At 31.9% G+C, this 144,179-nt stretch overlaps 12 protein-coding genes and 1 long non-coding RNA gene across 14 annotated transcripts; 8 read left to right on the forward strand and 5 right to left on the reverse strand.

Moving 5' to 3' along the window:
* The first annotated feature begins 3,858 nt into the window (after nt 1-3,858).
* Nucleotides 3,859-8,608, forward strand: LOC124935433 (probable disease resistance protein At1g61310). The gene is made up of 4 exons (XM_047475866.1): nt 3,859-6,747; nt 6,865-7,242; nt 7,706-8,446; nt 8,546-8,608. Exons 1-4 carry the CDS (start codon nt 3,934-3,936, stop codon nt 8,606-8,608), a joined length of 3,996 nt encoding a protein of 1,331 aa, XP_047331822.1. The 5' UTR covers nt 3,859-3,933.
* Nucleotides 8,609-9,429: 821 nt separating this feature from the next.
* Nucleotides 9,430-16,387, reverse strand: LOC124935434 (SEC1 family transport protein SLY1-like). Its single transcript, XM_047475867.1, has 2 exons — nt 15,404-16,387; nt 9,430-10,004 (listed from the first exon to the last, which is right to left on the reverse strand). Exons 1-2 carry the CDS (start codon nt 16,385-16,387, stop codon nt 9,567-9,569), a joined length of 1,422 nt encoding a protein of 473 aa, XP_047331823.1. The 3' UTR covers nt 9,430-9,566.
* A 14,455-nt stretch (nt 16,388-30,842) lies between these two features.
* Nucleotides 30,843-36,748, forward strand: LOC124935435 (disease resistance protein RPS2-like). The gene is made up of 6 exons (XM_047475868.1): nt 30,843-33,667; nt 33,783-34,178; nt 34,444-34,704; nt 35,406-35,631; nt 35,891-36,603; nt 36,680-36,748. The coding sequence occupies exons 1-6, from the start codon at nt 30,863-30,865 to the stop codon at nt 36,746-36,748; spliced, it is 4,470 nt and encodes a 1,489-aa protein (XP_047331824.1). The 5' UTR covers nt 30,843-30,862.
* Nucleotides 36,749-48,591: 11,843 nt separating this feature from the next.
* LOC124935436 (probable disease resistance protein At5g63020) lies at nt 48,592-66,516 on the forward strand. Its single transcript, XM_047475869.1, has 4 exons — nt 48,592-51,373; nt 51,472-51,861; nt 65,381-65,659; nt 65,833-66,516. Exons 1-4 carry the CDS (start codon nt 48,665-48,667, stop codon nt 66,514-66,516), a joined length of 4,062 nt encoding a protein of 1,353 aa, XP_047331825.1. The 5' UTR covers nt 48,592-48,664.
* Nucleotides 54,500-54,937, forward strand: LOC124935867. Its single transcript, XR_007099080.1, has 3 exons — nt 54,500-54,608; nt 54,720-54,776; nt 54,875-54,937. It is a non-coding gene; the product is annotated as an uncharacterized LOC124935867 (long non-coding RNA).
* Nucleotides 66,517-67,851: 1,335 nt separating the features above from the next.
* On the reverse strand, nt 67,852-69,017 carry LOC124935437 (uncharacterized mitochondrial protein AtMg00810-like). Its single transcript, XM_047475870.1, has 4 exons — nt 68,924-69,017; nt 68,602-68,740; nt 68,402-68,461; nt 67,852-68,347 (listed from the first exon to the last, which is right to left on the reverse strand). The coding sequence occupies exons 1-4, from the start codon at nt 69,015-69,017 to the stop codon at nt 67,852-67,854; spliced, it is 789 nt and encodes a 262-aa protein (XP_047331826.1).
* Nucleotides 69,018-76,704: 7,687 nt separating this feature from the next.
* LOC124934116 (SEC1 family transport protein SLY1-like) lies at nt 76,705-79,000 on the reverse strand. The gene is made up of 2 exons (XM_047474587.1): nt 78,808-79,000; nt 76,705-78,735 (listed from the first exon to the last, which is right to left on the reverse strand). The coding sequence occupies exons 1-2, from the start codon at nt 78,836-78,838 to the stop codon at nt 76,895-76,897; spliced, it is 1,872 nt and encodes a 623-aa protein (XP_047330543.1). The 5' UTR covers nt 78,839-79,000; the 3' UTR covers nt 76,705-76,894.
* Nucleotides 79,001-81,728: 2,728 nt separating this feature from the next.
* On the reverse strand, nt 81,729-85,775 carry LOC124936502 (damage-control phosphatase At2g17340-like). Its single transcript, XM_047477005.1, has 11 exons — nt 85,504-85,775; nt 85,363-85,428; nt 85,086-85,152; nt 84,922-84,990; nt 84,573-84,713; nt 83,724-83,852; nt 83,540-83,626; nt 82,761-82,835; nt 82,398-82,475; nt 82,229-82,306; nt 81,729-82,148 (listed from the first exon to the last, which is right to left on the reverse strand). Exons 1-11 carry the CDS (start codon nt 85,671-85,673, stop codon nt 81,993-81,995), a joined length of 1,116 nt encoding a protein of 371 aa, XP_047332961.1. The 5' UTR covers nt 85,674-85,775; the 3' UTR covers nt 81,729-81,992.
* Nucleotides 85,776-93,904: 8,129 nt separating this feature from the next.
* LOC124935857 (pentatricopeptide repeat-containing protein At4g38150) lies at nt 93,905-95,135 on the forward strand. The gene has a single exon (XM_047476289.1). The coding sequence runs from the start codon at nt 93,997-93,999 to the stop codon at nt 94,984-94,986; it is 990 nt and encodes a 329-aa protein (XP_047332245.1). The 5' UTR covers nt 93,905-93,996; the 3' UTR covers nt 94,987-95,135.
* A 2,232-nt stretch (nt 95,136-97,367) lies between these two features.
* On the reverse strand, nt 97,368-101,459 carry LOC124935797 (ankyrin repeat domain-containing protein 2A-like). The gene is made up of 9 exons (XM_047476223.1): nt 101,219-101,459; nt 100,978-101,046; nt 100,232-100,377; nt 99,777-99,989; nt 99,559-99,707; nt 98,945-99,107; nt 98,085-98,177; nt 97,859-97,998; nt 97,368-97,768 (listed from the first exon to the last, which is right to left on the reverse strand). The coding sequence occupies exons 2-9, from the start codon at nt 101,021-101,023 to the stop codon at nt 97,669-97,671; spliced, it is 1,050 nt and encodes a 349-aa protein (XP_047332179.1). The 5' UTR covers nt 101,024-101,046; nt 101,219-101,459; the 3' UTR covers nt 97,368-97,668.
* Nucleotides 101,460-104,562: 3,103 nt separating this feature from the next.
* LOC124933944 (brefeldin A-inhibited guanine nucleotide-exchange protein 5-like) lies at nt 104,563-119,024 on the forward strand. Of its 2 annotated transcripts, none has more exons than XM_047474393.1 (31): nt 104,563-104,802; nt 105,009-105,130; nt 105,223-105,281; nt 105,508-105,565; nt 105,637-105,721; nt 105,821-106,018; nt 106,181-106,239; nt 106,342-106,411; nt 106,501-106,569; nt 107,334-107,456; nt 107,546-107,599; nt 107,691-107,779; nt 107,942-108,038; nt 108,159-108,257; nt 108,344-108,541; nt 108,635-108,745; nt 108,853-109,037; nt 110,599-111,222; nt 111,543-111,960; nt 112,685-112,924; nt 112,999-113,122; nt 113,214-113,362; nt 114,071-114,424; nt 115,162-115,328; nt 115,406-115,641; nt 115,742-115,902; nt 116,425-116,541; nt 117,102-117,238; nt 117,319-117,658; nt 118,516-118,611; nt 118,693-119,024. In XM_047474393.1, exons 1-31 carry the CDS (start codon nt 104,578-104,580, stop codon nt 118,759-118,761), a joined length of 5,133 nt encoding a protein of 1,710 aa, XP_047330349.1. In that variant the 5' UTR covers nt 104,563-104,577; the 3' UTR covers nt 118,762-119,024. The 2 variants fall into 2 exon arrangements, with proteins under 2 accessions (XP_047330349.1, XP_047330350.1); XM_047474394.1 differs by having other exon boundaries at nt 115,766-115,902.
* Nucleotides 119,025-127,254: 8,230 nt separating this feature from the next.
* On the forward strand, nt 127,255-127,794 carry LOC124936979 (auxin-responsive protein SAUR78-like). Its single transcript, XM_047477505.1, has one exon. It carries the CDS (start codon nt 127,337-127,339, stop codon nt 127,742-127,744), a length of 408 nt encoding a protein of 135 aa, XP_047333461.1. The 5' UTR covers nt 127,255-127,336; the 3' UTR covers nt 127,745-127,794.
* Nucleotides 127,795-136,978: 9,184 nt separating this feature from the next.
* On the forward strand, nt 136,979-137,368 carry LOC124935438 (ethylene-responsive transcription factor ERF017-like). The gene has a single exon (XM_047475871.1). The coding sequence runs from the start codon at nt 136,979-136,981 to the stop codon at nt 137,366-137,368; it is 390 nt and encodes a 129-aa protein (XP_047331827.1).
* The last annotated feature ends 6,811 nt before the right edge of the window (nt 137,369-144,179 follow it).

Below are 144,179 nucleotides of genomic sequence, written 5' to 3' on the forward strand. Positions count from 1 at the left end.
CCATGGCAGCTATCCATTCTTCCTTATGAGCATCCTCAAGAGCCTCCTTGTAACATATAGGCTCCTCACAATCAGTTAGAAGAACATACTCTGTAGCAGGGTACTTAGAATTTGATATTTTCTCCCTAGTAGACCTCTTAAGTACCTCTGTTTGTTGATTCTGTTGATTTCCATCTTCTTGTTGAACTTCAAAATCAACCTCAACATTATCACCAAGATCAGTTTCAGTATTAGTATCATTTCCATGGCCTACAGCTTGACCCTGAGGAACATCATCATCACTATCTGAGTCTGAAGCTACATGTGGCATTGTCTCCTCAACATCATGAGACATCTCAAGACCATAAAGATCACGTATGTATGCATCAAGCTTTTCACCATCTTCAAAATTCTCAATAGTCTGATATTCAAGGAATACCACATCTCAGCTTCTCAAAACCTTCTTGTCAACTAGGTCATAATACCTGTATCCCCACTTTTCATCACCATACCCCAAAAATATGCATTGCCTAGTTTTTGCATCTAGCTTAGACCTCTCATCTTTTGGAACATGCACAAAAGCTCTGCAACCAAAAACACGTAAATAGTCAAAATTAACATCTTTACCTGACCAGACGTTTTCTGCACACTTATTATTCAATGGTTTGGAGGGAGAATGGTTGATCACATATACTGCAGTGCTCATGGCTTTAGCCCAGAAATGCTTAGCCAACTTGGCATGAGAGAGCATACTCCTCATCCGTTCCAGCATTGTTCTGTTCATCCTCTCTTCCACACCATTTTGTTGTGGAGTCTTGGGCACAGTCTGTTCATGTCGAATACCCTCCTATTTGCTATAATTATCAAATGAGCTTATGTACTCTCCCCCGTTATCTGACCGCACCCTCAACAATTTTCTTCCTGTCTCTCTTTCAACCAGCTTGTGAAAGACCTCAAACCTTGTTGCAACCTCATCCTTGGACTTTATAGCATAGGCCCAAACCTTCCTAGATGCATCGTTTATGAAGGTTACAAAATAGGAAGCACCACCTATGGGTTTAATCTTCATAGGACCACAAACATTTGTATGGACCAGTTCAAGGACATTCTTTTTCAGTTCAACTTTTGACTTACTGAAGGAGACTCTGTTATGCTTACTCTTCAAACAATGCTCACAATTTTCAAGATGAGCATCTTTGAGATTCAGCAACTCATTTCTCTTGATCAAAACATTCAGCCCATTTTCACTGATGTGACATAGTCTCTTGTGCCACAACTCAGAGGATGACTCCATCAAAACAGAATATGTTAACATCATAGACAATTTTCAAATTTGTCTTGTATAAGTAACAACATTTCTTACCTCGTGCAACAACCAATGAACTTTTGCTTAGCTTCCATGCTCCACCACTAAAAACATTATGGTAGCCTCCATCATCGAGCTTACCTGCTGAAATCAAATTCATTCTCAAATCAGGAACATGTCTTACATCTCTCAATGTCAAGAAACAGCCCATGTTTGTCTCGATTCTAACATCACCAAGACCAACTATCTTGGACACACCACTGTTACTCATGCGAACCTCACCATAATCACCAGCTTTGTAGGACTATAAGTAACCTTTTTGTGGAGTAATATGGAATGAGGCACCTGTGTCAACAATCCATGCTGTTTCATTTGAAGATGTGCTAAGACAAGAGTCTTGACAATTATAAGCATATGTCAGTTCACCATTTGAAGCATAAGCAGATGTATCTGCACTCTGTTCTTTCTTTTCTCTGGGCTTCACTGTACCCTTCGCTTTATAATTTTTAAATTTCCAGCACTCGTTTTTCCAATGACTCAATTTGCCACACTAATGGCAAGCACCATCCTTCTTTGGAGCTCTAGACTTGTCCCTGCTCGAACCACTTCTATTATCTTTTGATTTTCCTTTATCAGCCACCAAATATCAGACTTAGATGGTTTATCCCCCTTTTGATTCTCCTCATCAAGTAAGGAACTGGTGACAAATGCCATTTTGACTTTACCATTTGGTGCTGAGTTGCTGAGAGTGATAATAAATGTCTCCCAACTTGCAGGCAAAGATCCAAGGACTAAAAGTTCTTGCACCTCATCATCAAAGTTTATCTTCATACTACTCAACTGATTCAAAATATTTTGAAATTCATTCAAGTGCTCAGCAATTATCAATGTACTTCAGATTCACCAGCCTTCGTACCAGTGTTGCTTTATTCCCTGCTGACCTCCCAGCATAGAGAGCTTTAAATTTGCTTCACACACCATACGACGTTGTCTCATTCATAACATGGTGCACAACATTTACACCAACTCAGGAACGAATAAAGCTGCAGGCCTTTCTATCTGTCTTTTCCAATCAGCCTCTTTTGTAATCTCAGGTCTAACACTCTCATTTTCAATTGCTTCATTCAAATCATCTGAAACTAACAGATCACTAATCATCAGTTTCCATTGCCTGAAGTTTGTACCATTCAGACTCACCATATCAGGTTTAGATTTCCCCATTATTACTGCATTAACAACTAACAAAAATTCCAGCAAAGAAAATCAGTTGATCTCTTCTATGAATTTCGCCAAATAACCAGCAGAGCACTCTACTCCAATGTTAAAACAGATAACCAATCAATACTGCTCTAATACCACTGTTGGGTTTTGCAACAACAAAACTATGGATCTTCTTCGAAATCAAACCTGTAACAAATCAGTTTCCAAATCGTCTATGACGACAAACAGATTACGAAGACTGAAATAGCACAAAGCAATAAACGACAACACAATATACGTGGTTCGATCAAAATCGACCTACGTCCACGGGAGGGATAAGTTTCACTAAATCAAAGTAATGTCAATAGTAGAAACTTACATGTCCTGCTCTCAAATTAAAGAAGTGATTACACTAGGAATAATTGGACTACTCCACAATCAAAAGCTCTCTCAATCTTTCTCTTTAGATCAGCCAAAGAACAAGAAGAAGAAGGAAACCAGAAAATCCTAGATTTATAATTCACTCTCTCTCAACCTTACTGTGTTATGAGAAAAACACTCAAAAAAGTATTTATACTCTAACCCGTTTTCATAACAGAAAACCCTGACCCGTTTACCCGAAATTTAAAAAACCCGCCCGCAATGGCAAGGAACACCTCAACATCACTTACCTCAAGTAAAATAATGGATAAATCATGGAGAAACAAAGCTAAAACTTTGATTCATTGACCTCGAATTTGGGATCAGGGCAATAGTTTGATAGTCACGCTTGTCCTTAACTTTCAAAATACTAATCATTTTGAAAATAATTTAACCTACTATACATTGGCAAGAATAATTAATGGAAATGTGAGGCAACCAACCACACATAATATAATACTTTCATCTCTTCAACCTCAAATAATATAATACTTTTATGTCTTCAATCACACATTATATAGTGTTAAATTATTTTCGGGGTACTCTTAATTACTCCTCCAATAATTAATTACAATTGCATTAATATATTTATGTACTTTTTAATTAATATTATATATAAATATTTATTATATAGCATTGAAACTGCATAAGAATAATTTCTTATACTTAGTGGCAAGAAGATGGGACAAAATCTTAAATAAAATAGTGAATCATACCAAACATATATATATGGTTTTACTGAAATGTCAAATTTTATATAATTTCCCTTCCTTCTTCTCTAATCTTAATCAATTTGTTAGATGGGTCAATATATAAGAACATGGCATCAATAATGACAACCAGTGAAGCACACATGCGTTATATAATAATATGTTTGCAGATTTGACCAGAGACTTTGCAATGTATTCCCATGTGGACCATATAACCAGAGACTTTTCATGTTTCATATATCATTTCTAACTCTTCTATATTCTGTGCATTCTTGTTAAGAAAGAAAAACCCATAGAAAGAGAGAACAAGGCATACAAATGGCAGCAGAGGCTGGTTTGAGTGTAGGAGGAAAGATCGCAGGGTTGCTGCTGATTGATCCAATTCAGCGACAGCTTGGCTATCTCTTCTGCTTCAACAATAACTTTAAAGAGCTCCAAACTCGACTCGGTGAACTTAAAGCAACCAGAAACGATGTACAAGCAAGGGAAGATGCAGAAGAGAGGAAGCGGAACACCCTGGGTGAAATCGTCAAGTTGTGGATGAAGAATGCAGACGGAAAAATTGAAAAAGCAGAGAGTGTTCTCAAAGATAAGGCCGAGGTTCAAAAAGGGTGTTTCTCCATCAAATGGTGTCCTAATATAAGTTTGCGCTTTTCTTTGAGCAGGAAGGGGAAGAAGTTATCTCTGGATCTCGTCGAGCTTCTTCAATCCGGTTGTCAGTTGCCACACACGGGATACGCCTTACCCATGCCGTCCATAAATATGTGCGATTACAATGGAGATGCTCGTGATTTCGACAGTCGAAGTCAGATTATGGAAGACATCATTGATATGTTAAGGGACGACAAGACAATGTTAATTGGGATATGCGGGATGGGAGGCATTGGAAAGACCACGTTCGCCAGGAAAATACTCCAAAAGGTAAAAGACTTCCATAAGCATTTATTTGACATTCAAGTTTTTACTACTGTCTCGAGTAGTCCCAATTACAATGTTATGCAACAAGAAGTCGCAGAGATGTTAGGGTCTTCGCTTAAGGACATAGATGGTGAGATTGCAAGAGCACACCATTTACGAAACTCTTTTAGTAACAAGAAAGTTGTTGTCTTGTTGGACGATGTTTGGAAAGAATTTGATTTAAATGCTTATGGGTTTCCATTAACAAAATCAAATGTTGGGTGTTGTAAAATTATTTACACATCTAGAAACGAACTATTATGGTCAGGTGAACGGACATTTACCAAGAAGGAAATCGGACTTGAACTATTGTCAAGTGAAGAAGCTTTTAATTTGTTTAAAATAAAAGTTGATCTGCAGTATGATGATATTGATTTTCATTGGAAGAATGAAATAGCTACAAAAATTGTAAAAGAATGTGGACGACTGCCCCTCGCGCTTGGGGTTGTAGGTGGCGCTCTCATCGAAAAAGAAAAACACGAGTGGGAGAATATGCTTTATCAATTGAGGAATCAAGGTCAAGATCAACATACGAAAAAGATAAACAAAGTCTTGGAAACGAGTTATCACTTCTTAGAAGATCCCAATGCCCAGTTCTTGTTCTTGCTCTGCTGTTTATTCAGAGAAGACCGGAGAATTCCCATTGAGACGTTGTATCGTTATGCAGTGAGTTTGCAGCTCTTCAAAGGTACAAATGACCTACGACAGACAAGAGTTCTTGTCTACACCTTAGTGGACAACCTAATAAGGAGAAATTTGCTAATAAAGTTCGAAGATTCATGGTACCACCGAGGAGAACGTGCAGTGAAAATCCATGATTTGGTAAAAGACGTTGGAATTTCAATTGCAGAACAAGAAAAAAATGGTATTCATTTTCTAAAGTGTGATAGTGTGAACCAACTAGAGAATATAGTGACTCCACACACTAAGATGATTTCTATATTGTTGCAGAAGATTGATCATCTAGAAGTCCCTGATTCCATGGAATTTCAAGGCTCGAAATTGGTGTTACTACAGTTGGATAGTTTAAGTGTTTTTCGATCAGATATTAAAATATTAGAATATTTACTTAAAGAGGCGGATCAACTCAAAGTTCTAAATATATTCGGCAATTACAACAAGATTAGTAAGTTTCCATTATTTTGTTCTTTAGCAAAGTTGAAGATGTTATCCTTAGAGGAATTGCGTTTGGATATGACAACCAATCTATCTTCCATTGGACATATTAAGTGCTTGGAAGTCCTTAGCCTTCGAAGGTCATGTATAAAAGCTTTGCCAAATGAAATAACGGAGTTAACAAATTTAAGATTGTTGGATTTGTCTGAGTGCAAGTGTTTTATAAGCAATGACATTCTTTCGAAGCTTACTAATCTACAAGAATTGTACATGTTGCGTGGTTTCAATGATTGGAGGCTACAAAAAGCAGAGAGTGAGGACAATCATGCAGCAGGACTTGATGAGTTAAATAAGTTACATAAATTGTGGAGATTAGAATTGGAGGTACCAGAAATTGAACAAGTGCCGAGAGGTGTTAGACTATTTTCTTCTTCAACATTGTTAGAACAATTCAACATAAGAATAGGAAAAGGAATAATAGGAGAAGAAAATTTTCTTGAATATGAAAGTGGGGAAAGATTGTTGAGGTTGGTGCTTAGACCGAAGAAAGTTATAGAAAATACTAGTTTCTTATCTGAACTTGGAGTGTTAATAGAAAAAGACATTACAGATTTATATGTATGCGCTGATTCTGGCATGTTGGAGAAGATTGATATAAGCAAATTCCTATCATTGAAAAATATTGTGCTTAGAAAGTGTGGATCTCTTTTCCTACGGTCACCGTCATCTATGCAGACTTCTAAACTTGGGCGTTGTTTGCGGCGTATTGAACTATATGAATGCAATGAAATGACACACTTATGTTCTACATCAATATCAAGGAATCTCACAAACCTTCAAGATCTTGTTCTCAAAAAATGTGAAATGATGGAAGAAGTTGTTAGGTTTTGCGATGATAGAAAACAACTCGATAAAATTGAGTTCAATACTTTGAAAACTCTTAAACTTTGTGACTTGTATAGGCTGGAATGTTTTTGCAAAGGAGTAAACGAGATTCATTTCCATAAACTGAAAATATTGGAGTTAGAAGGATTGAAGAAATTTATGTTCCCAACCAAGGTATGATTACTACACAACTTTCAGTTATAAAAAAATGATATAAGGGTTAAACCAAACAAAAAAAATTACATGTTCTATTATTGTGAATTCTTTTTAATCATATTTATTATTTTGTAGTTGGAAATATCTTACGTGGAGGAGCTGAGTATGAAATCTATTCCAAACATTGAAACATTGTGCAACATCTTGCTACCATCACTGCAAAAGTTGAATATTGATAGTTGTGATAATTTCCAATATGTTGACTTCTTTGATAGCTTGATAATTTCTAATCTTAAAAGTTTAATCATTAAAAGATGCAAAATGTTGAAAGGAGTAGTAGGAGTAACAACGGGTGGAGAAGAGCAATGGAGAAAATCAATTAAATTCCCTAATTTGTCAACATTGGAACTTGAATCCTTGGAAAAACTTGCGAGTTTTGTCATCGACGTCAACAATTTGGATGACAAAGATGAAAAGTCTCGAAGTGTACTATTTTATCACGATGATTATCAGGTAATAGTGAAAATAGTATGTGAAATTTTATTTGTGAAATTTTATTCTTAAGTTTAGTAGTGTAGTATAATTAACTTTTCCAAGAATAAAAAGTAATGTGTGAATAACTAATAACATAATTTATAGAAATATATATAAGGAAAACTAAGTATCAGTAAATGTAAAAAGTAATGTTTTATTACATGATGATGATTAGGTAATGTTCTTAATTTTAATTCCTAAGTTAAAACAGTATATGAATGGGTAATATTTAAGATTATCTATACCAAGATGATGATGAGGTAACTTTTGTAAGTGTTGATTCCAAGTTAATTAAAATAGTATTAGTGCTATATAATTAATTGGGAATAGTTAAATTATTAATATAACACAAGTATTGTGTATTATAAAGTAAATAAAAAATTGATTATAATAATTTGTTGTTTAATTATATCTGAAATGAATAAATATATTTTGTATGCAGGTCTCATTTCCTTGTTTAAGAGCGTTGGATATAAGGAGATTGCCAAAGATAAATTATATATTAGGAAACAGAGACGGAGGAAGAAAGGGAGTACAGGGGCATCATCATCCTGATTATAATAAGATATTTCCTGTATTAAGTAAATTGGAGTTGAATGGATTAAGCAATTTAATACATATGTATGAAATCAACCAGCCTGCAGGACTAGGAGGAGTGCTTTTATTTCAAAACTTGACAGACCTGACAGTTGAATGTTGTTTGAAATTGAGATATTTGTTTTCGGAGAATATAGCTAGAGTCGCTGCCAAGCACCTTAAGACTATAGAAATTTGTGTTTGTCCGATGATGGAAGTGGTGATGAAGAATATTGAGGATGATGATGATAAAGAAGGAGGAGGAAGTAATAATTCTGTCGACGGAAATACTCGTCATTTCTTTCCGCTCCTTAAGAATTTGAGACTGCATAATCTATCAGTTTTGAGGAGTTTTTGTGATGTTGCTTATACTTGGGAGTTGCCATCACTAGAGTATCTCGATGTATTATACTGTCCGAAGCTAGAGGTACTCTCTCCCGGCTATTTGGATTCTCCAAGGCTGAATGAACTCAAGTATAAGAATTATAGAAAAAAAACGCAGAAAAATCTCCCATGGTATTACAGTACTGTTCCAGAAGAAAAAGTAAATGTAAAGAATACTTGGAAAGGTGACGCTAACGGTGCATTGCTTCATTTATTTATGGAGGTACTCTCTCCCACTCTCTCTTCTTTAGTTATTTATCTTATTTTATAATTAAGTTATGTTTACTACATTATTATTATTATTATTAATTTGTATACACAGAAACAAGAACAACCAGTATTGAGACTAGACAACATGGAAGAAGAAGATGATGATGAAGAATGAGAAGATTAATGGGGGAAGTAAGTATATATATATATGTTCTCATGCATGTTCTCTAATATTCTATTTCCATAATACATACATGCTTTCTTACCTTAATTACATGATAAAAAGTAAAAGTATATATATATATATGTCTGCTCATCTTAATTACTGTGTCCATCCATCCATTTCAGGGGCTGCTTAATTAATTTACAACAACACATTATCGTTTCTCTGCTGCAAGGGTACCACCTAATTTTGTGTGTGTGTGTTTGACAAATTAACATAAGTTTCTTCTTAATGTCTTGTTTCTCGGCATGTATGCAGATTGGCAAGAATTAAGAGAAATCAGGAGACGTCGACGAAGACAATGCATGATTGCTCGATCGATTAAAGATTGTTCTTTCTCTCAGCTTTCAATTTGATTATTTTGCTCTCCTTTATTACATATTTATGATTAATAATGTGTTTTGAATATTATTTACTCACCAATTTTCATTCTATTTTAAATTAATATTACCTATATTTTAATTCATATTTTCCATAAAATATATATTTTCTTTTTAAATAAACCTATAATCAGCGACCTTCAACATTCACTAATTAGAGCAATCTCAGGTGCTTTCTAAAGGATTTTCAAAATATAGTCTAATTGGGGGATTAATATGCATCCCCAGTGAATGGAATTTGCTTATATCAAACTTCTTAATGATGCCTAAATTTTGTCACGAAAATCCAATCCTATAAAATAGGTGAGCTTTTGTAAATAGAAGTTAGTTTGAGTACTTTTGAGGAACTGAACTAGCAATTCATAAGAAAATAATTAACCCACATTCTTAATTTTTTTCATCTTATAAAACACAAGTACTAATAATAAACAAACCAAATAATAGTGTATATATGTAGCAATTAATAGTAGTTGTTACTTACTTTGTCCGACTCCAAACCCAAATATTCAAGTAAGAAAAGTATTGCATAATTAGCTCGACGAAGCCCCAGCACCAGCACCAGCACCAGCACCGCCGCCTAATCCCATTTTGTTACCCAAAACCGCAAGTTGCTCGACGAATTCAGCCCCGGTTAGCATTTCCGTGGTTCCATAGATAACATGTTTAACAGATTGCTGCTGCCTTTGGGCTAGCTCTTGCAAACTTCCATACTCCACATAATTCCCTCCTCCAATCATAAACACAATCCCCTCCTTAAAAGGCCCCTTCAAATGACCCCCACTCGACCCCCCAGAAGATTTCGGAGCACGAGGATCCAATACGAGGTACGAATCGATTTCGGGGTTCGGTTTCCCTTCCATTAAAGCCTCAACAGTCCTCGAAAGTGCGAGTTTATGGTCGCTCGATAACAGATTCTTCACGCCCGCAGTAACCGCACTTATATACTGCCCGTAAAGCTTCTCCGCCCAATCCACTTTTAGAAATCTTGTCTTGAAAAATAACAGAATTATATATATATATTATGTTACAAATAGATGAAATAAATAAAATATATGAAAAACAATATCACCGAATAAATTGTTGATTCGAGGCATGTGCTTAGCACATTTCCCTTAAAACAATTCCACCGTCTCCCCATGTGCTAGAGCTTATCACAGATGGCTGTCTCTCAGGGTACAACGAATCTAGTAATGATTCAGCACCGAAATCACTACACAACGAGCTTGATAAAGTACCTGAACTATCACCGGGTTTCAACGGAAAAATTGAACAAAGAACTCGAAGAACACTCACAAAACAAGAAGAAGACTTTTGGAATTCTAGTGTGAGAAAAAATATAAAATAATGTAAAAAATTTGAGATTAGAGATGAGGGGTTTTATATTGTTGAAAAGTTAAACTTTCATAAAAATAAAATCAACCATTAATCTTTGATCCAACGGCTGACCTTGATTGCCTCTTCATTGCCCTTTGTATTTTCTGTTCGATAGAAAATACACGTTACATGATTTTCTTGCTAATAAATTGATAGCAATAATATCATGAAGGTTACAATGACAATTAACAAAATTAAACATATTTAATTTGATAATTGTTTTTCAAGCCATTAAATGTTAATTACATCATTAACAAAATAATTTAATTATTTGGATCAAATTTCACTTTAATTCACGTTTGAATTTCATGTGAATTTCGTTTGAATTTCATTTGATTTTATTTACCCAAATTCTCATTTCCATTCATTAATGGAATTTATGAATTAGTTTAAAATTCCAACAATCCCCCACATAAATGGAAATTGAAAGATTAACCCGGTGAAGGTTCAACAATTAAATTCTACATAGGATAGGTAGGTGTAACCCTTTGAACCTTCCCTTGTGAAAGCATATAATTTTACTAGCTGATTAGTAGACTTGATGTCCTTGAACTATTCTGCCTTTTGTGTAAACGATTACACACTTTCACATAGAATTCTCCGTGATACATGTCAAGCTCTCATGGATGTGTCCATTTTGGCCATGGAACACGCGCCTGGTTCTGTGAGAGGGTCTAGAATTGAGCCGTGCAATTCTTTCGAAGCGGCCCACTTCTCCCTCACATAGGTGATCTCTTTGCTCACAAAGAATCATTAAAAGCGATATGTTTATCCTCGTCAAAATATATATTGTTTCGTTATAGGATTAATCCTCAACAATAACTTTCCAAGTTAGTACAATTAAGTTGTCCCATTGAACCTAGTTCTTGGGATCTCTAGTCTGCATAGGTTGGGTTTTCCTTCATACCAACTTATAGTAGGCTAATGTCTCACAAGACTTCAAACTATCTCTCTATTCAATAATCTGATTAGTGGATCCACAATGTTATCTTTGACTTACATAGTCAAATTTGATAACTTCATTAGAGAGTATAGTCTAATGACATTATGTCTAAGACGTGTATGTCTAGACTTGTCACTAACTCTAAGCTTGTCCAATTTATAATTACTATCACAATAATTAGAAATTTATGTTGGTACATTCTTAGTTAACCTTGAAACATCTTCTAATAAGAAGCATAGTCATCCGTACATGCTTATCATTTATTTTTTTATGGAAATATTGTTTACTTGGCTAACTAGTAGACAAAATGTCTTTGAACTATTCTGCCTTCGTGTAAACGATTATATATTTACATAAAAATATTTTATTTTTCGACATAAGTCAAAAATATAGATTATAACGTTTAATCTATCCATCATAAGTTTCTTAGAAGATTTTCATACGTAGATTGCACTTCTAAGTGTAAACATATTCACTTTAAGACATAAAGTCTTTCATTTAATAATATCAATATATCATTTGATAATAACATGATATTTCGTTTAGTGCAATTCATATCCTTTATGGATTTAATCATTTTTATCGTAATTTTCAACGATTTGTACAAAAGACACGTAATGAAATAATTTTCATTATCTTCATGATATATATAATTGTCACATCCACTTTTTAATAAAAGTATGATCAAATTTTCATATCATTATTATAAAATTTGTTATAAGTCATATCAAGACTTTATAAACTTTCTTTTTCATTTATTTCATAAAATCCTTTTGAAGACATTGGTTCTGAAAAGTTTTATGAAAATAATGTCAAACTATGACACATTTCTTGATTTCAAAATCCTCAAATCTAAAATATCGATTTGAACACCAACTCAGCAAATATAAATAAGACATTTTCTTGTTATTTTATTTTTTTTATAAAGTTGCGCAACTTTATCTTTTATAGAGAACATATTTCTCTAACAATAAATTATCTTTATATTTATCATAATATACACAATTATTTTTGTGTTATAATCAATAAAAATATTTTCCCCCACATTCGTGTTGATACCCTTTTTTAAATCACATACTTATATGATTTAAATCAATGATTTTCAAATCAAGAAATTGTCACACAATTCTTTTACAAATTTCTTTTGTTATACTTATCATACAATGATTAATATAACTATATCATAAATATTTAATTGAATAAAATATAATTTTTATACAAGAGATTAGAATGTTTATTCATATATAAATCATTCTTCACATAATCTCTACATAAAAAATTAAAATATTTAATCAAATAAAATATTTATTTCAACACTTAATTTCTATAAAAGAAATTAGAATATTTAATCAAATAAATATTCACCATATCACATGATTTCTACAAAAGAAATCATAATGTTTCAAGCATCTTTGGCCGAAGCCGCTTAAACATTTATTTTCGGTTGCACGTTTGCATCCCGCAATATTGGCACGTTTGCCATATTATTCTCAAATTAAACAAGACTTTCCTTGTAATTATTTGATTTCAAAAGTATCAAATTAAGTGAGTCTTTATGATACAATTAAACAATGTATATCAAATATATTATATTATACCAAATTTAATATATCCATATATATGATATTATATATTATTGCTTCTTTAATTTTAGTCACCACGACAAAAACAAATATATATATATATATAGTCAATAACTTAGAAACATAATAAAATAAATAATATGTCATATTATTTAAACAAATTTATATAAACTTTCATATATATATAAAAATACATTTATAAAATACATAATAATTAATAAAATGTTGACCGTTTAACTTTAATCAAATATAAAACTAACTAATTATAAGTATTCATGTCATCAATTATTTATTTCTTAATTAATTAGATGACCCTTAACATTCTATAACAAATATTTGTCAATCAAAAAATACATAGTTTTGTGACAAAATTCAAAATTATCTATTAAAATAAAATAGATTAAAAATAAATCTTTATTTATATATGTATATAAATTTTTAGATAATCATACTTATTATGAATGAACACGAATCATCATATTATTAGCTAATATGCATGATATATATAAATAATTACTTAGCAATATAATCAAATAAAACATAACTACAAACGTACCTCATGTCTTAATCGAAGTAATTACATTATCGTGTTATGAACGATAATCCACGTGAAGCGATAATGATCAAAACAAATCTAGGTGGATCATTCTCACCGAGATAATTTTTGCCAAAATATTTCGACTTACATAATTGTCTCTTTCAATGCATGATTAGAATAAGTTCTAACACAAACAACTTATTTAATCTTAAGAAATTAAAATTTCTATACTCAATTTATTTCATAATTTCTACATAATAAATTATAATGATTTCAACATTCATAATTAATGTCATTTAGACAAATCATGTTTCGGGACCTTTCGCCTCCTCACACCCTTGCATCTGAACTTTGAACCACTGTGCCAATGCACCCTTTTATTGTTGTATTACTGTTTACGACTTTTTGTCTTCTCTTTAGAGAAACTTATTTTTCTCTTATTTTTGACTTAAACTCTGTCAAACAAAATTAATAACTTAGTATCATAATCAAACGGTAAATATATAAGACAATTTATATGTACATATATAAATAGACTATATTTCGTTAATAATCAACCTATCACATTCTTATTAATCATCACGCTTAATTAATTTAAGAATGTATATATATATATATTATAATTAATTATTTTAAAACTGAAACCATATGTTTTAATTATAATTAATTTTAATTACTATTAAATATAACCACAAATTTTATTTTATTTTGAAAATTATAAGTTAACCTTTTAGTTACCTTTTTATTTATTAATAATGATAATTCTAGTAACTCTCAAACTTTTAATGAAAAAGAAAACAAATTATTGTTTTCTAAATTATTGTCAAGATAACATTTGTATATTGAATATACAATTTTTTTCTTGAAAAAATTTATATGTCAAACATATATCAGCTTATAAAATTAAGCTTTTAATAATACAAGAAAAATATTAATAATTAACATTATACGTGTATAATAAAGACTTATCTTTATTAGTCGATTCTTCTTCTTATTAAGATGAATAATTTTAACTTGTCGAAATGAGTCATCAACTCTTTTGCAACATCGTGACTCGTATATCTGAAACATCAAAGACAAAGATTTTCAACGGCAAAAGCTACTAAATAACTTAGCACATGAAACTGTTTTAAGATTGTTAGAAATCTTGTCTTGAAAAATAACAGAAATATATATATAAATTATGTTACAAATAGATGAAATAAATAAAATATATGAAAAACAATATCACCGAATAAATTGTTGATTCGAGGCATGTGCTTAGCACATTTCCCTTAAAACAGTTCCACCGTCTCCCCATGTGCTGGAGCTTATCACAGATGACTGTCTCCCAGAGTACAACGAATCTAGTAATGATTCAGCACCGAAATCACTACACAACGAGCTTGATAAAGTACATGAACTATCACCGGGTTTCAACGGAAAAATTGAACAAAGAACTCGAAGAACACTCAAAAAACAAGAAGAAGACTTTTGGAATTCTAGTGTGAGAAAAAATATAAGATAATGTAAAAAATTTGAGATTAGAGATGAGGGGTTTTATATTGTTGAAAAGTTAAACTTTCATAAAAATAAAATCAACCATTAATCTTTGATCCAACTCCTGACTTTGATTTCCTCTTCATTGCCCTTAGTATTTTCTGTTCGATAGAAAATACACGTTACATGATTTTCTTGCTAATAAATTGATAGCAATAATATATCATGAAGGTTACAATGACAATTAACAAAACTAAACATATTTAATTTGATAATTGTTTTTCAAGCCATTAAATGTTAATTACATCATTAACAAAATAATTTAATTATTTGGATCAAATTTTACTTTAATTCACGTTTGAATTCCATTTGAATTTCATTTGATTTTATTTACCCAAATTCTCATTTCAATTCATTAATGGAATTTATGAATTAGTTTAAAATTCCAACATCCACAATGTTACTTCTACTCGCGGAGTTAGCCGAGGCTAACGATACGTTTAATGATTTCATTTTTTTAACGTATTGAAACGCGCTGGCATCGATTTCGGATTCCCTGAGAGCTGTTTCGACGGATTCTACTTCAAATTGAGGGATGGTTTCGGATGATATTAGGTACATGATGGCGAAACGTGGCTTGTCGACGTTCGTTCCTTTTCCTTTGAGAACGCTGATGAGTTCGGTTTTGTCGATGTTTCCTTTAATCATCATGTCGTTCTCTTTTTTGGCGTAGGAATCCAGAGACCTGTCTTTGATTTGTCCGAGTAATGTTGTGGCAATGTTTGTGTGTTTATCGATTACCTGTTTACGCTCGGTTAACTCAGGGAGTGAATTTACCGCGTTCATTAAATGCTTAGTGTTGCCGACTAAATCTGTGCCGTCGAATTCAGCACCATTGTTTCCTCCTGTTCTTCTATTGACATCTTCAACGTCTTTCTTGTATTTATTCAGCTGTGATTCGATCTCGACTGCGACTTCTGGGAATTCAAGCGATTCATTTGCTGCCCAGAATGGGTCGGATCGATCGAGTTCGTAGGTTTTTATTCCACCCTTTTCACCTGGCACGCTTAGACTATTAAGCTTCAAGCCAAGAACGTCGTGAACAAGTGGCCTATACCTGAAATCATGCTGCATGGCTACTGATAACTCGAAGTTTCTATCGAATATACATAAAATTGGTCTTTGAAATAAACTGGAAAAGTTTCCACCTTCGGTGAACAGATTGTTCTTGGCTAAGAGATGGTCACGTAATTGCTGATCTAACAAAGAAGCTACCATCTCGGCAGGACCACCCCCAGGGCATCTAATTATAGGGACAACAGCCAGGGTATTATCCGTTCTCCTCTGATATTGATGGGAGAAATCAAAGGATAAGAAAACGGAGAAGAGTTGAGAGAGAAGGCGTGAGAGTTCTTTTTTGAATCTTCCTATCATGTTTTTTAAATAATATTTGTCTTAGAAACCTAACCTTAGTTGAAGCACACATATATTGTTAAAGACCACAATATAAGAAGACCCACCATATTATTAATATTTGTTTTGTCACGTCACCAAATAAACAAATACTAAACGGGTATCTACAATTATTCATTTCATAATCATTAAGCTCGTGACTTTAATCTAATAATATGTTCTACATATATATTTAAATCTAAAATCCAACAAATAGATTTGCAGCAAGCGTGTTCAAGTGCGGCTTTGGAGCAGTGGTGTATAACATTTGGCAAGAACGGAATGCAAGGGTATATGGCAGAACCCGCAGGAGCGTTGACGAGTTTTGGAAAGATATTGTATCGGATTGCAGCGCCCTCACGAGAACGTAGAGAGGAATTCCAAGCACGGAGCGGAACTGGAATATCTACAGGAACTGGAGTTTATCGTTTTTTAAACTCACTAGAATTGAAAACATTGTAAACAGATAATTCATTTACGTTTTTAACTTTTTAGCTTTTATTCAGAATGTTACGACTTCAAAATCATTCTAGGCCTGTCTAGAATAATCTCTTAAACTCGTGGTTTTTTTTCCTGTTTTGGGGAATTTTTAATGAAATGACGCTAAGTCGTTTTTCTCATAAAACTTGTAGATAAGTTTATTGAGGCGCAAATATATGTCAGTAAATACTTTTTAAGTTATTCTTAGTGTAGTGCCTCAAATTACCTTAGCTATTATCTTAATTAATCAAGTAACATTACTGTCTTATTATTTTGTTGTTATTGATGTTTTAGAATATCAAATAATATTTTTCTTTTTAATACTAACATTTAAGTATTGATGATATTGATAATGTGTTTTTGAGAAATAATATAATATGTTTGCAGACTTCACCAAAGCAACCAGACATAATATAATATGTTTATCTCTTCAACCACACATAATATAATGTCTAAAACTTACTCTTTACCACCGAGCTAAATGAACATTTTATGTCTAAAACTTGATAACAATCAAAGATATGAAATTATGTTATTTTAATTATATATCTTGCAGGAATTTACATGGGGGCCGAAATGGCTGGATAGCTAAAGGAATGATGATAGACAATTTGTATGTACTTGAAGTCCCAATAAATTAATGTATGTAATAATATATCTATATAATTGTTGTAATATATAGTCTGCAAATGAGAATGGGACATCCATCCAACATTAATGTGATGAAACGCTTATTCCCTTATTTGAAATTGATACGATCCATTTCGATAATATATGCAGACCTTACACGATATAATATATGTTTACAATGGAAGATTATCACATCAAGCGTACATATATGGATTTACATGTTAATGTAAAATGAAACATGGTATATAAAATAATTGAAACATGATTCAATAAAAGGGTATAAGTTATTAGGACACATAAATGGAATTTGTGGTTTGGATAACATAATGGATGTCTTATTCTATTCTAGCCATGAAGAGGTTTCATAATCTATTTGTGTACCTTGGTCTTTCTAACAGCCCACCCCCGAGGATTCCAAATAACTGATTGAATAAATATGTGACATGATCATATGATTTGTGAGTGTTTTATTTGAGATTTGAAACAATATCTACACCTACAAGATGTAATTCTGCTACTTTTAGTTGGATGTGTTGACAAGATCTCTTCCAATTACAGGAAAATCTTGCATTACCAAAGATTATTTATTGCAGACAAGAGGTATCCTCTGTTTTTTGTTTCTTCTAAAGTTCACATCAAACATGTATATATTCATTAAAGGTCGGAACTTTTGGAAATTCAAATGTTTCCAACCCAATGTTACATGTTCTATTAGGAAGATTATTGAGTTAAGAAAGGATTGTTGGAAGCTCATCAGATACCAAAGTGGCAATGGGAAGGACGCGCACTTCTGGTTAGACCACTGGCTTGAAACTAGACATATTATCAATAGCACTAATCTGCTTAACGAATTTAAATGGAGGATATTTGGTCAGGGTAGTGGAATGATGAGCTCAAAAAGAGTACATAAGGATAAATCATTCTTCAAAAAGCCTTAGACTTGAATTAGAGGAAAATCAATAGGATAAACAGCAATGGAAAATTCAATGCTCTATATATCTGGGACACATACAAAATTAGAATGATAGCCCGAAAGCCAACTGGGACAAACTTGATTGGTCCAAATCAGCGGCCCTTAGGCACAAATTTATACTTTGGATTGAATCCTTGGGAAGCTATGGATCAAAGACATTGAAGATGAAACACACCGCTTTGTGAACAGGATAAAGAAACTCTTGATCATTTATTCTATATTTGTCCATTTTCTAACATAAACTGAAATATTTTTGCTTCAATCAGAAAAAAGGAGTTTGCACGGGATAAGCATTTTTCGATCTTTGTGGCATTTAAAATTCTTACGTTGTTTTTCTTAATTTTTGCATTTAAAATTGATACCGGTAAGACATCAAGTTTAAATTATGACCTAAAATTAACTCAACAGTGAACATTTATGTACCTTTCCATTCAAAAGAAATGCTTAAAATCCTCTATTTAGTGAAGCCTTAAGTCATGACAAGAAGATGTTTTCATGATTTGTAATTCATTTTGCGGGATTCTACTATTATTCATTCAAGCGGGAATTTACAAAATAAAGAAAGAAAGTCATTCAGGGCATTGTCTTCTTGGATTACAGATATATATTTTGTTTGTATCTCTGAAATGGGTATTTAATAATTCATAGTTAAATATTTTTTTTGTTACTGAAACATGAAATTGATCATGTAATAGGTTGTAAACAGAAGATTCCATGTTTGGTTGAAATATATTTCAAGCGTAGGAGTAACTAGTAACTAGGTGATTTTTATATTTATTATGATTTTCGCTCCACAAAATATTATATTGTTTTGCATTATTAACTAATTATTGAACTGCATTATTTATACCTTAATTAGTCAATAATGCATTATTTATTAAGAGTTTGAAAATGTGTTAATCTTAGCCGTCTGAAATATTTTTCTCTGAATCTATGTTGGTTAGCAGAAAATCTCGTTGGGTGGATATTTTAGGTTTGTCATTAGATGTTTTTCATAATGAGTGCAAAAACTCGTTTTAAAGCCTCTTGGGATCCGATTATCTCTAAGATGGAAAAAACTCTTTATCTTGAAAAACAAGATTATCTCGAAAAACAAGATTATCTCTCAGGGAGATCATATTGTTCTAATTAAAAGTGTGTTGGAATCTATGCATACTTAAATGATGTCATTATTTGTTATTCTTAAAAGTGTAGGCGTGAAAATGGAGAGAACTAGTAGAAAAAGTAGTATCAGTAAGGGCAAAAACTGTTACTGAAAGCATCGAATGCCGTTACTGAAACATAATTGTAACGGCAAATAAAACTGTTACCAATCGTTACAAAAAAATACGTTACAGAAACTTCACAAGTATCAATAACGGCTTTCGAAGGCCGTTACTGATAGTAAAGGAACAACAGTAACAGTTCTAGCCGACTTTCAAGGTTGATGTGTAAATTTTAATGGGAGTCCTTTGAGTCTTCGTTTTCACAACTTTTTAGTAGGGACAAAGTGAAAATGCCTAAAGATGAAGGAGGTTTGAATATTCATGACCTATGTGCTTCTAATAAGGCCTTATTGTCAAAATGGTGTGGCCGTTTTGTTTTAAAATAGAGAAGTCTCTGGGTTAACATGATTAGAAGAAAATATGGGTTGGATTAGTCTAGTTGGTTCACAAAAATATCCAATCCCACTATGGGATATAGCATATGGAGTTGAATATCAATCATATGAAAAATTATTGTGAACATTCTTTGTTTACCATGGGCGATGGTTCATCAATCCGTTTTGGGGAGGATGCTCGGTGTGGGTGTAAGTGTTTGCGACTGTTTTTGATGTGTTTGCCTCTATTGTTATTTGTAGAGATGCCACAGTCAAGAACATGTACGATCATCGCTCACAAAATTTTGTGCATCGTATCAGATATATAGAAGGAGGTTATCTTTTGAAGAACATTCTTCTCATAGTAGATTGTTATCCTTAGTTATCAACAAAGGGGTATCTCCAATGAAACACGATTCGATGCAATAGAGGGATTTGGATAAGTTTCATGTGGGACACTGCTATTGCCTTTTTGATAAAGTTGTTTTAATTGAGTTGTTTTAGGAGAAATTATGGGAGTTTAGGGTCCATTAATATCTCTTTTTTTCGGGTGGAGTGCGACCAACGGTGGTATGATGATAGATATATGTGTAAGAGTCTTAACTTAATCAGTTCATGTCATTAGTGTCTCAAGGATATGGAGACGTCCCTCATCTTCTTTTATATTGTAAAGGTATCGATGCTATTTGGAGTCTTCTTTGGAGCATTATTAATATTCACTAGGTTATGTCGGGAATCATTGGTGTGTGTAGGGAAACATAGATTGAGAAAACTAGATTTGCGGGTCTTAAACAAATAATGGAGCTATATCCCTATTATTTTTTGGTAGATAATTTGGTTGGAGATAAATCGTAGAATTTTTAACAATTTAAATAACTGATGCAGATTCTTCACAATGTTATTATCTTAACGTTATACGAGGTTCGATCAGGGAAGCCAACGGATTCGACAATCTTGGCAAGGTGTTTGAAAATGATAATTTCTCAAGGTTGTACATTTAATTAAACATATAAAATCAGTTCTAAACAACTTATACAATATTAAATTGACGACTATACCATAAATTGACGAGAGTTATTGTTGGATATGAAATTGATGAGCTATACTAATAAAGAATATGGAAATTAAAGGAGACAAGTAAGAAAAAAAATTATGGACAAAATGAGTGAATTAATGTGTTTGGAATGCCTCTTTTGAGTATGGATATCAAAATAAAAAATTAGAAATACTTTCCATAGATAGTCCTCCAAGAAATATGATATAGTTCATATAACTATAAAAGGACATTCAAATTTATTCGAATGTGAAGTTGTGTTTGGAATCAGATTAGCAATGTACCATCTCAAACCATCTTTGAGCTTGTTGTTGTTAATCATCTTTCATGTTGAATTGCTCAAATTATTGATATTCCTAAAAGAAAACAGGAGATGAAGAAAAAGATTAATGAAACCATGAAAGATAAATCATATATAGTGTTAAAAATATGTAATATATTAGTTATATTTATTAGTCAGTTCATAGATAAAGTCAATAGTTAAGAAGCTGGAAGGTTTGTGTCTAACGGCTAATTATTAATTGTCTATTAATAGTCTCTTTTATGTAAATACAAGATGACATCTTTTCCTACAATAATAACAAGATCTTTTTGTATTCTCTTTTCTACATGGTATCAGAGCACGGTTGATCCAGCTCAATCTAATCTATTGAAAATCTGACCTTAGATCTTCTTTTTTTTCACCAAGCTCAAGTGACTCTCTAGATCTTTTGTTTTCCTCTTTCTTCATCCGATTGAAGAGGAACTAGATCTTCTATTTTCACCAAGCCCAAGTGGATCCCTAAATCTTTTGTTTTTCTCTTTCTTCATCGGATTGGAGAGGAACAACAATATAATCTCGCCAGACTCTGATTCTCTTCATAAATGTCTATTATTCTTATATTATTTTTTTTCTATTTTCTCTAAGCCCAAGTGGCTATCTGAATCTTTTTTCTCTTTTTCATCGATTTGGAGAGGACCAGCAATGGCCACCGGAAATGGTCAGAGAGGATTTCTCGCCAAAGGAAACGAAAAAGACAGTATAATGAGAAACTGGAATCTGATTGGGTCAAATGAAGAAACGGCTTATAACGTTTTTAAGGTGGAGAGTTTCTTAGATTGGGCTCTCCCTTCAAACAAGCAGACCCAAGCTGAAGGGAATACTCCAAAGCCTAATCATAATAAAATACATGATATGGATCCAGACAACTTAAAACTCTTTCTCCAATTCTCTGAATTCATGAAAACCCGACAAGAAAAGTCCATTAATCAAGTGGACCCAGGTATTTCTGCGCATTCTTCTAATTTCAATTCCGTTTCAAACTATTGGATTGTTGATTCCGGTGCCACAGATCACATGACTAAAAATAAAGAATTTTTTGAAAATTTAAATTTGGAAAAACTCAATCAAAATGTTAAAGTAGCTAATAATTCTAGTATTCCCACTCATGGAATTGGATCAATTAAACTTTTCTCAAAACAGCTTGATAATGTCTTGTATGTTCCTGAATTATCACCAAATTTAATCTCGGTTAGTAAAATCACAAAGGACCTTAATTGTTTAGTTATTTTTTCTGACGTTGATGTTGTTTTTCAAGAAAGGTCGACCGGGATCACGATTGGTAGAGGAAGACTTAAAAATAACCTTTACATTATTAAACTTTCTAGTTATGCTTTACAATCCAAGAATAATTCTGATTTTCTATGGCATCGTCGTTTAGGACATCCATCAAAGCATGTGCTTAGAAAATTATTTCAATCGAAGTTTGATTTTTTAGATTGCGATGTATGTCATTTTGCTAAACAAGCCAGACTTCCGTTTCACAATTCAAATAGTATATCTAAAGCTCCTTTTGAGTTAATTCATTCTGATGTTTGGGGTCCAGCACCTACTACTTCTTATAATAATTTTAAATATTATGTTTCATTCATAGATAATTTTTCAAGAGCCACCTGGATTTTTTTACTACACGATAAATCAGAAGTATTTTCAAAATTTTTAGAGTTCGTTTCTTTTATTGAAAACTAATTTCAAGCTTCAATAAAATTATTTAGAACTGACAATGGTACTGAATATATCAATAAAAAATTTCATCTTTTCTCAAAACAAAATGTATAATACATCAAACCTCTTGTGTCCATACCCCGACCCAGAATGGTACGGCGGAAAGGAAAAATTGTCATCTTCTTGAGGTTACTCGCTCTCTATTATTTCAATCTAATGTTCCAAAAAGATTTTGGTCTGATGCTTTACTTACTGCTACTCATCTCATTAATCGTATTCCTAGCAGCATTCTTAATAAATTGAGTCCTTTAGAAAAATTAAAAAACAAGAAAAGTGACCTTAATCATCTCCGCGTCTTCGGTTGTGTATGTTATGTGCATATAAACCATATTGATAAATTAAGTCCTCAATCAGTTAAAGCTATTTTTCTTGGTTATTCGACTACCCAAAAGGGATATAAATGTTATGAACATATTTCTAAAAAACTCTATATTTCTCGTAACGTCATCTTTAATGAAGATGAATTTTATTACAAAAATAAGGAGGATAATAATGATGATCTCAATGAGTTTGGTTGGCAAGATCATGTATTGCCTATGGATATGAATTCTTCTTGCAAGAATATATTTTCTGATAGTGATTCAAATACTTCTCAAAATAAAGAAGTAGAAAAAGGGACACCATGTGATATCCCACAAGAAGAAAGTCACAATGATTCGGTCACAAATAATGACTATGAAACTCAAAGTGACATTCCAGACACTACTCATGAGACACTAAGTACACCTTCAGGGGGAGAAGGTAACAATGGATCTATATCTGGAGACATTCCAGAAACAACTACAAGGGATGACAATGTTCGAAGGTCCTCAAGGGTTGTTCAACCATCGAAAAAGCTTAAAGATTATCATCTTTATTCGGTAAAGTATCCTATTCAAAAATACTTATCATATGAAAATGTATCTAATGAATATCATGCTTTTATCACATCTGTTGATAAAATAGAGCCAAAAACATTTCAAGAAGCCAAGTCTAGCCCTACTTGGTGTGTTGCCATGCATAACGAATTAGAGGCTCTAGAAAAGAATAATACATGGGCACTTGTCCCTATTCCTAAAGGTAAGAAAATGGTTGGTTCTAAATGGATATACAAAATCAAGTATGATAGCTTAGGAAAAATTGAAAGATATAAAGCCCGACTTGTTGCCAAAGGATACACCCAAACTTATGGATTAGACTATGTGGAAACCTTTGCACCTGTAGCAAAAATGAACACGGTAAGGATATTATTATCTGTTGCTGCAAATCAAAATTGGGATTTACATCAAATGGATGTAAAAAATGCTTTTCTTCAAGGCGATCTGCAAGAAGAAGTATATATGTCTATCCCACAAGGATATAAGGAAAATATTATCTCAAAATCTGTTTATAAGTTGAATAAAGCTATTTATGGACTCAAGCAATCTCCAAGGGCATGGTATTCTAAACTTAGTAACGCTCTTATTCATCGTAACTTTTGAAAAAGCTCTGCTGATTCTTATCTATTTATTAAAACTACTGTCAATACTACTAATATTGTACTTGTGTATGTGGATGATATTATAGTAACAGGTAATAACTCAAGTGATATCCTCAAGGTTAAAAAGTATCTACAGGAGAAGTTTGATATTAAAGATCTTGGCACTCTCAAGTATTTCCTTGGGATAGAAATTGCTCATTCTAAGAAAGATTTGTTTCTTTCTCAAAGAAAATATGTCTTGGATTTATTAAAAGAAACTGGTAAGCTTGCTGCAAAACCCGCAAAGACTCCCATTGAAACAACTACTAAATTAAACACTGAAGAAGGTACACCTCTTTATAACATTAGTATGTATCAAAGACTTGTAGGTAAACTTATCTACCTAACAGTTACTCGTCCCGATATAACCTTTGTTGTTAGCAATGTAAGTCAATTCATGCATGCTCCAAAAACTTCACACCTTTCTGTTGTTTACAGGATTTTACATTATCTTAAAGCTACTCTTGGAGTAGGCATATGGATGAAGCGAAACAACCGCATTGACGTCATTGGTTATACTGATGCTGATTGGGCAGGAAGCTTTGATAGAAAGTCCACTACCGACTTTTGTACATTTGTTGGAGGAAATCTAGTGACGTGGAGAAGTAAGAAGCAAAATACTGTTTCCCGTTCAAGCGCTGAAGCTGAATATCGTGCTATGGCGGCTACTACTGGAGAACTCATTTGGATTAAATATATTCTCAAAGACTTGGGAGTTGAGCTTAAAACCATAAAAATGTATTGCGATAATAATGCTGCTAGATATATTGCATCAAATCCAGTATTTCATGAGAAAGTTCACATTGAAGTTGATTGTCACTTTGTTCGTGAGAAAGTTCAATCTGGTGAAATTGAAACCCCCTTTGTACCTAGCAAAGATCAACTTTCTGATATTTTCACGAAGGCTCTAGATAAAAGAAACTTTGATAGCATCATCGACAAGTTAGGAGTAATCAATCTCTTTACTCCTGACTTGAGGGGGAGTGTTAAAAATATGTAATATATTAGTTATATTTATTAGTCAGTTCATAGATAAAGTCAATAGTTAAGAAGCTGGAAGGTTTGTGTCTAACGGCTAATTATTAATTGCCTATTAATAGTCCCTTTTATGTAAATACAATATGACATCTTTTCCTACAATAATAATAAGATCTTTTTGTATTCTCTTTTCTACATATAGAAATGAAACTAACACTATTCTCTAATTATCTTAGTCATTATCCATTGATAAAGTGACAGACTTTGTGCTATCATGTTGTTCTTGATGTTTCCATTGATAAGTACATCACTCTTCCTCAAAAGATAATATAGGGCAATCTATATATGACTCGATTTCTTAAGGACTTATATCAAAATAGAAAATTTTGGAAATACTTTTCATAGTTAGTTCTTTAAGAACTAATATCTAGTTCATACAATGATAAAAAAGGACATTCAAATGTCTACCTATTTGAATGTTGAAAGTGAAGTTGTGTTGGAAGTAATCATTAACATGTTATATGACTATTTGTTTCTCATTTCAGATAAATCATCCATTACTTAGAAAAAGAAATTAATAATAAGAAATTTTAGATTATCTTCCTGTAACCCAAAAAAATTATTGTCCCGAAAAAGCTCGAAGTTTGAAAATTTTAGTATCAATTTGCGTGTCAAGAATTTATTTTTTGATAAAACATTATTTTAAAAGATTTATAAAACATGTCCTGATATTTTGAAACTAATTATAATAATAATTAATTTTGATCAATATTTTGATTAAAGAGACATGTATCGATAAGAGTCGTCAATTGATTTTTGAAAATCAATAAAATTATAAGTTTACATACGTATTTTTGACTAGAGTCTCTTTTTGGTTTGATGTTTGGTGATACTCGGGAAAGAGTTTTCGCGTTATATCTTACGTACCTATTTAAAACGGTCTCTACTTTATAAAGTATTGACTTTTAAAAATTGGTATTATTACATTTTATTTAACCAATTATTCTTCCGGTCCTAGACATGTGTGTATTTAAAATTGTAACAATCATATTTAAATGTTGGTACCTGAAGTTGATGTCGACGATTAATGATTGTACCTAAAGAATATCAGTTTAGAAAATGTTAGGATTTATAGATAAATTCCAAACAGGTCCTTGTCAAAATATTTTTTTATGAAAATATTTCAAAAATATTTTGAAATCGTTTTATAATATTTTTAGATTTTTAGAAAATCGTTTGATTTTCCAAAATTATAAAAAAAAAAATGAAAATTAAAAAGTGGAACCAGAGAGGCCCAAAGACCGGTTTTCTTGGCGATTTCCATCGGTCCTCGGTCGGGTGCGAGAACACTCAGTCAAGTGGTTGAAGACTCTCGGTTGGGTACGGGAGTCATCTGTCCTAGGTGCGGGAGACCTCAGTCGGATGCCGGAATCCTCAATCGGATGCGTAATTAAAATTTCTCGGTCGGAGTTCAAGGAATTCTTCAGTCCTGGATTAGCATTAGGCTAACGTTCCTGGTCGGAAATCGAATATTGATCAGCTTTTGGCTAAACATGGGCTAAGTTTTCTTGATCGAAAATCGAACCTTGGTCAGCTTTTAGCTAAACTCAGGCTAGGTTTTCTTAGTCGGAAATCAAACATTAGCTTTTGGCTAAACTTAGGCTAGGTTTTTCCGATCGGAAGTTAACTTGGGGCTAACCTTTCACGGTCTTCATCAAACTATAGATTTGATGTTTTTGACAAGAGCCTTGATCCTTTGATTAAAGGTCATGGGAAGCTTCGTATAGTTCCCAAGATCATTTATAACATCATCCTGATGCGTTATTCGGCCGGGATGATGTTCTATTTATCTTGAACAGTTTGGTATAAAAAACAGGTTTTTAGTTTTTAGGCTTTAATGAATCATGAGGAGAATGCCAATATATAGCTTCCTTGTGTTTCAAATGGTGGAATGAAACCAAAACATAAACACTAGCTATTCATTTTAACCAATTTAAGAACTGAAATTTTTATTTTTATAAAATTTAGTTTTTGATCAAACATGATTGGGATGGCTTAGAGTTGATTCAAAAAGGTTCTCAACATCATTAAAACATGTTGGGCAACTTTCTGGGTAATTGTTCTTGAACAATAACTCAAGAACAGAAACCCAATTTTGAAAATTTTCAAATTAAAATTTGGGGTTTTCTAATTTAAGTCGATTGATTGGATTTTGCTTCAACATAAATCTTATAAATGATCCTAGGATTGTTTCACAATCTAAGATCAAATAATAAGGCAGTATATGAAACTAACAAAACTGAAATATAAAAACTTTAATTCAAAGTGATAATTTGAATTATAGTGTGACTGGAAGTTTACTTGGAGTTGAAGAACACTCCTTAACTCTTAGGTAAGCTTCCTGAATGTTTGAATTAGAGTTTTATTGACTCACACAAAATTCCGAATTTTCAGAAAAGCTTGAAAAACTTTAATGGCAGATTTATTTTCGAGGATGATTGAGAGTTTGCGAGTGGATCTTTTGTCTTCGGTTTGCTGAAGGAGGCTATTTTATAGCCTCCCAAGGTTGGTCATCGACCAAGTGGATCGGATTTGGTCAAACAATCATTGATGGTGTTTTGGTTGTTCTTCGGCCAGTTATCGGTATAGGCTACAATGATGCCTCTAAGTGTAGGAGAAATGATCACCAGAGTAGGGTGATCATTTCACCTTTTAAACGAAGTTAAAAGGTGGAGAAACAACAAAGTTCCATCTTTGAAAAATCAAAGATGGAACTGTTTTGATCAAGTTCGTCGTCGCGAGGAAGAAGACAAATTAGACAACAAACGACGTCGCTTAGGGCAATAAATCGAACGTGGGACGCTCCGTTCTCATTTCGTCTGCATTTCGTTCGCGTTCGAGCGTTCTGTCATGTTTAAGCTAACGCCGCTGAGGCGCGTTAGTCGATCCGCTGCTTTGCGATCGCGCATCTCCTTCATTGCAGCGGGCGGCGCGGATGACTCTCATATGTTGGATGAATTTACAGCGCTTATCTAGCGGTTGTGAGATCTACTACACTAATTCCTCTTGGGTGTCGGTTGCAGTAGATTCTGGCCCCTTTCCAGCCTTGGAGCTTGTTTAAAATTAAAAAATTTCAATCTATTTTTGCTCAATTTTTATAAATATGATATTTATTTTGTCATTTTTTAAATATATTTTGGGGTTTAATAAATAATTTATTTAGATAAAATGAATACAACACTTATCCTAAATTATTTATTTTAATTTCTCTTAATTTTCTTAAAATTAATTTAAGACAAAATGAGTAAAACATTTATTTCAAATTATTTTATTTTATTTGGTCATTATCCTTAATTAATTAAGATTTAATTATTATAATAATTAATTATTTAATTATGTTTTGACTTTGCTCTTAATTATTTTTATTTTATTTATTCAAAATAATTATTTAAAATTTATAAAATAAGTATGTAAAATTTTAATGTTTACACTTCCTGAAACGGGTTTCTTTTAACTTTTCTTTTGGACGCTTAGTATTAAGCATGGAAAGAAATCATATGTTGGTGCAGTAAAAAGAGAGCCAGGATATCTCCCAAGAGAAAAAGCTTAAGAAATCAACATCACATCCTTTGCAACCTGATCAGAACGTATTTTCGTCATTAACATGTGAAATCATACACTTACTAATATTATCAAGAATCTTAGAGCAAATTAGTTGTATTTTTTTTTTTAGTATGTCATTTTTATTTTGAAACTCTCTTTTTTCATGTTAGGTTTTTTAATTGTGTTTAATTTTTTTTTTATTTTAATTGCATGAATTATTTTCTAAGAAAATAAAATAGACGTTGATCAATATCAAATGCACCATTCTTACATGTTCAAAACTGTTTTTACTAATGAATATAGAATTGCTAAAATATTCTTCAATTATCTCAAATAAAATAGCAAATAAATCATGTAAGGATAAAGAGAAATCAAACTAAAACTTGAATTCATCTATTCATCGGATTGATTTTTTTGATGCTTATTTGTACAATCTTAGTTTAATCTTAAGTTTTTAAGATACGCACCAATGAAAAATAAATGTAAAATAAATTGAATTTTATATTAGTATTATTAAATAATAGCAACCAGGTCGGACCAAAGTCTTAAATAAAATAGTGTGAATCAATATTGACATTTTCTTCCCCTCCAATAATTGACATTAAAATAGCACATATACATAATATTAAATATTATATTAAATTTATTAAATAATTTACCCTCCAATAATTGACCTTAAAATAGCACATATACATAATATAATATTGAATATTATATTAATTTTATTAAATAATTTAACCTAATATTGAAGGGTTCTTATAAAGTTTTGTTTGTTTTTTTATGAAAAAAGATTATCTTATTATATTTTTTTTATAACTACCATATCACTTCATTCATCAATTATAAATGTATAATATTCAAATTATTTTATTTTAATAAAATTTAAACTTTTAAATATACAAAATTATAATAATTCAACCAATTAAAAACTTAAATAATTTAGTTTTTTTTTCATAAAACCTGATACAAAAAACTTTAAATAATCAAATACCAAACAAGCCCTTAAGGACTTCTAGCAAACAAACCATTTTAAGAAATAAAATAAATTAAATATTATTTTTTAAAATGATAAAAAGTGAAGACTCAAATCCATAACACTAAAGATCTGAGTTATATGCTATATTATTTAATTATGAATTTTTATTCAAAATAAAATAAATTTTATATTAATGTTATTAAATACTTTAGGTGGGATAAAATTTTAAATAAATAGCTTGAATCATTAGTGACACAAAAACAACTCCGAAACCAAAGAATAGAGACATATCACCGACTGCAATAATTGACATTAAAATAATATATATATATATATATATATATATATATATGTTAGCTGTCAACTATTTTATTTTTATGTTAGCATCACTAATTGTTTTATTTATTTTACTTTTGAAAATGGCATTACTCATATCTAAATAAAAAAAAAAATCCATGTTGGTCCTAGAAATTATTTTTTAGTTGTTTTAAGTTATAACTCTATTCATGCAGTGTGGATTAATAAAAATAGATTCATTCATGCAACCACAGATTTTTCCAATAATTGATTTTCAATTAGGCTCACAAAGGAAATTATAATAATTCAACAAAGAAGAACACAAAGAGAGAACAAGGCACACAAATGGAAGAAACTGTTGCTTTGTGTGTAGGAGGAAAGATCGGAGAGTTGCTGATTAAGCCAATTCAACGAGAACTTGGCTATTTCTTCAGCTTCAACAGTAACATTCAAGAACTCGAAACTCGACTAGACGAACTAAAAGCAACCAGAAACGATATACAAAGAATGGAAGATGCAGAAAAGAAGATGGGAAAAACTCTGGGTGATCGAGCCCAGTTGTGGATTGAGAAGGCAGATGGAAAAATTGTAGAAGCAGAGAGTGTTCTCAATGAAAAGGCCCAGCTTCAAAAAGGGTGTTTCTCCATCAAATGGTGCCCTAATCTAATTTTGCGCTTTTCTTTGGGAAGGAAGGGGAAGAAATCATCTTTGGTTCTCATCGAGCTTCTTCAATCCGGTGGTCAGTTGCCGCATACAGGTCAGGCCTTACCCATGCCGTCCATAAATATGCGCTATTACAACGGAGATGCTCGTGATTTCGAGAGCCGAAGTCAGATTATGAAAAACATCGTTGAGATGTTACGGGACGACGAGACAATGTTAATTGGGATATGCGGGATGGGAGGTATTGGAAAGACCACGTTAGCCAAGCAAATACTACAAGAGGTAAAAGACTCTCATAAGCATTTATTTGACGTTCAAGTTATTTCAATTGTCTCAAGTAGTCCCAATTTCAATGTTATCCAACAAGAAGTTGCAGAGATGTTAGGGTCTTCTCTTAAAGACTTAGAGGGTAAGACTTTAAGAGCAGAACGTTTACGAAACACTTTTAATAACAAGAAAGTTGTTGTCGTGTTGGATGATGTTTGGGAAGAGTTTGATTTAAACGCTTTTGGTTTTCCAATAACAAAATCAGATGCTGTTGGGTGTTGCTGTAAAATTATTTACACATCTAGAATTCAAGGTTTATGGTCAGCTGAACGGATCATCACCAAACAAGAATTCTCTCTTGACGTATTGTCAAGTGAAGAAGCTTGGAATTTTTTTACCATAAAAGTTGATTTACAGGTTGTTGATATTGATTTTCATTGGAAGAATAAAATAGCTAAAGAAATTGTAAAAGAATGTGGACGATTGCCCCTCGCGCTTGGGGTTGTAGGTGGAGCTCTTATAGGAAAAGACAAGCACGAGTGGAAGAATATGCTACTTCAATTGAGGAATCAAGGTCTAGATCAACATACAGACAAGATAAATAAGGTTTTGGAAACCAGTTATCACTTCTTAAAAGATCTCAATGCCCAGTTCTTGTTCTTGCTCTGCTGTTTATTTGGAGAAGACGAGATCATTTCCATTGAGACGTTGTATCGTTATGCGGTGGGTTTGCAGCATTTCAAAGGTATAAATAACCTTCAACGGATAAGAGTTCATGTCTACACATTAGTGGACAACCTAATAAGGAGAAATTTGCTAATAAAGTTTGAAGAACGATACCCAGGAGAACTTCATGCGGTGAAAATGCACGATTTGATAAGAGATGTTGGAATTTCAATTGCAGAACAAGAAAAGAAGGGTATTCATTTTCTAAAGTACGATGGTGTGAACCAACTAGAGAATGTAGTTACTCCACACACTAAGATGATATCTATATTGTTGCAGAATAATAATCTAGAAGTACTTGATTCTATGGGATTTCGAGGCTCAAAATTGGAAATACTACGGTTGGATAATTCATATTATTACCATCCAAATATTAAAGTATCAGGAAATTATTTATTTCAAGGAGCAAATAATCTCAAAGTTCTTGATATAAACGGATTTCACAGCGTGATTAGTGAGTTTCCATATTCTTCTTCTTTAGCCAAGTTGAAGATGTTATCTTTAGATGGATTGAGTTTGGATATGGCAACCAATGTATCTTCCATTGGATATATGAAGTGTTTGGAAGTCCTTAGCCTTCGAAGTTCAAGTATAAAAGATTTGCCTAATGAAATAAGTGAGTTAACAAACTTAAAGTTGTTGGATTTGACTAAGTGCAAATGTTTCATAATCAATGGTGTTCTTTCTAAGCTTACTAATTTACAAGAATTGTACATGTGGAAGAGTTTTAAAGATTGGAAACTACAAAATGAAGACGTTAATGATGGAGACAATCATGCAGCAGGACTTGATGAGTTAAATTGTTTACATAAATTATGGAGATTGGAATTGAAGGTACCCAACATTGAACAAGTGCCGAGAGGTGTTAGGCTATTTTCTTCTTCAACATTGTTAGAACAATTCAAGATAAGAATAGGAGGAGCAAGAGAATATAGTGAATATAGTGAATATGAAAGTGAGGAAAGACGACTATGGTTGGAGAATGTTAGAAACAATACTAGTCTCATACATGAACTTGGGGTCTTAATAGAAAAGGACATTACTCATCTATATTTATGTGCTGATTCTGTCATGTGGGAGAAGACGCATATAAACAAATTCCTATCGTTGAAGGATATTGTGCTTAAACAATGTGGATCCCTTTTTCCACAGTCACCGTCATCGGTGCAGACTTCAGAACTTGGTCGTTGTTTGCGGCGTATCGAACTATATAAATGCAATCAAATGAGGCACTTATGTTCTACGTCAATATCAAAGAATCTCACAAATCTCAAAGTTCTCGTTCTCGAAGAATGTGAAATGATGGAAGAAGTTGTTAGTTTTCAGGATGACAAAGAACAACTCAATAAAATTGAGTTCAATGTTTTGGAAACACTTAAGCTTTGTGATTTGTCTAGGCTGGAATGCTTTTGCAAAGTAATCAATGTGATTCATTTTCATAAACTAAAAACATTGGAGCTAAATGATTTGAAGAAATTTATCTTTCCAACCAAGGTATGATTACTATACAATTTTTTATTATAAAAAAATATTAAAAGGTTATATCAAGCAAAAAAATTACATGTTTTATTATTGTGAGTAATTTTTATTTTTATTTATTATTTTGTAGTTAGAAATACCTTACTTGGAGGAGCTGAGTATGACATCTATTCTAAATATTGAAACTTTGTGCTTGCCACCATCATTGCAAAAGTTGAATATTGATAGGTGTGACAATTTCCAATATATTGACTTCTCTAATAACATGGTGTCTAATAGCATGGTGATGAAGGTTATTTCTAATCTTAGAAATTTAACCATTCGAAAATGTAAAATGTTGAACGGAGTAGTAGGAGTAACAATGGGTGTAGGAGAGCAACAGAGAAAATCAATTGAATTCCCTAATTTGTTGACATTGTATCTTGAATCCTTGGACGAATTCACGAGTTTTGTCATTACTGTCAACAATTTGGGTGACAAGGAAGAAAAGTCGCGAAATGCCCTATTTTATCACAATGATTATCAGGTAATAGAAAATAGAAAGTAAAATTTTGTTATTAAGTTTAGTAGTGTAGTATAATTAACTTTTCTAATAATAAAAAGTAATGTAATATATATATATATATATATATATATATATATATATATATATATATAAAAGGAAAACTAAGTATTAATTAGTAAATGTAAAAAGTAATGCTTTATTTTCAAAGAATATATGAGATTTATTGACTAATTATGTATATGTATAATTAGTAAATGTAAATGGATGTGTTTGATTTTGTATACAGGTCATGTTTCCTTCTTTACACGAATTGGAAATAAGTGCATTGCCGAAGATAAATTATATAATAGGAAGGAACAGTGAACAAGTAAGAGTTCATGATGATATCGAGGAATGGCATGGCAGGGAATTATTAGTATTTCCTAATATGGAGACATTGCGGCTTAAACATTTAAAGGAACTCGTGAGTTTTGTTGGAGTGATGAACAATATTGACAACAATTGCAAAAATCAAAATGCATTATTTCATCCTGACGATGATGATGAGGTAACTTTGTCTGTGTATATAAGTAATTTTTTTTTCTTAATTTTGATTCCAAATTAAAATATTATTAGTGTTTTACAATTAATTGGGAATATATATATATATATATATATATATATATATATATATATAACTAAGAATTATATATTACAAGGAAAATTAAGTATTGGGTATTATAAGGTAAATTAAAATAAAAAATGATTATAATATATGTGGAAATTCTTTGTAATTATATTTGAAATTATTAAATGTAAATGCATTTGTTTTATATTGTATGCAGGTCACATTTTCTTCTGTAAAAGAATTGAACATATATAGTGGAATTGCCAAATATAAATTATATAGTAGGATGAAAAGAGGGAGAAGATCATCATCTAAGACATTTCTTGCATTAAGAGAGTTGTGGTTGCTTAATTTAAGCAATTTAATTAATACATATGTATGAAATCAACCAGTTAGAGTTAAGACTAGGAGTGCTTTTATTTCAAAACTTGACAAATTAACAAATTATCGAAGATAAATTATAAAGTAGAATGGAAAGACAGATGGAGACTAAGATATATAATCACGATATTGAAGAAGAAATAGAACTAATTCTTGTGAAAATTTTGAGATATTTTTATTCTAAGAATATATGAGATTTATTGACTAATTTTTTATGTTAAATTTTAAATGTAAATGGATGCGTTTGATTTTGTATACAGGTCTCATTTCCTTCTTTACAAAAGTTGAGTGTATATAGATTGCCAAAGATAAATTATATAGTAGAAAGGAAGACTGGACAAGTAAGAAGACGTCGTGATGATGAAGGCTATGGCAAGGAAATTCAACAACCCATATTATTATTATTCCTTAATTTGAAGACATTGGAGCTTGATCATCTAGAAGAACTCGTGAGTTTTGTTGGAGTGATGAACAATATGGACAACAGTTATAAAAATGAAAATGCGCTCTTTCATCCGGAAGATGACGAGGTAACTTTTATAATTGTAAAGTTAAAACAGTATTATAGTTAAGTGTAAGTAATTGGGGAATATTTAAATTATTAATATACATAAATAAGAATTATGTATTACAATGAAAACTAATTAGTATTGTGCATTATAAGGTAAATTAAAAAAATGATTATAATATATATGGAGATTTGTTGTCTAATTGTATGAGAAATTAATAAATGTAAATGCATGAGTTTTATTTTGTATGCAGGTCTCATTTCCTTCCTTAGAAGAGTTGACAATAGAGGAATTGACAAAGATAAATTATATAGTAGGATGGAAAGAGGGAGAAGGACATCATCATCATCATGATAAGATATTTCCTGTATTAAGCGAACTGAGGTTGAATAATTTAAGCAATTTAATACATGTGTATGAAATCAACCAGCCAGGACTAGGAGTGCTTTTATTTCAAAACTTGACACTCCTGACTGTTGATGGATGTGGTAAATTGAGATATTTGTTTTCAGAGAATATAGGTAGAGTCGCTGCCAAGCATCTTGTGAGTATAAGTATCTATAAATGTGGAATGATGGAAGTGGTGATGAAGAATATTGAGGAGGAGGATTTAATAATAATAATAGAAGATGATGTTAAAGAAGGAGGAGGAAGTAATTCTCTAGGACATACTCATTTCTTGCCACTCCTTGAGAGATTGTACCTCATGGAACTATCAAGTTTGAGGATCTTTAGTGATGTTGCTTATACTTGGGCCTTGCCATCACTCAGTTCGCTCGAGGTGTTAAGATGCCCCAAGCTAGAGGCACTCTCTACCGGCTATTTGGAATATTCTCCAAGGATGGACCATCTCTATTATGGTCATAATTATAGAGAAGAAGTAAAAGTAAATGTAAAGGATACTTGGAAAGGTGACGTTAACAAAGCATTGCGTCATTTATTTATCAAGGTAATCTCTCCCTCTCTCTCATTTATTGTGTTATGTTTACTACATTATTATTATTATTATTAATTTGTATTCACAGAAACAAGAAGAACCAGTAGAGAGACTAGAGAACATGGATGAAGAATCAGAAGATGATGAAGAAGAATGAGAAGATTTGGAGGGTAAATATTCCAGTAAAAGAAAGTCTAGCTAGCTAGCCATTAATGGGGGAAGTAAGTATCTTCTCATCCATGTTCTCTATTCTATTCTATTTCCATAATAAATAAATACATACATGCTTTCTTACCTTGATTAGATGATAAAGTATATATATATATATATATATATATGTCAGCTCATATTAATTACTGTGTCCATCCATTTCCAGGGCTGCAAGGGTACCACCTAATTAATCATTTGTGTGTGATATTAACATATATAAGTTTAGCTTAATGTGATTTGCTCTTGTTTATAGGAATGCATGCTGCAAATAGGCATGAATTAAGAGAAACCAGGACGAAGATAAATATTGCTCAATTAAAGATTGTTCTTTCGTGCTCCCTCCCTTTTCAATTTGATTCTTTTGCTCAAACTGTATTAATTATTCCCCCATTTATTCAATCCGGATCTTCTGTTACCGATTCCCGTGTTCCCATGTTGTGGACCAATCAAATTGCATCTTTATTATTATATTAATAAATCAATCTGGGTAGGAGAGGGGAGAGAGAATCCGAAATTCGCTTCAATTATTTTAAATTTGATCTTCATGTAAACCCCCAACCCACCCATGAGAAGACCGTTTGCTTATCATGGAAATACACTTACCCATGTATGTAAATACCAAAATTAACATAAATTTAATATTTTCATTTATTAAATATTAATTAAATTTATGAAAAATAATATGCAGCGAAAAAATCTTCGCTCAAATTACTTCATTCTTATTTTTAAATTTTTATAAATTTTTTATTTATGAGGAAACGATCAGGATCGAAGAAATCTTCGCTTCATTTACTTATTTTGAATTTAATTTTTTTATGAAATTTTTATTTACGGAGAGACGCGATCAGGAGCGAAGAAATCTTCACTTCAATTACTTATTTTTAAGGAGACCCTTTAAAGCGACTCATTCTTCGTTTCAATTCTTTTTAACCTGACGTTAATGTAAAACCCTCAACCCACCCGTGAGAAGACAGTTTACCTATCATGTAAATACACTTACGGAGGGAAATTACATGCAGCGAATAAATCTTCGCTTCAATTACTTATTTTTATATTTAAAATTCTTTATGAATTTTTTTTAACGAGGTTACGATTAAGAGAGAATATTTCTTCGCTTCAATTACTTATTTTTATAATTAAAATTTTGTATGAAAATTTTATTTTCGAAGAGACGATTTAAAGCGAAAAAATTCTTCGCTTCAATAACTTAATTTAGGAGGATTGAAACATATATTTCCCGCTACAATTCCACTCTTAATTTTCATAAGCAAATGTTCATATTCTTCTCTCTCTATCTCCCAACGATCATCAAATTTTAAACGTTGAAACCTTAGAGTTTTCTTCTATTCTACAAGGATTTCTTCTGAAAATGTCAGAAAACCAAGGCAACAACATGGAAGTGGATACCTTCGACCCCCGAGAGGTCGTCTTGTCAGTTTGTAACAGCATAAAAGAAAACGAAACCGCCACCAATCCTGTATCCAACGTCAATCCCGGCAATAAACCAGAGAGTTGGGTTAATCTTATTGTGTTTATATATTTTCTATTAATTTTACACCCATTGATTCCATTTATTTAGTTGAATACTGATTTATGTTATCCCACCGAAAATAATGACTTCGAGGTTTCACTTGCTTAAATATGAAAGGAAGAGGAAGAGAAATACGAAGACGAACACAAAGACGGAGACGAATATGAAGTCATCGACTGATGAATCAGTTTCTACAGTTGGTGTTGAAGCTACTGATATTGCTGCAGGTACTACACATGTTGAGAGAACTTACCACCACCTCCTCCCCCCAAAAAACCAATGTTATTGCTACATCTACTACACCAGTCGATGAAGAGTTACCACCCTCACCCCCAGAAACCATTAATATTGCTACATCTACTACACCAGTCGATGAAGATTTACCACCATCTCCCCAAAAAACCAAAACCATCAAAAAAAGGAAAGTGGCATTTCTAACAAGATCATCCCCTCATGGCCTTTATCAAATGATTCCTAAATTGAGCGTAGAATAGAAGGAAGTTGTGAAGAAAATCGGGTTTGGTTCTCTTCTTACATTGGGTGTCTCCACTTGCCTAGGGCATTTTTCCAGAAACGTAATCAGATCTTTTGACTCGGATAAGAGTTCCCTGGTATTGGCCAATGGTGAGGAGATCCTTATCGATGAAGATCTCGTACAACTCGTGTTGAACCTCCCGAGAGGGCCAATGAACGTAGTTGTCCGCTGGAGGGGACAAGACTAAGGACCCTGATTTTTTTAATTTCTTGAGGAATTGGAAGACCAGATGGACCGTAGTTGTATGAGCCGGTTGAAGGAGATAGTGCGAAGACAAAAGATATCACTAATAGTGATTGGACAAAATTTAACCGGAAAGTAGTCGGCACAATCAGACAGTGGCTTAATGATAGCGTGTACCACCATGTAACAAGTGAGAAGAGTACACATGAGTTGTGGAAGAAGATGGAGTCATTGTATGAGTAGAAAACAGTAGGTAACAAAGCGTTTCTGATTCAAAAGTTAGTAAATCTGAAATTCAGAGAATGTGCAGGTGTTGTTGAGTATTTAAATGAGTTCCAAAGCTTGATTAATCAATTGTCAGTGATGGAGATGACCTTAGAAGATGAGTTGCAAACCTTATTGCTCTTGGGATCATTGCCCGATAGTTGGGAGACATTGATTGTGACAGTCAGTAATGCAGCTCCGAATGGTGTTCCTACTATGAGTATAGTTACTAGCAGCTTGTTCAATGAGGAGACAAGAAGGAAGTCAACTAATACAAATAGTGCACAAGCCCTTGTCACAGAGAACAGGGGAAGAACTGAATATCGACAATAATCAAGAGGCCATAGCAAATCCATAGGCAGATCAAAATCTAAGAGAAGAGAGTGTTATCACTGTGGTAAAGAATGTCACATAAAAAAAAATTGTAGAGCCTAGAAAAGACTACAAAATGAAGACAAAAATCAGAAAAAAGATGATGAAAACATAAATACCACAGCCACAGTAACTGCAGATGATGTAGTGATTCTTTCTTGTGAAAATAAACAATATCTACATGTAGAAGGTCACCAAGGAGTTGAGTGATAGTTGATACAGGTGTTTGCTATCATGCTACACCAAATAGAGAGTTATTCATGACTTACAAGGCTGGAGATCTTGGTATAGTGAAGATGGGTAATACTAGTCACTCGAGCATTGTGGGTATTGGTGATATTTGTTTGCAGACAGAGTTGGGACATCAGTTAACACTAAAAGATGTGCGACATATTCCTGATTTGCGTCTAAACTTGAGATCAGGTGGTGCATTGGACAAAGATGGATTCAAGCATTACCTTGGTAGTGGAGAATGAAAGCTCAGAAAGGGATCAATGATTGTAGCAAAAGGGAAGTCGTGGAACTCCTTATATAGAACACATGTGAAGATACTCAAGAATGGGTTGAATGCAGTACAAGCTGAAAGCTCTTTAAATATGTGACATCAACGTCTCGGCCACATGAGTGACAAAGGGTTACAAGTTCTGGTGAGGAAGCTTCATCCCCTCAACCAAAGATGAGGTTCTAGATCTTTGCGACTACTGCCCATTTGGTAAGCAACACAGAGTCTCTTTTAGTCAAACATCAGAAAGGAAACAAAATGTGCTGGACTTGGTTTATTCTGATATGTGTGGTCCTTTTGAGGAGGAGTCATTGGGTGGCAATCAATACTTTATAATATTTATTGATGATGCATCTAGAAATGTGTGGGTTTATTTAATGAGAACGAAAGACCAAGTATTTAATTACTTTCAAGAGTTCAATGTCATGGTAGAAAGAGATACATACAATAAACTGAAATGTCTTCGCTCTGATAACGGGGGAGAGTATACCTCCAAGGAGTTTAAAGCATATTGTGTAAAATATGGAATTCGACATGAGAAAAAAGTTCCTAGAACTCCACAACACAATGGTGTGGATGAGAGAATGAATTGCACCATTGTAGAAAATGTGAGATGCATGCTGAAGATGACACTGTTGCCAAAACAATTTTGGGCAGAAGCAGTTCGCACAGCTTGCTATCTCATAAACAGGTCACCCTCTGTTCCTTTGAAGTTTGAAATACCAGAAAGAGTATGGTCTAAAAATAATATTTTATACTCGCATCTAAGGGTGTTTGAATGCAAAGCATATGTGCATATTTCAAAGGAGCAAAGATCCAAGTTGGATGATAAAGCAATTCCATGTATTTTCCTTGGGTATGGAAATGAGGAATTTGGGTACAAATTATGAAACCCTGAAAAGAAAAGAATTGTTAGATGCAGAGATGTTGTGTTCTTCGAGAGCCAAAATGGGATAAATCTAGAAATTAATGAGAAGTTATAGAGAGTTGATGAGTCCATAGAACTCATACCAATTCTTTCACATGTACAATCAACAGTAACAGATGAAGATGAACATAATGAACAATCCACTGAGGAAACCTCTAACATGAATGCTAGTAATGATGATGAGACTGTTTATGATGTTTCTGAGCAGGGGGAGCAACATCATCAAGAGGAGTCATAAGAGCCGCCATTAAGAAGGTCTAAAAGAGAGCACCAACCTTCTAAAAGGTACCCTTCTTCAGAGTATATTCTATTGACAGAAGAAGGAGATCCAAAAAGTTTTCAGGAGGCACAAGTTCATAAAGACAAAGTTAAGTGGCAGAATGCAATGAAAGATGAGATGAAGTCATTGCAAGAGATGGGCACATATGAGCTGATTGAACTTCCTAAGGGCCGAAAGGCATTGAGAAACAAATAGGTGTTCAAGCTAAAGAGAGATGAAAATGGAGAAATTATGAAGTACAAAGCTCGACTTGTTGTAAAGGGTTTTTGATAGAAATAGGGCATCAACTTTGAGGAGATTTTCTCACCAGTGGTAAAGATGACTTCAATTCGTACAGTGTTAGGTCTAGTAGTTAACTTAGACCTTGAGCTTGAGCAACTTGATGTAAAAACTGCATTTCTTCATGGTAACTTGGAAGAAGACATCTACATGGTACAACTAGAGGGATTTGAAGTGAAAGAAAAGGAGAACATGGTTTGCAAATTAAAGAAGAGTCTATACGGTTTGAAACAAGCTCCGAGACAATGGTACAAGAAATTTGATTCTTTTATGATGAGTCATGGGTACCAGAGAACCAAGGCAGATCCGTGTGTTACTTCAAAAGATTTTCTTATGGAAAGTTTCTAATCCTTTTATATGATATGTTGATTTTAGAACATGATTCTCATATAATAGTCATGTTGAAGAAGGAGATGTTCAAGACATTTGACATGAAAGACATGGGCCAAGCACGTCAGATATTGGGAATGCAGATTACTCGTGACAGAAAGGCTAAGAGACTTTGGTTGTCACAAGAAAAGTATATTGAAATGGTGCTTGAAAGATTCAACATGCAAGGAGTAAAGGAAGTAAGTTGTCCACTTCCTAGCCATTTTAAATTGAGCAAGAAATGTGTCCATCTACAAAGAAAGAAAATTATGAAACGTCAAGTGTTCCATACTTCTCAGCTGTAGGGAGTTTGATGTATGCAATGGTTTGCGCTAGGCCAGATATAGCGCATGCAGTCGGTGTGGTAAGTAGGTTCCTCTCTAATATAGGAAAACAACATTGGGAAGTAGTGAAGAGGATTCTTAGATATCTAAGAGGCACTTCCAATTTGTGTTTGAGTTTTGAAAATGGTGAAGTTGTGTTAGAAGGATACATAGATGCTGATATGGCTAGAGATCTAGATCACAGAAAATCCACTTCGGGTTATGAGTTTACTTTTGCCGAGGGAGTCGTGTCATGGCAATCCAAGTTGCAGAAATGTGTGCATTTGTCAACAACAGAAGTAGAATACATTGCAGTAACTGAAGCTGATAAGAAGTTATTGTGGATGATTAGATTTCTCCTAGATCTTGGTATGCAACAAGAAGATGCAGTTGTTTTCTATGATACCCAGAGTGCCATAGATTTGAGCAAGAATGCTACATATCATTCCAGAACTAAGCATATTGATGTGAGATTTCATTGGTTAAGAGATGTAATAGAAAACCAACAGATGAAGCTGAACAAAATCCACATGGATAACAACCCATCATACATGTTTACGAAGATTGTTCCAAAAGACAAACTCGAGCTCTGTTGTCGACTTGTCGGCATGAATACCAAGTGATGACTTGAAGATTGGTGTGCCTCTCTCTGTGGGCTGGAGGGGGATATTGTTGGGCCTTTGGTCCAGCTCAATCAAGCATTCAATTAAACAAATAAAACCTAAGAATGTTGTTCATTCTATCACTTCTAGAGAGAAAAAGACATTCTGCAAAGAAGAGAAGAAATAGAGGAGAAGAAAATAGAGGAAGAAGAAGAGAATGAGGCAGTAGATATCTTATTATTTTTTTAGAATTGAAGAGGAATTAGCATGACACTCCACAATCATGGATCTCGCTTAAACTCAAAGCATTTTCAGATTGAATCGAACCCATGACCTTTTGGTCTCTTAAGCCAACTCTTACCACTGAGCTATCTTAGTGGGGTAATACTAACATTTAAGTAGTGATGATATTGATAATGTGTTTTTGAGAAATAATATAATATGTTTGCAGACTTCACCAAAGCAACCAAACATAATATAATATGATTATCTCTTCAACCACACATAATATAATGTCTAAAACTTACTGTTTACCACCGAGCTAAATGAACATTTTATGTCTAAAACTTGATAACAAACAAAGATAAATTATTTTAATTCTAGCTATATATGTCTTGCAGGAATTGACATGGGGGCCGAAATGGCTGTATAGCTAAAGGAATGATGACAGACAATTTGTATGTACTTGAAGTGCCGATAAATTAATGTATGTATAATATATCTATATATTTGTTTTAATATATAGTATGCAATTGAGAATGGGACATCCATCCAACATTAATGTGATGAAACGCTTATTCCCTTATTTGATATAAACGGTTATGTTTCCTTACTATATCTTAGGAACATGGCATATGGTGTTATTTCTTTTTAGCTCCTCCAATGATACATCTCAAAAGAAAACCTTAAAATCCTCTATTTAGTCAAGCCTTAAGTCAATTTCAGAACAAAAGTCTTGACAAGAAGATGTTTTCATGATTTGTAATTCATTTGGCGGGATTCTACTACTATTCATTAAAAGTGGGAATTTACAAAACAAAGAAAGAAAGTCATTCAGGGCATTGTTTTCTTGGTATTTAATAATTTATAGTTAAATATCTTTCTTTGTTATTGAAACATGAAATTAATCTTGTAATAGGGGTTGTAAACAGAAGATTCCATGTTTGGTTGAAATATATTTCAAGTGTAGGAGTAACTAGTAACTAGGTGATTTTTATATTTATGTTGATCATCGCTCCGACAAAATATTATATTATTTTGCATTATTAACTAATTATTGAACAGCATTATTTATACCTTAATTAGTCAGTAATGCATTATTTATTAAGGGTTTAAAAATGTGTTAATCTTAGTCAGTCTGAAATATTCTTCTCTGAATCTATGCTAGTTAGCAGAAAATCTTGTTTGGTGGATATTTTAGGTTTGTCATTAGATGTTTTTCATAATGGTTGCAAAAACTCGTTTTAAAGCCTATTGGGATCCGATTATCTCTAAGATGGAAAAAACTCTTTATCTTGTAAAACAAGATGATCTCTCAGGGAGATCATATTGTTCTCATCAAAAGTGTGTTGGAATATACTTAAATGATGTCATTATTTGTTATTCCTAAAAGTGTAGTTGTAAAAATGGAGAGGTTGATGTGTAAATTTTAATGGGAGTCCTTTGAGTCTTCGTTTTCACAAATTTTTAGTAGGGACAAAGTGAAAATGCCTAAAGATGAAGGAGGTTTGAATTTTCATGACCTATATGCTTTTAATAAGGCCTTATTGTCAAAATGGTGTGGCCATTTTGTTTTAGAATAGAGAAGTCTTCGGGTTAACATGATTAGAAGAAAATATGGGTTGGATTAGTCTAGTTGGTTCACAAAATATCCAATCCCCCTGTGGGATGTAGCATATGGAGTTGAATATCAATCATATGAAAAATTATTGTGAACATTCTTTGTTTACCATGGGTGATGGTTCATCAATCCGTTTTGGGGAGGATGCTCGGTGTGGGTGTAAGTGTTTGCGACTGTTTTCGATGTGTTGGCCTCTATTGTTATTTGTAGAGATGCCACAGTCAAGAACATGTACGATTATCGCTCTCAAAATTTTGTGCATCGTATCAGATATATAGAAGGAGGTTATCTTTTAAAGAAAGTTCTTCTCATAGTAGATTGTTATCCTTAGTTATCAACAAAGGGGTATCTCCGATGAAACACGATGCAATGCAATAGAGGGATTTGGATAAGTTTCATGTGGGACACTGCTATTGCCTTTTTGATAAAGTTGTTTTAACTGAGCCGTTTTAGGAGAAATTATGGGAGTTTAGGGTCCATTAATATCTCTTTTTTCGGGTGGAGTGCGATCAACGATGGTATTTTAACTGATGATAGATATATGTGTAAGAGTCTTAACTTAATCAATTCATGTCATTAGTGTCTCAAGGATATGGAGACGTCCCTCGTCTTCTTTTACATTGTAAAGGTATCAATGCTATTTGGAGTCTTCTTTGGAGCATTATTAATATTCACTGGGTTATGTCGGGAACAATTGTTGTGTGTAGGGAAATTACCTTCATTTCTGTTTGATAGTCATAGCCTTCCATAGACCATTTCAAGTCTTTGCAAATGCTAAAGCATAAAATATTGGACCCATCAGTCACACTAACTGATTGCGCCTGGATTGCGGTGCTTTTGTGGCCTATTTTTTTTCCAAAATCATGCTATTGATAAAATTATGGGTGCTGCCTGTATCAACTAGGATCACCACTGGCATGTTCCCCATTGGATGGATAAAATGTCCGCTGCTCGGCCAGGCTGATGATAGATAAAATGTGCAGGGCCAGGCTGTGTTAATATTGGATGGATTGGGCAGCAGTGGTGGTTCAACGCTGTATAAGTGTCCGCTGCTCATCAGGGATCTATATGTTGCTTCTTGGACAATTGTCATGGCCATGGCCTTGGCTTCGTTTAGGGACCCAGGAAATCGCAGCCGGATGTAGTTCGCAATCTCCTCCCTCAAACCGGACAAGTAGCAATCTATAACGTATTCCCTTGGCATGCTGTAGAGTTTTTGAGAGATCGACATGTGTTGCAGATTGATTCGTGAACAAAACTAACCTGTTTTATATTCATTAATCGTCTCATTGGAGTATCATGTATAGAGGGCCCGAATTGTGTCATAAGGTCTCTCTTGAACACGTCCCAAGATAAGGCTTCCATATGATTGCGGTTCTGGAGATAAGATCCATACCACAATCTTGCTTCGCCAGAAAAGTGAATAGGTGCAATTTCTAGTTTAGTGGCATCACTAGTCTTGTCCACCCTGAAGAATCGCTCAGCAGATATTAACCAACCCTCCACATCGGAGCCATCAAACCGAGGAAAGTCGACCTTGATTAGCGGGTTGGAGAAACATAGTGTGTGTCACAATTCTGGCCAGGGTGTTGGGGCCTAAATGGGGAAGGACCGTGGCAAGAATTATCATTGTAGGATCTGTGGCGGGAATCTTGCTCATTTCCAGACGCCCCGCTCTCAAAGGATGCCATTCGTTCTTCAACCGCATCCAATCTTCGGTCTATTGCTTCTTACATAACAAATGCTTGTTGGGACAAATTTTCAATTAGGGCTTTAAGCGCATCCATTTCTGATTGCTGGCGAGTTTCTACCATTTGGAGAATCGTCCAGCTCTGATACCAATATGTTAAGCTTGAATTATAACTTAGCTTTCTGAGTTCTTAATTTCAAGAAACAAGTTCTTGATTGCTGGGATCGAGGTTGGAATTCTATAATCAAGCACAGACAAAGTAGTATGAGAAGAGAATTCGATGTTAAAGGGAGAAGAAACAAAAATGAGAAGAGAATACTACTAGGATATACCTAGCAGTCCAAGATAAAGGTCCAAGACCGAGAAAATAATTAAGAGAAAGAACTTAACAAACTTTTCATTCATCAGCATATATAGCGGCTGAATTACCCAAGAGTAGTCAGTTACAATTATGTTATAACAACTTTTAGAGACTTAATCAATAATAAGTTTGTGGGAAACAAAAAAACATAATTAAAATGTTGTTATGCCATAAAAACAGAATTACCGCTCAAGTCTTTAGCCCAAGTGTTCCATAGGACCGAAGAGAATGCTGGAATTATTTTGTTGGGACCGCAAGACTTATGTGGAATTTGTAACAGTTTCCTCGATCAGAAACCACACAAAATGTTTCAACTCTCTGTCCACAAAATTAAATTTGCATTAGTTTTCTCGATCGGACAACCCTAATTTAAGAAAATACGCTCCACCACCATGAACACATTAGTAAAAAAATCTTCAAAATTGATTTTTTCTTGTGCTAAAACGTAATTTTTAATGCAATTTTAATATTATCAAATCAAGTTCATATTCACATTCCTAACATCAGTTGATCCACAAAATGAATTCATAAAAAAATAAATAGTTTTCAATAAAATTTATTTATTTTTTAACACAAATCAAGAGATGTGGTCATCATCTTTTAACATTTTATTTAATTACTATAGAACATTATATATCTTTTAGAATTTTCCCCTTTAACAATAACACCAGGAACACTATTTTAAAAATTAAATTATCTTAATTTGATTTGGGCGTGTTTGATTAAAGATTAATTGGCGAAATGTCTAAATATAGAAAGTTTCTAAATTCATTCGATTTGGTTAACATTAATAATTTACCAATTCATTGATTATACAAACCATAAATTCAAAAGTAGTGCTAAATAGATTTATTTAAAATTAGAAATATGAGAAATGATTGGAGGAGGAAATTTGTGTGAGGAAATGACGTGACACAATATGATTGGCTGAAAAAAATCAAATAATTTCTCTCTTTTCTCTCTATCCTCCCACGTTTCCTTTTTTCCAACTAATAAGGTGATGCCAAGTCATTCTCTCCCCTATCACTCCTCTAAAAATATACCAGAAGAATTGGAAGCTAGGATTGTTTACACTAGTTATGGAAATCTGGGCTACTAAACTGCAAAACTCTAAGCAAGAACTTGATTAAGAATACTGAAGAAACAAGTTTGTATCTCCTTTATTTGAATTCATGGAGAATTCAAATTTACACTATTTTACCGTTTTACAGCACTTTGTAGAGCTAAATTGGGAACTAAGACGAGGGAGAAAAACGTGTGTTAAAAAACCAAAGGAGAGTCCACACAACTTTGATTTGGTCGGTTGAAGAACACCAAGAACAGTCCTTCGAAGATTGCCTTGGGTCATTAGTTTGGTCAGTTTTTTTATTTATTATAAGTGTAGTTATTTATTCTCATATTTTATAATAACTTGTTTATTTCTAATATTCATAAATATTTTTAATTACTTTTATAAAATTTAAATTTTAAATACAAATGCTACTAATTATTACTATTATTAGAAAATGACATTTTGATTCATTTTTTGTTTTGTCCATCCAATAATTGATTTCATGCAGCCACACATATCTTATCCCTTCTATGATCATACACATCCTTCTTCTTATATTTCATATTCATGGCCCCGCAAAAGAAGGAAATGGTACAATAATTTATTATCTTCTTCAATACATTAATAAGTCATAGATAGACTCTTTTAGTCTTTTCTTACACCTACTAAAAATACATTACTTGATTCAGATATCATTTTGTGGATTCTTTTTAAGAAAGAAGAACACAGAGAAATTGAGAACAAATCACACAAATGGCAGAAAATATTGCTTTGAGTGTAGGAGGAAAGATCGCAGAGTGGTTGTTTGAGCCAATTCAACGAGAACTTGGCTATCTTTTCTGCTTCAACAATAACTTTCAAGTGCTGGAAGCTAAACTCGGTGAACTAAAAGCAACTAGAATCGATGTACAAGGAAGGGAAGATGCAGAAGAGAGGATGCGGAAAACCCTGGGTGAATCCGTCAAGTTGTGGATTAAGGATGTTGATGTAAAAATTGTTGAAACAGAGAGTCTTATCAAAGAGAAGGCCGAAGTTCAAAAAGGGTGTTTCTCCATCAAATGGTGTCCTAATATAAGCTTGCGCTTTTCATTGGGCAGGAAAGGGAAGAAGTTATCTCTCCTTCTTGTCGAGCTTCTTAGACGTGGTGGTGAGCTGCCGAGCGAAGGTTATGACTTGCCCGTGCAGCCTAGAAGCTGCTGGAGAAAATACAATGGCGATGATTTGGATTTCGAAAGTCGAAAAAAGATTAAGGAAGACATCATTGAGAAGTTACTAGACGAAGAGACAATGTTAATAGGGATATGCGGAATGGGAGGAGTTGGAAAGACCACTCTCGCCAAACAAGTCCTCCAAGAGGTAAGCCACTCTCATAAGCATTTATTTCCAATTGAAGTCCCAATTTCGAATAGTCCCAATTTCCATGATATCCAAGAAGAAGTCGCACAGATGTTAGGCTTTTCGCTTAAAGAGGTAGAGGGTAAGACTTTAAGAGCAAACCGTTTACAAAACTTTTTGAGTAACAAGAAAGTTGTCATATTATTGGATGATGTTTGGAAAATGTTTGATTTAAATGATTTTGGTTTTCCGTTTACAAAATCAGATGTTGGGTGTTGCTGTAAAATCATTTACACGTCTAGAGACAAAAATTTATGGTCAGATGAACCCAAACAAGAAATCTTTTCTCTTGAAATATTATTAGATGAAGAAGCCTTGAATTTGTTTACAAGAAAAGTCAATCTGTCTCATGATGATAATGATTTCCATCAGAAGAATGAAATAGCGAGGGAAATTGTTGATAAATGTAAAGGACTTCCCCTTGCGCTTAACACAGCAGGAGGTGCTCTCATAAATAAAGCCACACATCAATGGGTTAATATGCTAAACCGGTTGATGAAACACAACGAACAGGATCGTGTGGTACATGAGGTCTTGGAGACGAGTTATGACTTCTTAGAAAAACCCAATGAAAAGTTCGTGTTCTTACTATGCTGCTTATTCCGAGAAGACGCATATATTCCTGTTGAGACATTGTACCATTATGCGGTGGGTTTGCAACTCTTTGAAAATACGACAGACACAGAAGAAATAAGTGTTGGCGTGCACACTATCGTTGACGACTTAATAATAAAAAGTTTGCTGATAAAGGTTAAAGACCACGACGACGATTACGATGACGGATATCGTATGGTGAAGATACATGATGTGGTGAGAGACGTGGGAATTTCAATTGGAAGACAAGAACACCGTTTCATTTCTTTACAGTTATGGAAGAATGGTGTAGAAGTCCTTGATAAGATGGAATTTCAAGGAGGCTCAAAAATGAAACTACTACGGTTGGATAATAGTTCAAGTTCTTACGGAACAAATATTAAGATATCAGAAAATTTATTTAAAGAGGCGGATAATCTCAAAGTTCTAGATATAGTAAGCTATTGGAACAAGATTAGTGAGTTTCCATTATTTTCTTCAAAGTTGAAGATGTTATCCCTAGAGAGACTGAGTTTAAATATGACAACCAATATATCTTCAATTGGACATATTAAGTGTTTGGAGATTCTTTCTCTTCGAAACTCACGCCTAAAAGTTTTGCCAAACGAAATAAGTGAGTTAACAAACTTAAGATTGTTGGATTTGAATGGATGCGAGTGTTTCATAAGCTATGGTGTTCTTTCGAGACTTACTAATCTACAAGAATTGTACATGTGGTGTTGTTTCAATGATTGGAGGCTACAAAAGGAAGACGTTAATGGTGTAGACAATCATGCAGCAGGACTTGAAGAGTTAAATTTCTTACATAGATTGTGGAGATTGGAATTGGACATATCCAACATTGAACAAGTTCCAAGAGGTGTTAGACTATTTTCTTCTTCAACTTTGTTAAAACAATTCAAGATAAGAATAGGAAAAGAAAGAAATATTGGGATTGAAAATGGAAAAAGACTACTGATATTGGAAAATGTTAAAGATAATAATAGTTTCTTACCTGAACTTGGGTTCTTACTAGAAAAGGACATAACTGATTTATATATATGCGCTGATTCTGGCATATGGGAGAAGATGAGTACAAACAAATTCCTATCATTGAAGAATATTGTGCTTAAACAATGTGGATCTCTTTTTCCACCGTCATCTATGAAGACTTCTGAACTTGGGCGTTGTTTGCGGCGTATTAAACTATATGAATGCAATGAAATGACACACTTATGTTCTACATCAATATCAAGGAATCTCACAAATCTTCAAGTTCTTGTTCTCGGAGATTGTAAAATGATGGAAGAAGTTGTTAGCTCTTGCGATAAGACAGAACAACTCAATAAAATTGAGTTCAATGTTTTGAAAACTCTTAAGCTTCGTTACTTGCCTAGTCTAGAATGTTTTTGTAAAAGAATAAACGAGATTCATTTCTATAAACTGAAAACATTGGAGCTAGAAGGATTGAAGCAATTTATCTTCCCAACTAAGGTATGATTACTACATAATTTTTAGTTATAAATCAAGCTAAAGAAAAATACATGTTCTATTATTGTGAGTAATTTTTAATTATATTTATTATTTTGTAGTTGGAAATACCTTGTCTGGAAGAGCTGAGTATGAAATTGATATCTAATCCAAATATTGAAACTTTCTACTCGTCGTCACCATCACTGCAAAAGTTGAATATTGATAACTGTGATAACTTTCAATATTTTGACTTCTCTGATAGCTTGGTGATGAAGGTTATTTCTCATCTTAGAAATTTAACCATTAAAAATTGTACAAAGTTGAAAGGAGTAGTAGGAGTAACAACGGGGGCAGAAGAGCAACAGAGAAAATCAATTGAATTCCCTAATTTGTCAACATTGGAACTTGAATCCTTAGTCGAACTCGCGAGTTTTGTCATCGACGTCAGCAATTTGGGTGACAAAGAGGAAAAGTCGCAAAGTGCACTATTTTATCAAGATGATTATCAGGTAATAATTAAAAAAATATATTTTTTAAGTTTAGTATTATTTGTGTATATAGTTAATGAGGAATAGCTAAGAATTAGATGAAATGTGTATTATTTGGGTGATAAATTATATATATACAATAGAATGGAAAGACAGATGGAGACTAAGACTTATAAGACATAATGATATTGAAGAAGAAATAAAGTACGTAGGAGTGATTTTATCAAAACTTGACATATATACTCTTGTGAAAATTTGAGATATTTTTATTCTAAGAATATATGACTAATTATATCTATCTAAAATTTGCAAGCAAATGTAAATGGATGTGTTTGATTTTGTATAACAGGTATCGTTTCCCTGCTTAGAAGATTTGGAAATAAAGAATTTGTCAAAGATAAATTATATAATAGGAAGGAAACGTGAACAATTAAGAGGGCATCATGATCATGATGATATCGAGGAAGGCCATGGAAGGAAAATTCAACAACCCATATTATTATTATTATTATTCCCTAATTTGAAAACATTGAAGCTTGGTGATTTAGAGGAACTGGTGAGTTTTGTTGGAGTGATGAACAACAATATGGACAACAATTGCAAAAATCAAAATGCACTCTTTCATCTCGATGATGATGATGATGAGGTAACTTTGTCTGTAATTATTATATTTTTTTTCTTCTCAGTTTTGATTCCAAGTTAAAATAGTATTAGTGTTGTACAATTAATTGTAAATACCGTGTGTTTTATTTTGTATGCATGCAGGTCTCGTTTCCTTGCTTAGAAGAGTTGAGAATACGTAAATTGCCAAAGATAAATTATATAGTAGGATGGAAAGAGGGAGGGAGACAGGGAGAAGGACATCATCGTCATGATCATAAGATATTTCCCGTATTAAGAAAGTTGTGGTTGTATGGATTAATCAATTTAATACATATGTATGAAATCAACCAGTCAGGAGGACTAGGAGGAGTGCTTTTTTTTCAAAACTTGACAGACCTGCAAGTTGGTGAATGTGAGAAATTGAGATATTTGTTTTCGCAGAATATAGGTAGAGTTGCTGCCAAGAACCTTGAGCGGCTATATATCTATAATTGTCCAATGATGGAAGTGGTGATGAAGAATATTGAGGATGATGATGATAAGGCTGGAGTAGGAGGAGGAAGTCATTTCTTTCCACTCCTTAAGAATTTGAGACTTTGGAATCTATCAGGTTTGAGGAGCTTTTGTGATGTTGCTTATACTTGGGAGTTTCCATCACTGGAGCATCTCCGGGTGTTAAGATGTCCGAAGCTAGAGGCACTCTCTTCCGGCTATTTGGATTCTCCAAGGCTGGAGAGTCTCCAATATAATTATAGAGAAGAAGTAAATGTAAAGGATACTTGGAAAGGTGACGTTAACGCAGCATTGTGTAATTTATTTATCAAGGGACTCTCAATCTCTCATTTATAAGCTGGAGGAAGTAATTCTCTCGGAAATAATCATTTCTTTCCACTCCTTAGGGCATTGAAGTTGGTGTATCTATTAGGTTTGAGGAGCTTTAGTGATGCTGCTTATACTTGGGAGTTGCCATTACTAAGGTATTTACATGTGTCACAATGTCTCAAGCTAGAGACACTCTCTCCCTGCTATTTGGATTCTCCAAGACTGCAGAGTTTCTTTTATGATAGTATAAGAAGAGAAAATGTAAAGAATACTTGGAAAGGTGACGTTAACAAAGCGTTGCGTCATTTCTTTATCAAGGTACTCTCAATCTCTCATTTATAAGTTATTTATCTTATAAATTAATTAAGCTTTTATAATTAAGTTAATTTGACTACATTATTATTAATTTGTAGAAATACAAAAAAGAACAACCGGTGGAGAGATGAGAGAACCAAATAATGCTCCAAGCTAGAGAGACGAAAGAGAAAACTTGGAAAGATTATGAAAAATAATACTTGGAAAACATGGCACTCATGGTACTCTTCCTCTCTCTCTCTCTCATTTATTTTGTCTTTCTTATAAATTAATTTAGTTTTTGTAATTAAGTTAAGTTTACTACATTATTATTAATTTGTAGACACAGGAAGAAGAAGAATATCGAGAGAGACAAAAGAGAATGGAGACGAAGACAGAAGATGATGAAGAGAGACTAGAGAATATAGATGAAGAATCAGAAGATAATGAAGAGAAACTAGACAATATGGATTTTCCAAGGATGGACAAACTCTTGTATCATAATAGAGAAGAAAATGTAAAGCATACTTGGAAATGTAACGTTAACAAAGCATTTCGTCATTTATTTATCAAGGTACTCTCTTCCACCCTCTCTCTCTCATTTATTTATTTATTTTATATATTAAGCTTTTATAATTAAGTTATGTTTAATTACTACATTATTATTAATTTCTAGTTACAGGAGGAGGAAGAAGAAGAAGATCTAGAGAGACGAAAGAGAATGAAGATGAAGACAGAAGATGATGAAGAGAGATCACTAGAGAACATAGATGACCAGAAGATCATGCAATGAATATTCTTAGAGCTGAAATGAACAAAGCATTGCATCAATTATTTATCCAGGTACTCTCTCATTTATTTTTTTGTGTTGTATTTCTCTCTTATAATTAAGTTTAATTACTACATTATTATTAATTTGTATACACAGAAACCAGAAGAAGAAGAAGAAGAACCAGTTGTAAAGAGACTAGGGGAAGAAAATGGAAAAGAATAAGAAGAACTAATTGCAGGACTGATTAATTTATGACACATTATTGTCTCTTTGCAAGGTACCTAATTCATTAATCACTGTTTTTTTTCTGGGGGAAATTAACATTATAGCTTCTGCTTGCTTGCTTGCTTAACATGTTTTGCAACTTTGTTTCTCGGCATGCATGCAGATTGGCAAGAAGAGAAACCGGCCTGTATATATTTAAAAGCATTCTTGAGATGAAAAAGTAACACTATTCCATCTCAAATTATATATCTTGTTACTATTACATATTTAATTGATCAAGTAACACACTTTCTTTTTATCATCGTTTGTGATCATCAGCCAACAAGTGTAAGCTCAGATCATGAAGACCGACCTGTTTAATTACTACTGATAATATCAAAATGGACATGTATTCAAAATGTGGACGAACTGATGATGCACGAGATTGTTTGAAGAAATGCCCTAAAGAAATGTAGAGAAAATAAGAAATTTTTTTTACTAAAACTTACTATGTCTGTTGTAATCATTATTTACTATGTCTGTTGTAATCATTATTTTTTTTACTAAAACTTACTATGTTTAGTTGAATTATGGTTTTGACATAACTATTCCTGCAATTAAAATATGGAAAATGATATATTCAATAAGAAGGAAGAGACAACGAAAAGACGGACACGAATTATACTTGGTCTGTACCAAGTTGCCCCCACAAATCAGCATTAAAATAATATATATGTATATATATATATAATATTTAAAATGTTGCATATTTTCCCTCTCTTTCTTCCTTTTATTTCTAGCAATTCATTATCTCTATCTTTTTTCTACGGCGATTTCTTCTTGTTCTCCGGCTTCAATGACTTATTCTTTTTATCGTCGTTCGATCAAAAATGGTAAGTCTTTTCTCTTTCCTTCGTTTCGAAAATAGTAAGACTTTCATACTTATTCTCTTCTTTTCAGGCTGGTCCAAGTTCATTATCCGACAAGACTCCAAGGACTCCAAAGTAAAATCTCTATACCAAGTTATACATCTTTTAAGAAACAAATCTGTTTACAAACGAATATTTAGGGATTAGGTTTAGTGTAGAAATGATTTTAAAACTGGACATTTCGATAATCAGTTATACATTTCGGGACCTGAAACTTCTAAAATGTATAACGATTTATCGTTTTATCTGTATGTTATCTGTTTATTTGTCTGTTGTTTATCTCATGTCTGTTCATGGTTCATTTATTTTATTTTTTTTCATTTGTTTCTTTTGTATTTGTAGAGCAAATAAAAATAAAAGGAAAGGCGGCCCAAAAAAGAGAATTCACCTGAACCCTCGCAAAAAAAAATATCAAAGCAGCCAACAACATATTTTTAAGAGGACCTCGTCTTATGGCTTTTCAATCTTTTTCAACTACTGTATGATCAACAAAAAGAAAAGAGGTTGTGAAGGTCATTGACTTTGAATCTCTTCTGTCACTATCCCTTTCAAAATGCCCCGGTGAAATCTCTCGTTATCTCGTCAGAAAGTTTGACTTTATTTAATGTGTGTTTATCCTATAGAGTGGCGAGGAAGTAAAAATTGAAGAAGATAATGTCCAAATCATATTTGGCATCCCCATAGGGGAGTTGGAGATTGAGAATTGGATGGAAACGAGACCGATACAAAGTTGACAGACTTTAGAACTCGATGGGATAAACCGGTAGGTGGCGGTCCTATAGTGACCTATATGACAATGAAAATCTTGGAGAACAAAGCAGCAGGCAACAATTTCAAGATAGACTTCCTACTATATGCTGTCAGTTACTTTCTCTAGTGCGATCACCAATGTCAACTATCCAGGTATATCCCAAAACTTATACATAGGTAAATTCATTATTAATAATCCTCAAATCGTTGAATGTTATTCTCACACACATTATCTTTGGAATATATTTGAGAGAACAAAAGTGATGTGAAGGAAAATTGAGTCGACAGTGAATCATTATGTTGTTGTTATGTTGAATCATGCACTATTGTTGTGGCCTTATTTCCCTAAAATTAAAAACAATGGAATTTTGAACATGTATAACCTTATTTTCACATTATATATCCTAAATTTGACAACAACTATCATTAATAGTTAATAATATAGTAAATAATTAGGAAAAACTTTTTTTCCTGAATTCGAAGACACCTTCTTAGAGATTTTCTCAATTAAAGATTGTTTCATCTTTATCGGTGGTCGTCCTCGACTTCTAACTTTGTGAGGAGAGTGTATCAAAATGGAAGTTGATAGAGATGCTTCTATGTCTTTGTCTTTAGATGTTTATGTGTTTCAATGATTAAGTGACATAAATTGTTCTATCAAGCATTTTATGCCATTCATCCAAAAAGAACAATTGTCTTCAGATTTTACTCCAACTTGTTGAAGCTCTTGCATCAATTGAGTTAGACTATTGTGACATTTTTTTTCTTCCATAGACATATCTGAATCATAAATGTTGGTGATAGTTTGATACCCATGCTTAATATCTTTACGCCACCGGTCCATTATATAACACATTCGTACCTCATTCACCCTCATTTTTTTAACACAACTCTGATATGCCTACACAAAATACCTCTCAACTCAAACAATTGACATTAACATTTAACATTGCAATCTAGTTCGGTATAATGTATTTGTAAAAATGTCTCTTAAATGTTCTTCATAAACCCCCAAAATGATTTCTTCAACTTTAAATATACAAGTTGTCCCTCCTATTCAATTATTGAGATGTCGCACAACATCAACCTTCTAACTTATTCTTGAACCAACCTAAATATATCTTGAGTGTAGAAGGTTTGGTATTGTCTTTAAAATGCAAAACCAATGACAGTTGGTATCAAAGAATTAAATGATTGAAAATCCAATTTTTTTCTCCCTCGATATTTCTCAACAGAGCCCTATCATATTGCTCGAAAAATTGTTTGAGTGATGTTTTGGACTGCATTTAGTTATACAAGAAGGCATTCATACTTTCACTCCTTTGAGATGTGGACATCCCTGCCCAAAACTGTCTTTTCACGTAAATAGGTATCCATTTAGATCTTTCCAAAAATAAAAAATTCAACTAATTATAGTTAGTCCACACACTAAGATGATTTCTATATTGTTGCAGAAGAATGGTTTAGAAGTGATTGATAAGATGGAATTTGGAGACTCAAAATTGGAACTACTACCATTGGATAGTGCACAATTTTATAGATTAAATATTAAAATATCAGAAAATTTACGTAAAGAGACGAATAATCTCAAAGTTCTAGATATAATTGGCAAATTAAGAATGGCTAATCCCTTCTTTCTACAAATGTTTGGCAATTTCAGGGAGATTAGTAAGTTTCCATTATTTTCTTCTTTAGCCAAGTTGAAAATGTTATCCCTAGAGGGATTGAGTTTGGATATGACAACCAATGCATCTTCCATTGGACATATTAAGTGCTTGGAGATCCTTTGTCTTCAAAGGTCACGAATAAAAGTTTTACCAAATGAAATAAGTGAGTTAAAAAACTTAAGATTGTTGGATTTGTCTGAGTGCGATTGTTTCATAAGTAATGGTATTTTTTTGAATCTTACTAATCTACAAGAATTATATATGTGGGATTCTTTCAAAGATTGGAGGCTACAAAAAGAAGAGGTTAATGGTGTAGACAATCATGCAGCAGGACTTGATGAGTTAAATTTCTTACCTAGATTGTGGAGATTGGAATTAGAGATACCCAACATTAAACAAGTGTCAAGAGGTGTTAAGCTATTTTCTTCTTCAACATTGTTAGAACAATTCAACATAATAATAGGAGGACGTGGTTTTATGAAACATGAAGTGAGGAAAGACGGTTGAGCTTGAAGAATGTTGGAGATAATTTCTTACATGAACTTGGGGTCTTAATAGAAAAAGACATTACTGATTTATGCGCTGATTCTAGCGTTTGGGAGAAGATGTTTGGTTAGGGTAATGGAAAATTCTAGCATTTGGGAGAAGATGTTTGGTTAGGGTAATGGAAAGTTCAATGCGCTCTATATATATATATGGGACACATACAAAATTAGAATGATAGCCCGAAATCCAGCTGGGACAAACTTGATTGGTCCAAATCAGCCACCCCTGGGCACAAATTTATACTTTGGATTGAATCCTTGGGAAGCTTTTGACAAAAGATGCATAAAGAAAGTCAAAGACATTGAAGATGAAACTTGCCCCTTTGTGAACAGGATAAAAATCTCTTCATCATTTATTCTATATTTGTCCATATTCTAACATAAACTGGAATAATTTTACACGTGCTCGCTTCAATCGAAAAAAGAGGCCTGTACGGGATGAGAATTTTTTAATCTTTTTGGTATTTAAAATTCCTACGTTGTTTTCTTATTTTTTACTTTTTTTTCTTCTCATTTGTAACGTTTGAACGCATGTTATATTTTTTAAATAAAGTTGACATCTTTAAAAAAAAAAAAAAAAAAAAAAAAAAAAAAAAAAAAAAAAAAAATAACCATTAAAGGCTTCCCACTCTTCATAACTGGTTGCCTAAGAACTTGCAGTGACAAAGACAATTGATCTTCTATCATTCCATAATTAGACAAATGGTCAACCTTTTTAGACTGTCAGTTTCAGTGGAGAAATAAATGTGAGAAAATGTATTTGGATATGTAAAAACTATGGTTCAAAAGTGAATAATCAGTTGATCAAAGAAATGTTAAAGAACTTTTCAAATATGGAAAATCCGATGGGAAGGATCAATATTCATTGTTTTAATAATTTATCAAAAATACATAAACTTAACTTGAACAATAAATTTGTCAAAACAATTTTAAATAAAATATGTTTGAATTCTTCCAAAATACTCATTACCTCGTGGACTTGAGAGGCTTACTCTTTACCACTGACCTAAATGAACATTTTCTATCTAAAACTTGAATAGTCTTAGAACCTTTTACATGGAAGTTGAAAACATATATGACTATGGGTCATTCTATTTTTCTATAAAAAAACAAAATAATAATAATAATAGACTATTGGAAAACTAACCCAGAAACACGTGACTTTGAAAACTACATAAATGTGGTCAGTCCATCGCTAATGATCTTAATATTTAGCACACCTAGGAAAGGAAAAGAGATAATAAACTTTTGATGTATCAATACTTTAATTTTTTTTTCTTATCTTCTTTCCACCAACAACTGATTTCCAAGGCCAGACAAAGAAAATGTGTTTTACTATGTTCCCTTCCCTCGGTTGTATTTGGAACTTCCATTGGAACTGGGTCATCATTAAATTTATTTCTTTTGTTGTTGGATATAGATATGCTCATAAATCTGATATATGCCGACACATAAATACCGGCTCTTAGCTTGCGTAGGAAAGAGATCAGGTTAGTCTTGATAGGGTTCGTCATTATGTATTTATTGGATTAGTGATTTTGCTTGTGCTTGCACACAATTTAGTGAATCAATAGATCTGGATCTGATGACTGATGCAATTAGCAAATAAATTTGTTTTGTATTTTTTTTTAAATAAATAAATAAAAAGGTATATTAATAATTCATTTTCACGGCCCTACAAAGGAAATGTACAATAATTCATTTTGTTTTCAATATTAATGAATGACAATGCCAAACAACATAAATAGAATTTGTTATTTGGATAAAATAATGAAATGTGTTATCATGGCCGATAACAAAATGATATTAGTTAATATGAAATGCAACAAGTATACATTGTAAGAATTCATGACAAGCGACTCTTGCCAATGAGATGTGTTGAGCGCCCGAAGCCAACTAGGGCAGGCGGGCAAATGGAGTGGAGATGGATGTTTATACAAGAATATTCTAGACGCTTGAGATTAATATATCATGTTTAAGTATAGATTTAACAGTTAGTTCCCATCATTAGTGATCTTCAAGGGATACTTAGAATTTGAAAAAATGTTTAAATCTAGGACACCTAAAATGGAAAAGAAACAATACATCTTTTTTCAAGGACAGATAAAGAAAAAAGTGATACTAACTATTCATATATATATATGATTTACATGATCAATTATTCAATGGCATGCATGCCAAACCACACATATCTTATCTCTTCTTCATTGCACTGTTCCCGTGTGGACCAAATACAATTATAAATAATTAAGACTTGACCAAAGATAATTGATTTCTTGCAACCACATATATCTTATCCCTTCATTGATCTCTATGCATGCAAACTTGACCAAAGACTTTGCATTTAATGGACAAAAAAGAAGATGGTTTTACTGAATTGTCCAATTACAATGAAGAACCTATTAGTAGGTGGGACATCATTTATCTTCCTTCTTTATCATTTTCTTTCTGGTGTATTATTAAGAAAAAAACACACACACACACACACAAATATTAAACAATTGTGGAATGAGCCAATATCATATAAAGTTGTATTATATTTTTCATTTTTTCCTCTTTACAAATATAACAAATATCTTTCTTCTTTTGTTTGATCATAATTGATTAGATTTACACTGTTAGGAGATTAATTTATAACAACCTCTAGAAGATAAAAAATATGATAAGATATAAACCAATTATAAAATACAAAAGAGAGGCTTATATATAATCATTCTCTTTTTATATTAAATGTTTAATATTCATATCTTAATTTGAAAGTGTAGATTAGCATGATTGGACATATTATTGCTTTTTACATTTTATTTATCATGGCATTTACAAACCAATAATTCATTTTCATGGCCCTACAATAATTCATGGTACAATAATTCATCTTCTTCAATGCAGTAATAATAAATATTGTTTCCAGACTCCACACATAGACGCTCTTCTATATTCTGTGCATTCTTTTTAAGAGAGAAAGAAAGAAAGAACACATAGAAAAAGAGAAAATACATACAAATGGCAGAGGTTGGTTTGAGTGTAGTAGGAACGTTCGTAGAGTTGCTGCAGATTAAGCCAATTCAACGACAACTTGGCTATCTCTTCAACTTCAACAAAAACTTTCAAGATCTCGAAGCTAAACTCGCTAATTTAAGGGATGAAAGAATCGATGTACAAGGAAGGGAAGATGCAGAACAGAGGAAGCAGAGAACCCTCGGTAAAGCAGCCGAAACGTGGATTAAGGATGCTGATGGAAAAATTGTTGAAACAGAGAGTCTTATCAATGAAAAGGCGGAGCTTCAAAATGGGTGTTTCTCCATCAAATGGTGTCCTAATATAAGATTGCGCTTTTCTTTGGGCAGAAAGGGGAAGAAGTTAACTCTGGATCTCGACAAGCTTATTGAACGTGCTGATAAATTAAGGGAAGGTCATGACTTGCCCGTGCAGTCCATAGACTGGAGCAATTACAATGATGGTGCTTTGGATTTCGAGAGTCGAAATAAGATTATGGAAGACATCATTGAGATGTTACGGGACAAAGAGACAATGTTAATAGGGATAAGCGGAATGGCAGGGATCGGAAAGACCACGTTCGCTAGGCAAGTCCTCCAAAAGGTTAGTGACTCTCCTGAGCCTTTATTTGACTTTCAAGTTATTTCCACTGTCTCGAATGATCCCAAATTCAATGATATCCAACAAGAAGTCGCAGAGATGTTAGGGACTTCCCTTGAGGGCGTTCATAGTGAGATTGTAAGAGCAGAAAAATTACGAAATGCTTTTAGTAACAAGAGAGTTGTTGTCTTGTTGGATGATGTTTGGGATAAGTTTGATTTAAAAGAAAAAGGTTTTCCATTAACAAAATCAGATGTTGTTGGGTGTTGCTGTAAAATTATTTATACATCTAGAAACAAAGATTTATGGTCAGGTCAACGGACCATTACCAAGAAGGAAATCGAACTTGAACTATTGTCAAGTGAAGAAGCTTTTAATTTCTTTAAAAGCAAAATTGCTGTTAATGATTTTCATTGGAAGAATAAAATAGCTACAGAAATTGTTGAAGAATGTGGACGATTGCCCCTCGCGCTTGGGGTTGTAGGTGGCGCTCTTATCGAAAAAGACAAACACGAGTGGGAGAATATGCTTTATCAGTTGAGGAATCAAGGTCAAAATCAACATACGAAAAAGATAAACAAGATCTTGGAAACGAGTTATCAATTCTTAGAAGATTTCAATGCCCAGTCCTTGTTCTTGCTTTGCTGTTTATTCGGAGAAGACCAGAGCATTACTATTGAGACGTTGTATCGTTATGCGGTGGGTTTGCAGCTCTTCAAAGGTGGAAATGACCTACGACAGACAAGAGTTCTTGTCTACACCTTAGTGGACAACCTAATAATGAGAAGTTTGCTAATAAAGTTTGAAGATTCGTACCATAAACGATATCACCGAGGAGAACGTGTAGTGAAAATGCACGATGTGGTAAGAGACTTTGGAATTTCAATTGCAGAACAAGAAAAGAATGGTATTCATTTTCTAAATTGTGATGGTGTGAACCAACTAGAGAATATAGTTACTCCACACACTAAGATGATTTCTATAATGTTGCAGAATAGTGGTTTAGAAGTATTTGAATCCATGGAATTTCGAGGCTCAAAATTGGAACTATTATGGTTTGATAGTTCAAGTGTACATTTTGGATCAAATATTAAAATATCAAAAAATTTGCTTAAAGAGGCGGATAATCTCAAAGTTCTAAATATAAGCGGCTTTTACCACGAGATTAATGAGCTTCCATTATTTTCTTCTTTAGCCAAGTTGAAGATGTTATCCCTGGAGAGTTTGCGTTTGGATATGACAACCAATATATCTAATATATCTTCCATTGGACGTATTAAGTGCTTGGAGATCCTTTGTCTTCGAAATTCAAATTTAAATGTTTTGCCAAATGAAATAAGTGAGCTAACAAACTTAAGATTGTTGGATTTGACTATGTGCAAGTGTTTTATAAGAAATGGTATTCTTTCGAAACTTACAAATCTACAAGAATTGTATATGTGGAATTCTTTCAATGATTGGAGGCAACAAAAAGAAGACGTTAATGGTGTAGACAATCATGCAGCAGGACTTGAAGAGTTAAATTTCTTACATAGATTGTGGAGATTGGAATTGGAGGTACCCAACATTAAACAAGTGACGAGAGGCGTTAAGCTATTTTCTTCTTCAACATTGTTAGAACAATTCAACATAAGAATCGGAGAATTTATAAGAACCAGAGAAGAAATTAGAGATGGTTCATGTTTTCATCCTTCCTGGGCTTGCATGGAAGTAGACAAAAATGAATCTGCTTTAGTCTCTAAAAATGGGGAAAGACAGTTGAGATTAGAGAATGTTAGGGATAATATTAGTTTCTTCCATGAACTTGGGGTCTTAATAGGAAAAGACATTACTGATTTATATATATGCGCTGATTCTGGCGTGTGGGAGAATGTTGTGCTTAAACAATGTGAATCTCTTTTTCCACAGTCACCGTCATCTATGCAGACTTCTGAACTTGGACGTTGTTTGCGGCGTATTGAACTATATGAATGCAATGAAATGACGTACTTATGTTCTACATCAATATCAAGGAATCTCACAAATCTTCAAACTCTTATTCTCGAATGTTGTGAAATGATGGAAGAAGTTGTTAGCTCTTGCGATAAGACAGAACAACTCAATAAAATTGAGTTTAATGTTTTGAAAACTCTTAAACTTTGTGACTTGTCTAGGCTGAAATATTTTTACAAAGGAGTGAACGAGATTCATTTCCATAAACTCAAAATATTGGAGCTAAAAGGATTGACGCAACTTATCTTTCCAACCAAGGTATGATTACTACACAACTTTTAATTATAAAAAATGATCAGCGGGTTAAATCAAGCAAAATAATACATGTTTTGTTATTGTGAATAATTTTTAATTATATTTATTATTTTGTAGTTGGAAATACCTTGTCTGGAAGATCTGAGTATGATATCTATTCCAAATATTGAAACTTTGTGCTTTCCACCATCACTGCAAAGATTGAATATTGATAACTGTGACAAGTTTCAATATTTTGACTTATCTGGTAGCTTGGAAACCAAGGTTATTTCTCATCTTAGAAATTTAATCATTAAAAATTGTAAAATGTTGAAAGGAGTAGTAGGAGTAACAACGGGTGCAGGGGAACTACAACAGAGAAAATCAATTGAATTCCCTAAATTGTATAGATTGAAACTTCAATCCTTGAATGGACTCACGGGTTTTGTCATTAACGTCAACAATTTGGGTGACAAAGAAGAAAAGTCGCAAAATGCTCTATTTTATCACGATGGTTATCAGGTAATAGTGAAAATAGTAAATGAAATTTTGTTATTAAGTTTAGTAGTGTAATATAATTAACTTTTTTTAATAATAAAAATTAGAGTGCAAATAACTAATAATATATATATTTATGAAAACTATGTATTAATAAATGTAAAAAGTAATGTTTTATTTCATTAAGATGATTATTAGCTAGGTATCTATTATAAGTGAACGTATCATTTGTTGTTAAATTTAATTCCCAAGTTAAAACAATATATTAATGGGGAATAGTTAAGATTAATATATTTACCGGATAAGAAATGATATGGAAATGTGTATTAAAAGTAACACGTTTTATTTTGTTCTGTTTGGCATACAAGGTCTGTATTTTCTTGTTTAGAGTATTTAAAAAATAACAATTTATCAGAGATAAACTATATATAAGTAAAATACGGTTGAGACGTCATGTTAATTTTCTTTAATTTAAAAATAAAATATAAAATATACAATAGAATGGAACTTGACAATTAATTCTTGTGAAAAAATGAGATATTTATTTTCTAAGATTATATAAGATTTATTGATTAATTATATATATATCTAAAATTTGTAAATGTAAATGGATGTGTTTGATTTTGTATACAGGTCTCATTTCCTTCTTTACAAAGGTTGGATATAGATGGATTGCCAAAGATAAATTATATAATAGGAAGGAAATGTGATAAAGTAGGAGGACAACACGGTGATATTGAGGAAGACTGTGACAGGGAAATTCAACAACCCATATTATTATTATTATTCCCTAATTTGGAGACATTATGGCTTCTTAATTTAGAGGAACTCGTGAGCTTTGTTGGAGTGATGAACAACAATATGGACAACAATTGCAAAAATCAAAATGCACTCTTTCATCTTGATGATGAGGTAACTTTTGTAAGCGTATATTATTAATATATATATATATATATTATATATATATATAACATGAAGTATTGTGTATTATAATAAGTAAGGTAAATAAAAAATGATTATAATATGTATATATGAGATTTGATGTATAATTATATCTGAAATGAATAAATATATTTTGTATGCAGGTCTCATTTCCTTGTTTAAGAGCGTTGAGTATATGGAGTTTGCCAAAGATAAATTATATATTAGGACAGAGAAACGACGGAGGTAGAAAGGGACAGGGACATCATCCTGATATTGAAGAATTATATAAGATATTTCCCGTATTAAGTTCGTTGAGGTTGTATAGATTAATCAATTTAATACATGTGTATGAAATCAACCAGCAGCCAGGACTGAGAGTGCTTTTATTTCAAAACTTGACACACCTGGAAGTAGATGGATGTGGGAAATTGAGATATTTGTTTTCGGAGAATATAGGTAGAGTGGCTGCCAAGCACCTTAAGACTATAGAAATCTATAATTGTGGAATGATGGAAGTGGTGATGAAGAATATTATTGAGGATGATGATGATGATAAGGCTGGAGGAGGAGGAATTAGTCATTTCTTTCCACTCCTTAGGACATTGAGACTGGTGGATCTATCAGGTTTGAGGAGCTTTAGTGATGTTGCTTATACTTGGGAGTTGCCATCACTACATGATTTAACAGTGGATAAATGTCCCAAGCTAGAGGCACTCTCTCCCGGCTATTTGGATTCTCCAATGCTGAGGACATTCGAATATAATGATTATAATACTTGGAAAGGTGACGTTAACGATGCATTGCGTCATCTATTTATCAAGGTACTCTCAATATCTCATTTATAAGTTATTTATCTTATAAATTAATTAAGCTTTTATAATTATATAAGTTAAGTTTAATTACTACATTATTATTATTATTATTAATTTGCATCTTTATTTATCTCTCCCGGCATTGAAGTACTCTTCCTTACTCTCTCTCTCTCATTTATTTTATCTTAATTTCTTATAAATTAATTAAGCTTTTATAATTATTATTATTAATTTGTAGACACAGGAAGAAGAAGAAAATGAAGAAGATTTAGCTAGAGACACGAATGAGAATGGAGATGAAGAGATCAGACTAGAGAACATATATATAGATGAAGAAGAAGAAGAAGAAGAAGAAGAAGAAGAAGAAGAAATAGAAGACTAGAAAATGTAAAGAATACTTGGAAAGGTGATCGTTTACAGGGTATTTGCGTGCTTTATATATTTATGACGACGGTACTCTCAATCTCTCATTTATTTTGTCTTGTTTCTTAGTTTCTTATAATATTTAAGTTGGATATATATTGTTATTTGTACACAGAAACAAGAAGATGGGAGGGTAATTCCAGTAGAAGAAAGTCTAGCTAGCTAGCTAGCCATTAATGAATGGGGGGAAGTAAGTATATATATATATGTTCTCATGTTCTCTATTCTATTTCCATATATAATAAATAGTTTCTAACATTACATTACATTACATGATAAAGTATGGCCATGGCTGGGCTGCTTAATTACTGTGTCCATCCATTTCCAGCTGGGCTGCTTAATCAATTTACAACAACACATTATTGTTTCTGTGCTGCAAGGCTACCACCTAATTAATTATTATATATGTGTGTGTGTGGGTGGGGGGATATTAACATAAGTTTCTTCTTAATGTGTTTTACTCTTGTTTCTTGGCATGCATGCATTAAACATTGTTCTTGCTCCCTTTCAATTTGATTATTTATTTATTTATTTATGGCTAACAAAGTGTTTTTAATATTATTTATTTACTCAACAATTTTCATTCTGTTTTCAATTAATATTATCCTTTATTTTAAATCATATCTTCCACACGTTCTTGGCTAGGGGCATGTTACAATTGGAATCATTTAATCAATTCAATATACTTAAAAATGTTTAAATACAATTATTATTATTATAATTACCGATGAAATAAAGAGAAGCTAAGATTTCTTATTAGTAAACATAAATAAACTGAATGTAAATAAAGAGTTTATATAGTTAGTTATTACAATAGACTGAAATACACTTAAATGCTAATAGATTAAAATACCCTTAAGTGCTAATAAAGATAATAAAATAATATATCTAACATTCTCTCTTAAACTCACGATGCAACAAAAATAAGTATTGAGAGTTTGTCAGTTAAAAAACAAAAACGCGAAGCCGAGTGCGCTTTCGTAAATATATCAGCAATCTGCAAGGAGAGAAAGGAACAAATGACAAAATGATGGTGTGAGTTTGTAGAAGATGATGAGTGACATGACAATCAATCTCGATATGTTTGGTTCGCTCATTAAAGACGGTATTTCGTGCAATCTGAATAACACTTTGATTATCGCAATGTAGCGGAGGGTGAGAAAGTGAAATACACATATCAGTAACTAATCGACGTAACCAAACAATTTCACATGCAGTTGTGGTCATGGCACGATACTCAGCTTCTGTAGAAGACCGAGAGATGACATCTTGTTTCTTGCTTTTCCACGAAATAAACGAATCACCGAAGAAAATACAATATATAGTGGTTGACTTGCGGTCCGTAGGATCACCAGCCCAATCTGCATCATAGTAGGCGCGCAACTCTAACGAAGACGTGGAATGAAACATGAGACTATGAAAATGAGTGCCCCGAAAATACCTGAGAATACGAAGAACAACAGACTAATGAACTATAGTAGGGGCAGTGACAAACTGGCTAACCACATTAACTGCATGCGCAATGTCTGGGCGAGTTACAATAAGATATATCAAGCTGCCAACAATGATACGATAAAGACCAGAATCCTCCAAAAGAGTGCCATCAGACGGAGAATATCTAGCATTGGTCTCAAGGGGTGTATCACAGTTCGGTTGTCGGTTAGTCGAGCGCGCTCAAACAAATCAACAATGTACTTTGATTGAGATAAGAGATAATCTTTAGGATAATAGACTACCTCAATTCCCAAAAAATAGCGTAGAATGTCCAAATCTTTCATAGCAAAAGAATGTGCCAACTCAGACTTCAATGATTCAATATCAACATGATCATCACCTGTAATAATCATATCATCAACATACAGGGATAAAAGAATACGTTTGGTCGTTGTACGCGTGTCAAATAAAGTCGAATCATGATGACTAGGAAGAAAGTCAAGTGAAGTGATCACTATAGATAATTTTTCAAACTAGGCACATGGTGCTTGTTTGAGAACATAAAGAGCTTTGAGAAACTTACAAACTTCACCAAACTTATGAGGAACACTCGGGGGAGGTGTCATATAAACCTCTTCATGAAGGTCACCATTCAAGAAAATATTCTTCACATCCATTTGAGAGATTTTCTATTGGCAAACCGAAGCAACACCAATCAAAGTGCGAACAATCGTCATTTTCGCAACAAGAGAAAATGTTTCCTCATAATCCATGTCATACTCTTGAGAATAGCCTTTAGCAACAAGTCGAGCCTTGTATCGCTCAACGAAACCATCTGATTTTGTTTTAATCTTGTAGAACTAACAAGAGCCAATAGAATGTTTTCCAGACGGTAGTGAAACCAAATCTCATGTATGAGTCTGATATAAAGCAGTATGTTCTTCAGCCATAGTAGCCTGCCAAAGGGGATCATGATATGTCTCTCTATAGGATGAAGACTCAGCAAAACGATAAACAAAAGTGACAAAGGAAGCAAATGAAGTAGAATAAGAGTAGTACACAAAATCTGGAAGTTTAGTAGACTTACGAATGCGAGTGAAGTGATGACGAGGAGGATCCACAGTCTCATCCAGCAATTGAGTGGTTGTATGAGTAGGAATATGAGAGGTGGGAGTATCGTGAACCAAAATATCAGATAGATCTTCATCGGGCTCAATGACAAATGGATCAATGAGAACTAGATCTATTTGGGTCATATGATGTGAACTAGCAGGAACAGGGAAAAATGGAATGTGCTCTAAAAATACAACATGATGCGAGACATACAATTTTTGACTAATTGGATCAAAACAACGATATCTTTTTTGACCAATACCAAAATCCAAAACCCAAAAAAACACATAAGGCAGGCCAGAAAGACAACTTATTACGCTCAATATGTAGTCGAAGGACAAAACAAATACAACCAAAAACACGTAATGAGGAATAATCAGGTGAATGACCATATAATTTTTCAAAAGGGGCAAACTAGAATTATGAAATATTTGGATTTTATTGATCACATGAGCAGTAGTAAGAACTGCTTCTCCCCAAAACACACTAGGAATTTCGGCTGATAGCATGAAAGAACGAGTTGTTTCAATAAGATGACGATGTTTTCTTTCAGCCACGCTATTTTTTTAGGAGTGTTAGTACATGAAGTTTGGTGAATTGTATCATAAGAGGCAACTAACTGAGAGAAATCTTAGAGGTGTATTCACTCTCCAAATCACACCTAAAACATTTAATGACTGAAGAATGTTGAGTTCTCACAAGAGCTCAAAAATTGGTGACTATAGTGAGAAATTCATACCTACGTTTCATAAGATAAACCCAAGTATAACGAGTGAAGTAATCAATAAACAAAATATAATATCGAGAACCTTCTTTAGAAGAAACAAGAGAAGGTCCCCCACACATCAGAATGCACGAGATCAAATGGAGCAGTGAAAAAAGAAAAATACTTTTATAAAAAGGCAATGATGAAAATTTAGCCAATTTGCAACCACTACAATCAGAAATGTCATGACTTTCTAAACAACCCAAAACTCTAGCAGACACTACAAACTTTAAATGAGATCTAGAAACATGACCTAAACGGGAATGACAAAGGTAAAATTCTAAAGACGAACGATTCAAACGAAATGATGACAAGTCTATGTTGGAGGTAGCAACATCTGATGCTTTGAGTTCATCCAAAACATAACGTCTTCATTTCCTATGGCCTATCCCAATCACCTTCTACGACTGTGAGTCCTTAACACAACAATTAGAAGAAGTAAGCAAAACTGTGAGACCAGGATCACACAATTGACTAACGGATACAAGATTTAAAGAAAAATTAGGAATATAGTAAACATGTGGAAGAGACAAAAATACTGTATGTACTGAACCAATTCCTGCCAATGACATTAGAGTACCATCGACAGTCATGACGGTAAATGATGGAACAAAATTAACTGAAAGAAATGAGTTAATATTAGGAGACATGTGATAAGATGCATCTAAATCTAATATCTATAAGAAAGACGATAAACCTGAGTTATCAGACGATGACAAACATTTATGAGAGGAGGCGGACATGGCATGATGCTGTGAAGTGAAGAACTGCTGAAACCGCTCAAAACATATATGGATCCAAGGTTAGAGCAACATTTGTATTAGCGATATGCGATGAGAAATAATGTTAGGATTTGTATCTCCCAAATCCGATCTGTTTGAAAACAATCTGTAAAAAACACAAGAAAGAAGAACACAAGAAGACACAGATTTATAGTGGTTCACTCAAATTGAGCTACATCCACTTTAGCCACCACCAGATTTCACTATGAAGAATAAAAAGAATGAATACAGAGTTTTTGACTCACACTTTATCTCTCTAGAATTATGTCTCTCCAATGTAAACCCTTAATAATCACATATTTATAGGGTAAACATTCAGGTAATAAAACTTAAATAACTCTTGGTCAGGCCCAAGCCCAAAACCAAATATAAACCCAATAAACTCTAATTGACAATTGTAGAGTTTATTAGAAGTGTAGGCTCCATAACTCAACAATCTCCCACTAAGAGACTAACTTCATCATCTATCGATCGGTAGCGGCTTTCTATCCGGTGTCTTAACGAAGAAGACCAACTGAAGTTGCACACAACTTCAATTTCTCATTTGTCACAACTTTCGTCAACATATCAGCTGGATTCTCACTCCCGGGAATCTTCTCAAGAGTTAATACTTCATCTTCTAAAGATGACCGGATGAAATGATAACGAACCTATATATGCTTCGTTCTGCCATGATAAACAGGATTCTTTGCCAAATGAATGGCACTATGAGTGTCGCATTGCAACACACTTCCCTCATAGTCTTGACCCAATTCTCGCAAAAAGGGTTGTAACCACATCATCTCCTTAGCAGCCTCTGTTACAGCAACATAATATGCCTCACAACTAGAAAGAGTAACAATCTTCTGCAATTTTGAAACTTAACTTATTGCAGTACCTCCTAGAGTATAAATGTACAATGTTGTGCTCTTTCTACTATCAACATCACCACCATTGTCAGCATCAACATATCCTTCCAAACTCATATTAGACTTTCGAAAACACAAAGCGAGACCCGTACTTCCTCTTAAGTATCGTAATATCAACTTTACTGTTTCCCAATATTGTCTACCCGTGTTGCTCATGAACCTGCTAACAACTCCCACTACATGTGCTATGTCTGGTCTTGTGCAAAACATCGCATACATAATACAACCAATGGCAGAGGCATACGAAACAGTGACCGTGTAATTTTTCTCCTTCTCTGTTGAAGGCGACTGGTCTTTAGATAGTCTGAAGTGACTAACTAAGGGGGTAGTAACTAGTTTTGCATCATACAAGTTGAACCTGCTAAGAACTTTATTCACATATTCTTCTTGTGAAAGCTTGAGAAGTTCTTCATCCCTGAAAATTCTCATCCCAAGGATTTGCTTAGCAGCACCCAAATCCTTCATTGCAAACTTTTCACACAACTATTTCTTGAGCTTGTTAATCTCATACAAGCTTACTCCAGCAATCAACATGTCATCAACGTAGAGGAGAATAATAATGTATGATTTATTAAACCTATTGATATATCAGTAATGATCAGCTTCACACCTTAGAAAATTGTTACTTTTAATGAAGCTATCGAAATTCTTGTGCCATTGCCTTGAAGCCTGTTTCAAACCATACAGACTCTTCTGAAGCTTACACACAAGCTCATCTTTTTATTTGATTTCAAATCCTTCTGGTTGTCGCATATAAATCTCTTCATATAAATCACCATGAAGAAAATCAGTTTTGACATTCATTTGTTGAAGATGAAGGTCTTCTTTCACAACCAAACTCAAAATAGTTCTGATTGTCATCAATTTAACTACTGGAGAGAAGATCTCATTGTAGTAAATACCTTCTTTCTGTTGAAACCCTTTCACAACCAACCTTGTCTTGTACCTCATGGTTTTATCATGTTCTTCTTTAATCTTGAAGATCCATTTATTTTTAAGTGTTTTCTTTCCCTTTGGTAGCTGAGTGAGCCCCAAATCTGATTCAACGTCAAAGAGTCCATCTCATCTTTCATCGCAGACTCCCACTTAACTAATTCATCAGATTTTATTGTTTCCTCAAAGCATTCAGGTTCACCTCTATCTGTCAACAAGATATAGTTCAGAGATGGAGACCACTTCTCGACTGGTTTTCGATTTATTGATGATCTTCTCAACTGTATAACCGGTGTTTGCTGATTTGCCTCTGGAGCCACGTTCTCAACGATTTCATCTTCAACAACACATTGTTCTTCTTCGACAGTCGTTATATATTCAGCTGAAAAATCTCGCAAATCGATTGTACCAGTCTCTTCCAACTTGGAATCACCATCTGATGTCTTCCCAACACAATCTTTATAGAGAACTTGTTCATTGAAGATAACATTTCTGCTACGAATGATCTTTCGATTTTGATTATCCCAGAAATGATAACCAAACTCGATATCACCATAACCAATTAAAAAACATTTATTAGACTTTGGATCAAGCTTGCTCCTATCACATTCATTAATATGAACATATGATAAACAACCAAACACTTTCAAATAAAAAATGTTTACATTTTTATTGCTTCAGGCTTCTTCAAGAATTCTGAATTCAAGAGGAACAAAGGGTGCCCTGTTTATCAAGTAGGCAGCAGTATTTATAGCTTTTGTTATAAGGTTTTAGGAAGCCCTACATGTTCATGCTCTAGCACGTTCGTTCAATGTTCGATTCATCCGTTCAGTTACTCCATTCTCTTGAGGCGTTCGAGGAACAGTCTTCACCATACTGATCTCATTCACAACATAATACTCTTTTAAATCTGAATTGATATATTCATCTCCATTGTCGGGTCTCAAGCACTTAACTTTCTGATTTGTTTCATTTTCAACTAAAGCCTTCCATTTCTTGAAAATAGCAAATACTTCAGACTTGTGCTTCATAAAATATACTCATACCTTTCTTGTCGAATCATCTATAAACGTATAAACGTCATGTAGTATTGTGATCCGCCAATAGAAGAAACAGGTGCAGGTTCCCACACATTAGTGTGTACCAACTCTAGCTTTTCTTTCTTGATCTTCTTCCCAATCTTTAAGAAACTCACATGTTTCTGTTTTCCAAGAATGCAGTTTTCACATAACTGATGTTTAACAGACTTCAGTTCTAGAATCTGTCCATTCTTCAAAAGAATTTTCATCCCTTTTTCGCTCATATGGCCCAACCTGCAATGTCACATCTCACTGTTCTTCGAGTCATCAACTACAACAACAATTGTTTCTCTGCAAGTTGAAGTCGTGTATAACGTTCCAGTTTTGTGACCTCGAGCAATAACAATTGCTCATTTAGTCACCTTCCATGCACCATTTCCACAACTGAAATTGTGACATTCTTCATCAAGTTGTGTAATAGAAATCATATTGCGCATTAAACTTGGAATGTGTCTCACCTTATTAATTTTCCAAACAGAATCATTTTCCATCTTCAATTTGATGTCCCCCATGCCAATAATATACAGTGGCTCACCATCTGCGAGATAAACTTTCCCACAGTTTCCAGCCACATAATTCTCCATTAATTCTTTGTGGGCAGTGGTGTGGAAAGAAGCTCCCGAGTCCAAAACTCATGAATCTATCGGGCTATCAACCGACATAAATAACGCATCAGTGACAGATTCTGTAACAACGTTGGCTGTATTATTTTTATCATCACTGTTTCTCTTAGGTGTTTTGCAGTTCCTCTTTAAATGATAATGTTTACCACAACTTCAGCACTCAAATGTCCGTCCAGACTTGGACTGACTCCTTTTACTCCTCGACATAGATTTGATTTTACCTCGGTTGAAATTTCTATAATTACCTCTGCCCCTGTTTTCCACATTCAGAGCAGAACCTTTGAACGTTTTACCAGAATCATTTTTACGAACCTCTTCAGAAAGAATAAGATCTCTAACTTCAACAAATTTCAGTTTAGCATTTTCAACTGAATTATTAATTGCTACCCTCATAGGTTCTCAGCTATTTGGTAGAGATGCTAACAAAATCAAGGCACTAACTTCATCCCCAAAATCAATCTCAACAGATAGCAATTGATTCACAATTGTATTGAATTCATTCAAATGAGTAGTGACAGAAGTACCATCAACCATTCTTAAGTAAAAGAGTCTTTTCATTAAGTGTACATTGTTGTTAACAGATGGTTTCTCATACATATCAGAAAAAGTTTTCATCAGACCCATGGTGGTCTTCTTCTTTGTTACATTCTGAGCAACCATCTTGGCTAGCGTCAATCGGACAACTCCCAAAACCTGTCTATCAAGGAGTTTCCATTCAGCTTCATCCATCTTCTCTGGTTTCTCACTCAAAGGAACATGAAGCTTCTTTTAATAGAGATAATCTTCAATCTGCATTCTCCAGAAGGCATAATCTGTCTCATCGAATCTTCCAATCCCATGACCTATACTATTCTCACTTTCCATTGTTTCCAATGCTCAGATCTAGCCTAGTTGTTCTGATACCATTTGTTAGGATTTGTATCTCCAAAATCCGACTAATTTGAAACAATATGTAAAAATGCAAGAAAAAAGAACACACGAAGACACATATTTATAGTTGTTCACTTAAATTGAGCTACATCTATTTCAGCCACCACCAGATTTCACTATAAAGAAGAAGAAAGAATTTATATAGTTAGTGATTATAATAAACTAAAATACCCTTAAATACTATTAAAAATAATAAAATATTATATCACCGTTGCCAAATAATGATAATAATTTATTTATATGCCAAATATACCTGCCACATTTCATAAGAGGTCGACAAGACCAAGATATTAAAAAAGAAAGGCAGCTTCAAAATTCCTAATAGTTCAATCAATTATCAATAATATAATGAGAGATAAATAAATATATGTCTTTTTCTTTATTTTTGTCGACTCCAACCTTCAATGAACCAATTCTCAAGATGACTTTTTTTTTTTTTTTTTTTTTTTTTCGAATCCATTTTGAATTTAATAAATGCATTGAACTTTCTAAACTAACTTACTCAGAATAATCTATCTTGCTATTCAAATTCAATTTTGTTTTTTAATTAATTAATATATTTATATTTAAACTCATTATTATTATTATTATATATATATATATTTAAATTATTATTTTTATAAATTTGATATATATATTTAAATTATTATTTTGAGTAGTCTAGTCTAACTTTTGTATCGTATTGTCTATTCTTAATATTATGTTAATCTAACTTTAAATATATTAATTTTGTTTTTAATGAGGTCAAAACTATTCGAATTTAAATGGATAAACAAAATATAAATAATTAAATTTGTCAAAATAATAATTAAAAATATATATATCAAAATATAAATAATTTAATTTATAAAAATAATAATTTAATATATATATAATAATTTGTTTAAAAGCAAATATATTAATTAATTTAAAAATAAAATAAAATAATAGAAAAACTGAATTTGAATTGTAAATTAAATTAGTTTGAAAATAAATAAACAAACTAAGTTTGAGAAGTTTAATGGTTATTTTGAAAATTGGTTGAATCTTCAATACCCACAGATAAGCATAGTAAATATTTAAATGTATTCACTCGAGCTTCTTTTATTAAATATGTAAGGAGAGTCGTTTAAAATAACGACAACTAACAACAAGCTCTATAATAAACTCTTAATGATGCTAAACTTTTGTCATGAAAATCCGGTCCTATAAAATAGGTGAGCTTTTGTTTCGTTTTTGAGGAACTAAGTAGCAATTCATAAGAAAATAATTAACACCAAGGTTAGGAAACCCACATTCTTAATTTTTTCATCTTATAAAACACAAGTACTAATAATAAACAAACCAAATAATAGTGTATATATGTAGCAATTAATAGTAGTTGTTACTTACTTTGTCCGACTCCAAACCCAAATATTCAAGTAAGAAAAGTATTGCATAATTAGCTCGACGAAGCCCCAGCACCAGCACCGCCACCTAATCCCATTTTGTTACCCAAAACCGCAAGTTGCTCGACAAATTCAGCCCCGGTTAGCATTTCCGTGGTTCCATAGATAACATGTTTAACAGATTGCTGCTGCCTTTGGGCTAGCTCTTGCAAACTTCCATACTCCACATAATTCCCTCCTCCAATCATAAACACAATCCCCTCCTTAAAAGGCCCCTTCAAATGACCCCCACTCGACCCCCCAGAAGATTTAGGAGCACGAGGATCCAATACGAGGTACGAATCGATTTCGGGGTTCGGTTTCCCTTCCATTAAAGCCTCGACAGTCCTCGAAAGTGCGAGTTGATGGTCGCTCGATAACAGATTCTTCACGCCCGCAGTAACCGCACTTATCGACTGCCCGTAAAGCTTCTCCGCCCAATCCACGATGTTGCTTCTACTCGCGGAGTTAGCCGAGGCTAAAGATACGTTTAACGATTTCATCTTTTTAACGTATTGAAACGCGCTGGTGTCGATTTCGGATTCCCTGAGAGCTGTTTCGACGGATTCTACTTCAAATTGAGGAATGGTTTCGGATGATATTAGGTACATGATGGCGAAACGTAGCTTGTCGACATTCGTTCCTTTTCCTTTGAGAACGCTGATGAGTTCGGTTTTGTCGATGTTTCCTTTAATCATCATGTCGTTCTCTTTTTTGGCGTAGGAATCGAGAGACCTGTCTTTGATTTGTCCAAGTAATGCTGTGGCAATGTTTGTGTGTTTATCGATTACCTGTTTACGCTCGGTTAACTCGGGGAGTGAATTTACCGCGTTCATTAAATGCTTAGTGTTGCCGACTAAATCTGTGCCGTCGAATTCAGCACCATCGTTTCCTCCTGTTCTTCTATTGACATCTTCAACGTCTTTCTTGTATTTATTCAGTTGTGATTCGATCTCGACTGCGACTTCTGGGAATTCAAGCGATCCATTTGCTGCCCAGAATGGGTCGGATCGATCGAGTTCGTAGGTTTTAATTCCTCCCTTTTCACCGGGCACGCTTAGACTATTAAGCTTCAAGCCAAGAACATCGTGAACAAGTGGCCTATACCTGAAATCATGCTGTATGGCTACTGATAACTCGAAGTTTCTATCGAATATACATAAAATTGGTCTTTGAAATGAACTGGAAAAGTTTCCACCTTCAGTGAAGAGATTGTTCTTGGCTAAGAGATGATCACGTAATCTCTGATCTAACAGAGAAGCTACCATCTCAGCAGGACCACCCCTAGGGCATCTAATTATAGGGACAACAGCTAGGGTAGCAAGTGTACAGAATAAACCACTAACAATTTTCTCAATAATTTCCTCAATTTCACGATCACCAGCTGAAGGATCATTCAATTGGACATAGCAGTTTTTATAAGCAAGCGAAAACAAATTATCTTCTAGGGTTACAAACTCCAAGTATTGATCGTGTACCTTAGAGATCCTCTGAGTTGAATCCGAACTGAGAGTACCTGATGCGAGATCCTCAAGCAACGGACGAGGTATTGATGATGAGAAATTGAGGTGGAAGGTGTCATAAAGAGATCGTGAAGCATCGGCCACAATTCGCTGAATGTTCAACTGAGTCGATTGAACGAAGTAAACAGCAGGGACGTCGTGAACAGGCTTACGATCTTTATCGATGAGGAAGTAAAGAGTAACACCGTGCTTACGAAGATCCTTAACATGGATCAAAGGAGATAGAATGTCCTGACAGAATTTATCGTAAATCAAGATCTTATAAACATCTTCATTCGCCATTCCACTTGAATTAAGCGGTTGATTCAGATTCAACATTCTCGCAATACATTCTGAAAGAGAAAAACATCTTCATTACTGTAAGATTCAGATCTATGAACAGAAGAGAGGATAGATAGACTTACCGGTCTGTCTCTGCCGGAGATTGAGTGCCATAGTTTCCGATTAAGCAATTCCCGGCCGTCGTCGCTCGCCGGTGCCGGTGCCGGTGGTGATGGTATAAGAGTTGTTTCAGCCGGATCTCGTTTCTGTTCGAGCGTGGATCATCTCTCGTCTTCTCTCACTTCCTAATTAGTTCTTAATTCCTATCCATTCTTCTCCCAGATATCGCCACATCATTTACTATAATCTTCACCGTTCATTTAAAAACTGGAATATATATATATTTTTAATGAGTTGATATTAGTGTTTTAATTTATTTTATTAAATATTTTTTAAAATTTGTATTAGTTTGACTCCAATAGTCTGAACTTTATATATTTGTGAACTTTATTGTAAGAGTGAATGATACGGTGTTGAATCTCATGAGTTTCAAGATAAAATTTTAAACTCATATTTATCTCTCCAATCAAATTATAGAGTTTTCATAAATGTAATAAATTAATTTTCAACAAGTGTCTTAAATTTTATAAAAATTAGTAAGATATCATATAAGATATAGTCAAGTAAAGCGTCTATAATTATAAATAAAATGGACAAAATATCGAAAACCGTTAAGTAGAGAAAAGAGGAGCAGGACTCAAACATGAGAATGTATTAATTCTAATGGAGACTTACAACGAGATTGAGAAACAGAAAAATGAATTTTAAGTGTTTTTTATATTGACAAAATTAACAAAAACATAATTTTTTGTTGTCAATAATAGATAAATGAAAAGATACATAATAAAGGTTGATGTTGATGAAGGTGTCCAAGACGATGATGCCGAGAGTTGACAGATGAACGAGTTCCAATAAGAGCTTGATGAGTGGGCGGAGGGTTAACAATTAAGTTTAGGCGATATAGCCCATTTTTAAATGTGTCACAGAGTAGTTCCCTGAAGGAAATCCCTCTTCGTGACCTGATCCTTGACAATGCAATAATTTGGATGAAATTCAAAAAAATATATTATTATCGGCAAAAAAATTGGAAACACTTAGAAGGTTTTAGTGATTATTGGGAAATTTAATATATTACGTAGATGAATATTTTATTGGAACATTAAATGAATGATTGCCCAATATTTGAAATAGGAAGACGGTTATCGTCGCCCATTTAATAGTTTATGTACCATTGTGAGGAGTTGAGATGCTAAGGTTGTCAAGATTTGTCGTGAGATTGTCAGCACTAGAGTCGGGATACTAGGCCGAGTCATAAACAGAAAAGGTATAGTCATCATAGTAGAGTGTGTCGTTGAATTTTGGTTCTAGCGACGTCGACAAGTTTCAATCGAATGACCTGTAAAATTGCAAATATGACAACAAAACAGACCGATTGACAAACATTAGCCGCGTAACCAAAACGATCTCACAATTGACATTATATTTTATTTGTATTGGGCCCACGAGGCCCACAACCCAAAATAGAAGATCCAGTAGTAGAAGAACACCCTAACCTGATAGGAGAAGTTCGAGGAGTGTGAAAATTTAGATGAATTTGAAGGTCCATTTAATTGATATCCATTAGAGCTATGGGAGCTCAATCTATTGACAATTTCATTTTCTGCACTATAATCACTCAAAGAGGAGACTGAACGTCGCGATCGTTGAAAGTGGAATGATTTTGAAAACCCTCTCAATCCAAAAGCAGGATTAGCGGTTTGAGAGTTAAAATGCAGTGATTCAAGACGAATCTAATGTGTAAGAAGCATTCATTTGAGGTCTTCGATAGTGAGGGGTCGGTGTGAGTAATTATCGCTACGGTGAAAGAATCGTATTAAGGACCGAGTCCTCCCAAAGCATAAAAGGATGAAATCTTTTTGAGATATGCTTTACCCAGCACGACTATCAATGATAATTTTATTTTCTACAAAATATTCAGCCATCGAGAGTGAGCCATTCTTTACCGTCTAGAGCTAAAGATGAAGCTGCATTAGACGAGCTTGAGAATGAGAGGCAAATGTGCGTTCTAAAGCAGACCAAAGGGTTTTAGATGTGGTACATGATACACCAACCACTTGGGCTAAGATGAATTCTGAAAGGGTGGAGAGAAGCCATGAAATGATTCTCCGATCTTGTTCTTCCCAGATGGTAAAAGCAGGATTTAGAGTAAGGACACTAGATTCGTCATCAACATCGGCTTGGAGAAAGACTTCAGGGGCATAATTAGTTCCAGTAACATACGGATAGAGACCATAACCTTGTAGGGTAGGTAAGATTTGAGATTTCCAAAGAAATTTTTTTTTGTGATTGAGTTTATTAGATGTGAGATTATGGAAGATATGAGTGGTTGAAACTGAAGAAGAGGTCATGGATATAGAGGTTTGTTAAAACCGAATAATGGCTTTGATACCAAGATAGAGAAGATAAGTAATAAAAAAATTTGTTGTGGATTAAGAATGTAGTGTATTATTACAATTACAATAGTATGAATTTATAAAAAAAAATAAGAGAAACTAAAGTGTTAAAATATGTAAAGATTTTAAATATTTAGAATATGAAAACAAGAGACTTGCAATATTTCAAGTAATATATAATAGATATTTGTTATAATAAATATGAGATATGTTCATGAGTCGTTTTGTAAGTTTAAAAAAAATATATTCCTTGAAGAAAAATAATTTGATAACATAACTAAACACCAATCTTACCCACCTTTTTTCTAAATAATCAAAGCCAAACTTTTAAATATGAAAAAAAAAATTGAGTAACAACTCCAAAAATATATATAAAACCAAGATTACATAGACTAACAACTAAATTAATCTATTGATAATTTAAGCATAAACAATATCAAAATTCTAATTATGCACAGCTGATTTTCCATTACATTACAATCCCATTTTTGCTATTAGGCTGTCATAATTGAAAAAAAATAAATTGTTGTGAACAAGATTTATTAGAGCCATTAAATAAAATTACATAGAGCATTGGCTAGCATTTCAAATGATAAGTGATGTATCATGGCCCATTTATCGACACAAATTGTTAAGAGATGACAAAATTCCAATGCCATTTATTTTCTTCTATAGTTTGTCGCCTAATTTACTAGACATTGTTTTTTAATAATAATAGTAGCAAAGTGTTAGGTTGAAACCTCGTTGTATTTGAATACGCAATCATATAACCTTCCTCCTAGGAATTGGGCAACCTCTGGATGCTTGACCTGCATTTAAAGACAACAACGTTCAATGACATTTAACATACATTTGCATCCTAAACACATAAAACTTGAAATCGAGCGATTTAAAACTATAAAATATACCATTCCAATCTTGAGGGAATCACATTTCAGTTGCGCATAAAGATTTGTCTCAATTCCACGCCCCTGCCAAATGAAGGGTCTTTGTTATGAATATATGCGAGGCATAATGTAATTTATATTCTACTTTAAAAAGAAAAACATACCATTCCTTCCAAAATAACAAGGTCGGCGTCACTTGCCAGATAAGCGAGTTCTTGAGACACCATTGTCAAATCAATAACCTAATAAAATCAATCATTTGTATCTATTTAGGATTAATTAGCACTTAAGATCTTCATGATTGTTTAGTGAATGAAAATTTTCAGATCTTACAGGCAAATCGTTGGCAGAATTCGAGATCAAAAGATTGGAGGTATCTACACCTACAAGATCACCATTTTTGCCCTTCAACTGGAAATTTCAGGATGTGTGTAAGCTTCCAACTAAGAGTTCGTCGATAAATGCAACAAAAAAATAAAATACATATTTGGAAAAGTAACAGTAACTTCTGAAAATTGCCAAAGAAGAAAAGTGAAATTGATTTTGATTGCAATTTGTACGAAAAATGTCATTGAATTTTTAAGTGCAAAAAGTTGTAAAAGACAATTGATTGTGCTACCAAAATTTATTTTAATTACACTTTTTTGACAAATGTTTTTTTTGTGACTTTTGATTTTTGTCATACCAAATGCTTACCTTGGATATGATCTCAACTAACTCAGGATAAGTGACGTCATTTATTGAGGGCAAGTCATTCGCAGCCAAGACAACCTGGAATTGAGAAGAAAAATATAGATCATGCCAATATAAAAGAATTTTATATCAAGATCACTTGTTTAAGACATTCTATAAACATTGTTTGTAATATCACATACGTATTTGCAATTATTAATCTAGAACACCTTGTGATGCAAAATAAGAAAAGAACATCTTGTGATGCATAATTTTGTATACGCAGATGAAAATGACGAGACGTTGGATTTTCTGCAGTTATTTTCGTACAAAATATAGCAGTAAAACAATGGTTACAGTTTCAGCAAAATAGAAAACCAAACAGATTTTTAAGAGAATTGTTACGGATCCAAATTTGCCATAATTGGGAAGACGTGAAACCCATTCTACCTTGTTGGAGTTACCTTAGTAGGTAGATTCAAAACATAAAATGTGGAAATGCATTGAGAATGATGGTGCATCATTTAAATTTTACTATAAAAAGGCATATACACACATCGAAATTTCTCAAACGGGACAAATGTATATATGAACGCCTAAAAGAGCAAATATTCACAAACTACTTTAGTTCGTGTAGAAAATACTTATCCATCTTCTTTCTGTTTAATAAAAAAATAATTTAGTGCTAATTAGGGAGGATTTGATAAGTTACAAGGTCCTGCAATTAGGATGAATATTTTGTTTTCCTTGAACCACAAATATATATTTAAATGGACTGGAAACGATTGATTGATGATTCAAACCTGTGTTCCACGTCGTAGGAGCTCCCTTGCAAATGGTAGAATACCTAAGACAATATCTGCACCAGAATTATCAACAAAAATAACTGCCTGTCATAGAGAATGTAAAACTTCAGTTAGAACAGAAGCAAATAAAGACCGACATAGTTGGAAATATTCTTAAATCCGCAGAAAATATTAGGCTTGCCTTTTTCCATGATTTCTTCCCCCAATTATGTATAAAAGTGTCCAAATCATCTAGCACCCATGGCCTTGGGAGAAGATTTTGACAGCTAGCCAAGAAGGACATCCCATCCTTGGAAAATAATTCTGCAAGCTTTTGTCAATTGGGGGGTTATTAGGTAACAGGGAGAGTATTCTTGTTGAGCATACAGTAAATAGTCTACCATTTTCGTTCTAAAAAAAAATAGTCTAGCCTTTGATTTCAAGAAAAAAGAAGAATAAACTAATCCTTCCTTCATTCAAACAAGTTCTTTGGCTTCCTTAAATTCAAATTCAAATGGAGTTCAACCATAGTTATTATGATAAGGCCTTGCAAAAAAACAATCCTAATAAGTCTTGTTATTATGTTGCACCCATAGTATAATAGAAGACATATATTTTTTGTTTCGTAGAACATGCTGTATTTGTAGACAGAGGCACAGAGCTTTCTTAAAATATAGAATACCTTTGAGCATGTATCATGTTTGATCTCTTATGTTCAGTAAGTAACTACAGATTAACACAAGCATATTACAATGGCTCAAATCTTGTATCTTTTAAATATGATACACACCTTAGACATGCATAATAAGTGTATGGAGAACATGTTCAAGACTTGTGTAGACATTGTTTGTATTATTAGAAGTATCGATTGAGAAACTTTATAAATCCAAACATTAAAATTTCAAAAATAAGTGTAAGAAAAAATAAAGCACTCATTTCCATAGGCTCAATTCAACTAAACCGCAAACTAAAACTTGTGACTTCTGTTTGGTTTGCATATTAATAAGCACGTTGGAAAGCAATAGCAAGATACATTACTTCCATAGAGTACCTGTGCTGAACCAAGGTCAAATATGTTGCCAGCAAATATTCCTCTAATAAGATTCTCCACACGTTTGGCATCATCTTCAATGGCGTCATTAAGATGAATTACACCCTCAAACAAGGATATTGCCTTGGCATTTTCTTCATCCTAATGTATCAAACAGAAGAAACAATTCATAAAACAAGAATAGAGACTGATGCATCAATTGGAATGGACAAAATTGAGATGGAATCCAAAGAAATACCAACAAATACTACAAAAATTAAATAGCAATGATGTGATATGAGAAAAAAACATATCAATTATATTATTCATGTTCATTAATTTCTGCAAAGTTGTGTAATCAGTTTCATACCTTAACTTTCTTGAATATGTCCCTGAATCCCAGTTCTCTAAGTATCTGCTCACGAAGTCTACAAAGTAGCTACATATTGCAACAGCAGCCAAAAATTAAGCTTCTCTAAGTTTATCAATAGTCATGAAGAAAGAAGAATTGGGCATATCTATCTATTCACTCACAATGCAATCAGGTGGCCCACCATGGCTTTCAGGATCCTTCTTAAGGTCCTCCAGGATTTCAGTATACCTTTTTCACAGAGAAACAAACATACCCAAAAATCAAGAAATTGTCTTTTTGACTATAGGGTTAGATTTGTTATTAACACTTATGATATAGTAAAAGACTGATATAGAACTGATTCTTTTAGATCCTGGTATAGATTGAAGGATTTCTCTTCAGTGATTTGGATAAAGAACAGATCATCACATTGTAGCATAATATATCATAGTGACTGACCTCTGAGCAAATTTCTCAGCTCTAGATGGAGCATCGGGAACTGTGTCATCGCTCTCCGCCCGTTTTCTGTGTGGATGATGAGGAATAAGGGTCGAGAAATGATGATAAGAATAGAGTGGAGAAGAGAAGAGAAAATTGTACCGGAAAGACGGGATGGAATTGAGGAAGAGATCAATCCATTGGATCTCGGTTGGAGTCGGTTTCTTGGGATTATCAGATGGAAATCTGTAAGGGATAGTACATGCCCTGTAGTTGGACTCTATCGGTGTCAGCAAAAGCGGAAATGGCACCAACTCTCCAGAGCTTTCCATTCGCCTATCTCTCTCTATAACTTGAACTGAGAATTTGGGCACTAAATGGGAACCACTTGGACTCCACCGGCGCTCAAAGTTTCAATCTTGGAGATGATGGAACCCAACTTTTTTTTGTTTTTATTTTCTTCTATTTTGAGTTGCAGAAAATTTCATTTTTATGGAAGATATTCATAACCACAATAAATCTAAGATCCATTTTGAAAATATTTATTTTTTATATATAATTAATTGTCATTAATTCAAATAAAAAAATTACATAGAATCAATATAATTAAATTATTAGAGGTTAAATAATATGCCAAACTTAAAAATAATTAATAATAAAATCTAGTAACCAATTTTGTAATTATTCTAGAGTGATTCTAAAAATCTTATAAATAATTAGGTAGAACCAATGAAACTAGCATCTATCCCGTGCAAGTAATAATATAAAAAATCGTGAAAAAAAATATTACGGTAAAGTTTTTATGGGCGGGTCAACCCACAATCCGACTCAAGTATCCATTTACTCTCACATATATCCAAATTAACCACAGCTCTCGATTCGGCAATCCGGACACTTTAAAAATTAAGCATCAATATATATATATTTATATATATATATATATATATATATATATATATATATAAATTAGTTAGTTAAAAAGTTGAACTTATATTGTTAAAATGTCACGCGTTTATCAAATTTTGAGTTGAATTTAAAATATAAAGTGTTATTAGCCTAGTTGGTTAAAAGATTGTACTTGTTTTGTTATGTTACAAGTAGAGATGGCAATGAGTACTCGTATACCCGATACCCGTGGGTACCCGATGATCGGGTTCGGGTATTTAAAATCGGGTTCGAGGTCGGGGATGGGAGTAAAAAATATTACCCGATCGGGTTCGGGGTCGGGGATGGGTAGTGTTGGAAATCCAAACTCGATACCCGATACCCGAATATTAATATATATATATATAGTTAAAATTTAAATAACTTTTCAAATTCCACCTCTTAACCATCATTGCAATACAATAAATATAGTATTTATTTTCTCTTTACCCAAAACCATAAGTCATGCCAATATCATTTTAATAATTGTTTCTCTCTCATTAGTCATGACTTTTAATCTTCATTTTTTATTTTATTTTCAACCTTAATTCAACTTTTATCAACATTCTTTCTAATTTTGTTCTTCAACTTCTATCTTCAACATTCTCGTTTTATTCTTCAACTTCTATCTTCAACATTTTTTATACTTTTTGTTCAACATCTACAACATAACTATGCAAGTAAGTAATGTTTTCATTTGAGTTTTTCAAATTTCGATATTATTAGTTTAATGTTATTTATTATTTAATAAAATTATGCTTGTTCTTTAACTTTTATAATATTATACTTATTTATTAACTTAGTCTTCGATCTCTATTTTGTAATTTCTTCTTCCGTTTTAGCAGCAACAAAGATGACATTTCTGTAACTTCTACAAGACTCGCTTCAAGAAGAATGTGTTTTTTTTTGGTGATAAAACTGTCTTGTTGATGAATATTTTGAAGTTTATGTTTAATTAATTATATATTGTTGTGTCTGTTTTAAGTTTATTTATTTATATTTTGTGGTATGAATGAATTTATATTATGTAGTATGAATGATCTTGTTGTTTAAGTATCCAATATTTATTAATATTTTTTTGGTCAATTATATTTTGTAATAACATATTAGTTAAGATATTAGATTTAATTTATAATAATTTAAAATTATTTTAGTCTGAAAATGTTAATTAAAAAAAAAAATTAATATTTTGTATATTTTAAAAATAATAAATATAATTTTACACTTTAATCGGGTAATGGGGTACCCGTCGGGTATCGGGTACCCTACAAATCGGGAATGGGGATCTAAATAGAGATACCCGTCGGGTTCGGGGTCGGGTATTAAAATGAAAATCGGGTTCGGGGATGGGTATTTCACTACCCGACTGGTAGGGTACCCGTTGTCATCCCTAGTTGCAAGTTCGAACCATACCTATAACATTTTTAATTTTATTTTTAACCGTTTTAAGTTTATGGGCGGGTCAACCCATAATCCGACCCAAGTATCCATTACTCTCATATATATCCAAATTAATCACAGCTCTCGACCCGACAATCCTGACATTTTAAAAATTAAGCATCATTATATATATATATAATCTCTACTAGATCGTTTTGAGTCTTATAATACATTAAATTGAAGTTAAGGTAATGAAGGTTAGAATGTTAGTTCTAACATTCACCAAAATAAAAATTTTTTCTTTTTTTTTTGTTATTATTGCCTTAGGGTTAATAAAGGATTATGTTAAATGACGGTAAAATAAAATAATAAAAATAACGGGTGGACACTTAAATGTAAGTAAATATAAGAGGATCTTAAATTAAAGATCTATTTTAATTATCTTTTATTAAAAAAATATCTTGAGATATAGTAACTTTGTCTATTTTGATGCTACTCAAGAATAAGTATTAAAAAATACTAGCATTTAGCCCGTGCATTTGCACGAGTAATAATATAAAAACTGTGAAAAAAATTACGGATAACATTTTTAATTTTATTTTTAACCGTTTTAAATTTATGGATGGGTCAACACATAATCCGACCCAAGTATCCATTTACTCATCATTATTATATATTAGTTAGTTAAAAAGTTGAACTTATATTAATGTTAAAACGTCCCGCGTTTATCAAATTTGGTGTTGAATTTAAAATATAAAGTCTTTGTAGCCTAATTGGTTAAAGAGTTGTACTTGATTTGTTAGGTTGCAAGTTCGAAACATACCTCTAGCATTTTTAATTTTATTTTTAACCGTTTTAAATTTAAAAACGGGTAAACCCACAATCCGACCCAAGTATCCAAATTAACCACAGCTCTCGACCCGGCAATCCGGACACTTTAAAAATTAAGCATCATTATATATATATAGATTAGTTAGTTAAAAAGTTGAACTTATATTAATGTTTAAACGTCCCGCGTTTATCAAATTTGGTGTTGAATTTAAAATATAAAGTCTTTGTAGCCTAGTTGGTTAAAGAGTTGTACTTGTTTTGTTAGGTTGCAAGTTCGAAACATACCTCTAGCATTTTTAATTTTATTTTTAACCGTTTTAAATTTAAAAACGGGTAAACCCACAATCCGACCCAAGTATCCAAATTAACCACAGCTCTCGACCCGGCAATCCGGACACTTTAAAAATTAAGCATCATTATATATATATAGATTAGTTAGTTAAAAAGTTGAACTTATATTAATGTTAAAACGTCCCGCGTTTATCAAATTTGGTGTTGAATTTAAAATATAAAGTCTTTGTAGCCTAGTTGGTTAAAGAGTTGTACTTGTTTTGTTAGGTTGCAAGTTCGAAAAATACCTCTAGCATTTTTAATTTTATTTTTAACCGTTTTAAATTTAAAAACGGGTAAACCCACAATCCGACCCAAGTATCCAAATTAACCACAGCTCTCGACCCGACAATCCGGACACTTTAAAAATTAAGCATCATTATATATATATAGATTAGTTAGTTAAAAAGTTGAACTTATATTAATGTTAAAACGTCCCGCGTTTATCAAATTTGGTGTTGAATTTAAAATATAAAGTCTTTGTAGTCTAGTTGGTTAAAGAGTTGTACTTGTTTTGTTAGGTTGCAAGTTCGAAACATACCTCTAGCATTTTTAATTTTATTTTTAACCGTTTTAAATTTAAAAACGGGTAAACCCACAATCCGACCCAAGTATCCAAATTAACCACAGCTCTCGACCCGGCAATCCGGACACTTTAAAAATTAAGCATCATTATATATATATAGATTAGTTAGTTAAAAAGTTGAACTTATATTAATGTTAAAACGTCCCACGTTTATCAAATTTGGTGTTGAATTTAAAATATAAAGTCTTTGTAGTCTAGTTGGTTAAAGAGTTGTACTTGTTTTGTTAGGTTGCAAGTTCGAAACATACCTCTAGCATTTTTAATTTTATTTTTAACCGTTTAAAATTTAAAAACGGGTAAACCCACAATCCGACCCAAGTATCCAAATTAACCACAGCTCTCGACCCGGCAATCCGGACACTTTAAAAATTAAGCATCATTATATATATATAGATTAGTTAGTTAAAAAGTTGAACTTATATTAATGTTAAAACGTCCCGCGTTTATCAAATTTGGTGTTGAATTTAAAATATAAAGTCTTTGTAGTCTAGTTGGTTAAAGAGTTGTACTTGTTTTGTTAGGTTGCAAGTTCGAAACATACCTCTAGCATTTTTAATTTTATTTTTAACCGTTTAAAATTTAAAAACGGGTAAACCCACAATCCGACCCAAGTATCCAAATTAACCACAGCTCTCGACCCGGCAATCCGGACACTTTAAAAATTAAGCATCATTATATATATATAGATTACAAAGACAACATGAGAGTATTAGCACAAACGATCTACCAATAACTCAAAATATTATTTGAATTATAAAATTCGTGATAAAAAAATTAATTCAACTAAACAAGATGTCGCACCAAACAAAATAAAATACAAAAATAAATTTAAGTTAAAAATAGGCATTCTCCTTTAATTTCTATATTAAAGAAATCATCCAAGGAAAAAAATGACTTTTATTTTTTTTTTATAATTTCATTTAATTGAAATTATATTATAAAATATTAATAGATTTATAAATATATATATATATTAAATTATATTATTTCATATAAAACAATATTAATATTTTGTCTTGCGATTTTGTTAACAGTATAAATAAAAAAGAATACTGACTAGTAAGAAAAGAATGTCATTGACTTTTATTCTTGCATAAAAATAAGGAGTTAAATTCGTTTTTTTGGGATTCTGTATAATGGTGTGATTTAAATATTTTTATGTGGGACATTGTTACACTTTGTTCAATAAAATTAGTTTGATTGATCTTTGTTAGGAAAATTTATGAGATTTTAAGATGTCTATCAAGATCTCATTTTTTTGGTTAGAGTGTTATTCACGACGAAATTCTCACTAACGATACTTATATAAAAATGCATTATTATTTTGAGTCGTTATCGTATGTGTTATAAAGTGGTTAAAATAACTTCTCATCTATTTTTACATTGTCACGTTTTTGCAAGTATATGGAGTATTTTATAAAATTTAACTAGAATACAATGAGATATGTCGGAAACCGTTAGGGTGTGTTTGATGAGGGGGAATTGGAATTGGAATTGGCATTGGAATTCTAATTCCAATTCCATGAGAATTGGCATTGAATTATAATTCAATTCCTATGTTTGGAAAAATGATAGAATTGTAATTCAATTCCAATTCCTATGTTTGGGAAAATGATAGAATTGTAATTCAATTTTAATTCTAATGTTTGTAAAATAAAATATCGGTTCAAAATGTTAACTTTTAAAATATGTTTTCACGTTTTGGCACGTTTAATATGTTTTTGACATTTTTCACATTTTCACATTTTCACACGTTTTTCACACGTTTTAACACGTTTTTTTTTACATTTTCACACGTTTTTCACGTTTTTAACACGTTTTAACACGTTTTTCACGTTTTTCACACGTTTTTCAAACGTTTTTCACGTTTTCACATTTTTCACACGTTTTAACACATTTTTCACGTTTTTCACACGTTTTAACACGTTTTTTACACGTTTTCACGTTTTTTACACGTTTTAACACGTTTTCATGTTTTTCACACATTTTAACACGTTTTTTTACGTTTTCACACGTTTTCACGTTTTCACACGATTTCACACGATTTTCACGTTTTCACGTTTTTCACACGTTTTAACACGTTTTTCACGTTTTACATGTTTTTCACACGTTTTAACACATTTTAACACGTTCTTCACAATTACAAACGTTTTCACGTTTTTCACACGTTTTAACAAGTTTTTCACGTTTTTCACACATCTTTCATACTTTTTTACAAGTTTTTCACACGTTCTTCACGTTTTTCACACGTTTTAACACGTTTTTTTACACGTTTTAACACGTTTTCACGTTTTTCACGTTTTTCACGTTTTCATATTTTTTCACACGTTTTTCACATTTTTGGCACATTTAACATGTTTTTGACATTTTTAATATGTTTAACATGTTTTTCACACGTTTTGATAGGTTTAAAACGTGTTAAACCTATTAAAAACGTAAAAACGTGTTAAACGTATCAAAAATGTGTTAAATGTGTCAAATAAATGAAAAACTTGTTAAACATGCCAAAACGTGAAAATCGTGTTAAACGTGTTAAAACGTGTTAAATGTGTTAAAAATGTGTCAAACGTGTCAAAAACGTAAAAAAAAACATGTGAAACATGTCAACAACGTGTTAAACGTGTTAAAAACATTTTAAACGTGTTAAAAACATGACAACGTGTCAAAAACGTGTTAAACGTTCCAAACATGTGAAAAACTTGTTAAACATGTCAAAACGTAAAAAACGTGTTAAACGTGTCAAAAATGTGGTAAACGTGTCAAAAACGTAAAAAAAGTGTTAAATGTGTTAAAAACGTGAAAACATGTTAAACGTATCAAAAACGTAAAAAAATGTGGTAAATGTGTCAAAAACGTGTTAAACATGTGAAAAACTTGTTAAACATGCCAAAACTTGTTAAACGTGTCAAAAATGTGGTAAACGTGTCAAAAACGTAAAAAAATATGTTAAATGTGTCAAAAACGTGAAAACAGGGTAAACGTGTCAAAAACGTGTTAAATATGTGAAAAACTTATTAAACGTGTCAAAATGTAAAAACGTGTAAAACGTGTTAAAAATGTGGTAAACTTGTCAAAAACGTAAAAAAACGTGTTAAATGTATCAAAAACGTGAAAACGCGTTAAACATGTCAAAAATGTAAAAAAACGTGAAAACGTGTTAAACGCGTCAAAAACGTGTTAAATATGTGAAAAACTTGTTAAACGTGCCAAAACGTGCAAAATGTGCCAAAATATAAAAAACGTGTTAAACGTGTCAAAAACGTGTTAAAAACGTGAAAATCATGTTAAACGTGTCAAAAACGTGTTAAACGTGTCAAAGACGTGAAAAACGTGTTAAATGTGTCAAAAACGTGTTAAACATGTCAAGGACGTGAAAAACGTGTTAAATGTGTCAAAACGTGTTAAACATGACAAAAACGTGTTAAACGTGACAAAAACGTGTTAAACGTGCCAAAAACGTGTTAAACATGTTAAAAACGTGAAAATCATGTTAAATGTGTCAAAAACGTGTTAGACGTGTCAAGTACGTGAAAAACATGTTAAATGTGTCAAAAACGTGTTAAACGTGCCAAAAACGTGTTAAACGTGCCAAAAACGTGTTAAACGTGCCAAAATATGAAAATATGTTAAACGTGTAATAAACGTGTTAAAAACGTGTAAAACGTGTTTAATGTGTGAAAAACGTGTTAAACATGTCAAAAACATAAAAAAAAACGTGTTAATTTGGAATTACAATTCCGACCTAAAAAGATAGGAATTGAGAACTATCAAATTACACTATATTGAATTCCATTGGAATTCTAATTCCAATTCCAATTCTTAATATTAAAGTATCTAACAAACATAAGAATTAGAATTGGACCCTCCAATTCCAATTCCAATGCCAATTCCAGGGTTATCAAACACACCCTTAGTGAATTTGGGGAGGCATGGATTTAGGAGACTAAAAATGCGAGACTTAAAAAATGAGTCTTTATCCCTATAATTTTTTGATAACTATCTGGTTGGAAAAATTCAGAATTTTTTAACAACGAAATTATGTCGTTAAGGATTATTCGGAAAACCCGTGAATTTGTGTGAAGATCTTATTGTTCTTTTTGAAGATTTTCGAGTCAAATAATTATTTTAATGTATTCAATTTGTACCTTACTCTTTTTTATATTATGCTTTTATCATTATATTTAAAACAATTTTTATTAAATGGATAATTTTAAAAAAAAAATATATTAAAAAAATACAAATTTTCTAAGAGAAGGAAGCATTAGCTCAAATATTAGCTTAGAAATTATTTTTAATTAAATTAAATTGTAAAGAGAAAATATTAATATATTTTTTTTCAAATAATTCATATAAATATTAATTTACATAATATAGTGTTATAAAGTATAATTTAATTAGACATAATTTTTAATATAACAAATATATTATTTTTCTAAAGAAATGAATAGAAATGTAAGAATAAGCTAGGATTATTTGATAATTAAATTTAACAAAACAAAACCCTAAGAATATCGAACCAGAAACCAATAAACCCTAAAATATTGCTGTAAGCCTCGCTTGTTAACAAAGAAGAAGAGAAAGAGAGACTGATCAAAGTAAAGATCATGTTGAGGCAAGGATTGAAAGCCAAATCATCGTTTTGCTTTTGCAATCTTAAATTAAACCTACATCAATCTCGATTCACTCCAACGCCGTCCCTGTTCCGCATCTTCAGCTTCATCCATAGCGACAATGGAGACGCCAGACGGCCACGATTCAACTCTAGAGAACTACCCAATCGCGATAACGATAACGACGGACGAAGACCCAGCTCCGGTTATGAATCAAAACATCGAGGGTTACGTGAGGTAGATGACGAAATCAGTGGCTTGAAGACTCGTGTTTTACCTTCTGAGTCATCTTCGACGGGTAGTCAGCTGGGACAGGAGTTTCTTGAGAAATTCAGACTTGGGTTTGATAAAGGTGAAAAAAATGATTCAAGGGTTTCAGAAACTTCTTCAATTCTCAACGAGAACCAAGCTTCTCCTCCTCCTGATGCAGATGAAATCTTCAAGAAAATGAAGGAAACTGGTTTAATTCCAAATGCAGTAGCAATGCTTGATGGTCTCTGTAAGGATGGGTTGGTTCAAGAAGCTATGAAGCTGTTTGGTTTGATGAGAGAAAAAGGGACTATGCCTGAGGTTGTAATATACACTGCAGTTGTTGAAGGTTTCTGTAAAGCACAAAAACTGGATGAGGCCATGAGGATTTTCAGAAAGATGCAGAAAAATGGAATTTCACCTAATGCATTCAGCTACACAGTGTTCATCAAGGGATTATACGAAGGGAATCAGTTGGAAGATGCTGTTGAGCTTTGTTTAGAGATGTTGGAGGCTGGGCATTCGCCAAATATGGCTACGTTTGTGGCCATTGTTGATTGTTTTTGTAGGGAAAAGGGTGTTGAAGAAGCTCAACGTGCCATTGGAGAATTGAGGCAGAAAGGATGTTGTTTCGATGAAAGAGCTGTTAAAGACTATTTGGAGAAGAAAGGGCCATACTTGGCGATTGTATGGGAGGCGATTTTTGGGAAGAAGAATCAGGAAAGGCCTTTCTGATGTAAGTTTGTCAATTGTTTGATTTAAAGTTGATGATTTTGATATGGGCAAAAGACTGGTTGATGATATTCTATGGAGAGAATGATAAAAGTTTAGCTTCATTTCATAATAATTTTATCCTATTAGCTTACTTCAATTTAGCCTGATTAAGGTGTTGAATCATTAAATTGTCATACACTTTAAGTCACAAATAAGTTTTCTTATCATGCTCTGTTTGATATTAGGTTATACAAATATTTTTTTATCAGTTGCAGATGTAGTGAAAATGAATAGAATTAAAGGAGTTAAATATTTGATGAAAGTATCATTAGGAGTAAAGTGTCAATAATGTATCTAATTGATTCAGCAAAAGACATAGTTACACGGCAAAAGACTCGAAAATAAGCCACTCATAAACGTAAAAATAACTCGAAAGTAAGGCACCTCATTGACGCCAACGATTCACTCAAAGACTTGTGGTTTTTCGGGGAGGGGCCATGGATCTTAACTTTGCTTTTTTTGTTGGAATTTATTGTGCAAAATGCAGACTTCTATATTTATAAATATGAACACTTTTTATTATTATTGTTAAATCATATTTTTAATATAAACACTTGTATGTGATATATTTTAGCCATGAATCATGACAAATTTTATCTTATTTATAAGTTCTAGAATTTTAACAAACAAAAGAGCTCAGATATTTTTTTTTTTACAAAATTTTTTATATAAACTTACTTTTTTATAAAAATAATGTCTATAAAATTATTCATTGTTTCAACTTAAATTTTTTAAAATTAAAATTAGATTGAATTCGTGATATTTGTTCTATATGAAAATCAATTCGAATTCCACTGTTTTATTTTTATTACTCTATTTATTAAGTTATTATAAAATTATATAATTATTTTAACATAATATTTTTTTACAAACTAAAATATGAGATTATTTAAAAACTTGTATTCTGTGACATCTAAAAAAGTAACAAAGTAAAAATAATTTATATTTTAGTATAAAAAATATAATTTAATAAAAATAATTTTTTTAATGAAAAAAGTAATTTTGGTATAAAATTTTAAATTATAACTAAAGAAAAAAAAATGATCAAACTTATTTAACAAATAACTTTATTTTATTTTTGACAAATAAATATTTTTTATAACAAATAAAAAAATATAAAAATATAAGTATCGTGTTAAAATAATATAAACATTATTTAGGATTGTTAACACTTCAACCTCAGCTAGTGTTAAGTAATTTTATAATAACTTCATAAATAAACTAATTCAATTGAAAGAGTGAAGTTCAAATTGATTTTCATTCATAACAAATATCAAAGAGTTTAATTTGATTATCATTTAGAACCAATATTAAGAGTTCAATTTAATAGATACTATTTGATTCGAAACCTAAACTTAAAAGGTTAAATAAATCAGACATTATTTTAAAACTTAACTTAGAATACCCTTCACTATAATACCGATTTTGCCCAGAAAAAAAGGTACTTAAATTAGTCGAAATATCGGTTTGGAACGGATGGGTACCCAACCGACCGAAATTTTTAAAACTATTTCTTTTTTACTTATTTAACCAGTTAATATATTTAATATAATTTTAAACTGAAATTATCCAGAACCAAAAATTTAACCATTCGGTTCCGTCGGGAGGTTCATTAGTAATATGCCATGGTTGGCTATGTTGGGTCTTATGGGTCCAGCCCAATTAGGCAATATAAAAACCAAATAAACTCTAATTTTGTTTCTCTCTACTACAATTTTTAATGAGAGTTTTGTGAAGAGATCAAGAGAAACAGAGTAAAAAAAATACAGAGGAAAAAGAAGAGAAGAAGATATAGAGGAAGAAGAAGAGAAGGAGAACAAATATCACCTTCTTTGTCTTGATTACCTTCAGGTTCATTTCTCTCTTACTTGTAAAGGAAATTTTATGTTTTCTCAAACCTAGATTTGTTTGGGTTTGAATGAAATTAGTTTCTCTGTATGTATACCTCAATTTTAGGTTTAAAGTTGAGAAGAATAATTGTATCGGTTTCTTACTGATTAGTGAAATCTGTTGGTTTTGCCCCGATTAGTGAAATCTGTTGGTTTTGCCCCGTGATTTTTACCCTCCGTTGTTTTGCTGATCTGTTAGTATAATTTAGTTGACTTGTGAAATTAATCAGATCAATTGATTTCAATAGGAAAGTATTATTCAAAAATTCCTAACAGGCTAACCATCACCATATTTCAATCAAGATTCTTAAAGTTTATATAATAAGAATATACATAGAACCTATCCACCTAACAAAAACCTGAAGGGCTGAAAAGGCATGCCAAGACTTATTTCTTCATCATAAACTACATTAATATCATAATACAAAAAAGAAGCATATTGTAAAACATTAATTCGAGCAATGAAAAACTGTTATTAATCTACAAAAGCAAATAATTTTGATCAAAAGTATCAAATGGAAACAGCATACTACTGCTTTCAATAACAACAGCATGTCCGAGATTTTGATAAAAAAAAACAAAACAAACATAGTAAAACAACCATTTGGATCAACATATCCTTGGTGTTCATCACCCACATACCCCTATGACAAAACAAGGTAACGAGAAAAATACACAAGAGAGAGCGATAGATATATAGATAGATAATAAAATTATCTCAAACCGATCAAATTACCCCCCATTATCTCTTGACTTAAAGAAAAACATCCTTTTCCAGCAGCTCCAGTACCTCGTGCTGGTTGTTCAGCTTGGCCACATCAATCGGCGTCTTCCCATCCAAATTCTGGAGCGTGCTGCATTAAATTGCATTGAAACGGTCATATAACAGAGTTTGTAAAAATAAATCTCAAGTAAAAAAAAATATATATATTCGTCGGACTTACACAGCAGCCCCGTGTTCCAGAAGAAGAGCAACACATTCGTTCCTCCCATAACCAGCTGCATAGTGAAGTGCTGTGTTTTTATTCTTATCTAAAGCATCCACAACTGCTCCAGCCTCAAGAAGGATTTGAGCGCATTTAGTCTGGTCAAGAATGTCACATTCACACACACACATGTAAGTACAAAGAAAAAGCTTTATCTAATGAATTAAACTCTAGATTTTCTTACCTCACCGTATCCACATGCAAAATGCAATGCGGTCCTTCCCTCGGAATCCTCTTCATTCATGTCTGCTCCAGAGGCCAATGCATTTTTCAAACCCTAAATATCAAACAGTTATTCAAAATTTCTATGAAAAAAATTAACACGGTTGAGATTAAAGCTCTTTTTCTTTGGTTAATTTACAATATGATTTCTAGTGAAAATAATATCGTAGATCATAGTTGATAGTTTCCCCCATTTTACTGTTTTTACTTCCAACAGCTTCTGAACACTTAATTTTTGCATCCTAGGCCAGCAATCTTGTACTCCATACTGGGTATGTAAACGCAACAACACAATCTAAGGAACTATAAACTATAAAGAAATTGAGAAACTAAGTGAATTAAGTTAGCTAATTAAGGCCGTGTTTGATAACAAACCTTATAAATTAATCTAGATAATTAAGTGTTTTTTTATAACTGTTATTCAAAATCACTTTATTATTTAGATTTAACTCAAATTAAGCTACAAACTTTAGTTTAATCGAACCTATAAATGACTTAACTTGATAATATAGTAAGAGCGTTCAAAACGCAACATTAACCCTTCAAAATTAATGAAACTACTTCATCTTACATATCAAGAACTTAAAATTATATTTTCATTTGGGTTATTCATCATTTATTTTTCATACACTAAACACTCATTCAACACTTAAATTTAGTATCACTTAATTTTCAGTTTTATGAGACATCATCACATTTTTTTCCTTTTACCTGTCCCTTGGTACAAATAGGTGAGAACCCATTTAATGCTCAACAAGATAAAACAAATAGAAGTAACTCGCAATTACGGGGCAAGTGAAAAAGAATGTGGATTTTGCATACCTCTACATCACCAACACTAGCAGTGTGATGAACAGCTGATTCATCTTCATCTCCATCCGCTTCTTCTGGTTCACGAGTCACACCCGAGCTACCAGTGTCTCCTGCAACTGGAAGACCCATAGCTTCACCTAACTTCTTAAGAACATCTTTGTCATTCCAGTACCTAATGTCACAAATAAATTCAAATACAGAAAGATAATGGACTAAACTACTTTGACAGCATAATGTGGAATAACTAAGATCATCAAATGGAAATAATCCATCCATTGGCTAAATTGGAACCTTCAAACATAAAAAAGAATGGTATTTGGTTTCTATGCAGTCCTAGTAACAATGCAACTTCCAGTTCCTTGGGAACATATTTTCATTGTACTTGTAGAAATCCATTTATCATCATATGTAAGCTTTTCACTTGTTTAAAGAATGTTTTTGATGATATAAGTACATCATCATCACTAATTCAGAGGCTTGATTGTTGGGTTGTTTAACAAACAATATTAAGGTTCTCGTGTTCAAGACTTGTTTAACACTGATTTGTATTATTAGAAATCGCATTCACAACAACTCTATAAATACAAACTTTAACATTTCATAATATATATGTATGCAAGTACCTCATCATAGCAGCTGGACCTCCTTTCTCTATCTCGTCCATGATTGGTTTTAATGTTGGATCATCTTTGATTTTGGACATTCTTTCTTCAAGCTGGTCTTTATTTACAGGATTTGAAAAGCTCTCGAGCATGGTAGACATGGAAGGATCCTGCATGATAAGTTAAGAGATCAGCACATTGACCGTAAAATTACTAAGTGACATGCAAGCAAGTAATACCTGCATTAGCGCATTACCGAGATGCTCGGCCATTGACATAAATTGTGGATTCTGCATAACCTGCTGCATAGTGGAGTAGTATTCTTGTTGGTCAAACTGAGGAAACCCGTCTTCAACTGCCGCACCCTGAAAGGTCTTCTGCAGCTGCTCAGCCATTTGGTTAAATGATGGGTCTTTAGCTATCTGTTCAGCCAACTCCTTAATGCTGGGATCCTTCATTACAAAGATTAGAAATTCATAAATAATGATACTACTTCAATCCTATAGTATTCCTAGAAAAAAGGAAGATGTTATGTCTGAAATATAGAGATCCTTATATATAAGGCGGGACATTTGGGGGAGTATGGAGTTTTTAAGTCAACTCATAAGAATGATAAAACTTATTCGATAAAAGGAAAATAAAATAAAATTAGTAGTTAATAGAGATAGATAAGGAACTAGGAAGAAAGCCTTACATTCAGTAGACCAGACATAGCTGAGAAATCAAAAGGATTTCCAGCAAACCCTGCTTCTACAGGGGATGGCCTTCTCTGTCCAGATTGTGTCCCTGAAGAAGATGACTCAGACTTGACATTAACCTCAGCTGTGCCACTGGTTTCATCTGGCAAAGGAAAGCATGGAATAAAAGATGAGATAAAAACAGTCAAAGTAGATCATTGGTAATTATCCTAAACAACTCTAATAGAGTTCTGTCAGTAAAACCATTGAATTCTCTTATGCTATAGATAAACATTTCGTGAATAGAAAATAATGTGATTCCATTAAGCAACTAAACTTAGATAAAACAGATAAACAAAACGAAACCTATAAAAATATGAGAATTATGTAAGATCATAGTAAATTAAAAGAACTTGTCTTGCAAGACAACTTGACACAACGAATAGTGCATTAGGATTAGTGCTGCAGATTGTTATGAAATAACTAGAATTGAAACCTCAATATTTCAACTTAAAATAAAATAAACACCATAGGATTCTTTCACACAATTTGCTTTCTCTATCAAAGTCTACCTTATCTTCTTATCTGGTTGTTTCCTCAAAGGATAGATTCTATAGAAGAAGACTTACATAAATTGTCAAATTCAAAGCTAGGTAGAAAAAATGATACATAAACAAATCAACATTCATTGAAGTTAGTTGACTTGTACAAAATGAAACCAATTGCATACAACATAAAATGACTGTCAATAGAGACATCTTACCCTTGCTAGCAGAAGCAGGGACATCCTTCTGCGAATCAGAAGCCATGGAAACAAGCCAAGTGAAATTACCTAAATGTGAGCATAAAACAATCAACAATGATTAAAGTAACAAAATACATGACTACGAAAAACATAATTTCATAAATAAAATCCATAATAGCATGAGCCACAGTAGGTTTGCTACATATGATGACTTCAATCTAGAATCCTGAATCAAATACAATAAAAAAGTCTGACGAACCTGATTGGAATCGCTGGAAGAAAGTCGCGATTCGGCGGTGGGATGAAGAAAGGTATCGAAGGAAGCTTAAAGGATGAAGCAGATGGATAGAACGATAGATAGATTATACGTTTTGGATCCCACCGTTGGATGTTATCTTCTTGAAGGATTGCAAAACCCTAATCCCTTGTGAAGACCGATCTGAGTGAAAGGATACAAAAACTGATACTCTCCAGTGGGCCACCTCAATCCTCACGCACTAAAACGAATGGCCTGCATAATCTGTTGCTTGCGCTTTATACGCCCTCCAAATTGTCTTTACCCTCTTAATCTTCATTATTTTGCATTTTTAAATCAATATATATTATTATTTTTTACAAATTTTAATTTAATTTTATACCAAATTAACTTACCAATACAAATAGTCAATTACAAAAAAAATATATATTATTTTTTTTATTTTATTATTTTTTTTAGTCTCTTAGCCATCAACTATGACCATGAATTATTTTAATATATATATATATATATATATTTATTTAAAAAAAATCAAATAAAAAAATAATATATAAAAATAATAATAATAATAATAATAAAATTATATTTATAATTTATAATGTTTATGTTACTTTCTACTTTAGATTTTTTTTTATCTTGAACCACGAAAGGCTCTAATTGTGTTTCTCTTTACACAGCCTAGAAAATTTTAGCACAAGAAAATCGTGGAGAAATCGTGACTAATACACTAAAATCGAACAATAATATAACTTAAGTGACAAAAGTGATTCTTAAAATAAAAAATTATTATAAAATTATGTTAAGATCATTGCTATATATATATATATATATATATTATTTACTATTTTTTTTAAATATTAATAATAATATAAAATAATTGACCCAAAACAAAACATAAATTAAAATAGTAACAAAAATAAAGGAAGATAAAATAAATATTTGTAAAACAAATATAAAATAAATACTAACAAAAATAACTTAATTATTAATTAATTAATTAATGATTATATAAGTTGAAATCATAAAAAAAAAATATAAAATAGGAATTATTATTTATTTTAAGAAAAAAACTTTGTTTACATCATATTTATAAAAAAAACTTAATTATTAATTATTATTAAAAAATAAAATTTATTTACAGCATATTTTTATTTTATTCAACACTAACCATATATACAGTATATATATCTTATATATCTTATAGTCTTATACATATTAATACTCATTTATAATTTACACTTCTTTGTTAGTCACATGTCATATTCATTTTTCTTTAATTTTAAATTCTTTAAAAAATTATAAATATATAATATTTTTATTTTAAAATAAAAATGATAGTGTTAAATATGCACCACCTGAGTTATCTTAATAACGAAAATTAAATTTCATTAAAAAAAATCAATATCTTTAAATACTCTTACATTTAAAATCATAAACAATAAATCTAAAATAAATAAACCCCATTTTATTTTTATTTATATTTAAAACTTGTTTTTGTTTAGCTAATTTGCACTGTCTTTTTTACTTTATTAACTTTTAAATATATTTCAAATTATTTTTTATTAGTTTTTTTTATAATTTTATTAAAATATTGATATATATATTTTAATTTTTATTTTAAAATTATAATTTATTATTTTAAAAAAATCAACCAATATAATTCTCATGACAAGATCAATAAATAAAATTAGGTGAAATGTTAATTTTTTATATTAAAAATTAAAATAAAAAATTAAAATTCTTAAATAAAATGAAATAAATAATAAAAAATTGTAAATAATAGTTTTAACTATATTAAAAAGTCATAAGTAAGCAATCATGTGGCAAATTAAGGAACAAAATCAATAAATACAACTTTTAATTACATTATTTTAAAGTCCAGTCATTTAAAAAAAAATTAAATAATTAAAGAAGAATCAATTTTGTTTTATTATATTATTTTATTTTTGCTTCAGCGTTACGATTTGATTAGTAGAGAGATTGTCAGTAAGTATTAATCTGTAATAATAATAATCTGAGTTAGTAATTTAATTTAATTAAATTTAATTTATTTTAAATAATAAAAGAGCGATTTATGCATCTGAGAAAATAGTCTTCTTCTTCTTCTCGATCTTCTCTTAGAGTGGTCTTCAGATCCAGCATCACTTCGTCAATATTTTCGCCTTAAGGTAAGTCTGCTCGATTTCTTCAACTCTCTTTCTCTACTCCTAAATGTTCAACTTGATCTTCATCGATTTCGTCTTTCTCAACTGATCCAGTCATCAATTGTTCTAGAGATCCAGTTTGACGTGATTTCCATGCACCGTCGGCTCTGAGAACACCTCAGTTGACCTCAATCGTGATTTCATCTCAGTACTAGCTGATCGATTCGATTCAAAGATGGCTGGGGGAGCTGCTGGTGGATTTGTTACACGAGCATTTGAATCGATGCTCAAAGAGTGTGCTAATAAAAAGTATGGCGCTCTTCAAACGGCTATTCAGACTTATATAGGTATAGTTCTCTTTATTCTTTGGACTTAGTTATCTTTGTTATTGTCTTATAAGGTGGATTAGGAAGTGGTAATTCAGGTAAGAACTGATAGAATGAGATGAAATTAGAACGAATTAGTTTCAGTTAAGTATGCATTGTATTCACTTGTATCACAGGAATGTGATTTTACTGATCAATTTACATAATGTGCATCAAGCTTGAGAACTTGTGCTTCCTTGAACTAAACAAACTTACTACACTGGAAATAGTATTAGCCATTATAATATGTTGGTAAATGAGGATGGGGAAATGAGAAAAATCAAAACACGTTCTTACCTATATGTACTTGAAATAGGTCTTATTTGGGAACACTTTTTTGTGTAACTGCATCCTGGGGACAGGAACGTTTGGAAATTAAACTTAGTTAGGGTCGGAAACAAAAAATGAATAGTGTTTCCACTTCGGGGCCATTATGTTGAACTAATTTTTTAAGAATATTTTCTTGTTTCTTTTTATCTGTTTAGAAAGCACGAAAGAAAAAAGTCCGCAATCGGTTCCTAACGATAAAGATACACCATCCACCCCGCCTGCAGGACAAAGGTATGTGCCCATGCAAATTGCATTTTTATTCTCTGCTCCTTTGGTTTCATTATAGAAGTGATTTTCGTGCCACCCAGAGTATACTCCTCAACTCTTCCTTCTGTTGGACAACCTTCAAAAGTTTTCTTGCAGACCAAACATCAATTTGGTGGCACTTGTTCCTTTTGGATAGGCATAATCTTTTAGTCAAATAATTATATCTGGACTTTGTAGGTGGTTGCTATGTAGTTCTTCTGTTATGCCAGCTTCTCATTTCATGCGTATATAGACTACATTTTTTTATATTGAAGTTATGCTTATCTGTGATTCTATTCCTAGTTCCGAAGAAGCCGGTGTGGGATCTCAGTCTGCTGATGAAGCAGAGCATGCAAAGCAGCTGTCAAGCGTAACATCAATCTTAGCTAAGGCTGGAAATACATTGGAAGGAGCAGTAGCAGAGCTTGTGTTGAATCCTCTAAGACTGGCATTTGAGACCAAGAATGTCAAAGTTTTAGAATTAGCTTTGGACTGTCTTCATGTATGTGTTTGCTTACACTTTCCAACTTCCAGCTTGAGATAGGTTTTTATTTTTTAACTGTCTTCTGATTTATGGCTCTATGTTTCTTTTTACTTTATTCTTTTTTGTTTTGTTGGGAAGATGCACATGTACTCAATAGTTGCCAAAAAGTCGGCTATTATATCTCAAGCTAAATGGTAATCCGTAATAAAATCTAATGATTGCAGAAACTTATTGCATATGACCATCTAGAAGGTGATCCTGGACTAGATGGTGGTAAAAATTCACCATTGTTTACAGACATTCTAAACATGGTCTGTGGTTGTGTGGATAATTCATCCCCTGATAGGTATTTGTTTCTGTGTATTCTCTAAAATCAGTGTCTATAAGAATCTGAGTTTTGTTATCACTAACTATGTATGATATAATGATATAACACAGTACTACTTTACAAGTCTTGAAGGTGCTTTTGACATCTGTAGCATCCTCAAAGTTTAGAGGTATGTCAAACTGAGCTGAATTAGTTTTCTTGCTATCTTGAAGCTAAATCTGCAACATATACTCTTATGTTTAAAGTATATTGTATATATGTGTTCCTTTGTGTGTTTAATCCTCATCTGGAGTCTATTTTACTATTACTTGTGTATTATTGTTATATGGTAAAACTAACATAGTGCCTATCATTCTGATCCTAATTTAGTCTTTAATTGGTTTTGTTAACTATAGTTCATGGAGAGTCGTTGCTGGGAGTAATCAGACTATGTTACAATATTGCTCTAAACAGGTAATGATTAAAATTTCTTTAAATTTTTTGTTTATGTTTACTTGTGTTAATAATTGTTGCTTGATTTTCAGCAAGAGCCCTGTGAACCAATTAACCTCAAAGGCAATGTTGACCCAGATGATCAGCATTGTCTTCAGACGGATGGAATCCGATCCGGTAAAGAATTGAAATTTCATCTGGATTAGTAATATCGGAAATAAGAATGGAAAGATAGTTGATTCCTGGACTTCCTAAATATTTACTTGTGGAATTCAGGTTTCTACAACAGTCACTTCTGTTGCACACAAGAAAATTGCTCCGCATAGTTCAAATTCCACGACTGATGAGATTACCTCAGTTGACCAAAGTGACAAAGTAACACTAGAGAATGAAACTTCTTCAGATCAACTCAAAGAAACTTCACTTGCATCTGTTGAAGAACTTCAGAATCTTGCGGTTGGAGCTGACATAAAGGCACATAGCTTATTTAATTGTTTATAATTCTGCATCCTAGTATTTCACTTATGCTGCCTGCTCAATCAAGCTGGGAAAGGCAGAAATTCACATTCACTAAAATTCCCCACAAGATATTTGAATGCAATTGCTATTAATTTATATGATCTTTTGTGTTTATAGGGATTAGAAGCTGCTCTAGACAAAGTTGTGCATCTTGAAGATGGTGAAAAAGTAACCAGGTATGCATCTAGTACCATTTCTTAGTCCAACTTTCTGCCCTTTTTGGTAATGACGTGATGGTATTTTCCTTGATTATGATGTAACCCATCATTATATTTTAGAGGGATTGACCTTGAGAGCATGAACATTGGCCATCGTGATGCTTTACTTCTATTCCGGACACTTTGCAAGGTTTGCTTTCTTAACATCTTTCTTGTCCCAATCCTAAATCTCTTATATGCTGTCTCTAAACTTTTGTTTCCATGGATGAAATTTGTTAGATGGGTATGAAGGAAGACAATGATGAAATTACCACGAAGACTCGCATCTTGTCTCTTGAGCTTCTGCAGGTTATTTATTCATTTAATCATCAGTTCATCACATATATGTATATCATCTGTTCTTTTATTATTTCCATTTCAACAATAAAAAAAAATTCCATTTCAACAATATTGAGTGTCAAGCTACTTGATTTTTTTGTTTAGTTTTATGCACATAGATTATGCCTACAATCTTGATCAGACTGGTATCTGTCTTTCACTATAGTTGGAGATAGTATAATCTTATCTATCATTAATTGTAAACCAGTTTTTATATAATCAATTGCTTTGTTCAGAGGCTTGCCTAGGTATGTTAATGTGTGTTGGTGGAGATATTCAGGTAGGTTTATGTACTTCATTCTCCAGGTGTTGTTTAAGGAAATCACACCTTTTAAGTTATTAATCCATGGCATATGGATCAGCTGCTAAGATCCTTATCATTCAGCTAGACATGATGTTTTCACATGCTCTGCAAATTTTAACACAAACATGTAACTGTAAAGCCACTTATGACCTAATGTTACTGAGTCTTGATCTGTTTCATTATTTACCTCACGTGTCCTGCCATATGAGCAAAAAAATGTGTCCTTCCAAGAAAATGTAGGACTAAATAACCTTTTTTACATATTTAAATAGACATGGAAGGTAGTTTCGTTGGTTGATGGGAAATGTTCCTTAGAAGTTTAATAATTTTCTATTTTGCATCCATTATTTGTTTAAAAGATCCTTTTAAATAATAGATGCCTGAAACCTATATAAGATATACTGAAGTTATTTTCATTATCTTTTTTCAGGGCTTATTAGAAGGTGTTAGCCACTCATTCACAAAAAACTTTCATTTTATTGACTCAGTGAAAGCTTACCTCTCATATGCCTTGTTGAGGGCATCAGTTTCTCAATCACCTGTCATATTTCAGGTTTAGTTGTCTGATTTGGTTCCTTTGCTAAGTCTTATGTTTAGATGGTCTGCATCATTGGTAATGTTTCTCCATTTTCTTCTTCACAGTATGCAACAGGAATCTTCTATGTGCTATTGTTGAGATTTAGAGAAAGTCTTAAAGTAAGATTGTACATATATTTAACTTCTACAAATTGCATATTGGAGGGTCAATTCTGTATTTTGATCTTGGTTCTGTGTTTATCTTATTCAGGGAGAAATTGGAGTTTTTCTCCCCTTGATTGTTTTGCGGTCACTGGATAGCACGGAATGCCCACTGAACCAAAAATTGTCTGTTCTACGGTACAATGCTGCCCGTCTTGTGGTCCTGATATATCACTTATCCATCCAATAAATATGCAATTGTGATGACACAATTATCAATGGGGACTAGCCTTATTTATATTTTATTAATGGTTTACTAGATGTTGGATTTTGTCAATTCACAGGACCTTTGTTTTGTAGGATGCTAGAGAAAATTTGCAAGGATTCTCAAATGCTAGTTGACTTGTTTGTTAACTACGACTGTGATCTTGAGGCACCTAACCTGTTTGAGCGCATGGTGGCTACTAAATCTATTTCCATCTTGTGTTATTTCTAATGCCTTGAATGTGCATACATCTACTGAATTTGAATTCTTCATTTTCATGACATTTCTCCTGGCATGAACTTTATCATGTAGGTCACTACATTATCAAAGCTCGCTCAAGGGACTCAAAGCATTGATCCCAATTCTGTTACTGCATCCCAGATGGGTTCAATAAAGAGTTCATCACTTCAAGTAAGTTATACTATTAGCATGTTCCATTCACTGAACTTGCTTGTTTCTGAATATATTAACAGGTAGCTTTTGTTTCTACATTGTAGTGCCTAGTAAATGTGCTCAAGTCTTTGGTTGATTGGGAGAAGTCTCTGAGGGAATCTCCTAAGCAGGCGAAAGGTCAACATTCATATGAAGAACTTTCCTCCACAGAATCCAGTGAGGCAGATATTAAGGAAGACTCGCCCAACAATTTTGAAAAGGCCAAGGCACACAAATCTACATTGCAAGCGGCAATATCAGAGGTAAGCACCATAATCCGCGGATTCCATTCTCGATGTAATTGTTCTTATTTAGAGATTAAACTAATGAACTGGATTTCAATTCAAATGCCACAGTTCAACAGGCGTCCAGGAAAGGGTATTGAGTATCTGTTATCAAATAAACTGGTGGAAAACACACCTGTTTCAGTAGCCCTATTTTTAAGGAACACACCTGCTTTGGACAAGGTGTGAGTTATTTTGGTGAATCATTTTTGAAAAGCGAGAACCTTTTCCATTTTGGTGAATCTTATTTGCCCACTAAAGAAAAAATGGTTAACCTTTTTGTATTACAGGCTGTTATTGGAGATTATTTGGGCCAACATGAGGAGTTTCCCCTCGCTGTCATGCATTCTTATGTAGATTCTATGAATTTTTCTGGGATGAAGTTTGATGTTGCAATTCGTGAGTTTCTTAGAGGATTTAGACTTCCTGGAGAAGCTCAAAAGATAGATCGAATAATGGAGAAGTTTGCAGAACGGTAGGTACATGCTTGTAATTTAAATTCTTTCATCTCACAAGGGATGTGACTCAAACCATTCACCTCCTAAAAGTGAGAGTACTTAAATTCTTTCATCTGCTTGTCTTATAGATTGAATCACCAGGAGCTTGTTTGATCTTGGTTTTTTGGTTTGAAAAAATATTGTTTGATAAAAAAGTAGGTTATTTGGGTTTTTAAGTGGTTTAATTACTAAAATTTCGTTTTGCATTCAAAATTTAAATTTAATAAAAATAAAGTAAGGGTATTTTAGTTGATAAAATGAGTGATTTGATGGTTAGAATGATAGTAGTGATGTGATATAGAGAATTTATAAAAAACTGGTAAAAACCAAAACACCTAAATATCTCAGATACTCAAACCATTCACCTTCAAAAAGTGAGAATAGTTAAATTCTTTCCTCTGTTTGTATTATATATTGAATTCACCAGGGATGAGACTCAAACCATTCACCTCCTAAAAGTGAGAGTAGGGCGATATAACCAGTAGGGGAGGGACCATTACTATAACTACTATGCACATAATAACTATAGAATTGACCTAGCAAATGGATCAATTCAGATCAAATTATAGGGGGTCCAAATCAATCCGTTTCTAACCCAATCCAGTAAAGGTTAACCTATATTAATCCAATATGACCTTTTTACATATTGGATTACAACCAAGGACAATTTAAAATAATACAGTTGCGGTAAAGTTAGCTTGTAATAAATACTATATGACTTGCACACTCTGTAAATGGCAATAACAGAGAACAACTTTTCAAGCTTGATAGTCGTTTCTTCTCCTTTTACTGAAGCCTCTAAACGTCTCTCATTCCATATTTCCTAGTTTCCAGCTTAGAAGGTGCATCCAAGAATACTAAAAGAGAGGCAATGGCGAGCAATCTTAGCAACAATGCAATCCTTGATTATGTTCCAAACTTTAGGGCTTCACTTGCGTATATGCTCCATGTAACAGTCCCCCATATGGCAAGAAAGTAGGGATATTCAAAAAGAAGATGATGAATAGTTTCTTCATTATCTCTATAGAAGGACATAGTGTATTTGTAACTTTCATAAATCTTCTCAACCTGTCATTTGTTATTAGCTTGTCTCCACTGACAAGAGAATAGGAGAAAATTCACTTCGACTACCAATTTTGCAATCTCCAGCCACTCAAGAGGGAGGTAGAGACAAAATATTAGATTTTAGGAAAGTTGAATGGATCACCCTACTAGAGAACAGGAAAATTTGAGGAAGTGACTAGATAGGAAACTGCTCAATTGTACTGTTAGACAATTTTTTATACATTAAAATCCCATCACAAGGATTTCTAAGGTATGTGTGTGATTAAAATTTACAAAGCATAATTTGATTGGGGCAGTGATTGATTATTAGATTCAGATTGTTATATCTTTCATGATAATTTAGTTTCCGTATATTAGTTGAACATTGCTAGTGATCTGTTAAGGACCTATAGCCATGTCATGTTATTGTGCACAGACTGTTTGCCTAGTTTATTGGTTCTTCGATTATTTATCATTGAATGGATTATTTCACAGGTATTGCGCAGACAATCCTGGGCTTTTCAAGAATGCAGACACTGCATATGTACTTGCCTATGCAGTTATCATGTTGAATACTGATGCACACAACCCAATGGTATGGCCTAAAATGTCCAAGGCTGATTTTGTACGCATGAATACTACAAATGATGCCGAAGATTCTGCCCCAGAAGAACTATTGGAAGAGATCTATGATTCTATAGTCAAAGAAGAAATAAAAATGAAAGATGACATGGTCACTGTTGGAAGAACTACTAGACAGAGGCCAGAAGAAGAGAGAGGTCAACTTATCCGCATTCTTAATTTGGCTCTCCCAAGGGGAAAATTGTTAACTGACCTTAAGTCTGAGAATGAAGCTATCATTAAACAAACACAGACTATAATTCGGAATCAAGGAGGAAAAAGGGGAGTATTTTATACATCAAATCAAATTGAAATTGTTAGGCCAATGGTTGAAGCTGTAGGGTGGCCTTTGCTTGCAACCTTTTCTGTGACTATGGGTGAAGGAGAAAACAAGCCGAGGGTCATTCTATGCATGGAAGGATTTAAAGCAGGGATACAGATCGCTCATGTTCTTGGAATGGATACCATGCGCTATGCATTTTTAACATCTCTCATTAGGTAAACATCCCACATTTTCTGATTATATTTTCAATATGCAGTTCTATTTCCCCCTACTGGAGTGTTTTTAAATGTTCAAGATTGGTTTAGAAGTTAGTTAAAGTTTTGTTTTCCTGGCATTATGTTTGAAATTATCATTTTAGTTGATTTTTTTTTTTCTTTAGTGTGATTTTGAAAACAGAACTTAGTTAGATAGTATATTACCTGTTTTTCCTATAGCTTAAATGTATCCTATCCATATATGTCATAAGTCATTCATTGTGTCTCCAGTGTTGTGTATTTCCAATGTTGTCTCTGAATTATTCCTGGAATGGTCTCAGATTCAATTTCTTGCATGCACCCAAGGATATGCGAAGTAAAAATGTGGAGGCAATGCGGACATTGTTATCTTTGTGTGATACAGAGACTGATGCTCTCCAAGACACCTGGCATGCAATTCTGGAGTGCATTTCTCGCCTTGAATATATCATATCCACTCCCACTATGGCCATGACTGTCATGCAAGCATCAAATCAGCTCTCAAGAGATGCCATTGTCCAATCATTGAGAGAATTGGCTGGCAAACCAGCTGAACAAGTGTTTGTGAATAGTGTTAAATTGCCCAGTGAAGTGGTTGTAGAGTTCTTCACAGCTCTCTGTAATGTTTCAGCTGAGGAGCTAAAGCAGTACCCGGCTCGTGTTTTCAGCTTGCAAAAACTAGTGGAGATCAGCTATTACAATATGGCTCGCATCCGCATGGTATTCCCCTATTTAAACAGGATACCCTATGATATCTCTATAGGATTATTTTGCTTTCTATCTTGTCGATTTTGACACCAGTCAAAAGTTAATTAAGCTATACCATGTTGTCTCACATTTTCTTGTTGTTTCTTATTTAGAAAAGATAACCCCTGACATTGATAGGATTGTTCTGTTTTCTGTATTTTTGGATCTTGATAACAGCATGGAACATATATTTTCTTGTGCAGCTGGGCATATTTCCTGAAAAGGGGATTATTGAGTTCTAGAACTCTTTTAGGAACACCCACATGTAGCAAATGAGCCCTAAGACATTTTAGCTCCATTATCTGCCTGTTTTCCTGCAGGAAAATTTATCCTATAAATACTCCAGCTTCCCTTGGCTTTTTTATTCCAGTAGATTTTAGTTTAAAGTGCCCATCTTCTGAAATAGAAACCAATATCATCTATCCTGAATTTCTGGACCTTTCATTCACATTGTTGAATTATGTTATAGTACAGATTATAACACATAAGGAATGACACTCTGACTCTGTCTAATTTGCCGCTCTCTTTGTAAGGACATGTTTCATGAATAACAAATCTAATGTTTATTTTTGTGAAACCCCTTTGCTATCACTTAACTGAATAAATAATGTCTAGTTAACATGTTAAGTCAATATACTAGTTCCTCTCCTCCTGAATAGATCTGCAACTCTTAAGATAACATTGATAATCATTTCAGGTATGGGCCAGAATATGGACTGTCTTATCTACTCATTTTATTTATGCTGGAAGCCATCCTGATGAGAGAGTTGCTATGTATGCTATTGATTCTCTGAGGCAACTTGGTATGAAATATCTGGAGAGGGCTGAACTTGCTAATTTTACTTTCCAAAACGACATTCTGAAGCCATTCGTGATCCTGATGAGAAGTAGTCGAAATGAAACAATACGGAGGCTTATTGTTGATTGCATTGTTCAGGTAATTTCTACATGATAAAAAAGATAGTTTACATTCTATTTAGTGGAATTACTAAATATTATGTTGACTTGCAGATGATAAAATCTAAAGTCGGGAGCATCAAGTCAGGTTGGCGTAGTGTGTTTATGATTTTTACAGCTGCGTCAAATGATGACTTGGAGCCAATTATTGAAAGTGCATTTGAGAATGTGGAACAAGGTTAGTTGCTACATCATTTTGCCATTTAACCAAGACAACTGTCAACTTTTTTTTGTCATTCATGCACATGCTAACATGAAAGATGGTGCAGTTATATTGGAACACTTTGACCAGGTTGTTGGAGACTGCTTCATGGATTGTGTCAATTGTCTTATTGGTTTTGCCAACAACAAAAGTTCTTACCGGATCAGTCTGAAGGCCATTGCTCTCCTCCGTATATGCGAGGACCGTCTTGCCGAGGTTCAATTTTTTCTTCTGTTGTATTTCTTGTGAGAACTCGTTACTTGAAACTGGAACACTGGCTTGGTTTTATATTTGCTTTGTTTCATGTCTAGCTTTCTTCTTTTGTAGTACCATTCCATGAGATCTAAATTGAATCTCTTGGTTGAAATGGGTCTCAGTCTTAGGTAAGACTCTTACCTTTTGAACTACCTTGGTGGGATGAGAATAATATTGTGTTGTCTTCTCATTTAATCCCTAGTTGCTACCATGAGAAATAGTTATGCAGCTATTGTGTCTGGTGAACACATTTTTTCTAATCAAGAATAAAGTGTAGTTACCTATGACTAATACAAAAGGCAGTTGTTGTTGAATTCCTATTTCATTACCTAAAGATGTAAATTATATGATAACCTTTCTAGGACATTGTAATTCAATGAAATGGTTCTCTTCTGAAGTCAATTAATGTTAGTTGATAGTCTTGTGGATCTATACTTCTTTTTGATTAGTGAATCAAGGTGAAACTGAGGTTCTGTTTCCTTGTAAAAAAATGTTCTTAGTAATGGGATACAATAACTTCTACTAGAAATATCTACTGATTAAACTGTATAACTGCTTGAATGATTAATTACATTTCTCTGGACTCAAATGCTTTTTCTCCTAATTAACTTAGTAATTATGCACAATTCTTTTTACAGTTGTACACTTCTGTGTTTATATATGTTTCAGGGACTGGTACCGGGTGGTGCTTTGAAGCCCATTGATGTCAATGGAGAAGCCACTTATGATGTGACTGAGCATTACTGGTTTCCTATGTTGGCTGGATTATCAGTTCTGACATCAGATCCTAGAAAAGAGGTCCGCAATTGTGCACTGGAGGTTTTGTTTGACTTGCTGAATGAGAGAGGTAGAAAATTCACGTCGTCATTTTGGGAAAGTATTTTCCATCGAATTCTGTTTCCCATTTTTGATCATGTAAGACATGCCGGAAAAGAAAGTCTGGTCCAATCTGGGGATGAGCTCCGTGAAACTAGCATCCACTCTCTTCAATTGCTTTGCAATCTTTTCAACACCTTTTACAAGGTATGTGCAATCTGGGACTGGGACTTATATCAGATGAATTATGCATCTTCTTTACTAATTAGTTTTTCTCCTTGTCGAGTCCAGAAAGATATTTTACATGTACATAACCGTTGATACATTTCAATTTATAAGTCCATAACCTGGAAACTGACATTATTTAGTGGTTCATTTCCTCAATCCCCAATTTTGGTCAAGGGTTCCAAGCCTCCATCCTAGACCTCTATTACTAATAAAAACAAATAAATAATTTTTTTTGAAGCTCATGTTACAAACATCAAACTGATGATATTCATGTCAAATCAGGTATAGATCCATCAAGTTGTTAGGAAGCTAAGTCCAAATTATTGTGGTTTTTTCTATTTATTTTTCTGTTGTAGCTATGCATGTGAACTGAAGCTTTTTTTTTAACAAATTGTAAAGATCTATAATCTGAGACTAAGAGTAAGGGATTATAGCTCTTCAAGCAACTAATCACCCGTGTACTATTTTGTTGGACATTTTATATTGTTCATGTGACACAGATATACAGTGATTTACAAATGTACTTTCCTGGAATTTGGAGAAACTTAGATTTCAAAAGACAAGCTGGAATAATCATCTGTAACTTTTTTATGTCTAAATGAAAACAAAGAAAGTAGCATAGACCTGTTTATGAACTCCAACAAGTTGAGAACTTTATTTTTGTCTATTCCTGTGTATAAAAGTATCTTTAAAGGTGTTGAATTTATTTGATCTAGGAAGTTTGTTTCATGCTGCCTCCTCTACTGGGTTTGCTACTTGATTGTGCCAAAAAATCTGATCAGACAGTGGTTTCAATTTCATTGGGTGCACTAGTGCACCTTATCAAAGTTGGAGGGCACCAGTTCAGTGATAGTGATTGGGACACCCTATTGGAAAGTATAAGGTCTGTATCTCTTTCTTCCTAATATATATTTTATTGGGTAATGGTACTAATATTAATTCCCTCTTGTTTCGTACCAGAGATGCTTTATACACAACACAACCTGTTGAGTTGCTCAATACTTCAAGTATTGGACAGCCCCGGAGCCCTGTAAGATTAACCAGACATTTGGAAGCCTCTTCAGGTGATAGTCCTAGGTCAGCCTCTCCTGAAAACGAGGAGGTTGATTACCGCCAAAACAATGGCATTTTTCATGATCAGAATGTCATGGCCATGGAAAACCACAATCAAGAAATAGATGCAGAGATGTCCAAAGGTACTCTACTGAACTGGGAAAAATGTATACTTGATGAATGTTGCTGTCATGAACTATATTCTTTTAATTGATTGTTATGTGGTCCAACCATCAACTTCAGTGAGATCTCCTAAAAATGTTGAAGGTGGAAGCATGCAAAGGAGCCAAACAATTGGTCAAAAGATCATGGGAAATATGATGGACAACATGTTTGTTAGAAGTTTCACATCAAAACCTAAGGAACGTGCTTCAGATGTGTCAGTGCCATCTTCTCCATTAAAGGTAATATATACATTAACCATATAAATGAGGCTGATTGTTGAATTGCGCATACCAATTTGTTGTACTTTGTTAATAAGGCCTTGTTTGATCTAGGGTTGTTTGAAACCAAGTGGTTATTTCCAAATAACCTTGTTTTTGTGAGTTATATAAAATCAGGTTCTTTGGGTAAAAAGACATTAGGGGTTTAAATATATATATATATATATATATATTTTTATTTTAATTTTCTTTAAATAAAGGGTATTTTGATTGATGATTTGATTCATGAGTAGATTGCTGATTGGATAGTGAGTTATCGAAAATTAATTCCAAATAACCCACATCAAACAAGATCAAAATCATGGTATAAAATTTTGAGATTAATCATAGGATGATTTATGGTACAATCATGAATTCAGTTCTGACTTGAGGTGCAATCATCTTAAAGACCGAAAGAAAGATGCTCAAAGATATATTTATACTGGAATTGTCTTTTAAAGCTTTTTGCTTCCATCTGATCTCATGTTTCTCCCGTCTCTCCAGATTGCTGATATGATGGAAATAGAAGCTACAGAAGAAGTAGAGAGCCCCATATTTGCTACCATCAGGAGCAAATGCATCACACAGCTACTCCTCCTGGATGCTATTGATAGTATTCAGGTATTGGTCTTACTTTATGTATGGATGCAATTTTTGTATCTATCCCTCTCCTACTATTTGGTTTCTGCTTTTTGGAAATTTGATGCATTGCCATCTCTCAATGTGCATTCAACTCATGTAACTAATGAATGTTGCATTGCTTGTACCCTTCACTGATCTTTCCAAAATATCCATTATTTTCAAAGATGTTACTCAAACATGAAAAGAGAAATTCAGATTGAAAGATCAACTTTGAGCATATTTAGAAACAGGTATCCACAATCCCACTGGAAAGGTTAAAATTGAAATTTATTTTTTGCGTTTGGTTATCATGATCAAGACTATAGTTTGGTTTTTGTTTCCTCATTTGTTATACACAATATTTTTTGGTTATGATCCTAAATTATAGTATAATATTTTGCTTCATTTGTAATAGGATTTTTTTTTCACGATTATGATCAAATTATATTTTAGACCATTTTGATTTTCACAACCATTTGTTTGCTCATCTTTATTTGCTTGTTACTGTAACACACCTGTAAATAAAATACAGAATAATATTTGCATATCCAAATATGCAGGGGAAATACTGGAACAAGTTGACTACAACACAAAAGGTTGCTCTAATGGACATATTATTTTCTGTATTAGAGTTCGCATCATCATATAATTCATATGCCAATCTCAGATTGCGTATGCACCATATTTCTGCCGAAAGGTCAGTTTTATTTTTACTTATAACGGTTTATATTTACCTGATCCAAAACTCATAGGTTTGATGGTTTTATCTCGAGACAGGCCACCTCTAAACCTTCTTCGCCAGGAATTAGCTGGTACATGCATTTACTTAGACATTTTGCAAAAGGCAACTTCTGACATTAATGCTAAAAGAGATGAAGAACTTGGTGATGAAGTCAACTCGACGGAAAAGGATACAATGAAAAATGATATTTCTTCTTCTTCTTCATATTATGTTGTTGGAAGAGATGATAAACTTGAAATGGTAGCAGAGGGGAAGCTAGTGTCTTTCTGTGAACAGGTGTTGAAGGAGGCTTCTGATTTTCAATCAACTCTTGGTGAGACAACGAATATGGATATACACCGGGTTCTTGATTTAAGGTCTCCAGTTATTGTGAAGGTACGTTTTTCCCCAATTTCCACTTAAAGTTCAACCGTTTGAAATTGAATTAATAATTAGGTAATAAGTGAATTTTACTTCCATCCTTTTGTTTTAGCAAACCGGCCTAGTTTTAGTTGATCTGGGATTTCACTGAAATATTAAAAAGTGGGTTATTTGGGTTAAATGACCAAAATATTTTTAATTATAAAGAATAAAATAATGATATTTTGGTAATTTAATTGATGATTTGATGTAATAAGTGATTAATGGCAGCATGTTGAATTAAATACAAATAATTCACATCAAACGCTTAACTTGGAAAGTATTCTTATGGGTAACTGTTTTTAAAAGTAGATAACTTTGGCACCCCACTCCAAGGCCCTGATTGTTTACGCAAGTACTTTACAGTTTACCTCCATTATTCCCAACATTTCTTTTGAGCTCATTTGGTGTGTGCTTTATTGCCAAAAAATTCTATAATGATCCAAATATTCCTAGTATTTACTATTCTAAAATGTTATATGATTAAGTAATAATATTTTTGTATTTTTGTAAAAGATAAAACGCATTTCATTCATCCATTAGATCACAAAGATCACAACAAGATTTGTCATAAGTTTAACCAAACACTACTCAAACAACATTCAAAAGATCACCAACATTTGTGATCACAAAAATACAAAATAAACAAACTTACATCCACATGAACTACTCATTACTCTATTATAATAGTATTTTTAGTTAATAATTTTAATAATTTGACGTAAGATAGTATTTCAAACAAGGCCTTATTCCATTTCATGAGTATTCAACTGTTTTTAGTAACATTTCTATCTATACTAACAGATAATAATAATTATTTTCTTCTCTTTTAGGTGCTTAAGGGCATGTCTTATATGAACAACCAGATATTTAGAAGACACTTGAGAGAGTTCTATCCTTTTATAACTAAACTAGTTTGTTGCGACCAGGTAAAGAACATAAATAATTTTAATTACTTACATCTCTATTAAAATCATTCACCGGCTCTTTTCTAATTTGTTATTGGACAGATGGATGTTCGAGGTGCCCTTGCGGATCTCTTCAGCATGCAGTTGAATCCATTGTTACCTGTTCATTGAGTGTAGTTGTGAAATTGCCCAGATCATTTCTGTAAACGCGAGTAAGAAGATGAAAAAGTTACCCACTATTTGTACTTCCTTTTGATATCGGATTTTTCATTTCTATAGCGATGATGCTTAGATTTTTTTTATGTGTGTAATATTCCCAGTGTTGTGCTTTTGAAATAGAGCCTTTTATGAGACCACAATACCTAGCAAGAGACAGAATTAACACATTTATTTGAAAGGCAACTATAGATATAATACCATGTTAAATTTGTGCAGGATTTTGATGTCATACTACTGTTGGAACTTGGAAGTTATAATACAATTTACTAACAACCATGAAGAACAGTAACAATGAAAGCACTATGAAAAAAGGAGAATATATTGAATGAAATTTTGATCCCAAATCTGCTGAATAGTTTTTTTAATTAAGCTAAATCTAATTACATATTCATTTGATAAATCTAAAATGAATTTAGATTCATTCTTACTTTTTTCACATTTTATGAAGTTAAAATATGTTTTAAAAGAATGTTAAAATTAACCCATTAAAATGAACTCCCTGATTTAAAGGGTTTGTGTAAACTATTTCAGGAATAAAATATAATAAATATTATTTTTAATATGATCAATTGTGATTTAATATTGTGAATTGTGATGATCTTAAATTAGTTTTTTTTTAACAAGGATTTCATTGAACTATGAGTGCAATTTATATTTGTAAATTTCAAAATAAATTATCACTTATTTAAAATAAATTAGAAACTCTGAAAACACTTATATACATATATTTCAATTGCATACCATTGTTTCAATTTAATTTTAATATAGTGTATGACTATCTTTTATTATAATAAAAGTAAACTCTTATTGATAAACTTATTGTGATCATAAGTCAATCTACTTTTATTATTTTTATTTAGTCAACACTTTAAAAAATATTTTTAACTTTAAAATTTATAATGATCTTAGAAAAATTAAAACGTCAAATGATGAATGTAGGTTAATTTATGATAAGTAGGCGGTTAAATGATATGTTTTTATATACACATAAATAATTGTTTGTTCATTAATATAATTAAATATTAGATATAAAACATAATTTATTGATAAACATGTTATGAAAATAATTTACTTTATTTTATTATTAATGATTTATTTAATATTTAATATAAACTCAACAATAAATAGAAATGAAAGTTCATTGAACAAGTAATAACAATATATACACAAAATTATTATGTCATGAAATAGGGAGCACCTATTATAGGATGAATTTTGGTTATATTCAACAGCAAATATGCTTAAAAATATAATTAATTTAGTGTAATAGACCAACTCTAATCAAAAAGTGTTATATGTTTTTGAGAATAGAACAATGGCAGATAGAAAAATTTATGATCTTTAAAGAATCTCAATAATATATAGACTGATTAATACATGTGATCATGTGTTGGCTGAATTTCCCTATCATTTATTTCTTTTTTGATTGTCTAAAAGCACGTGACACCTGCTAATTGCATTTAGACAGGATCATTAATGATTAGATTTGTAATCCTGTGAAATTATGTGGGGGATTTAGTATTAAATTCGGTTTGATTAAGGATGGGATTGTAATGAATCCATATATATGACCTAATTTATGCTTGATCTTGTTTATATAAAGATTAACAATTCCAAAGTTGATTAAGATTCTCCCATTTTAATTTAATAAAATTTTGTTAGTATTAGTAATCATGATGTTACAAAATACAAAATTTATATTTAAAAATGATTTTGTCTTGCGCTCTCCTGATGAGATTCGCATTATAAAGTTTATTATTAAGTGAATTGAGACTTAATTAAAAGCACTATTAAAAAAAAAATAGTATGAAAATAATTTTGAAGATATAGAAATGTCATTGTAACCTTAGTGGAAGTTACCTCAAACAAAAAATGACTTGCAATACTTAGATTGCAATCTATAATTCTTGTGTGATTTCACGAGATCCTCATAGTTTTTATCTATGTTTTACTATTTTTGATTTTTTTTTAACAAAATTCATTTTATTTAAAGAAAAATAATTTATTTTTTAGTCGAGAATTTGAGTTCTTCAAAAGGTACTAATGAAAAAATAATGGTAACTATATAGGTTAATAAAAAGGAAAAGCCAAAGCAAAAGAATATGCAAGGATGGACTATTCATGAAATAACAATTAAACATGATAATAAATGGTGACTACAAAAGAAGTCTAGTCCTATTTGAACTCTTGTAGCTTATCCCAATACAACAACAAGGGTTTGTTGTAATTAGTACAACTCTCATAAATAAATGAGAATTAAATTCGTAACATTTGTTCTCTTAAAACCTACTCTTAACATCTTTTTTTAAATGTTAGGTTTCGCATCTCCTTCGGACTACGATTAATCTCTGTGGGTTAAGTACATAGTCCACAAACACACTTAACCATTTAACTTGGACTTCAAGGAGACATGTGATATCCTCATCTTGTTATCGCTAGGCTAGAAGAAAGATCACTATTAATATACTCAAACTAACCTAGTTAATTATAATAAATTCTATAGAATTCTAGTTAGACGACTCTTGCTTTTGAAAATCCTTCAATATTCTCTAATCAAATTATTTAATAGACTATCATAATTGAGATAGCTAGCTCCGAGTTGGTTTTCACTTTAAACAAACTTGGAAGAGTCAACCAGTTTGTGCATCAATGTATATGTATATTTTGTGGAGTTTATGACTTGAAAAAACAACATTGTGTCTGATTTCATGATTTTAAATCAAGTGACTCATGGATAAAAATACATTCAATTTATTGAAATGACTAATATAAGCATGAACAAAAATACATTCAATTTATTGAAATGACTAATATAAGCATGAACAAAGCAGATGAGATCCTACGACGGATTGTCCTTTATGCCCTCTCACAGATAGGATAATAATATATTTTTTTAATCATTATCCCTTACTGTAGGGCACATAACAAATGCTCCAAATGTAAAAGAAAATATAAAAAAATCATCTCTATTAATGCTAAATGGTGCACATGCAATTGTATTTACCAATCAAATATATATACTAGAATTAATGTGTTCATAAACTATATAGATATGATTAATAAAAAATAAAGATATGGATGGATGATTGTCATGCATAGTGTTCCACATGGGATTGTGTATGGGCAGGTTTTAAGATGATAAAAAGTGTCATTGTTGATTTTACAATGCTAGCTCTAAGCCTAACTGGTTATTAAACAGCCCCACATGTGCCCATAATTATATATATTTATATACATATATAATTATCCAAATTATAGTGTTGGAGGCAATATTTTTTTTAAAATAATAATAAATATGTTTTAGGTGCCACACTAGAATTATATTGATCTTTTTTTCTTGTGAACTTGTGACAATAGCTAATTATTAATATGGGTTGCTTTGTATAGATAGGGTTAAGGGGACAAAATAAAAGGAACATATATATAAATGTGTTACATGAATAAATGAAAAACAGCAAAGAGACAAAAATAACAAAATAAAAGCAATAACATTTGCTAAGCAAATGGTAGGTACCACTCTCCAAATAAATAAATCTATATTTAATTAATTACCTATGTTATGGCTTTGGAGGAAAGGCATGTATCATACATCCACCAAATGATTAATTAGCACTAAGACCAAATAATTAATACTTTGATTTTGTCTACTAAATGTTATTATAATTAAGCACTTATTTCTCTCCTAATTAATCACCTTGCCATAATTAATCTTAATTCCACCTATGTAGTCTCATTGTCCCCCAACTTTTGTCTTATGCATTTTCTATTTGTTAGTCAATATTATGTTGATTTTTTCTCTGACGCCGATGAATTTATCGTAGTAGATTCTCATCTTCATCGAAATGATTCGATCTCATTTCGTGTCGATGTGGTTTTCCCACTCGATGTACATTAATTGTGAGTGTTTAATTTTTGATGTTAACTACTCAGCATCTACGTGTTTCTTGCCCTCAAATGATGTGTACGTATGAACTATCACGTTGTCGCTTATTCTCAATGGATATTTTGGTTGTTCTTACGTTGTTCTTTGTTTCTTCGGCTTCATTACATTCATTGTGTTTTGGTGTGAGTTGTGACTATCCGAAATAAATTTGTGACATGAATCACAACTTATTTTATATTTGGTTTTATTTCTCCACAATCATTCATTCTCCAACCTAGTTGTAGACATAGACGTCAGTTCATGCACCTAGTAAATTCTTACGCACCATGTTTTGAAAAAAGAAAATTGAATTCAAAAGGGACATGACAATGGAGTTCTGACACATTATCAAGAGTCTGATCAAGTGGAGTGGATCAAATTGGCCATACTTTAGTCTTATTTTCTCTTTTTAATATTCTTGAATACTAACTACTTCTAAATACCGCTGAAGTTCAATCCACCATCTTCTTACTTCATTCAAAACCCTAGCACATGCCTGTCTCTTTCTGGTAAATGCTTCCAAGAGAAAGGAGGAGAAATGCATGCATGCAACTTATAAAATTGATATTATTATTCCACATGCTTATTGTACGACGGCTCTGTCTAATGAAAATGGTTGGTTGTTGGTCTTATGTCTTTAATGAAACATCAATTAAATATCTTCATCTTGTCAATATCCTACCTAGAGAAACAAATTAGCTAGCCCTTTTTTCCCCTCTCAATCCTATGTGATTCTTGTTTGTTTAAGTTATCGCATGCTAAAAATATATAACCGACTCAATATCGAATAATCAAAAGTATGAAAACTTAAGCGAGACAATCGAAGATGGCAATTCAAATGCCATTAATTGATTCCGAATGGGCCACACCCGACACCAACCTTGCATGATAATAGAACGCGAAACCATATAAAAATAAAAAACCCTCAAATAGAAAAATCATCTAACAAGAAAGATGAAAGAAAAAGAAAGAAAGATTAACTAAAGGATGGGGTTTGAGGGGCCACAAGCACCGAAATTCATGTAACCACTTCATAATACTATTATAAAAAGAGAGAAAAGATGAAGACAAGTTCATGGTACTAATCAATAAAGCCAAACAACCTAGTTAAACATTTATTTTCAGAATTATTGTCACTTTTTTCTTTAAAAAGTGGGGATTCATTTGGTTCATGATTTTGCGTATAATGTGCAATCATTATCGGCATGTAACACTTTTTTACGTGTTTTTTATTTCCATTTTTGACGTGCGCATACCTTTAAGTTTATTAATTCCCTTTTTAGAACTCAAATATAAACTTAGACCTTGCTGAGTTTGGGTTAGTTGAATATTCATATATCTTCTTGTCAATTATAGCAACTACAATATTTTATTTAAAAAACAATTATACTTTATTATATATTAATATCATTTAAGTTTTAATTTTTAAAATGACATATTTTTTATAATTGAATATGAATCACACATTTAAATTACAAGGCAATAAATTTCCAAACAAACAAATTTGTTACTTTGTGTTTCATCTAAGCCAAAGTCTAAGGACTTTGACCCCTTAATTAACTTGAATGGTATAATATTAATTAATCATTCTATACAGTTATTTTATTAGAAATAATTTATGTGATAAATAGTTGTAACTCATTTTAAAAGTGTGTTACTAATTATAAAATACTGATTTTGATCAAATGGGAATAAATAATTTGTTTTTTTTTTATATATACTAGATGGTTCCATGGCTCATTGAAAAGTATGCTCTGTCCCTTGACCGCCAAACGTGGCCAATGGGATGGGGTCAGCTCATTTTGGACTCATTCCACCTTTTTCATCAAATATATAATAATATCATACTGTATTTTTATTTTATTTTATTTGAAAATGTATGATTGTATCTTCATTAAATTGAGTTTTATAAATTTATTATTGTGGAAGATATGTTTTTGTGTTTGAATAAAATAATATAATTGAATAAGATTATAGTTGAACTCAATTATGATCTTGATTGTTTAGAGTTCAAAAATTTGTTTTATAATTTTTTTTAGAATTAGATTTTAAACTTTTACATGTTCTAATCTTAGCTTTCAGATAAATGTAATTTCTCTTTTTACATCAATAATGTCCAAAATATTTTTCTTAGTTAATTAATAAGATTTTATTTTAGTTAATGTTGGAGGGTGTTTGAATTCTATTTTGAACTTGAGTTATTATGAATTGTTGAATCATTTTCTTTATTATCTCTAAGTGAATTATTTAATTTGAAAAAACAATTGACATAGCAATGTCATGTAATCCACACATTTTTAAGATTCGTGAAATTGATTTGTTGATTTTATTGTCTTTTTTTTTAAGATATTCGTTAATCTCTTAATTAATTTTAGTTTTTCAATTTGTTGTAGGGCAGGTTTAGTTTTGTTTTGATTATGATTCATTTTTTTCATAATATATAAATTATTTTTTAAAAAATTAAGTATTTTTAATTTCATATTATTTAATGTCTAATTTTATTTTTTTTATTAATAAAATAAAATAACTCTTATTAACTTTAAAATATAATATACATTAAATATGTTTGTGGAGTTTATTTTTATTTATTTAATTATCAATGTCATTTTTTAAAATTCTTTTTAATTATATTTTTTACGTTTTTCAAATTTTTTAACTTTCAGCATTTTTTTATATTTATTTATTTTTAAAGAATAATGTTTAACAATGAATTAAATATTTTACTTAACAATAATGATAAGATATTTTGTGATACAAATAGAACAAAATTAAATAAAAAAAAATCAGTTTAAATTTAGTGTTTCAGATTTTTTTTTGTTAGTTACTACAATAAACAAAAATCAAACAAGAAATATTTTAAAAAGTACTTATAATTGAACCAAAGTCTACCAATTATCCCTTATAAAACAAACTTGAATCCTTATAAGAATAAAAATTCAATGACTCAATAATTACATTTTATTAAAAAAAATTAACAACAAAGACTAATTTATATAAATTTCCAATAATTACAATATTAATCAATAGTCAACACTATTATAATAATTATTTTTTAAAATATTATAAAAAAAGTCATTATATATACTTTATTTCTAACCTAACATATTTAATGATTTTATGAAATGGTCCAAAAAGATAATTGCTTTAGTGCTAGTTTCAATTCATTCCTAGTATTCTTTCCAAACAAGTCAGCTATACTAAGGATTAATAAATAAATTGAAAATAATTTTAATATTACCACACATAAAAAAGTGTGTTATTTTTATTTTAATTACTATAGATTTAGTTGTGTAGGATTTTTTTATCCATAATCAAATATATATATATATATATATATATTTTTTTTTCATTTTCTTAACAATGATATTATTCCATTTAATTAAAATACTAAAATATACCTTATTTAAAAATAATATATATATATTTTTTTCTTCTAAGAAGTACATATATATTAAAAATAAAAAGAATCGTTTAAATACAATGACAAATTAAACCTAACATAAAAAAATATACTTAATAAATTATCGAGTTAATAAATCCTCGAAAATAACGATTAACTCCTTAGCAGACCATAATGTTTTTTCCTAAACAAATCTCAACAAGCGTCATAATAATATTATTATAAATGATATGTATTAAACGATTACGATTATTGAAAGTTCGACAATTTCTTTCTAACTAGATAGTTCACCAAAAAATAATCTAGATGATATTACATACAAAATATGTAAGCCTTTTATATCAGCCGCATCAATTCAAACTTTCAGCAATTACTCAAAAATTTGGACATTACTCAATGAATGACAATAATACTCCACAAAATATATATTTTATCATTATATATTAATATTTTTTTAAAATAATTTTACAAAAAAAAAAAAGATCTTCTCAAAATCACCACTCATCAATATTTTTTAAATAATTAAAAAAAAACACTATTTGAGAATAAACTTAGGACTTGTTTGGTTAGAAATATTTAAATAATTCAATCTAATCAAACATAATTTTATTCTATTTTTCATCTATCGCATCACTTAAATAATTAACCAAAATTCTGAAATAACATATATTTTAAATTATTTTATTATTATATATTAATGCTTTTTAAATTTTTTCATAAAAAAAATACTCACCAATTTAAATTCATCATCAATCATTCCTATTTAAAATTCAAATTCCAACCAACACTAAGATTATATATAAATATGACAAAAGTCTAGTATAAATGATCAAAGTTTAAGTTAGATGCTCTTTTAAATGAGGTTGAGTTATTCTAGTTTTTTTTTAAATAAATATTTATTTGTAATTGTAAATACATAAATGAGAGTTGTATGATAAAAAAAAAAATACTAACATTCAAAATATTACCAAACACATTCGAAACACAACAAAATTAATCATTCCTAAAGTACTCTACTAAAATAAATAAATTGAATCAAACAAAGAACTATTTAGTTTTTGATAGCCCTCTTTGAAGTTTCAACCTTTATAAATTCCGAACCTTCCCACCACATTTCCCATCATTCTCCACAAATCTCTCTCTTTCTCTCTCTCTTTCTCTCTCAATTTCAATCTTTTTTATCAGAAAGTAATTAATTAATTAACATGGGCAAAGGAGCAAAGCTAACAAAACTGAAATCTTCAGTAATGAAAAAATGGAATTCCTTCAGCAAACTCGGTCGCAGTTTAAGCGACCCTTCCGGTAATTCCACTAAAATCTCCGCCGCCGCTTCCTCCTTCTCTTCCTCCTCCGACGACTCCAACATTCTCCGAACCGTCTACGTAGGCAAGTCTAGGCGCAGATACCTCGTCAGCTCCGACGTTATCGACAACCCTGTCATCCGGGAACTTTCGTCGGAATCTGATCAAGACAGCGACGCCGCCGCCGCCGCCGTCATCGTTGATTGTGAAGTGGTCTTGTTTGAACATCTACTGTGGATGCTTGAAAACGCTGTTGAATCGCCGCCGGCTGAGTCTCTTCACGAGTTCGCTCAGTATTATTCATGTACCTAGCTAGTCTAGCCTAGCTAGATCCTAAATCCTAATTAACCATTTCAAATTAAAGCCGTAAATTTGAATTTGTATTTTATATTTATATATACAACATTATTATTATTAATTAGTGAATGTGTTAATTAATTTACAAGTTTGGTTTGTTTGTAAATTAATTTTATGAGAAAAAAATAATGTACTCTCTCTCTCCATAGTGAGGCAATCAGATTAATTAAATTCTCAATTTGGCTTATTTTGTTATTATAATAAGAAACAGCTTAATTTATTTGGGTTCTAATTGTTGGTGCTGAGCTGCTCATAAACATTAATAAATAATATACAAAAGTTAAAATTATCAACTTTTTTTTTGCTATATAAATTATTAGTTAGGGGCTTAAGCTTTTTAGTTGGGTTCAAATAGTACTAATATTTCCGTGACAAAAAAGAGGTTGATATCTGCAGCCAAGTGTCACTTATGTCCCTGATTCGATCTTACTTAGTTGAGTTTTTTTATGCAGGTTATAGGTTTAATCAGCGGTAATTAGTCGCATTTTAAGAGGTAATAGACGTAAAAGTTCACTATTTCCTTGGGCATCTCACTTAGATTGGAAACCTGAAATCCCGTCAGCCCAACCCATCCTGTTTTTCTAGCGGCTACGGAGAACATGACTCTATTGATTACACTTAAAATAGGAAAGAGTCCAACTATTTTTAAGAGTGTAAATAGAGGACCAAAATCTTGCGGAGAATGAAGCCGTGGCGAGATGGGAAATTGCCCGAGTTGGTGCTGAGCCAGCGTCTATTAAGTAGGTGATATACGACTTATTTTGCTCCTAAATCCATTTAGATCAGGTTAGAGGCGAAAAATATCATTCAATGGTAGTAGTTGGGGAACCCATAGTTCAAAAAAAATTATCCGACTAATATTCTCAAAACACCATTAAAATCATGGCGATAGCCGGCTTATTTTGCTCCTAAATCTATTTAGGTCGGGTCGTAAGCAAAACATATTATTCAATTAATGGTAATGGTAGTAATTGGGGAATCCAAAGTTCAAAAAAACTTATCCGATTAATATTCTCAAACACTATTTAAATCATGACGTTATTAGTGGTATAAAATCAAATATATTTTGTCTTTTAGTCCAAATTTATTAAAATGTGTTTGAGTTAGAGTTATTTAAATAATCTTTTTTGAATTGGAGTTATAAAAATTAGTTGGGTTGTTTTTGAAAAAAATATTTAAATAATATTAATATATAATAATATATTTTTTATTTTATAAAAGAGTATATATAATGTTATTTTGATTTTGATTATATAATTTAGTTAATGAGATATGTGAATAGATTGTGAGTTATTTGAAAAAAAGTTCAAACCTAAAAAAAATAATTATTAATTATATAAAAAATTTACATTCTAAATTATTTATAAATATATGTACAAATATATATATTACATATATAAATTATTATAAATATTTTAAAAACATTGAATAACTCGATCGGAGCAATTAAGTGTATCGATAATATTTGCCAATAAGCTGATGAATCAAACTAACCCTTAGATTGCATTTGCATGGTTGTTAAGTGGTTGTAACTTGTATATATATTCATATTATATTGTCACATCATAATTAAATATTTAATAGTGTGTTGTTGGAAAATAGGACAAAGTAATTAAGTTAGTTAATTAATTAATGGAAGAAAAGTAATATTAGAAATAGGACAAGTGTCTATTAATGAGTAATTAAATAGAGATTAATTAATGTAGTTTATTATTAGCTGTCAAATGATTGATTGAGTTTGTTGTAGAAGATGTTGTTTTACACTTTGTACTACGTGATGTCCGCGCATGCTATTGCTCTATTCAATTTTAAACAAATTCAATTTTCAAATATGTATATATATATATGAAAAGGAAAAACAGCATTCATTGAATACAAAAATTAATCAAATTTATAACAAACTATTGTATTAGTTATCCCGATTTAATCAAATATGAAAACATATCAAGATTCAAAATGTCCAATTAAATGAAAAAAGGGTTATTTGATCAATCTTGACTAGAAAGTAGAAACTCCTCATCTTCAAACAATTGCTGGGGGCCTTGTTTAGTTGACTCAATATATAAGACTCTTTACTCTTACCAACACACCAATTTATCAAATGAAAAAAAAATGTACACGCATTCATAAAAAAAACCTCTCTACAAAGAAAATATAGAAGAAGATAAATGAGGGGATTTATTATGGTTTATGCCACTATTTGAGTGACTTCAGATAGTGTCTATATAGACAGGATTGAATGACATTCATTTTAACTTAAGACGTTTTACATGAAAATCAAATTTGTGATTTTTCGTCTCTTAAAACAATATTACCACTTAAGCTACCTTAGACAAAGTTATATAAGCATAACATCGTGAATGAATGGAGTGGACCGACTAAAGTTATTAAAATTATGGCTTTGGTCAAAACAGATGAGCCACTAAAATGTTATGGGAATGATGATCTATTGTTTGTTGATTCAAACCAAACTAATAGCCCCAATCCAAGCATGTCATATAGCAGACCATGATACTTGACATGATCTAATGAATCACACTATAGCAATCCAAAATAAAATTAAAGAAGGTGAAAAATCTCTCACCAACTTTATAACACATATTAATCATAACACACTTATTCTTCTTAAATTTGATGCAAGTAAAAATCCCTAAGAGCACTCCAATCTAAATATGATATCAGAAACATTTGATATCCACACAATCCACCATAACTGAAAAGTGTCAATCCTGAGAATTGATCACCTTTGGTGTAGATTCAGGATTTAAAGTTGAGATGTATTTAAAAAAGTAACGAGAAAAATATTTGGATAAAACGAGTGAATATTGATTATTTTTAAGAAATTAGGAGGTAATGTCATATTTTTACGGTAAAAAAAAGAAAAAAAAATATATGTGCGTGTTGAAGATTGCTAGTTTAATTTTCTTTTTAAAGTTCTTATAATTTGTAAGAAAAAATAAATATATATCTTATTTTCACGACATTAACAATTATAATTTATTCTATTAAGTTAAATTATTTGTGTTATTAAAAATGAAAACATTTCTTCTAAGTATATTTTTATAACTCTTTCTATTAATTAGACTTCAGATGAAAGTCATTTAAATAACCCATTATTCTCTCCTTTTATCACTTAATTTATCAATCAATTTATCATTTTTTCTTCTAAAGTATACATTTTTATTAAATATTAATACTTTATTTAAACAACTCTCACCTGTATAATTAAGGACTTAATCCAATCTATTTTCAACCCAAGTTAATATATTTTTTTTTGAGTAAAATTAAAAATAAAGCTAGACGACCATTATCATTTTTAAAATGATGGTACGTCTATGGGCTGGCGGATGGACCACATTTCTTTATTCTTTGTACTTTATGTTTCTCTCTTAGAAATTGGGTTTATTAATTATATTAATAGTTTTCAATAAAATTAATCAATACTATGAGATAATTTTACAATATTAGTCTTACAGTTAATTTAATAAATCAAATATTTTATACTAATTTTTAACTTAACTTAATGATGTAAGTGTTACATGCAATGAATATAAACATCTCATGCTTTGATCAGTTGCAATACAAATCACATATATCTAATATTAGCCAAACAATAGTTCATTCTCTTAAAATCAAAACTTTAATCTAACTAGCTAGTTGTCATAGTTGAGGAAGAACATTGCAAATTCTAATGTCACTTTCGAACGACACCACGTGGTTCATTTCACCCGGAACATAAGTTTGTAACGCTATTTTGATTTGTATGCATTTTTATGTAGACCAAATTAAGACAGTTCGCTTGTTTGTTTGGCTTTGTATGATCTTTTAATATTAATTGTCACACCATAAAGATAATGTTTTAAAGACAAGAGAGGCCAAGCTTTACAATATTAGTTCCTTGAGTACTATATGATTAAGTATTGTTAACTTCATTGGTATTGGTATGGAGAATTGATAAAGAAACATTTTTTATTTTCTCCATGTTTATTTTTCAACGTGGCAAAAGAAAATATTGAGCAAGAAATAAAATGACCGAATCGGTAGCCAATACTCTTGCATAAATTCACCAATGCCAAAAACCAATCACGGTTTTCCCTCGTATTAGTCTGCAAAAATCCTCAAAGGGCCTTCAACCAAGGGCAAAAAGAGTTCTCCGAAGCGTGTTATAACACATGTGACACCTATTTTCTAAGGTGATGCAATTTAACATTAATAAGGTTGTCGGCATTAATGATGAGACACCATTCAAATAATAACATCTTAAATGGTGTTTCTCTAACACTCCAATGAGAAGAAGTCTTCGATTTATTCACTAGCAATTAATGTTACCTAATAGATAAACTTTCTTAAATATTTTGTAGGAGTCTGAGTTATGTTTATCCTTTAGAGTGTGACCATGTGGATTGAACATTAGTCTACCAACATACTTAATCAATTTTAGGTCATGTCTGACATACTCGAATCGAATTCTTAGAAAGGCTGGATATCTACTCCTTAAAATTTTATATTACACTCATAAAGTTTGTCTTTCATATAAATGTGATTACAAAAATTCTTTGATCACTGTTTTATGATCTCTATGCCCCAAGTCCCAATCAAGATGCATCATCATTAACTTTGTGTGTATTTTCTGAATTATAGTGGTAAAGTCAATAATATGTGTGAAACAATCCTTGATAATGACTGAAAATTGATCATAGAAAGATTATAATGATTATGTCCATCTCCTCTAGTTACCATTATCTAGGTCAAGGAAGAAGACAATTATGATGGTTGCATTTTATTTCATGTCTTTCTCATTTGAGTTTTTACTTTTCTTTCTTTTTCGAGTTTTCAAAATTGGGAATAGAGAATGACCAGTAATGCCTACTCGTTGATATTTCTAAATCAGGTTGTTAACGAGCTCTCTACATCCGAAGAAAATAAAAACATATCCAAATTAAGTAAGTAACATGGCTGATGTTAGTGTGATGGATCAAACCCTAGCTAGTTAGATGGTTTAAAAAAATAACAATGATTGCAAAGAAAACTTCTCCATGTTTTAAGATCAACTCACTTTAAATGGTAACATTTTTTTTTTTACTTTTCTCTCATAGAATTCATAAATTGATCTTGAAGATAAATAGTAAGAACTTGTTTGATTGAATTAGATGCATGATTTGTGGAAGAAGATTTTGAATCGGTCAAATTAAAGTTGGAGTAGACCAGCCCATGTGGTTCGTGGGCCAATGGAAGACATTTCTTTAGTATAGGTTTTGTTCACTTTCTTGTCTACCATTTCCATTTATATCTCGTCAAGCACTACACGTTCTCTCTATTCTATATAGTATAGAATCTAGATGGAGTGAAGACTACTCTCATTTCCATTTCTATTTGGTCTCTCTATCAACAGTTTCCATAATTATTTTGTCATTATAAAAATGGCTAGTTTTTATATGGAGTAAAAAACCATTCAAAATATTCAAAATCTAAAGTAACGCGATTAGTTTTTTAAATAATTCATGAAAAATGATATTAATAAAAATGTTTAAGTTTAACCACAAAACATTGTGAGAAAAATCATTAAAAAATAAACACGGCATAAATTAATGGACAAAGAAGAAATAAACAAAACAGAACAACCTTTAATGTGTACGGAGGTTCTCGAGATGATAAATGAGTTATCCGACCGCCTCAATCGCTCCCCGACGCTGCTATTGGGCATAACACATAAATGACTTTCAATACTTTCCCGACCCGGGAAACTACAATAATTGTTTTTTATATTCCCATGGGCTAGAACCAGTGGGAGAGATAAACTTCCTTCTTGAACCTTGATTTTGAGGATACCCGGAAAAAATATCTAATGAAAAATCTTTGATTTTTATAATGATAGAATTATGAAATAAATGCATAAACGTAAAGTTCACTTAACTTAATGTGTCTTATGTTCCTTTCCTTTCAAACCAAATAATCCACCAACAAAATGGTACTTAGACTTGTCTATAAATAAGATTAATTGTTTTCTTTCATCTTTTTATAGGAGATTTTGTGTGTTATTTTTTAGTGTCGTTTTTATTGTCTTTATGAATTATGATTATACGTATTATGATTATACGTGTGACAATCTTTATGTATTTTTTAAGAGATGTATAACTATATTTTATGATATTGTCATAAAATGAATTAACTTAAATTTGATTGTATTTTGTTTGTTCTTATTCACGTTATATGCTAGTATCAACTAGAAAGTTTCCCACTTTAAAAAAATTGTAAAGAAGAAAAAGTTATTGTTTCTAATTAAATTAACTAACTTATAACCCATAAAACCGAACCTACTTTCAACAACTAACTAACTAAAAAACAGATATATTATAACCCTTTAAAAAATAAATCGATTTAACAAAACCTTTTAAGCCCATAATTCTTCTTATTCATGTTAAATAGGAGAGAACCGCATTTGTTGAGAACTAAAAAAAATTATTTGTCCTTATTATTTATATAATGAAAAATAATGAGAATCTTTTTTAAACACAAACTAAAGCATGGCATGATAATATATATATATATATATATATATATATATATATATTTGACCAAATCTATCAATTTTTTCAAATAAATCTTAGGAGATGTTATAATAATAATATAATGAATAAAACATTTTAAAAGAAAATACATAGAAATCAAAAGCAAAACAATGTTAAATTAGCATGGAATTCCAACTATGTAAGGAAGGACCATAGAGTCACAATCATCTATGCTTAATGAAAAGAATATTGCCCTCATCACATGACTTAATTATACCTTTAAAAAAATCATTCATTATAAAAGAAAACGGTTAAGACAAACACAAGCTTCCAAAAGTCTCTGATTTGTAATTATTCACCCTCAAAGGTGATTTATTATCCTTAATTACTATTTTTCTAAACTAATTTTGATAACAGAACCAATCGATCAAACTGAACCGTGGTTCAACCATGCATCAACAGAAAAAGTCAAAAACATTTGTAAAAAGATGTCAACGATAAATATTGATTCAGCATAACCGCTTAGTATTGGTTGAATGATTAAATTTGTTGAAATGGGGATAATAATAGGAATTAGTTGTCTGTTCTTGACGTTTTCCTTTTATCATAAATAGTGATCAATCTAAATCAAACCTATAACTAATTTGGTTGTACATGGAATTTAATTTTGTTTTTTAGTTAAAATTATTTTTCTAATTCATGAAAATTAGGATGTGAGTAGTCCTTGTCAATTGAATTGGGCTCAATCAAATGTTTTATTTTGAAAACGACAATTATTAGCTCATGTTTGGGCTTTAGTCAATTGAAGCGGGCATTTTTTAAAGCTTTGAATAAATTAAATTTTATGAACAGTTTGGAAGTTGGAAGTGAATCTCTTTCTCTCCTATGAAAAAAATCTCAAAGAAGAATTTAGTAGTCTCTTTAATTTGTATTGTAAGGTTGTATTATATATCAATCAATACTAAAAAAAATAGAATTAAAAATCAACTATATGAGCCTCGTCTTATTGGAGAAAGTCTTTATATTCCTCTCGACTCTCGAGACACATAATTGATCAGATAGAAATTGCGATACATAACCATCCCTTCTCCAACCTAAGGCTCTTACACATGCCCATGCAAACTTCCCAACATCCCATGATGAAACCACGCACGACTGACTCTTTGTTGAGATAAAAAATAATAATGGCCCCTATTTCGGCTACATTATTTAAGATATATAACACTTTCATTTACACATCAACCAAACAAAGAGATCTTAACAAAAACACTTCAACTATATAACATAACAACGACCAATGTCAAATTGTTCATATATAATTCCACATTCATCACATCAGGAACATTATCGATCTTGATCTTGATCTTGATCTTGATCTTGATCTTGAATAAGAGTACCATGAGGCAAGTCATAGCCAACTTTTCATCTGAATTTCCATATTTGTTGGAATCACCTTCACACTAGTGCTTTCAAACACTTGCACTCTTTTGCTCAAAATCTTATGGATAACAACAAATAAATAGTGGCATATAAACTTTGAAATATTAAAATTTTAGTCATTTGAAGCTTTTCCAAATGAATAAAAAGACTGTCATCTTATTCTAACGTAACACCTTTATTTTTCTAAATAATTTGTCACACTTTTAAATGAAATATATTTTGATACGTTTTGAACGTATTTTTTAAAATTGAATATTGTTTTCGAAATTTATACATTTTAATTTGTCGAAATTGGTTTGGTTAACTAAAAATGTGAAATTGATAAAATTTTAAAATACATGATTTTGTATTTATTTGAAAAAAAAACTTTAACGATATAACTTTTTATCGGTCTACTATTTTGGACATATCTGTATTTTAAATTAAGTATTTATGTGAGATATACATGTTCAAAATTTTGGAATATAGTTTGAATGCCTTTAAAAATGTTTAACTTGCGAAAATAATTGTTTCTACAAATGTGATAGGTTAATTAAGAAATAAAAATACTATGTTAAAATAAGAAAATGAACATTTATTCGTTTGTGAAAAATCTAAAATAGTTAAAATTTTGATAGTTTGAACTCTATATAACACAAGTTTAAAGTTTATCTAACAAAAACGACTTAAGTTAGAGTTTTAGTTTTGCCAAAAATATTAGTTAAACGTAAAAAAATTCAAGAATATAGTGAAGTTTTTAAAACGTGATTCTTCAATATTTTTTCTTTACTTTTTAATTTTTTTTATATACAAGTAACTTGTTTCATCATCAATCTATTTATTTGAAATGTTTCAATTTAAACTTGAGATCTAGTTTTGATTTTAGTTATCTTTCCCAATTCTTGTTCTTCGTTCAATCTTTGTTGATATCTACGATATTTTGATCGGTCAATCTTTGTCGATATCTATGATATCTTGATCGGTCGATAAAAGATAAGGATAAAAAAAAAGAAAAAAAAAAGTTGATCTTATCTAGCTATTGTATGTGGTATGTATAATACAAAAAACATAAAACGATGAACCGATCTAATGAATCAAATCATTCAAGATGCATACACGTGTAACCCATGCACGAAATAGATCAACCGATCAAAATTTCAAGCCACGCGTCCTCTATCCATATAACAAATTAAATAATACTTATCTATATATTGTGAAGTCGGTTCATGACTTATCATCAGAATAGAAAGAGAAAAACTAAATGAAGCCTTCAGTGAAGAAAATCCCCATTCTTTACAAAGGAGTGAAGATGAGGAAATGGGGAAGGTGGGTAGCTGAGGTTCGGAGGCAAAATGGACGTAATAGAATCTGGCTCGGAACTTACAATAATGAGAACGAAGCAGCCCGAGCCTACGACGCCGCCATCTTCTGTCTACATGGCCCTTCCTGTTTAGAATCACTCAATTTCCCTGATGACCCGCCGAGGAATATTTCAAATAATCCCAACACCTTCTCCAATTCCCAGATTCAGATGGCGGCGGCGAATCATGCATATAAAGACGGCGAGGACGCCGTTGTTCCTGTTCGGGTCGTCGGGGAGGAGGACGTGAGTAAAGTCGATGTCATTCTTCGTATTGGAAGAGGAGCTTAATAGATATCGGCTACAAGAAAAGTTGGAACAGACAAAGAGATGATGATTATGTTTTACTAGTCTTTATGGTGCATGGTTGTTTAGTGGTTGTATCTTGTATGTATCTTTTCATATTATAGTGTCACATCATAATTATATATAAAATATATAAGTGTGTTGTTGGAAAATAAGTTAATTAATGAAAGAAGTAATATTAAAGTGTTTGTTTAATGTAGTTTATTATTAGTTGTCAAATGATTGAGTTTGTTGAAGATGATGTTGTTTTACACTTTGTACTACATGATTTCATGCTCTTGCCTTTTCAATTTTCAAATATGTATACATGAAAAGGAAAAGCATGCAACATTCAATGAATACAAATATTAATCATATTTATAACAAATTATTGTATTAGTTATCTAGAGTTAATCATATATGAAAACATATCAAGATTCAAAATGTCCAATTAAATGAAAAAATGGTTATTTGATCAATCTTGACTAGAAAGTAGAAACTCCTCATCTTCAAACAATTGCTGTACCTTGTTTTGTTGACTTAATATATATCTCTTCACTCTTACCAAAGAGCTTTTTATTCTCAACAATTTATCAAAAGAAAAAAAAAATGCTTACAAATATAACTTGACACAAAAAAAGGTGAACATGTCCCTAGCTAAAGAAGTGAAAATAAATTACTAATCTGAGTCCATATAAAAGAACAAAACCGGTCAAGTCTTAGTCTATGCAAAAAAAAATGTTCTTATTTTATTTAAGTTGTCATATTATATGTTATATTAAAAATATTAATAATTTTAAAATATAATTAATTTACTTTAGTTAGTTAAATGTTTTACGTACGAGGTCTTTAGTTTTAAATGATTAAAAAGAAAGAATTGATAAAAATAAGCTTTAAAGGAAAGTAAATATGAATATATTTAATTTTTTTTTGAAGTCCTTATAATTTTTAATAAAAATTATATATATATATATATATATATATATTATATCATATATATTTTCACATTAAATAGAAAATATTAACAATCATAATTTATTGTAGTAAGTTAAATTATTTGTGTTATTAAAAATGATATCATTTCTTCAAGTATATTTTTATAATTAATTAGACTTCGGATGAATATATAGAGTAATGATATATACATCACCCTTATACAGTATCTTTACAGAACACCTATCTCATTTAGAAAGAAAGAGAAAATATATCTTAAAAAAATACAAGAAAAAAAAAATATTTTCTCTTTCTTTCCAAATAAGGTAGGTGCTATGCGAATGCGAAATGTGCTGTTTATATCATTATTCGTCATTTAAATAACCTATTGTTCTCTCTTAATTATCAATCAATTTATCATAAAAATATCTATTATTTAAAAAATATATATTTTTATTAAATATTAATACTTTAAAGATTTTCACCAAATAATAAACTAACTCTTCATGACTCTAAACTAACTATGCTATTTAATCAATCCTCACCTATACAATTAACGCCTTAATCTAACATATTTTCAACATAAATATTTTTTTAAAAAACGGTTAAAACAATTTCATTAAAATCCCCAAAGTGGGAGAGTCGATGATCAAAGCTAGACAAATCTTAACTATGATTAAAATATGACAATCAAATGACCCTAAAGAATCTGATTAATATCAATCAAACATACAAGAAATGAAGATTACAAACTGTATGAAATCATAATTATCTCAATTGAGATTTTTATTTTCATACAAACCTAATGTTTCAGCAGATTGTCTTCCTCTTCCCCTTGTCCTTCCTCTTCCCCTTGTAATGAAAGAGAGGTAAACTGGAGATGTTGATGTATACTGCTTATTCTCATTTTGATTTCTTTCTTCATATGAACTTGTTCTGATATGATAGAAAGAATTATTGTTCAGGATTTCTGGGCTCTTCACCTTGTTGTTCTCAACATGAATTTCGAGATCATTGTCTTTATTTCTTTCAGCTTCAACTTTGGAATCCTAAGCAACTTTGTATTCCTCTGTATTAACCTTGGAATTCTCTTCTTTCTCTTGATTAGTCTGAGTATCTTCCTCTCTGTTTTCATCTGCAACCACTTCAACTTGATTTGATTGAGAATTCTCAACTATCTCTTGATTAGGTTGAGGTTTCACCTCCTTCTTCGTACTGATTTCTTTTTCTATAGAATTTTCTTTATCTTATTATTCATGTTCTTTAACTATATTTTACTCTTTGAAAATAGGTACCTCTGTTTCGTTTTCCCACATCTTTACTTTTTGACCTTTATAAATTTTATGATCTTCTTCCTTAGCTCAAATCACATTTTGGGCTTGCATGTTGGAAGATATTGCAGAAAGAGCATTTATCTGCCTCCACTCATAAGTGATTTCCATAACAATATGTTTTCATTTTCTGTCTACTACTATCATACTTTTCAGCAGTGTGCTTCTAGGATGCACCTCAATGCTAATTCTAGCAAATGATAGATGCTCTCCTCCTTCAGTAATTTGGTCCATGTATAATGGTCTACTGAATAAACTTGCAAAATGACTAAGGGCTTCAGAATTGTACATATGTAGGTATTTCCAGAGCTTAGACCATATTATGCAGTTTCTTTTAGCTTACTCAATAGGTTCAAGTTTTCGGACCATTTTCAAACTTCATACAGTTGGATCCTATATATGTATGTCCATTTTCTAGAATTCTATCCAGATTAGATCCCTTCTTGAATTTAAGTAAATATAAATCATGGACATTTGCTGAAATCTTCTTCAACCCCTTTCATTCTCATTGTTTCAAAAGTGCATCATTAGTAATTGGGAAGGATACTCTGTTTTCCTATGTAGTTTCCCACAACTACATTTTCTCATTCTTTAATACAGTTCTCCTCTACTTCAGTAGATAATTTAAATTCAAATGAAGAATTTAGTACATCCACTTTTGTTTGTGTATTGTCCAAGTACATTTTCCCTTTATAGACATTATCTTCTGACTTTTTGCATTGTTGTTCTTCCAGACTTCATTATTTTTCATGTCGAGTTGCTCCTGATAGTATATATGACTTAGATTTGGGAGCCTTAATCAGCTCCTTCATTGTAGCAACTGACCATTGAACAATTTCTTCATGTTCTTATTTTTTCAGCAGATTTTAGTCTTGGAGATAGTAGATGTTGAGTTGAATTGTAATATGATGTGATTTTTCCTTATTGATTATAATTTCTCCCCTTTTGGCATGCATAATAAGTTTTGTAATTTGATTCTTGAGCTCAAGCAGATTAACTATTTCATTATAGCGTATCTTCCAAGCTCTTTCATTATCCCCTGTTTTTCTGCATTATTTTCAACAGGAATTTTCCCAGCAGCAGTTGGAGCATATTACTTCATTGTGTTGGTATTCTGTTGTTCTTTGATAACTTCTTCATCAATTCTTTTAATTTCTTTGATTGCTGCTTCCTTAATTATTTATAGCATAAAATCTCTAACTTCTTTAGATTTAATACTTTTGTTCTTCCCTTTCCCCATAATGGTAGAAACAAAGTAATTGCAGAAACCATAAGAGATGATACTGATAAACCGTAATCGATGGCAAAATTCCAATGGCACTTACAAATAAACAAAACCCTAGACAAGAGAAACTTATTGAACGACACAAGACACTACCGTGTCGCCCGTGCCGATCGTGCTGTGCCTATTGTGCTTATTGTGCCGCCCATGCCGATCGTGTCGTGCCGCTTGTGTCGATCGCACTTCTTTTGATTAATGGTGATTTGATCGACGATTTGATGACTTACAGCGTAGAACATTTCAACCTAAATATTAAAATAAATCTTAGTTGTTTTGGGGATATTATTTAGTTTTTTTTTTATAAATTCTCTCTATATCACGTTATTATTATCATTCTAAAAATCAAATAACACATTTCATCAACTAAAATACCTCTATAATTATATCTTTATTTTATATCTTTAAAAAAATCAATTTTTAAATGTAAAAAGACGTTACAATATTTTAACAAATAATAAATCAAAATAACCCACTTATCCATCTAACAATGTTTTTTTTTTTACAAAAGCCAAAAAATTCCTCAAACTGTTAATATAATTTTGTTTGAGTAATATTAAAAATAAAGTTAGACGACAATTATCAATTTTAAAATGATTGTACGTCTATGGGCTGGCGGATGGACCACGTTTCTTTATTCTTTGTACTTTATGTTTCTCTCTTGGAAATCGGGTTTATTAATTATACTAATTTTTACATTATTAATCTTACAGTTAATTTAATAAATCAAATATTTTATACTAAATTTTAACTTAACTTAATGATTTAAATGTTAAATGATATATATATATATATATATATATATATATATATATATATATATTTGATATCAAATAGGAGTTATAAAAAAACATTAATTTACAAATAATACAAAATAGTACCAACATTCAGTTAAAAAATAATTTAAACAATAAATAATATATCTTTGCAAAAATTAAAATTATAATAAAAATATTCAATAAACAAACAAAATAAACTAATTTAACGATGTCCGAAAAATCTCTACCAATATTCTAGTGGCAGTGAAAATTGTCAATGCCCGTGGGCTGATAAGCAACGCTATAAATATTTTTCCAAGTGATAACTAACTATCTATATATGTATCAAAATAAAGAGAAATTCATAAAAAAAACAAGTAAGGACACATGTAAGAGGTCCTCCAAATGAAGATCGGTTCAAATAACTCATTATTGAACAAATGAGAAATAACTTCAGATTTAACAACTTTATCTCATTTGCTGCTAAGAAGAGGATGGACACAGACTCGAGAGAAGATCACCAGAACAATCGGCAGATATGAACAACAAACGACTCATCAAAAGTTGGTAGTATTATTTTGATTATAAAAATTAGAGACAAAAAATCCGATCCGACTAAACCTAATGTTAACTAGAACAAAATAAAACACCAACTTATGTCTAAGTGGTGGAAATAGAAATAAGACACCCTGCACTTGAGAGGCCAAGAAGACATTTTGATTTTTCACCTTCTTACCGACAACAGTAACGGTTTTACCTCGGCTAATATCGTTATTGTTGTCCAATGACTATCAGTAATGGCTTTCGAAGGCCGTTAGTGATGCCTGAGAAGTTTCAGTGACGAGCGTGTCTATAACGAATGGTAACGATTTTATTTGCCGTTACAGATACTTATCAGTAACGACTTTTGATGTTTTCAGTAACGACTTTCGCCCTTACTGATACCTCTTTTTCTACTAGTGAATATGCCTCAAATTTGTAGACTTTTTAAATGCAATGAAAATATAAACATCTCATGTTTTGATCCGTTGCAATACAAATCACATATATCTAATATAAGCCAAACAATAGTTGACATTCTCTTCAAATCAAAACTTCAATCTAGCTAGCTAGTTGTCATAGTTGAGCAAGAACATTGCAAATTCTAATGTCATTGTCTAACGACACAACGTAATTCATTTCACCCGGAACATAAGTTTGTAACATTATTTTGGTTTTTATGCAGTTTTATGTAGACCAAATTAAGACAGTTTGCTTGTTTGTTTGGCTTTGTATGACTTTTTAATATTGATTGTCACACCATAAAGATGATGTGTTAAAGATAAGAGAGGCCAAGCTTTACAATAGTAGTTCCTTGAGTACTATATATATGCTTAAGTATTAATTAGTATCTTCGTTGGTGTTGGTATGGAGAATTGATAAAAAAAACTTCATTTTCTACATTTCTAATTTACCGTGGCAAAAAAAATATCCAATAACAATTTTTAGTATAATTCATTTGACATCATATTAGTCTACAGAAAATCTCAAAGTGCCTTCAACCAAGAGCAAGAAGTGTTTTTCCGCGATGAATATTCTCAATTTCCCTAAGGTCCTGAGTTCGAGCTCGTTAGGCGGTAAGTTTTGCGCCTGATTAATTGGTTAAGTGTGTTTGCAAACAATATGCGTAACTCGCGGGATTAGTTGCATTCTATAGGAGAAGCGAAACACGGCATTCTAAATAATAAAAAAAAACTTTGACACCTACTCTCTCATGTGATGCCCCTCTCCGCAATTTGACATTAATAAGGATGTCAACATTAACGATGAACCACATAACTATTCGGCTAAATAAATTTTAATTTATTACAATTCGGCTAAATAAACTTTAATTTTTTTAGAATGCTGAATTCCGCTCATTGTAGTCAAAATCGAGAGTTTACGTAAAATTGTTGACTAATTATAAACTCGTAATATCTAGAGTTAATTGAGATCGTAAAAGTTTAATTTAAAAAATATTAGTTATATATTATTATTATTATCGTTTATATATAATTAATTATTTTATACCTATGCGATTTTAAAATTTTATATATTTAAGTATAAAATTAATTAAAAAATAATAAATAAATAACATAAAAAAATTGTATTTACAAAATTAATTATATTAATTATTTATTTTAATAAATAATAACCTTTTTATAATTTATAAATATAAATTTGTTTTTTAAATGCAAAATATTATAAAATTGTAAAATCGAAATTGTTTGTACTCGTAAAATCTTATTATCGTAAATTTAAAATGCTAAAAGTTTACCCTATTTAAGAGTTTACTCAAAATCAAATTAGTTAACTTTCTCAAGAATTGTAAATCGTAAAATTTTAAAAGTTAACTCGAAATTTTAACTGACTCCGATTCCCTATAGTGCGAATTTACCAACACACTTAATCAGAGATGACGCCTAAGAACTCGAATCCAAGACTAAGACTGGGATATCAACTTCTTCAAATTTTATATTACTCATAAAATTTGTCTT

This window comes from Impatiens glandulifera, chromosome 4 (genome assembly GCF_907164915.1).
Source record: "Impatiens glandulifera chromosome 4, dImpGla2.1, whole genome shotgun sequence".
Classification (NCBI taxonomy): Eukaryota; Viridiplantae; Streptophyta; class Magnoliopsida; order Ericales; family Balsaminaceae; genus Impatiens; species Impatiens glandulifera.

Excerpts from the sequence above, each read along its gene's own strand:
- LOC124935436 (XM_047475869.1), top strand. The coding sequence starts at position 48,665 with ATGGCAGAAAATATTGCTTTGAGTGTAGGAGGAAAGATCGCAGAGTGG. Across the intron at positions 51,862-65,380 it reads TTTATCAAGATGATTATCAG|GTCTCATTTCCTTCTTTACA; the intron begins GTAATAATTAAA and ends TTTTGTATACAG. Across the intron at positions 65,660-65,832 it reads TCTTTCATCTTGATGATGAG|GTCTCATTTCCTTGTTTAAG; the intron begins GTAACTTTTGTA and ends TTTTGTATGCAG.
- LOC124935435 (XM_047475868.1), top strand. The coding sequence starts at position 30,863 with ATGGAAGAAACTGTTGCTTTGTGTGTAGGAGGAAAGATCGGAGAGTTG. Across the intron at positions 33,668-33,782 it reads AATTTATCTTTCCAACCAAG|TTAGAAATACCTTACTTGGA; the intron begins GTATGATTACTA and ends ATTATTTTGTAG. Across the intron at positions 34,179-34,443 it reads TTTATCACAATGATTATCAG|GTCATGTTTCCTTCTTTACA; the intron begins GTAATAGAAAAT and ends TTTTGTATACAG.
- LOC124936979 (XM_047477505.1), top strand. The coding sequence starts at position 127,337 with ATGGGCAAAGGAGCAAAGCTAACAAAACTGAAATCTTCAGTAATGAAA.
- LOC124935797 (XM_047476223.1), bottom strand. The coding sequence starts at position 101,023 with ATGGCTTCTGATTCGCAGAAGGATGTCCCTGCTTCTGCTAGCAAGG. Across the intron at positions 100,378-100,977 it reads CCCTGCTTCTGCTAGCAAGG|ATGAAACCAGTGGCACAGCT; the intron begins GTAAGATGTCTC and ends TTCCTTTGCCAG. Across the intron at positions 99,990-100,231 it reads CTATGTCTGGTCTACTGAAT|GATCCCAGCATTAAGGAGTT; the intron begins GTAAGGCTTTCT and ends TTTGTAATGAAG.
- LOC124935437 (XM_047475870.1), bottom strand. The coding sequence starts at position 69,017 with ATGGATGTGAAGAATATTTTCTTGAATGGTGACCTTCATGAAGAGGTT. Across the intron at positions 68,741-68,923 it reads TCATAAGTTTGGTGAAGTTT|GTGATGATCATGTTGATATT; the intron begins GTAAGTTTCTCA and ends TGATTATTACAG. Across the intron at positions 68,348-68,401 it reads GCAGTTAATGTGGTTAGCCA|GTATTTTCGGGGCACTCATT; the intron begins GTTTGTCACTGC and ends TCGTATTCTCAG.
- LOC124935438 (XM_047475871.1), top strand. The coding sequence starts at position 136,979 with ATGAAGCCTTCAGTGAAGAAAATCCCCATTCTTTACAAAGGAGTGAAG.
- LOC124935857 (XM_047476289.1), top strand. The coding sequence starts at position 93,997 with ATGTTGAGGCAAGGATTGAAAGCCAAATCATCGTTTTGCTTTTGCAAT.
- LOC124934116 (XM_047474587.1), bottom strand. The coding sequence starts at position 78,838 with ATGGCACTCAATCTCCGGCAGAGACAGACCG. Across the intron at positions 78,736-78,807 it reads TCTCCGGCAGAGACAGACCG|AATGTATTGCGAGAATGTTG; the intron begins GTAAGTCTATCT and ends TTTCTCTTTCAG.
- LOC124936502 (XM_047477005.1), bottom strand. The coding sequence starts at position 85,673 with ATGGAAAGCTCTGGAGAGTTGGTGCCATTTCCGCTTTTGCTGACACCG. Across the intron at positions 85,153-85,362 it reads GCTGAGAAATTTGCTCAGAG|GTATACTGAAATCCTGGAGG; the intron begins GTCAGTCACTAT and ends TCTGTGAAAAAG. Across the intron at positions 84,991-85,085 it reads GTGGGCCACCTGATTGCATT|CTACTTTGTAGACTTCGTGA; the intron begins GTGAGTGAATAG and ends TGCAATATGTAG.
- LOC124933944 (XM_047474393.1), top strand. The coding sequence starts at position 104,578 with ATGCTTATCTGTGATTCTATTCCTAGTTCCGAAGAAGCCGGTGTGGGA. Across the intron at positions 111,223-111,542 it reads TTTTTAACATCTCTCATTAG|ATTCAATTTCTTGCATGCAC; the intron begins GTAAACATCCCA and ends GAATGGTCTCAG. Across the intron at positions 112,925-112,998 it reads TTGTTGATTGCATTGTTCAG|ATGATAAAATCTAAAGTCGG; the intron begins GTAATTTCTACA and ends GTTGACTTGCAG.
- LOC124935434 (XM_047475867.1), bottom strand. The coding sequence starts at position 16,387 with ATGATAGGAAGATTCAAAAAAGAACTCTCACGCCTTCTCTCTCAACTC. Across the intron at positions 10,005-15,403 it reads GTAGAAGTAACATTGTGGAT|TGGGCGGAGAAGCTTTACGG; the intron begins GTTGGAATTTTA and ends CTAAAAGTGGAT.
- LOC124935433 (XM_047475866.1), top strand. The coding sequence starts at position 3,934 with ATGGCAGCAGAGGCTGGTTTGAGTGTAGGAGGAAAGATCGCAGGGTTG. Across the intron at positions 6,748-6,864 it reads AATTTATGTTCCCAACCAAG|TTGGAAATATCTTACGTGGA; the intron begins GTATGATTACTA and ends ATTATTTTGTAG. Across the intron at positions 7,243-7,705 it reads TTTATCACGATGATTATCAG|GTCTCATTTCCTTGTTTAAG; the intron begins GTAATAGTGAAA and ends TTTTGTATGCAG.